The sequence below is a fragment of the Staurois parvus genome, unplaced genomic scaffold (assembly GCF_062004578.1).
Source record: "Staurois parvus isolate SC_StPar_1 unplaced genomic scaffold, SC_StPar_1.0 ptg000794l, whole genome shotgun sequence".
Taxonomy (NCBI): Eukaryota; Metazoa; Chordata; class Amphibia; order Anura; family Ranidae; genus Staurois; species Staurois parvus.
In genome coordinates, this window is record NW_028318590.1 from 377 (window position 1) to 144555 (window position 144179).

Here is a 144179-nt window from a genome sequence, read left to right on the forward strand (position 1 = left end):
TCACCCTGTACCCCTAACAGGCACAGGGTGACTTACACATAATAGGGATATGGGGAGCTGAGACAGGGAGAATTGTTCTGTGTGACCAGGGCAAAATCAAAATGTTCTCAGGAGATATCATCTACAAACTGAGCGTTCTCAATTCATAAAGGCTCGAAAAAAAAAAAAGAATGTATCCACAGTTTCACTAGACAAATAGCCATGCGTTTTTTTTATAAATACACAGCATGTTTCAGGTATGGTCATTTTAAATAAAGGAATACGTTTCAGCGTCCCTGCATGTGCCCTTCTCACCTGGCTGCCCCATTGTCCTCAGCTGGTATTGATAGATTGTCCATCTCCTCATTATTTAGTCCCAACTCCGTGCCATAGCTTTGCTGTACCAGCTGCCAGAACTCCTTCTTGGTCAGACTCTGTGGAGAGATGAATTGGAAAGTGGGGGTTGTCACATTTTTTTGTTTATATCCCAATTATTTCACACTTCAGACACTTTTCCCATGTCCTTTGGGTCAAAGACCTATTGTTCTAGAACAGCCATTCTCAACCAGGATTCAGCAAACTCCTAGGGTTCCTCCAGAAGTTGATAGGGGTTCCGTTGAACTTTGGTGGATTCACCTCCAATTGATGGTGGTTGCTTTGTTCATAGGCCAAAGCCATGTGACAGAGTCAGCAGTATAACACCAATGAGCTTTAGGAGTTTGTAAGGAGGTCACCCTTCCCAGAGACCACCACCGCAAGGAGGTCACCCTTCCCAGAGACCACCACCGCAAGGAGGTCACCCTTCCCGCAGACCACCACCGCAAGGAGGTCACCCTTCCCGCAGACCACCACCGCAAGGAGGTCACCCTTCCCGCAGACCACCACCGCAAGGAGGTCACCCTTCCCGCAGACCACCACCGTAAGGAGGTCACCCTTCCCGCAGACCACCACCGCAAGGAGGTCACCCTTCCCTCAGACCACCACCGCAAGGAGGTCACCCTTCCCGCAGACCACCACCGCAAGGAGGTCACCCTTCCCGCAGACCACCACCGCAAGGAGGTCACCCTTCCCGCAGACCACCACCGCAAGGAGGTCACCCTTCCCGCAGACCACCACCGCAAGGAGGTCACCCTTCCCGCAGACCACCACCGCAAGGAGGTCACCCTTCCCGCAGACCACCACCGTAAGGAGGTCATCCTTCTCGCAGACCAACACCGCAAGGTCATCCTTCCCACAGACCACCACCGCAAGGAGGTCACCCTTCCCACAGACCACCACCGCAAGGAGGTCACCCTTCCCACAGACCACCACCGCAAGGAGGTCACCCTTCCCACAGACCACCACCGTAAGGAGGTCACCCTTCCCACAGACCACCACCGTAAGGAGGTCATCCTTCCCACAGACCACCACCGGTAGGAGGTCATGCTTCCCACAGACCACCACTGCAAGGAGGTCATACTTCCCACAGACCACCACCGCAAGGAGGTCATCCTTCCCACAGACCACCACCGCAAGGAGGTCATCCTTCCCACAGACCACCACTGTAAGGAGGTCATCCTTCCCACAGACCACCAATGTAAGGGACATTTTCTCCACTGTCAGTTGATGAATTGGTTTTATCAGGGTTCCTCAAGACCTAAACATTTTAAGGGTTCTTCTAGGGTTAGGAGGTTGAAAAAAGCAGTTCCAGACCCACCTTGGCCATGTATAGCAGGAAGGTTACAGAACATAATGGACATAAAAACTGTTTGATATCATGACGTTTCATGGCAACTAAGTGACAAAGCTCAGAATATATTTTGTTTGGCCCCATGTGAAGTCTCTGACAGACATTATTGTAAGATTCTCAACTGTCAGCTCTGTTTTCTCTAACAAGTAACATCGATACAGAATGACAATGTAAGTAAAATTCCATTACATAAAATAAATATAGAGATTACAATGCATTACACAGCCCCAGAAACACTTGTGTTGTTTCAGGAAACTAAGTTCTCATTTTGTATTGTTTCCTTTAAATAGAACTATGGCCTCCCAGCACGAAATTATAGGTCAGGGAAAGTAAAGAGCATTTCATTTCATGAGGCTTGTACATCACTTAGTAACTGGACTTGGTGCTTGTTTAAAGAGGCATACAGAAGTCTTTAGTTATACAAAAAAAAAGACACAAACCTAATTTAATAAAAATTACGTAAAATTGAAAATAATAATAGTACTGATAATTCATAGAAGCGACCTCTGTGGTTGAATGAAAACCAGGTGCAAAATAAACTAGAGAAACTTAATGCGAACAAATCACCAGGTCCAGATGGCTTACACCCACGAGTTCTTAGGGAACTTAGCTTAGTCAAGCTGCTCTAATTAATTAGAAGGCACCTTACTGCATGAAATGGTACCAACTGATTGGCGTAGATCAAATGTGGGACCAAATTTCTGCTCTCTCCTGGCTCTCATCCTACCTGTCACAACGCTCTTTCAGCGTTACCTATAATGCTACCACCCCCCCTCACTCCCCCTCTCTGTTGGGGTCCCTCAAGGCTCCGTCCTCGGGCCCCTTCTCTTCTCCATCTACACCTCCTCCCTTGGCCAACTCATACACTCTCACGGTTTCAACTACCACCTCTATGCCGACGACACACAAATCTCTCAACCCCCCACCTCACCCCCTCGGTCTCCGCCGGAATCACACACCTACTGAGCGACATATCCGACTGGATGTCGCTCCACTTCCTTAAACTGAACATCTCCAAAACCGAGTTTCTTGTCTTCCCCCCAGCCCGGACACCACCCCCCATTGACTTCTCCATCACATCCAACAACGCCACCATCAAACCCGCCCCGCAGGCCAGAGTACTTGGTGTCATTCTGGACTCCAACCTATCCTTCCAGCCCCAAGTCCAATCTTTAACAAACTCGTGCAGACTCCACCTCCGCAACATGCAGACTCCACCTCCGCAACATCGCCAAAATCCACACGTTCCTAACCCCAGAAACCACTAAACAGCTCATCCACTCCCTCATCATATCACGACTCGACTACTGCAACTCCCTCCTCACTGGCCTGCCTCGCCGCTGGCTATCCCCGCTTCAGTCAATCCTGAATACGGCTGCTAGACTCATTCACCTTTCCAACCGCTCCATCTCTGCCACCCCCCTCTGCCAATCCCTCCACTGGCTTCCGATTGCACAATGGATCAAATTCAAAATCCTAACACTGACGTACAAAGCCGTCCACCATACTGCCCGAACTACATCACTGACCTAATATCCAAGTACCACCCAACACGCACACTCCGCTCCTCACAAGACCTCCTTCTCTCTAGTTCCCTGGTCTCCTCCTCCCATGCCCGCCTCCAGGACTTCTCCAGGGTGTCACCCATCCTCTGGAACTCCCTGCCCCAACCCATCAGATTATCACCTACTCTCCTCTCCTTTAGGTGCACCCTGAAAACCCACCTCTTCAAGGAAACCTACCCCACCCCCTGCTAACCTGCCGACCTCCTCCACTCTTCCTACCACTCCATCCCCCACAGCTATCTCCTCCTGTGCCACCATCCCCTCCCTCCTAGATTGTAAGCTCCAAGGAGCAGGGCCCTCAATCCCCTCATGTTTTGCATTGTATTGGCATTGTTCTGTCATATGTTCTGTCCCCCTTTGTAATGTACAGCGCTGAGCGAACTATTGGCGCTTTATAAATACTGTATAATAATAATTTACAAAAATGGATTGAGATGTATACCAGGAAACTACAGACCAGTCAGCCTAACATCAATAGTTTGTAAAGTATTTGAAAGGATGAGAAGGGACTCTATACAGAAATTTGTCTGTAATAAAAGGTATTATAAATGACAACAAGAATGGATTTATGAAAGACCAACCTGTTTTTATTCCATAGGGAAGAAGAAGGAAATTGGATGGTGCATGTCCAGTGGATGTAGTTTATCTAGATTTTGCTACTGTACCTCAGTCTACAGTAAAAAAAATAAGGTTTGTTGAAGTTGCTGAAATTGTATGTACATTGGTAGGAAACTGGTAACATGAACGGGTCCAGAGATTAGTCATAAATGGCTCATTCTCTGAATGGTGGGCCCCATAATTTGGTCTTGGGGCCAATGCTGTACAGTTTAATGATAAAGAGCAGGGGTGTCCGAACTTTCTAAACAAGGGGACAATTTACTGTCCTTCAACCTTTAGGGGGGCCGGACTGTAGCCAGTTGGAGAAGAAAAATGTCCTGCTGTCGGTGGGAGTAAGCAACGCCCCATCATTGGTGTCAGTGGGAGGAATAGTGCCCCATCATTGGAGTCAGTGGGAGGAATAGTGCCCCATCACTGGAGTCAGTGGGAGGAATAGTGCCCCATCATTGGTGTCAGTGGGAGGAATAGTGCCCCATCACTGGAGTCAGTGGGAGGAATAGTGCCCCATCATTGGTGTCAGTGGGAGGAATAGTGCCCCATCATTGGAGTCAGTGGGAGGAATAGTGCCCCATCACTGGAGTCAGTGGGAGGAATAGTGCCCCATCGCTAGCATCAGTGGGAGGAATAGTGCCCCATCACTGGCGTCAGTGGGAGGAATAGTGCCCCATCATTGGCGTTATTGGGAGGAATAGTGCCCCATCTTTGGTGCCAGTGGGAGGAATAGTGCCCCATCATTGGCGCCAGTGGGAGGAATAGTGCCCCATCATTGGCGTCAGTGGGAGGAATAGTGCCCCATCATTGGCGACAGTGAGAGGAATAGTGCCCCATCATTGGGGTCAGTGGGAGGAATAGTGCCCCATCATTGGGGTCAGTGGGAGGAATAGTGCCCCATCATTGGGGTCAGTGGGAGGAATAGTGCCCCATCATTGGGGTCAGTGGGAGGAATAGTGCCCCATCATTGGGGTCAGTGGGAGGAATAGTGCCCCATCATTGGCGTCAGTAAGGGGAATAGTGCCCCATCATTGGCGTCAGTAAGGGGAATAGTGCCCCATCATTGGCGTCAGTAAGGGGAATAGTGCCCCATCATTGGCGTCAGTAAGGGGAATAATTACCCATTATTGGCATCAGTAAGGGGAATAATGCCCCATCATTGGGGTCAGTAAGGGGAATAGTGCCCCATCATTGAGGTCAGTGGGGGGAATAGTACCCCATCATTGGTATCAGTGGGAGGAATAGTGCCCCATCATTGGTGTCAGTGGGAGGAATAGTGCCCCATCATTGGTATCAGTGGGAGGAATAGTGCCCCATCATTGGTATCAGTAGGAGGAATAGTGCCCCATCATTGAGGTCAGTAGGAGGAATAGTGCCCCATCAATGGTGTCAGCGGCAGGAACTATGCAGCACTGTTGCTGACAACAGGGGGAATAATGCCCCAAAAGCATGATAAAAGTAAGTAAAAGGGCTACATCCAGCCTCCAGGCTACAGTTTGGAAATCACCGATATAAAGTTTGGAATCATGAGCTTAAATTTCAGTGTTTGCTGATGATACCAAATTATTCCAGGAAATACCTCGCTGGATGTAGTATCATTACAGTAAGACCTTGACAAAATAGGGGGTTGCTAAATGTAAAGTTCAGTGAAGTAGCCTTCACTGGAAACACCCGCATGCAACATTGTGGAAGGTGTCCACATTGCATACACGCAGTAAAAACAAAAACAAACAAAAAATAAAACCCGACTCAAAGCATCCATAATTTTCTTTAATGTACCCAACAATGAAAATAAGAATCTCCCCAATCCATCCATTTTCATCTCCGGTCTATGGGAAAGCTTTGATTCTGCCATATCTTTTCGTAAGGCCAGCAGGACTAACTTCACACGATTGTGGATCGCTCCAAATATACTGTGCCGTGAGAACGGTCAGGATTACGCCTTACGCATGACTGCCCTAACAGTCCTGGGGCCATTGCAGCCCATTGAACAGAACAGCTTATGGTTCCTGCAGTGAAGGAAGATTATACGCGAGCTGATGGAAGATAATCAGATCACAGGTGTTCAGCGATGAAAAGTTCTATAGGAATATTAAGTATCATTTCCACGAAGAGGTAATCCAGTCCTATGTAGAGCATAAGTGATCTGTAAGCCACGCAACAAAAGAAAAACTCCAGTTGAAAAATGGGATATTAACCAGAATTATACATTTTTTTCCCCCCCAATTTAACCACTTCCATACCGGGTACTTTTACCTCCCTTCCTGTCCAGGCCAATTTTCAGGTTTCAGCACTCTCACACTTTGGGAACACTGTTGCATGACCACGCAATTGTCATTCAAACTACATTTTTATAAATTTTGCTCACACAACTAGAGCTTACTTTTGGTGGTAATCACCTCTGGGGTTTTTATTTTTTGCTAAATTAACAAAAAAAGACAGGAAATTTTGAAAAAAAAACAAAAAACACGTTTTTCTTTGTTTCTGTTATAAAAGTTTGCAAATAAATAATTGTTCATAAATTTAGGCCGAGATGTATTCTGCTACATTTCTTTGGTGTAAATAACCCAGATCAGTGTTTATTATTTAGTCTGTAGGAAGGTTATAGAGTTCACAAACTATGGGATAGATCTGAAAATCGATCAATCCTGAAGTACTGACGGCCAACCTAATTTCTTGAGTCTCAAAAATGTCGGGACAGGACAGATATCCCCCAAATGTCAGGACGGTACAGATATCCCCCAAATGTCAGGACAGGACAGATATCCCCCAAATGTCAGAACAGGACAGATATCCCCCAAATGTCAGAACAGGACAGATATCCCCCAAATGTCAGGACAGTACAGATATCCCCCAGTACAGATATCCCCCAAATGTCAGGACAGTACAGATATCCCCCAAATGTCAGGACAGTACAGATATCCCCCAGTACAGATATCCCCCAAACGTCAGAACAGTACAGATATCCCCCAAATGTCAGGTCAGTGCAGATATCCCCCAAATGTCAGGACAGTACAGATATCCCCCAGTACAGATATCCCCCAAATGTCAGGACAGTACAGATATCCCCCAAATGTCAGGACAGTACAGATATCCCCCAAATGTCAGGACAGTACAGATATCCCCCAAATGTCAGGACAGTACAGAATTCCACACCGCATCAGAATTGCACCCCATTCAAGCGAACCACTGCGTGTGTGTATGTTAAGTTAACAACACCCCAAAAGAAATCCGCAAAACGTGGTATGATGTGCAGAATCGGATCACATAGGTGCGAATACCCATGCGATCCGATTCTAGTGTGGACCCAAAAAAAGGGTGCTGTGCCTTTTTGGTGCGGGTGCGCTGCGATTAGAGCCATACAAAATTTACGCCTCTGATCGCACCGCACACAAATTGCATGCGATTGGCAGAGGAATGCAGTGCAGTTCCTGTGCGAATCACATGTAATGTACCCAGGGGCGGACTGACAACTCATGGGGCCCCCGGGCAATAGGGGATCATGGGTCCCCTGTGTCCTTGCCCAAACTCAAAAAAGCCTATGAAAAAGGTACCAGGGGCATCTCATGGGGCCCCCTACTGACCCCGGGCAGTGCCTGAGTTTCCAAATGGTCAGTCCGCCCCTGAATGTACCGCACCACATGTGTGAACCTGGACTAAGGCTTGATTCGCACCTCTGCTTTTTGCTTTTGATTCATTTAAAATGCTTTTTGCATTGCACTTTGCGTTTTTGGAAATATTTTTTGTTGGTAGGCAAAAAAAAAAAATAAAGACAAAAACGCACTACATGCGTTTTAGCAGCTTCTCCATTAAACTCTATTGTAGCAAAAATGCTGCTTTTTGCTGTAAAAAAAAGTCCCTGATGCTTTCCAAAAACGCAGCAGCTCAAAAAAGCATAGATGTGAAAGTGTCCCATAGGAAACCATGTTCAATGGAATTTAGAGCAAACAGCACAAAAAAAAAAAGAAACCCAGTAAAATCCATACTAAATGCGTTTTAGCAGCTTCTCCTTTAAACTCCATTGTAGCAAAAATGCAGCTTTTTGCATTTATAAAAAAAAAAAGTCCCTGATGCTTTCAAAAAACGCAGCAGCTCAAAAAAGCATAGAGGTGAAAGTGTCCCATAGGAAACCATGTTCAATGGACTTTAGAGCAAAAGGCAGAAACCCCCCCCCCCCCAAAAAAAACGCATTGGCGTGAACCAGCGGTAATGCGACATGTTGAATTTGGACAGGTAACATCACCTATTGAACTCGCCCACAGATGTCATGGTGGCCGTGCTGCAACTGCGGCTATGGCAGTTGGGGCGCAGTAGTTCAATATAAACCCCCCCCCCCCCAGGTGATTGATTGAACAGGCATGCAGGAGGCGACAGGATCGCTTTCCTGTCAACCAGTCTGAAAAGTGATCCACTGCAGATCACTTTTCAGAGGGCTGCAATGTGTGCCACCAATATGTAATTTTCCCAAAAATGGAAACTTTCTCCATCCACGGGGCACACGGCAGCAGTGAGGAGGGGGAAAGTCTCCTCGTTTCCCATACTCAGACCAGCTTCGTATATTCACCAGTGATCCGCCTTTCCCACACCCGGTTGTATGGACTCCATACTACACATCACGGGCCTGGTAACACGGGTTTATGACACGCTGATGGTTATCGGCGGCAGGAAAGGAATGCTCCCGCTACTAGAACACGCGACCTAAACGGACCCGAGGCTCCTACCAATCCTGCTGGATCACTATGTAAAAATAACAACCTAATAATCTGGGTAATGGCAGTAATTAAATTCGGGGCGCCGCCTCGATCATCATCTCTGTTCTCTTTATACTGGTGAAGGTAAAAGCCGAGTCACGTGTGCACTGTGATCCCAGCACTACGACGCCATGGTGTCCTAGGCAGATCTGGGACTGCAGGTGGAATGCTGAGATAAGCGCGATGACGTCATACGGAGATCCCGGATTGGAGGAGTTGGTGGAAATGATTAGAATCATCAAAAAAACAAAAAACAAAAAGGAGGAGCTAAACTACACTGAGTAGGCCCCATTCACATGGGCGGGTTCCATGTGCCCTTCAAACGGCAGCCCTATGCTCACTTGTCGCGCCAAAGAAGTTCAGGTGTCAAATTTTGGCATGTTTGGTGACACCTGGTTTGCTGCGATTTCTGCAGGTTTTTGTTGCGCAACAACGAGGATGCAAAGAAAATGCTTATTTCCTTTACTGGCTGCATGCTTGTTATGGGTCTATGACAGAAGTATTTAGAGCGGACCTTTCGTGTACTCTTAAGAAAAAAAAAAAAAAAAAAAAGAATTTGCAAGGAGGAAGGTATTTTTACTGGAGAAGAGACACACTACGTATCCTCTGCAATAAAGTTTTTAAACCTTCCTCCTCACTAAGTTCCTAAACTGCACGTGCAGCTCCGTGTGCAGCTCAGGATGAAAGGACTGGAGTAGGCATGCTCAGGAATGACATCATCACAGCCAGGCAAATTATGGGGAGCCAAATGACCAAACCCTGAACTGGTGAGAAGATGTCCGTGTCAGGGAGCTTGTGGTCATCGCAACACTTGTGGTCATCGCAACACTTGTGGTCATCGCAACACTCATCCCCAGCTCCCCCCTTCCAGTGGTGCCTCAACAGCCAGGGTTCAAAAGCTCAGCTCCTCCTCCCAGCGGGGGGCTCAACAGCTCAGCTCCCCCCTCCCAGCGGTGCCCCAACAGCTCAGCTTCCCCCTCCCAGCGGTGCCCCAACAGCTCAGCTTCCCCCTCCCAGCGGTGCCTCAACAGCTCAGCTTCCCCCTCCCAGCGGTGCCTCAACAGCTCAGCTTCCCCCTCCCAGCGGTGCCTCAACAGCTCAGCTCCCTCCTCCCAGCGGTGCCTCAACAGCTCAGCTCCCTCCTCCCAGCGGTGCCTCAACAGCTCAGCTCCCTCCTCCCAGCGGTGCCTCAACAGCTCAGCTCCCTCCTCCCAGCGGTGCCTCAACAGCTCAGCTCCCTCCTCCCAGCGGTGCCTCAGCAGCTCAGCTCCCCCTTCCCAGTGGTGACTCAGCAGCTCAGCTCCCCACAGCAGTGAACAGCTCAGTTCCCCACTCCCAGCAGGGGTTCAAAAGCTCAGCTCCCCCCTCCCAGTGGTGGCTCAACAGCTCAGCTCCTCCTTCCCAGCGGTGGCTCAACAGCTTAGCTCCCCCCTCTGTGGTGCCTCAAAAGCTCAGCTCCCCCCTCCCAGCAGTGCCTCAACAGCTCAGCTCCTCCTTCCCAGCGGTGCCTCAACAGCTCAGCTCCCCCCACTCAGCGGTGCCTCAACAGCTCAGCTCCCCCCACTCAGTGGTGGTTCAAGAGCTCAGCTCCCCTTTCCCAGTGGTGACTCAGCGGCTCAGCTCCCCTCGTAGAGCCCCTTACCCATGCATCCATTAGAATGGCTGCCACTCAAGTACTTGCCATACTGCACAGATTTTTGAAAGCCTGACTCAATTCTTAAGGCCTCATGCACACCGTGAGTGTAGCCCCGGAACATGAGATCTAGGAGTTTTCCTGTGGGCAGGAGGCACAGGTGCACCGACCGGCCCTACAGCTGGCTGCCTGTAAAACTTTGAGAGACTGAAAGCTGCTCCTGGTGGAGGAGGCAGGAAGGTGCACTGAGTGATACCAACCTTTAGGGCAATGTGCACCCAGAGACGGATACCCACGTTGCTTGTGTTCCGGCATGCGTCGCTGGGCCCACACTGCCATATACATTAGCAGCACTCGGTGCACACATCCTCCAGCCGGAGCAGTTTCAGACACTCAGAGATTTACACGCTACCTGTGGCAGGGCTGGATGAGGTACCTGTGCCTTACCCTTGGCCTGCCATCAGTGGGAGTAAACAATACCCCATCATTGGTATTCGTTGGAGGAATAGTGCTCCACCGTTAGTATCAATGAGAGGACACCATCTGTGGCCCCAGCGGGAGGAAAGGGGCCCCAGTGGGAGGAATAGTGTCCCATCATTGGCGTCAGTGGGAGGAATAGTGTCCCATCATTGGCGTCAGTGGGAGGAATAGTGTCCCATCATTGGTGTCAGTGGGAGGAATAGTGTCCCATCATTGGTGTCAGTGGGAGGAATAGTGTCCCATCATTGGTGTCAGTGGGAGGAATAGTGCCCCATCATTGGTATCAGTGGGAGGAATAGTGCCCCATCATTGGTATCAGTGGGAGGAATAGTGCCCCATCATTGGTATCAGTGGGAGGAATAGTGCCCCATCATTGGTATCAGTGGGAGGAATAGTGCCCCATCATTGGTATCAGTGAGAGGAATAGTGCCCCATCATTGGTATCAGTGGGAGGAATAGTGCCCCATCATTGGTGTCAGTGGGAGGAATAGTGCCCCATCATTGGTGTCAGTGGGAGGAATAGTGCCCCATCATTGGTATCAGTGGGAGTAATAGTGTCCCATCATTGGTGTCAGTGGGAGGAATAATGCCCCATCATTGGCATTAGTGGGAGGAATAGTGTCCCATCATTGGTGTCAGTGGGAGGAATAGTGCCCCATCATTGGTGTCAGTGGGAGGAATAGTGCCCCATCATTGGTGTCAGTGGGAGGAATAGTGCCCCATCATTGGTGTCAGTGGGAGGAATAGTGCCCCATCATTGGTGTCAGTGGGAGGAATAGTGCCCCATCATTGGTGTCAGTGGGAGGAATAGTGCCCCATCATTGGTGTCAGTGGGAGGAATAGTGCCCCATCATTGGTGTCAGTGGGAGGAATAGTGCCCCATCATTGGTGTCAGTGGGAGGAATAGTGCCCCATCATTGGTGTCAGTGGGAGGAATAGTGCCCCATCATTGGTGTCAGTGGGAGGAATAGTGCCCCATCATTGGTGTCAGTGGGAGGAATAGTGCCCCATCATTGGTGTCAGTGGGAGGAATAGTGCCCCATCATTGGTGTCAGTGGGAGGAATAGTGCCCCATCATTGGTGTCAGTGGGAAGAATAGTGCCCCATCATTGGTGTCAGTGGGAGGAATAGTGCCCCATCATTGGTGTCAGTGGGAGGAATAGTGCCCCATCATTGGTGTCAGTGGGAGGAATAGTGCCCCATCATTGGTGTCAGTGGGAGGAATAGTGCCCCATCATTGGTATCAGTGGGAGGAATAGTGTCCCATCATTGGTGTCAGTGAGAGGAATAGTGTCCCATGATTGGTATCAGTGAGAGGAATAGTGTCCCATGATTGGTATCAGTGGGGGGAATAATGCCCCAAGGGCTGGATAAAAGCAAGCAAAGGGCCACATCTGGCCCTTGGGCCGCAGTTTGGAGACCACTGCTCCACAGAGTGCACACCATCAATGGCTACACGGCATTTCTCAGCACAGGTCTCCTGACGGTGACAACAGTGGACTTTGCCTGTATAACGTGTATCACCACAGCTGTCTCCATCAGAAGCTTGGCTGACAACACAAGCAATGCCCCATCATTGGTATTAGAGGAGTAGTGCTCCACCATTAATATCAATGAGAGGACACCATCTCTGGTGCCAGTGGGAGAAATGGTGCCCTAGCGTTGGCGCCAGTGGGAGGAATTGCAATACATGGACAGAGCGTTGTCACCCTCTAACAGGAAGTGCCTGAACAAGAAGCACCGTGGCAGGATCAACACACATTTTAATAAAAGCTGCTGATTTTAAAAGATCAAAACAGGCTTTTGAAATTTCATTGGAGATGTTAAGATCTATATAAGATTTCAGGTTTTTGGGCTCACACAGGCCTGACAAGTAACCAGCAGGAAACCAAAGACCTTGACTGCGCTGTGGGACAGAATTCAGGTCAACACCTGTAATTAAGGGCTCTTTCACATAGGCAACTGGGGGGGGGGGGCAGTAAAAACAGGTTCTACTACCCCCTGCCTGCCCAGCAGAATCTTAACATTACAGCTTGACAGGGCATAAGCTGAGGTCACGGTGTTTTGCTTCACGGCTGCGCCATGTGGTGGTGGTGCCCCAAAGGATCTCTGATTCCAGCAGGATGACCGGGGAGGGAGATGAGGGAAGAGATCCAAGTCACAAGCTATGAAGAATAATAGTTTTTCCCAGTTCTAGGACCAACAGGGGTGGGGGGAGGGGAGGACGGTGGACATTATTTACACATTTTCTATTTTTTTTTACAGCTATTACACATTATTGGATCACTATGTGAACTTTATATTAACGTGGATGTTACATGTGGCCCATTATTACTGTATAGTTTTTTGGATGAGATATTTTTTCAGAATGTATTTGCATATGGCACTTTGATATATGTATGTGCGGCACCCTTCTAGGAAAGCTAGGGGGAGCTAGTTAATTTTTTTTTAGTCAGAGGCCGAATAGCAGCCTGGTGCAATATTTAGAGGGTCAAATTTGGGTAAGGACTGAGAGGCTCTGCAGATCAGCTCACTGATATCGCCCCCTAATCCAGAGACTTGGAGAAGTCTCTAGAACTCAGTGGATGAAGGTGAGGAGGAACTGGTTTACACTCTTAAGAGATTCTGACCAATCCCCAGGCAGGAGGCTTGGCATGGGGTCAGGGCAGCCCTTAAGAGTGACTGAGCCTGCTCAGTAGCAGGAGAGTTCGGGTGGAAGATGTAAGAGCAGGAGCTGGAGTGTGGGAGGAGGCCTAGGAAAGGGGTCTGCCTCCAGGAGAGTGGCTGAACCTCACCAGCCCCCTGAGAGAGGACCATCTGTGGAGTCAAGGAAGGAGTCAGCCCAGCGGAAGGCCTGAAAGCAGCTACCGACCTACAGCTCATGGGGGGGGGCGGATTTGGGTTGGAAACCTGACTAGCCCCAGCTGGACTGTGCTTTTTAGGAGTCCCTTTGTCCAGGGATTTCTACACCAGGAGTGGCTGGATAGCTCTCCAAGAAGAGAACCCCTCTGAGCACTTGTAAATAGCTTCAGGAAGTTGTCCTCCGTTAAACAGTTCCTTGGGCATCCCATGTATCCCTCATCCCTATCCAAGTTCAAATCCCCTAATACAACCCCAAAAAACAAGTTCAACGACTGTTTACTGTCTCTGGAGTGCAAGGCTGGAAGGAAATGAGTGTTGCCTGGCTGTGCAGGACTATAGGGGGACCCAAATCTTCAGCGACCCCTAAGGGGGAAGTGCTACGTATATTTATAGGAATTTGATATGGTTGTTTAGTTTATAGGTTGGGTGCAGGGTAGAGTTGTTCCTATTTTTTTTTTTTTGCACATTCATTTTTCTTTGGTGGTTTATCAAAGATAGGATAGCAGCTGCCGCTCGAAGATAGGCCCCTTCCTTCCACCTGTGGCCCAATCCGGTTGAATTATTTTATTTCTATTTTTTGTCATTCCTCAAAGAAACAGAAGAATATATGTGCACCATGAGAGTCTATGTCAAATGTTTTCGTTTTCTGCCATAAACAAAAAATTTAAAATTGGTGTTGTAATCTCCCAATTTTCACAGAAATTTTAGGCAAATAAAAGCGTCATATGTAATATGTAAAGAAGGGTGTAAACCAGCAATGGGCAAACTACGGCCCGATGGACCTTTTAATCCGGCCCGCGGAGCGTGATACATTGGCTGTCAGGATGTGTGTAGGCGGGGCAGCGTGACGAACGTGAGGGGAGCTAGGCTCTTCTCACGGTCCGCCCTGAAGACCGGAACGGCGCGGGAACACGGAGAGAGGAACGCGCGGAGCAAAGGTAAGTGAATTGACACAGGGGGGGCTTGGGGACTTAATATGGGGGATGAATTACTATAGGGGGGATGAATTACTATATGGGGGATGAATTACTATAGGGGGGATGAATTACTATATGGGGGATGAATTACTATATGGGGGATGAATTACTATATGGGGGATGAATTACTATAGGGGGGATGAATTACTATAGGGGGGATGAATTACAATGGGGGATGAATTACTATGGGGAATTACTATATGGGGGATGAATTACTATGGGGGATGAATTACTATATGGGGGATGAATTACTATATGGGGGATGAATTACTATAGGGGGGATGAATTACTATAGGGGGATGAATTACTATATGGGGGATGAATTACTATAGGGGGGATGAATTACTATAGGGGGGATGAATTACTATAGGGGGGATGAATTACTATATGGGGGATGAATTACTATAGTTACTATGGGGGAATATTACTATACTTACTATGGATGACACATACACATCATTCATCTACTCTTGGTCCGGCCCCGGGTCCAATATATGAACCCATTGCGGCCCTCAAGTCAAAAAGTTTGCCCACCCCTGGTGTAAACTGTTAAAACAAAAAAAAAAAAAAAAAAAAGTAAAAAAAATAAAAAATGAAACAGAATTAAAAAAAGTAACAAACATCAAAAAAGTAAAAAAAAAACAAAAACAAAAAAAAACAACCAACCACAACATAGTAAAACAAGAGGGAAAAAAAAGGTAAAATAATTAAATAACAAAAAACAGAATTAAAGTAAAAAAAAGGAAACATAACGAAAACATGAATACTTTAAGAAAAAAAGAAATGGAAAGAAAAAATAATGGAGTCAGTGAGATGGAATATATAAAGCTGTTTTTTATCCATTGTGATCTGCTGCTTGAAATCCAAACAATCACGGATTGATCCAGATACACTTAGCCGCTGATCGGCGACGAATGAACGCACGCTCGTTTCTATTGTAGCCAAAACAAAAAGCGGATGAAACCTGAAACAAATCAATACTCTAAGACGGCCAAGATCTGGTGTGATAAAGTCCATTCTCTGGACCCATTAATATGTATTTCTGAAGCATCGGGAAGTACATTTTGTGGTCTCTGCCCATTCAAAGTACTATGGGCCCTTAATGAGCACCAATGCAAAAAAAAAAAAAAAAATACAAAAAAAACCACCAACTACTCACCATGTACCCTGACCCATTTCCAGCCTCGCACACACCAATGATGCAGCTCCTTTGTATCGGTATGTGCGTTGCAGTGCGATACAGGCAAGGCGTGTACTTTTGTTGCCATGTCTTGGAGGCCCATTAGATATAAATAGGATCACATACAGAACATTCATGAACACCATGCATAGGTGTGAAACAAAAGAAAGACGGTCAGAGGGACGCTGAAGGACTAAAAGTCCCAGGATGACCCAATAAAAAGCGACTAGTAACTTGCAGGACATGCTGATCTTTGTAGTCCCACAGCTGCCTAGTTGTCCTAGATATGAATAGTTTGAATTACCCCGGAGAGGCAGAGACTGCAGGACATACGTGACTGCTGGTAGAGAACATCCGAGGAATGCAGTCCGGAAAGTTCTGAAAGTAAGGTAGAAGTGAGCGCTGACTTCACAGATACCAGACTCCTCTCTGTCTGTACACCGGACTGGCCTGTGTGTGCTAGAGGAACCCTCCATGCACCGAATGTTCCCCATGACCTCCATGCACCGAATGTTCCCCATGACCTCCATGTACCGAATGTTCCCCATAACCTCCATGCACCGAATGTTCCCCATAACCTCCATGCACCGAATGTTCCCCATAACCTCCATGTACCGAATGTTCCCCATAACCTCCATGCACCGAATGTTCCCCATAACCTCCATGTACCGAATGTTCCCCATAACCTCCATGCAACAAATGTTCCCCATAACCTCCATGTACCGAATGTTCCCCATAACCTCCATGTACCGAATGTTCCCCATAACCTCCATGTACCGAATGTTCCCCATAACCTCCATGCACCGAATGTTCCCCATAACCTCCATGCACCGAATGTTCCCCATAACCTCCATGTACCGAATGTTCCCCATAACCTCCATGTACCGAATGTTCCCCATAACCTCCATGTACCGAATGTTCCCCATAACCTCCATGTACCGAATGTTCCCCATAGCCTCCATGTACCGAATGTTCCCCATAACCTCCATGCAACAAATGTTCCCCATAACCTCCATGCACCGAATGTTCCCCATAACCTCCATGCACCGAATGTTCCCCATAACCTCCATGCACCGAATGTTCCCCATAACCTCCATGCACCGAATGTTCCCCATAACCTCCATGCACCGAATGTTCCCCATAACCTCCATGCACCGAATGTTCCCCATAACCTCCATGCACCGAATGTTCCCCATAACCTCCATGCACCGAATGTTCCCCATAACCTCCATGTACCGAATGTTCCCCATAACCTCCATGCACCGAATGTTCCCCATAACCTCCCTGCACCGAATGTTCCCCATAACCTCCGTGTACCGAATGTTCCCCATAACCTCCGTGTACCGAATGTTCCCCATAACCTCCGTGTACCGAATGTTCCCCCATAGCCTCCATGTACCGAATGTTCCCCCATAGCCTCCATGTACCGAATGTTCCCCCATAACCCCCGTGTACCGAATGTTCCCCCATAACCCCCGTGTACCGAATGTTCCCCATAACCTCCGTGTACCGAATGTTCCCCCATAACCTCCGTGTACCGAATGTTCCCCGTAGCCTCCATGTACCGAATGTTCCCCATAACCTCCATGTACCGAATGTTCCCCATAACCTCCATGTACCGAATGTTCCCCATAACCTCCATGTACCGAATGTTCCCCCATAACCTCCATGTACCGAATGTTCCCCCATAACCTCCATGTACCGAATGTTCCCCGTAGCCTCCGTGTACCGAATGTTCCCCATGACCTCCATGTACCGAATGTTCCCCATGACCTCCTGCTACCACATCCAAAATCATTGTATTGGAAGATCAGCATAGACTCGCCTCCCGTTCCCCTTACAGAACGACCCTTCAATTATTACCTCCCCGTACAGAATGGCCCTTCATTTATTACCCCCCATACAGAACTGCCCTTCAATTATTACCCCCCATAATTAAAGGCCCTTCAATTATTACCCCCCCATAAAGAAAGGCCCTTCAATTTTTACCCCCCCCCCCCCCATAAAACACAGTCCTCCCTTTTCCCTTATACAGAGTGACCCTCCCTAGCACAGACTCGCCTCCCTTCCCCCCATACAGAACAGCTGTCCACCCCCCCATACAGAATGGCCCTCCATTTCCCCTCCACCATACAGAACAGTACTCCAATTTTCCCAGCTCCCCCATACAGAATGGGCCTCCATTTCCCCCACCCCCATACAGAATGGGCCTTCATTTCCCCCCCCCGCCCCATACAGAATGACCCCCCCCCATACAGAATGGCCCTCCACTCTTTCCCCCATACAGAATGGCCCTCCATTCTCTCCCCCCCCCCATACAGCATGACCCTCCCACCCATTTTTCTCCCCATACAATACAGCCCTCAAATTTTTTTTTTCCCCATACAAAAGGGCTCTCCATTGCCCCCCCCCCCCCCATACAGAATGGCTCTCCCCTTTTCCTCCTCATACAGAATTGCCCTCCTCTTTTTCCCTCCATATAGACTAGCTCTCCCCTGTTCCCCACTTATAGAACAGTTCTCTCCTCCCCCCCCCCCTACAAAATGGCTCTCCCCTGCCCCCCCCCCACCCCCCCGCACAGAACGGCTCTCCCCGTTTCCCCCCCTACAGAACAGCTCTTCCTTTTCTCCTTAAAGTCTGACCCTTCATTTCTCCTTTAGAAAACTTCCCTCCCTAGCACAGACTCTCCCCCTTTTCCCCATATGCAACAACCCTCCATTTTTCCCTCCCCCATACAGAACTGCTCTTCAATTTTTACCCCCCATAGAAAACAGTCCTCCCTTTTCCCCTATACAGAACGGCCCTCCCTAGCACAAACTGGCATCCCTTTTCCCATACAGAACAGCCCTCCATTTCCCTCTACCCCCATATAGAATGTACAATGGCCCTCCATTTTTTGCCCTTCATACAGAACAACCCTGTACCCCCCATACAGAACGGCCCTTCAATTTTTACCCCCCATAGAAAAAACAGTCCTCCCTTTTCCCCTATACAGAATGGCCCTCCCTAGCACAAACTGGCATCCCTTTTCCCATATAGAACAGCCCTCCATTTCCCCCCACCCCCATATAGAACAGCCCTCCATTTATTTTCCTTCATACAGAACGGTCCTCCCCTTTCCCCCCCCCCCCATACAGAACAGCCCTCCCCTTCCTCCCCCCATACAGAACAGCCCTCCCCTTCCTCCCCCCATACAGAACAGCCCTCCCCTTCCTCCCCCATACAGAACAGCCCTCCCCTTCCTCCCCCCATACAGAACAGCCCGCCCCTTCCTCCCCCCATACAGAACAGCCCTCCCCTTCCTCCCCCCATACAGAACAGCCCTCCCCTTCCTCCCCCCATACAGAACAGCCCTCCCCTTCCTCCCCCTATACAGAATAGCCCTCCTCTTCTCCCACTCACTGCCATTCTCTCTCCCGTGTTGCAGGGTGGCTGGTCTCGTCTCCACCCCCTTCTGTACTATTCTAGATGGAGCTTGCAGTGGGTGGAGCCTGCTGGGACCCCTCCCAAAGCTCTGCTCTCTTCACAGGCTGTATACAGCACACTGGTGATGTCACTACTAATTTTACAAGGTAATATCTGGGTTTGCAAAGCCATTTGGGGAACACAAAGTTAGATAATATTCTTTGTGACTTATTGGAGGAATATATTAAAAAAATAAATAAATATGATCGTTAATAAATTATTATAATGAATACATTATATATATATAATTAATTATTATATTAATTATTATTGAGGAATGTACTAAAAAATATTAATAAGTCACAAAAGTATATTAACTACCTATGTGAGATATATATATATATATATATATATGAAATGTGAATGTTTTTGCGTTGAGCTCAGCTTTCAGTGTGGGATGGAGTGGAGCAGGCAGAACGTCATTCTGGATTTCATTCATTTCTTTGCTTCCTTCCCTCATTTCCTATCCTGCAGCCTTTAGTCAGCGCAGAAAGTGAACCGTAATCTCTCCAATGGACACACCGCAACAGAGGACGTTCCATCGAATTACATTTATTGGTTTTGGCGTCTTCCCATTTTGCAAACAAAACACATTTATATTCGATTTAGGATTGCCAGGTTAGGAATAATCCCGCCCTCTGACTTCTTCCCTATTAATTACATTGGCAGCGGCCCGATGCCGGTCAGGCTGGTAGGTGGCAAAGTCGATCAGTGAGTCCCAGACAATGATTTATGGCCAGAACCTGCTGATTGGCTGAGAGAATGACAGAGGAGAGCTCTGTGTTGGTAGACAACACAGGGCCCTCTACAGACAGCAGCGAGGTGCCAATTTTTTTTCTTCCTGAAAAGCAGGGAGTAAAAATAGGCACATTGCTCAGTAAGCACAGCACATACTACACATTGTTAGGCACACAGTTAACCCTTTGATTGCCCCTAGATGTTAACCCCTTCTCAGCCAGTGTCACTAGTACAGTGACAGTGTATAGTATTATCACTGATCACTGAATTAATTTCACTGGTGATATCAGTGTCAGTTCCCACAAAGTGTCAGATTGCCCGCCGTCCTATCACAGTCCCACTATAATGGCGCTGATCACCGCCATTACTAGAATTTAAAGCCTTGCTAAACCCACAGCAGTACAATCAGTCTGTATATGTAGTAAAGCATGCTTGTTATACTCACTGTGGAACCCAAGGGGTTAATCCTCTGCATTGTGTAAAAAGGCTGTTTGATCCTGTCTTCTCTGATCCTCCCCTTCTGCTGTCCCCAATCCAGCTGCTGATAGTACAGAGCTCTAGGAGTCACTCTGCACATGCTCAGTTTGGTGTGTATTGCTAGAGAGTTTGTTTTTTTTTCCTTTTGAAGGGTGCATGCGATTAGCAAAGAGCCAATCAGCACTGTCCAGAGGGTCAGGGGTTATGCAGCCTCAAAGGACAGTCAGAAAACTCCTCCTACAAGCTTTAACCAGTGCTCTGCTGGACACTGATAGAATTCACTAGACTACTATATACTGCTGATGAGAAAAGGTATTTAGCAATTTAGATTTACTAAAATAATTGCATTTCCATGTTATGTGTACTGTGGGAGTCCAGATATAGTGAAGGCGGGGTCCGGGGAGAGCGGCTATAGTGAAGGCGGGGTCCGGGGAGAGCGGCTATAGTGAAGGCGGGGTCCAGGGAGAGCGGCTATAGTGAAGGCGGGGTCCGGGGAGAGCGGCTATAGTGAAGGCGGGGTCCGGGAAGAGCGGATATAGTGAAGGCGGGGTCCGGGGAGAGCGGATATAGTGAAGGCGGGGTCCGGGGAGAGCGGATATAGTGAAGGCGGGGTCCGGGGAGAGCGGATATAGTGAAGGCGGGGTCCGGGGAGAGCGGATATAGTGAAGGCGGGGTCCGGGGAGAGCGGATATAGTGAAGGCGGGGTCCGGGGAGAGCGGATATAGTGAAGGCGGGGTCCGGGGAGAGCGGATATAGTGAAGGCGGGGTCCGGGGAGAGCGGATATAGTGAAGGCGGGGTCCGGGGAGAGCAGATATAGTGAAGGCGGGGTCCGGGGAGAGCGGATATAGTGAAGGCGGGGTCCGGGGAGAGCGGATATAGTGAAGGCGGGGTCCGGGGAGAGCGGATATAGTGAAGGCGGGGTCCGGGGAGAGCGGATATAGTGAAGGCGGGGTCCGGGGAGAGCGGATATAGTGAAGGCGGGGTCCGGGGAGAGCGGATATAGTGAATGCAGGGTCGGGGAGACCGGATATAGTGAATGCAGGGTCCGGGGAGACCTGATATGGTGAATGCAGGGTCCGGGGAGACCAGATATAGTGAATGCAGGGCCCGGGGAGACCAGAAATAGTGAATGCAGGGCCCCGGGAGACCAGATATAGTGAATGCAGGGTCCGGGGAGAGTGGATATAGTGAATGCAGGGTCCGGGGAGACCAGATATAGTGAATGCAGGGTCCGGGGAGAGTGGATATAGTGAATGCAGGGTCCGGGGAGAGTGGATATAGTGAATGCAGGGTCCGGGGAGACCGGATATAGTGAATGCAGGGTCCGGGGTTTAGTAACACTTTAAAAAAAAAAAAAAAAAATTGCCATTAGCATAGTTTGTAGACGCTACAACTGCAACCAATTATTATACACTTATTGGGATTTTTGTTTTTTTTTTAACTAGTGTCATGCAGCAGAATACATTTTGGCCAACATTTATAAAGAAATTAGATTTTTAAAATTGTTTTTATTGGATATTTTTTAAAAAGTAAAAAATAGTTTGTTTTTTAAATTTGCAGTCTTTTTTTGTTTATAGAATAAAAAATGAAAAACCCAGTGGTGATCAAATACCACCAAAAGAAAAGGTCCCTAACCCTCAAGGGGTGTACAATCTAAGGTCCCTAACCCTCAAGGGGCGTACAATCTAAGGTCCCTAACCCTCAAGGGGTGTACAATCTAAGGTCCCTAACTCACATTCATACATACATATACTAGGGAGAATTTAGACAGGAGCCAATTAACCTACCAGCATGTCTTTGGAGTGCAGAAATAAATCCGCACAGGGAGAACATGCAAACTCCAGGCAGGTAGTGCCGTAGTTGGGATTCAAACCAACGACCTGAGTACTGCCAGGTGGAAGTGCTAACCATCTAGCCACTGTGCTGCCCATTGATTATGAGATGTTTATGAAATTTGCACTTTTTTTATTATTTGTTTATGTTAAAGTGGAGTTCCACTCACGCTGTCAAAAAATAAAAGTCAGCAGCTACAAAAACTGTAGCTGCTGACTTAAGAAAAACATCCACTTACTGGTCCCATGGTGTGTCCCCCGCAGCCCATTTCACCGGCCGTCCTGTATTCCTGGAGGCCGGCAACTTCAGTGTGGAAACCTTGCAGCTTCACAGCCGGGTATCCACTGCGCATGCGCGAGTAGCTCTGCACTTCATGAATGGTCCTGTAGTCTTCTGGGACCTGTCATGTGTCCCAAAAGACTGCAGTGAGGGAGGACACCTTCATAGGGCGCACTATTTAAACTGGCCAGACGGTGACTAGGTTGCCGTTGTATATTACTATTGGACCTCCCGAGATACAACAGGCAGGAGAGTAGTCAGGGACGAGCCGGGGTTCAGAGCAGGAGAAGGTCAACACAAATCAGGATCAAGCACAAGCAGGATCGGCAACAGGAACACACTTCAGAACACGGGTACAGGAAATAGACCTTGCGGCAACCTAGTCACCATCTGGCCAGTTTAAATAGTGCGCCCTGCACAGTCATTGGTGCAATTGCCGACGCCCAGGTCCTAGTGCCTGCACATTAGTGCACCTAGGCAATCTGTGTATGTGCAGACCTGTGCGCCGCTGCGAGACCCGCAGTCCCTGACAGACATGCTGGTAGGATAATTGGCTCCTGTCTAAATTGGCCCTAGTATGTATATGTATGAATGTGAGTTAGGGACCTTAGATTGTACGCCCCTTGAGGGTTAGGGACCTTAGATTGTACGCCGCTTGAGGGTTAGGGACCTTAGATTGTACGCCCCTTGAGGGTTAGGGACCTCAGATGGTACGCCCCTTGAGGGTTAGGGACCTCAGATGGTACGCCCCTTGAGGGTTAGGGACCTTAGATTGTACGCCCCTTGAGGGTTAGGGACCTTAGATTGTACGCCCCTTGAGGGTTAGGGACCTTAGATTGTACGCCCCTTGAGGGTTAGGGACCTCAGATGGTACGCCCCTTGAGGGTTAGGGACCTTAGATTGTACGCCCCTTGAGGGTTAGGGACCTTAGATTGTACGCCCCTTGAGGGTTAGGGACCTCAGATTGTACGCCCCTTGAGGGTTAGGGACCTCAGATTGTACGCCCCTTGAGGGTTAGGGACCTCAGACTGTACGCCCCTTGAGGGTTAGGGACCTTAGACTGTACGCCCCTTGAGGGTTAGGGACCTTAGATTGTACGCCCCTTGAGGGTTAGGGACCTTAGATTGTACGCCCCTTGAGGGTTAGGGACCTTAGATTGTACGCCCCTTGAGGGTTAGGGACCTCAGATTGTACGCCCCTTGAGGGTTAGGGACCTTAGACTGTACGCCCCTTGAGGGTTAGGGACCTTAGACTGTACGCCCCTTGAGGGTTAGGGACCTCAGATTGTACGCCCCTTGAGGGTTAGGGACCTCAGATTGTACGCCCCTTGAGGGTTAGGGACCTCAGATTGTACGCCCCTTGAGGGTTAGGGACCTCAGATTGTACGCCCCTTGAGGGTTAGGGACCTCAGATTGTACGCCCCTTGAGGGTTAGGGACAGATGTGAATGTACAATATATATGTAAAGTGCTGCGTACATTGATGGCGCTATATAAAAGTGTGTGTAATAAATCAATCAATAGCCTGGACTAACAGATTTGCGTGTTTACAAGGCTAACATGTCGTCACACACAATTCCCCCGCCCTGTGTTCAGATGTGGCAATGATTTGGGGATTTGGCAGTGACCCGAACACACGGAGGGGCTGAGGGTTCACTGTGGGAATGACAGCAGATCAGAACAGACATGGACTTTATTCTGTGTGGGAGGAATTGTGAGGTCATCATCGGTGAGGACACAGATTCACAAACCTCTCCTAGATGACCTTATTGATGTGCTAATAACACATAGGCTCCCATTACTGACCTTCTGAAAACCATCATTTCCTGGCCTCAGTACTTCCCTGGCTGCATGCTTGTTTTGAATCAGTGAACTCAGAACCCCGGATTACCATACATGCTCTTGGTCAGCACGACAGCCAGGCAAACAGCATTTTCAGAAGGGAAACAGGAATAGCAGGCTTCATATGTGGGGGAATACTGGTGTAACGCCCTCCAGGTTAGCCAAATAGGCTGAGTTTTTGGGGTTTTTTTTTTTCTTTTTTTTAGGTAAGAGGCTGAGCAGCAGCCTAGGATGAGTCAGCCTAGGAGTGTGGTAGAGAAGTCACCTCAGGACAGACTAGGGAGATTCTGGAGGTCATAGCTTCTGGAGCCCTCCCACCTTTCCAGAAAGCTATCAGATTTCTGGAGAGGTGAGAGGGCTCCAGAAGCTAAGGGGAGGAGGCCCAAATCTGCATTCTTGGGGGACCCTGGACAATCCCCTGGCAGGAGGCTGGGTATGGTGACCAAGGCAACCCTTAAGTATGACAGCCTTGGGAGTGAGTCAGTAGGTTTCAGGTGTAAGATGGAGTAGGTGGCCTGAGTGTGGAGCCTGGGAGGAGGCCCAGGGACGGGAAAAGGGAATCTCCACTGCACCTCCATCTTCTAAATGGGACATCTTGAGCAGTAGGGAAGGAGCCAGCCCAGCAGAGGGCAGCCACCAACCCAACAGGAAGGACAGTGAGATTACCCTTAAACCCCTTGAGCCAGACAAGGGGGGGGGGGGCATAGTCACGTGGAGAACCCATCTAGCTTCTCATCTGGGACTGTTCTGTATTGGCAGCTTCTTGGTCCCCTTGGTACCCTCAGTACAGCTGAGCTAAGCAGGATTCATCTGGGGGTCTGAGGGCTTTGGATGCTCTCAGAGGAGAGACTTTCTTTTTGTCCACATTTTTGTACATAGTTGCTCTAAGTTTTCCTCAAGTTTCTACAGTTCCTTGGGCATCCCACACACCCCTCAACCCCATCCAAGTTCTAAACCCCTTAATAAAATCACAAAACCAAGCTCAAGGACTGGTTACAGACTCCAGTGTGCAAACTGTAGAATGAAATGCATGGTGCCTGGCTGTGCAGGGCTTTAGGGGGACCCAAAACTCAGCGACTCCTAAGGGGGTAGTGCTACACTGGATACACAGAGAGCTGCCATACTTACATTGTGCCAATAACGCTCATCTGTATGCAGCCAAGAGGACAATGCTATCATTGGGGGGGGGGGGGGGGGGTTAAAGTGAGGCTGGAGTATATTTTCAGTAAGTACACCATTTTAAAGCTGAAATTTAGTATGACTATATTTTTCTTATTCCACTTCCTTTTTTTCCCATCAACATGCTAATAAAATGTTTAAATAAAACCTATTTTAATTGCATACATCACAAGTTACATACACCCCTGTGCTTGTCAATGCAGTGCTGGCAGATTATGGCTGGTGGGAGGGGCCAGCATGGTTCTGTATATAGCTTCCTGAAAACATCACAGGACCCTGTGTCAGTACTCCTCGGCAAAGCCCTGGTGCAAGCAGTGGGCTGGCTCTTGGGAGGAGTTCTGCAAAAAAAATCAAAATGTCTTGATGGGTGGGTGGCAGTCAGAAGGAATGGGTGTTCCTCCTAGGCAGGCTGACTGCCTTAGTAAACACCCTTCATGATTGAAAGGACAGAAATCCAATGAATGAAGGGGGCGGGCCAGGGACAGTCAGGCTGGGGAAGAAAGAGCTAGATGATGCTGATGTCTACAGTGTTGGCTGAAGAACGATCCATATAATTCTGTGGATCAATAGCTTTTCAATCCAATCTAGACGTCAGGCCTAAAACAGAGGTGATTGGGAATTCCAGGAATGAATAGCGCAATGGCATGCTGGACAGGAGGACCTTGCCACCATGTTTAGGATTTAAGGACTGTGTGCCACCAGGAAGGCCCACCCATGAAGAACATGGAGGTGTGAAGGAAGATAAATATTTCACCATTCCAGCTACAATTGGGGGTCTATTAAGAAATGCTCATTACTGGGAACTTGCCAGCTTTCACTCGGAGATGCCAGATATTCATGTAGCCTATTGTCTCTTCAAGCTCCATTTTTCAAGTGATTGCCGACTTGCAGGAGTTAACAGCAGTGTCACTCCTGGCAAGCAGAGCAGAGGTCACATTAGCTGCTGGGGGGGTTGGAGGTGGGTGTAATTCTGCTCTCTTTCCTCCATCCAATGGTAGCCTACTGTGGGCTGTGGAGAGCAGAGAGAGGGGATGCCTGCTAAGTATTTGCTCCTGTTGGGGAGTGAGGGCCGACTGCACCTTCTTAATGTGGTGGATCCTGCACTGAGAGAAGGTCTGAACTCAGGGCTGGATCTAGTCTATCTGATCTAGGGGTGCAATGAAAAAAAGTCAGGGGCCACAATAGCAGCACTGTGTGAGTCACTGATATACTGTCACAAAGTCTCATGACTGGGAAACACTTATGTATTAGGTCCTCATTAGATTAGGATGACTAAACATAGCCCGACACCCCCCCCCCCCCCCCCATTGCAGATGTCCCCAACAGAGTCCCTCTTTACAAAACTACTCATCAGAGTCCCCCTTTATAACAGGTTCCCATTAGAATTCCCACTTACATCTAGTGTCCCCATCAGGGTGCCCCCTTACATCAATGTTCCCTGTAAAGTCCCCCATTACATTGAATGTCTTCATCAGTGTTCCCTAACTTATGATCAGCTGTCCCTATCAGAGTGCCCCCATACATCAGGATCCCCCATACATCAGATGTCCCCATTAGAGTACCCCCTAGTGTCCCTAATAGAGTCCACATCAACTCTCTTCATCAGAGTGCCCCCTTACATGATCAGTTATACCCATCAGAGTGCCCCCTTACATTTGATCAGTTATCCCCAGAGTGCCCCCTTACATATGATCAGTTATCCCCAGAGTGCCCCCTTACATATGATCAGTTATCCCCATCAGAGTGCCCCCTTACATCAATGTTCCCTATAAAGTCCCCCCATTACATTGAATGTCTTCATCAGTGTTCCCTTCCTTATGATCAGCTGTCCCTATCAGAGTGCCCCCATACATCAGGAACCCCCATACATCAGATGTCCCCATTAGAGCACCCCCTTCCATCAGTGTCCCTAATAGAGTCCACATCAACTGTCTTCATCAGAGTGCCTCCTTACATATGAGCAGTTATCCCTATCAGAATGCCTCCTTACATCAACTGTCTGCATCAGACTGCTCCATGGCTCAGTGGATACACTTTCAGAGACCTGGGGGGCACATCCCACCCCCCTAGATCCAGCCCTGTCTGAACTGAGTACATAAAAGGGTGGAACATGGCAACTCCACTCCAGAGCTCCCAGCTACCCTCCCTACAGCCACCCAGGGCCACAAGTTCACAACTTTGTTTTTTTAAATCTCTACCTGTGCATTGTGATGGCATTTTAGACATGAAAGACAATGATTGATTAAATAATATTCTACCCAATACTTCTTCTGCGCACCCAGAACTCAGCTGTCCCCAGCAAGGACGTCTCCCAAGTCACCTTGGTTTTGGTGGGACGGCCAGAGATGTGACGGCTCTGACGTCGGGGCAGAGTTGATGCCCACTTCGGTTGGGAACGTACACACACACACGCGTGTGCCAGAATGAGGTAGTCAACGCTTATGACAGTTCCCCTCTAATGGATATTAATGATGACATAATGGACTAGAAGTAGTCTCAGATATTTGCCGAGTGTTTCAGATCAATAGACAGGCCAGTACATCGAAATGATGGAGGAGATTTTCACACCATTCACAAATACAAGTACCATTGGAGACATTGTTTTTATATCGGTGGTGAAGATAAGAGCATAAGCAACTTCATTTATCAGCCATCCACAGCTCAATATATACCTGCAGTGCTGTGGGCTCCAATGACGCCACGCAGCAGTTCAAAGGAATATATAGTGTTAAAATGAATAAAGTGTATATATATATATATATATATATATATATATATATATATATATACATACATACATACATACATACATACACACACACACACATACATACAGTGGGGATCGAAAGTTTGGGCACCCCAGCTAAACATTTGTATTAATGTGCATAAAGAAGCCAAGGAAAGATGGAAAAATCTCCAAAAAGGCATCAAATTACAGATTAGACATTCTTATATGTCAACAAAAGTTAGATTTTATTTCCATCATTTACACTTTCAAAATAACAGAAAACAAAAAAATGCGTCTGCAAAAGTTTGGGCACCCTGCAGAATTTATAGCATGCACTGCCCCCTTTGCCAAGCTGAGACCTGCCAGTGTCATGGATTGTTCTCAATCATCGTCTGGGAAGACCAGGTGATGTCAATCTCAAAGGTTTTAAATGCCCAGACTCATCTGACCTTGCCCCAACAATCAGCACCATGGGTTCCTCTAAGCAGTTGTCTAGAAAACTGAAACTGAAAATAGTTGACGCTCACAAAGCTGGAGAAGGCTATAAGAAGATAGCAAAGCATTTTCAGATGTCAATATCCTCTGTTCGGAATGTAATTAAGAAACGGCAGTCATCAGGAACAGTGGAAGTTAAAGCAAGATCTGGAAGACCAAGAAAAATATCAGACAGAACAGCTCGCAGGATTGTGAGAAAAACAATTCAAAACCCACGTTTGACTGCACAATCCCTCCAGAAAAATCTGGCAGACACTGGAGTTGTGGTACACTATTCCACTATAAAGAGATACTTGTACAAATATGGTCTTCATGGAAGAGTCATCAGAAGAAAACCTCTTCTACGTCCTCACCACAAAAATCATCGTTTGAACTTTGCAAATGAACATATAGACAAGCCTGATGCATTTTGGAAACAAGTTCTGTGGGCCGATGAGGTTAAGATTGAACTTTTTGGCCGGAATGAGCAAAGGTACGTTTGGAGAAGAAGGGGCACAGAATCGAATGAAAAGAACCTCTGTCCAACTGTTAAGCATGGGGTTGGATCAATCATGCTTTGGGGTTGTGTTGCAGCCAGTGGCACAGGGAACATCTCACGAGTAGAAGGAATAATGGATTCAATGACATTTCAGCACATTTTGGATGGTAAATTGATGCCATCTGTGAAAAAGCTGAAGTTAAAGAGAGGATGGCTTCTACAAATGGATAATGATCCTAAACACACCTCGAAATCCACGGGGGATTACATCAAGAGGCGTAAACTGAAGGTTTTGCCATGGCCTTCACAATCTCCTGACCTCAACATCATTGAAAATCTATGGATAGACCTTAAAAGAGCCGTGCGTGACAGACAGCCCAGAAATCTCAAAGAACTGGAAGACTTTTGTAAGGAAGAATGGGCAAAGATACCTCAAACAAGAATTGAAAGACTCTTGGCTGGCTACAAAAAGCGTTTACAAGCTGTGATACTTGCCAAAGGGGGCAGTACAAGATATTAACTCTGCAGGGGGCCCAAACTTTTGCAGACGCCATTTTTTTGTTTTCTGTTATTTTGAAAGTGTAAATGATGGAAATAAAATCTAACTTTTGTTGACATATTATAAGAATGTCTAATCTGTAATTTGATGCCTTTTGGAGATTTTTCCATCTTTCCTTGGCTTCTTTATGCACATTAATACACATTTTTAGCTGGGGTGCCCAAACTTTCGATCCCCACTGTGTGTATGTATATATATATATATATATATATATATATATATATATATATATATATACACATACATACATACATACATACACACACACACACACACACACACACACACATGTATGTGTGCATGTATTTTTAAGATTTATGCGTAGGATTTCCTGCATATCAATGTTTCATATCTACCATGTGCAGCCAGTAGGAGGCACTTTATACAATAGCAGGATCTGTGGAGGGAACCTGTCTGTAGGTGATGAGCTATCATCGCCCTGAGTAGCAGACACCCCCTCCCCATCTCCTCACAGGGCCAGCACTGTCCTACTTGATCAGATCACAAGCATGCAGGCAGTACTGGAGTGTGCTTTGCAAACTGAAAGTCATGGAATTACCCTGCATTGTGTGTTTTATAATATACATATATATAAAAAAAAAAAAAAAAAAAACACAACACCTTGTGAAATAAAGGTTTTGTAAGGCTCTATGCACACTAGTGTTTTTTTGTGCTCAAACCATGCTGGAAAGAACACTGGAAATAGCGTTTTGTTAGTAGTGTTCAGGAGCATTTACGTTTTTAGTGTTTTTACATTAAATGTAGAGACAAAAAAAAAAAAGCGTCAAGGAGAGAAATTGAGAAAAAAAATTAAATCAAGTTTTTGTTTTAATTTTTTTTTCTCAATTTCTCTCCTTGACGCTTTTTTTTTTTTTTTTTTTTTTTTTTTTTAAAGGTGACTTGCTGAGAGCCGCAGCAGGAATCTCGGATTTCTGCCGTTACTATTGGCCGGTATGCATGTAGCCTTGGGCTACAGAGGCAGTGAATGCAGTGTACATATGCAGCGATCAGTGCTTTGCATCACAGCAACATTTATCACCACCGCAAGCAGTACCACCCGCCCAAACATCAACCATTCAATTGAAGCACGCAGTTGCGGCCCACTGATGCAGGTATTTTGGGATTAAAACAGGCGGTGAGGCGGCAACATGACCCATCCCCGCCACTTTTGAATCCCCACTGTGGTTTGCTTTTCAGAGGCCAACCCAAGTGCAAACAAGTCCTTATGCATGATGAAGCCCCATGTGGAGAACACTGAGATCTGTCCAAGAAGTGACCATTGACACAGGGTGAAACAATGTAGACGTTATTACTTGAACAACAGAGGGAATTCCTGTTTTGGTGTCTTTTTTAAGAGCCCATTCACAGTTATGCCACTTTGGGGTCCAAAGTTGCATGACAAGTCACCCCGTTATGTTTCCCAACGAGTACCATTCATATCTGTGCAGCTTCAAGTCGTAGCGATTTGAAAGTAGTTCCTGCACTACTTTGGTCTGACTTGAGGGCCATAGACTTCAATGTAAACCCCATACCTCCCAACTTTTTTGAGATGGGAATGAGGGACGCCTATTAGAAAAAGTATGTAGGCAAAGGACACACCCCCTGCCACGCCTCCTTAAAAAAGAATTATCCAAAAATATAATGATCTATTAAATCCACAAGTGCTTGTTTTTTTACGACTATTCCTTTATATTGGCTTTTGAAAAATGTACAAATGGAACGATTTAGAAAATGGATGAAAAGTTTATCACTGGGAAACACTTTCTGAAATATAAAAAGTGCATTTTATATACACAACTCTATAGACCTAAAATGAAGAGGAAAAGGGGACTTTGTTCTGAATCAGGGAGAGTCCCTCGAAATCAGGGACAGTTGGGAGCAACCCTCCAAAAGTTGCATGGAAGTCGCACCTGAATGATATACAGGCGTACCTCGGTTTACGAACGCCTCGGTTTACGTAATTTTCCATTTATGAATGAAAATTCTTTTTTTTTTTTTTTTTTTTAAATCATGTCCCTGTACAGTATTTATGCCTTTAAAAGTGCACTTTATAGAGAGTTTTGAACAGATGAGACTTTTTTTTTTTTACTTTTTTCTGACCTCCGGAACGAATTGGTTTTCGTTGCATTTACGAATTCATTTTTAATCGTCCCTATACAGTATTTGCCTTTAAAGTGCACTTTGTAAAGAGTTTTGAACAAATAAGGCATTTTTTCTGACCTTCGGAACGGATTAATTGGTTTTCAATGCATTTCCGAATTTTTTTTCACAATACGAACGGATTAATTGGTTTTCAATGCATTTCACAAATTAATTTTTAATTATGTCCTTGTAAAGTATTTATGCCTTTAAAGTGCACTTTATAAAGAGTTTTGAACAGATAAAAAAAAACTTTTTTGTTTTTTTTTAACTTTTTCCTGACCTCCGGAACGGATTAATTGGTTTTGATGTATTCCTATGGGAAACCGCGTTTCAGTTTACGAATTTTTCGCAATACGAAAACTCCTGCAGAACGCATTAAATTCGTAAACCGAGGTACGCCTGTATATGCGACTTGTATGCATCTTTGCAGAACACAAACCATCATGCTTGGTCAAAGCCAAAGTTGCTCTCATCCAAAGTCGCAATGAAAATTGCACGATTTTGAAGTCGCACAGGTGTGACTAGAGCCTAAATCTCTGACTCCATAACAGAAGATGCACAGAGTCAGGGGCCCCGGACCCTGCAGATAATTATTTGGGACAGGAGTTCAGTATGGCATGGTCATGTGACTCCAGACACTGGGGGGGTCATTCAGATTAATGCACTGCAGTAAACGCACATGTACTACTGCGACGAGTTGCCTTTCATGGTGTATGGCACCCCAATGCACAATACAGCAGTGACAATTGCACATGTTGAGGTGCACCAGGGGCAGACTGACCATTTGGAAACTCGGGCCCGGGGTCAGTAGGGGGCCCCATGAGATGCCCCGGTACCTTTTTCGAGTTTGGGCAAGGACACAGGGGCCCCATGATCCCCTATTGCCCGGGGGCCCCATGAGTTGTCAGTCCGCCCCTGAGGTGCACTTTCTGGTTGGTGCATGGAAAACCACATAACATGCGTCAGGGTGGCCAGCGAGTTCTGTTACTTTGAACAGTGAAGTGCGTTGCGCCCCGGGACGCTTTACACAGATTCCCATGAAAGGCAATGAACAAGTATTATAAGAAAGTAGGAAAGTCAGACTCACCGTGCAGAATTCTGTGGATCTCCGATCAGAATAACCGTAATGATGGCAATGCTGTGACCTGCAGACTTGCTGTGCGTTGTGACCCCAAACTTGCTGTGCGTTCTGATCACCAGACTTGCTTAGTATTGATGTCCAGGCTAGCTGTGCTTTCTGATCCCTAGACTTGTTCAGTTCTGGTCCCCTGGCTTGCTGTGTGTTCCAATATCCTGACTTGCTGCCTGTTCTGATCCCCAAAATCCTGTGCTCTGCTCCCTGGACTTGCCGTGCGTTATGGTCCCCAGGCAATGTGTTCTGAACCCCAAGGATTGCTTAGTTTTAATGCCCAGACTTGTTGTGCTTTGTAATCCTCAGATTCCTTCTGTTCTGATCCCCAGGTTTCTCTGGGCTTGCTGTGCGTTATGATCCCAAGCAGGCTTTGTGATCTGAGCCCCACAATCGCTCTGATGCTCAGGCTTGCTGTGTGTTCTGATCCTCAAATTCCTTATGTTGATTTGCAGGCTCACGGTGTGTACCAGTCCCCAAGCAGTTTGTTCTGATCCCTGGGCTTGCTGTGCGTTATGATCCACTAGCAGTCTGTGTTCTGATCCCTGGGCTTGCTGTGCATTATGATCCCCTAGCAGTTTCTATGTTCTGCCGCCTGGGCTTGCTGTGCATTGTGATCCACTAGCAGTTTCTGTGTTCTGCCGCCTGGGCTTGCTGTGCGTTGTGATCCACTAGCAGTCTCTGTGTTCTGCCACCTGGGCTTGCTGTGCATTATGATCCCCCCCCCAGCAGGCTCTATGATCTGGTCCACACAATCATTCGGTTCTGATGTCCAGGCTTGCTGTGCATTCTGATCCTCCAATTCCTTTTGGTTTGGTTCCCAGGCTTGCTGCGTTTTCCACACCCCTGGCAGTCTCTCTGTTCTGCTCCCTGGTCTTGCTGTGCCTTATGATCCCCTAGCAGGCTCTTTGTTCTGATCTCTGGGCTTGCTGTGTTTTCTGATCCCTCAGCTGGCGTTGCAATGTGTTTTTCAGGACTTCCTCCTAGAGAAAGCAGCAAGGCCGTCCCGGCAGATAGAAGAAAGTTCCTGCAGCCAGCACACACCCTGCACAGGTGTCGCTTAAAGGAACAGCACACCCTCTGTTCACCTGATTGAATGTCATGCCTTTTAACAGTCGCCACTACATTAGCATTTGCATTGCCTACATGATTTGGCGTGTCGGTGATCTAGTTTGTTTACTACAATTCCTTGTGAGATTTCTATCTGTGCTCTGCATACATTGAGGCTGTTATTGTATAATAATTGTAAGGCTGCCACTGACAATCGTTCATGGTTCAATATAAAGGAGTTTCAGGAGAAAAGAAAGACCGCCCTGAAACAACGGAAACACTGCCTCTACACAGGGCACACCAGAAATACCACACTGACACAACGCACACCAGCGACCCTGCTCTTACATAGGACACACAAAAAAAATACCACCCCTACACAACGCACACTTGCAACACCATCCCTACATGGGTCATACCAGAAATACCACCCTGACACAACACACACTCGCAACACCATCCCTACACGGCCACACCAGAAATACCACCCCAACACAATGCACACTGGTGAAACTGCACCTATGTAGGACACACCAGGAAAAACCACCCTGACAACGCACATCAGCAACCCTGCTCTTACACAGGACACATTAGAAATACAGCCCCAACACGATGCACACCCGCAACACCATCCCTACATGGGCCACACCAGAAATACAACACCGACAGAATGCACACCAGTGACCCTGCTCCAAAACAGGACACACCAGAAATACCACCCCGACACAACACATAACAGCAACTCTGCTCCTACACAGGGCAAACCAGAAATACCACCCGACACAATGCATACCGGCGACCCTGCTTCTACACAGGGACACACCAGAAATACCACCCCGATACATCACATACCAGCGACCCTGCTCCTACACAGGGCACACCAGAGATACCACCGACACATCACATACCAGCGACCCTGCTCCTACACAGGGCACACCAGAAATACCAACCAGACACATCGCATACCAGCGACCCTGCTCCTAGACAGGGCACACCAGAAATACCAACCCGACACAACACATACCAGCGACCCTGCTCCTACACAGGGCACACCAGAGATACCACCGACACAATGCATTCCTGCAACCCTGCTTCTACACAGGGCACACCAAAAATACCAGCAAATCTGCTCCTATACAGGGCACACCAAAAATACCACCCAGGACAACGCACACCAACGACCTTGATCCTACACAGGACACACCAGAAATACCACACCGTCAGCGCAAACCAGCAACCCTGCTCCTACATAGGACATACCTGAAATACCACACGGACACACCGCACACCAGTGACCCTGCTCCTATACAGGACACACCAGAAATACTGCCCCAATGCAAAGCACACTGGTGAAACTACACCTACGCCAGGTACACCAGAAGTACTACCCGACATAACACACCAGCAACACTGCCCCTACACAGGGCACAGCAGAAATACTAGCCTAGCACAACACACACCATTGCCACCTCATCCCTTTAAAACTGAACGCGTTAATGACATGGGTTCTGAGGCTAATTAAATGCAGATAAGACACTTAATGAGTTTAATTACCACCTTAATCAGCCACAGAACCTGTGTAATTAATATCTGTTCGGTTTTAGGCCAGGTTCACACCTCTGCGTTTTTCTATGCATTTTGCAGGAATGCAGTGCATGGCATTTATTTATTTATCATGATTTCCTATAGATCACGTTCACATCTATGCAGTTTTTGCAGGCACGTTTTTTGGAAAGGGTCAGGGACTCCTTTTCCCACAGCAGTTTGCATTTTTAGTCCAATAGACTTCAATGGAACTGCATATAAAATGCAAGTGCTGCGTTTTGCGTTTTTAATCTGCCCAGCAACAAGTTGTCCAAAAAAAGAAACACATTAAAAACATGTCAAAAACGCATGTGCAAAAATGCAAAACACACCGCAAAAAGCACTGCAGAAACAGATCAAATGCAAACTGCATAGGTGTGAACCTAACCTTAAGGGGATGAGGTGGCAACCCTATACACATGGCACACCAGAAATTCCTCTCCCTACACCTTGCACACCAGCGATACCATATCTACACAGAATACACCAGCAACTCTGCCCCTATGCATGGCACACCAGAAATAGTGCCTCAACACAATGTACACCAGCAACTCTGCCCCTATATGTGGCACTCCAGAAACACCACCTCAACACAATGTACACCAGCAACTCTGCCCCTATACATGGCACAACAGAAATACCACCCCAACACAACACACACCATTGAAACTGCCCCTACACAGGGCAGATCAGATATTCCACCCCCCACACAATGTACACCAGTGACACTGCCCCTACACAGAGCATACCAGAAATACTGGCCCAACACAATGCGCACCGAGGACGCCATCACTACACAGGGCACACCAGAAATACCACCCCAAGACAACGCACACCATTGACCCTACACTAGGCACACCAGAAATTCCTTCCCCCCACACCTTGCACACCAGCAATCCATCCCTACAAAGGCACACCAGAAATACCAGCCCAACACAATGCACACCAGTGGCACCAACCTTACACAAGGCACACCAGAAATACCACCCGACACGATGCACACTAGTGACACTGGCCTTATACAGAGCACACCAGAAATACTGCCCCAGCACAATGCACACCAGTGAAACCATCCTTTTGTGGATTGCTTTTCAGAGGGGTGGTAAACACCACCACAGATGTAAGTGAGGCCTAAGAGAAAACCTCCTCACCTCTTTTCTGTCTCCAGGGATGGAAATGAGGCTTACTTTTCCGAATGGGACACACTCACATATAGAAATAACAGCTCACGTGATGTTTAGCCTTTATGACTGAAAGAACTGAGATCCAATGAATAAAAGGGGCGGGCCAGGGACAGTCAGGCTGGAGAGGAAAGAGCTAGATGATGCTGGACATCCTCTAGCCAGGAAATAAGGCGGAGCTCTCTCTGACTGGCTACAGCTTCTAATGCACACTGTGTGAAGCTCCCAGTGTGCAGTGAATGCAGAGGAAGCCATTCCAGTCCAGGAGAGGAGCCGGTACAACTGTGCAAGACTGAAGGGAGGCGTGGAGGTCAGATTTAAGTGGACCTTACTTTAAGTCCTAATACAAAGTAACACTTGGCCAACGTCTAATTTTTAAGGGTCCTTCAGATGTCTCAGGGTATCAGAGTATGTAAACTCTTTTCCCCTCTTCACAACACCAGACAGAGAGGCAGCACACACACCCTGCTGCCTCCTGGAAGGTTATGTCACCTCAATCCACATCCTGAGTACATAGGGGTGCAGAGAGTGGAGGTGAGTGCTAGGGGGTGCAGAGAGTGGAGGTGAGTGCAGAGAGTGGAGGAGGGTGCGGGGGGGTGCAGGGAGCGGAGGAGACTGCTGGGGGTGCAGAGAGCGGAGGGGAGTGCTGGGGGTGCAGAGAGCGGAGGGGAGTGCTGGGAGTGCAGAGAGTGGAGGGGAGTGCTGGGGGTGCAGAGAGCGGAGAGGAGTGCTGGGGGTGCAGAGAGCGGAGGGGAGTGCAGAGAGCGGAGGGGAGTGCTGGGGGTGCAGAGAGCGGAGGAGAGTGCGGGCGGTGCAGAGAGCGGAGGAGAGTGCGGGGGGTGCAGGGAGTGGAGGAGACTGCTGGGGGTGCAGAGAGCGGAGGGGAGTGCTGGGGGTGCAGAGAGCGGAGGGGAGTGCTGGGAGTGCAGAGAGCGGAGGGGAGTGCTGGGGGTGCAGAGAGCGGAGGGGAGTGCTGGGGGTGCAGAGAACGGAGGGGAGTGCTGGGGTTGCAGAGAGTGGAGATGATGCTGGGGGTGCAGAGAGCGGAAGAGAGTTCTGGGGGTGCGGAGGGGAGTGCGGGGGTGCAGAGAGCGGAGAAGAGTGCTGGGGGTGCAGAGAGCGGAGGGGAGTGCTTTGGGTGCAGAGGGCGTGGATGAAACTGGGGGTGCAGAGAGTGGAGGTGATGTTTGGGGGTGCAGAGAGCGGAGCTGAGTGCTGGGGGTGCAGAGAACGGAGGTGAGTGCTGGGGGGTGCAGAGAGCGGAGGTGAATGCTGGGGGGTGCAGAGAGCGGAGATGAATGCTGGGGGGTGCAGAGAGCGGAGGTGAGTGCTGGGGGGGTGCAGAGAGCGGAGGTGAGTGCTGGGGGGGTGCAGAGAGCGGAGGTGAATGCTGGGGGGTGCAGAGAGCGGAGGTGAGTGCTGGGGGTGCAGAGAGCGGAGGAGAGTGCTGGGGGGTGCAGAGAACGGAGGTGAGTGCTGGGGGGTGCAGAGAACGGAGGTGAGTGCTGGGGGTGCAGAGAGCGGAGGTGAGTGCTGGGGGTGCAGAGCGCAGAGGTGAGTGCTGGGGTTGCAGAGAGTGGAGGTGACTGCTGGGGTTGCAGAGAGCGGAGGAGAGTGCTGGGGGTGCAGAGAGCGGAGGTGAATGCTGGGGGGTGCAGAGAGCGGAGGTGAGTGCTGGGGGTGCAGAGAGCGGAGGAGAGTGCTGGGGGGTGCAGAGAACGGAGGTGAGTGCTGGGGGGTGCAGAGAACGGAGGTGAGTGCTGGGGGTGCAGAGCGCAGAGGTGAGTGCTGGGGTTGCAGAGAGTGGAGGAGAGTGCTGGGGGTGCAGAGAGCGGAGGTGAGTGCTGGGGGTGCAGAGAGCGGAGGAGAGTGCTGGGGGGTGCAGAGAACGGAGGTGAGTGCTGGGGGTGCAGAGCGCAGAGGTGAGTGCTGGGGTTGCAGAGAGTGGAGGTGACTGCTGGGGTTGCAGAGAGCGGAGGAGAGTGCTGGGGGTGCAGAGAGCGGAGGAGAGTGCTGGGGGTGCAGAGAGCGGAGGAGAGTGCTGGGGGGTGCAGAGAACGGAGGTGAGTGCTGGGGGTGCAGAGCGCAGAGGTGAGTGCTGGGGTTGCAGAGAGTGGAGGTGACTGCTGGGGTTGCAGAGAGCGGAGGAGAGTGCTGGGGGTGCAGAGAGCGGAGGAGAGTGCTGGGGGTGCAGAGAGCGGAGGAGAGTGCTGGGGGGTGCAGAGAACGGAGGTGAGTGCTGGGGGTGCAGAGCGCAGAGGTGAGTGCTGGGGTTGCAGAGAGTGGAGGTGACTGCTGGGGTTGCAGAGAGCGGAGGTGAGTGCTGGGGGTGCAGAGCGCAGAGGTGAGTGCTGGGGTTGCAGAGAGTGGAGGTGAGTGCTGGGGGTGCAGAGAGCGGAGGTGAGTGCTGGGGGTGCAGAGCGCAGAGGTGAGTGCTGGGGTTGCAGAGCGCAGAGGTGAGTGCTGGGGTTGCAGAGAGTGGAGGTGAGTGCGGGGGGGTGCAGAGAACGGAGGAGAGTGCTGGGGTTGCAGAGAGCGGAGGTGAGTGCTTGGGGTGTTCTGTGCATCATGTGTAGGGCACTGACATGCATCTGCTAAAGGACAGCATGTTTCTCTGCATGAGGAAAGTGCGTGATTTTGTTGCATGTTCCTGACGTGTACAAGGTGTGAACCTCAACTTAAGGGTGAATTCACACATAAAATTGCCAGCTGACTAGGGGGCAGTGTGGTGCGTGATTCAGCGCGCCGTACCATTTCTTTTTGTTTCGTACCAACTTTAGTTGAATTGTCCAAAATGTACACTACATACACTGCGATGTCAGGTGCCGCAATGCGCGGTGCTGCATGAGATTGCAGTGCAATTCGGGTGGGTGCGTTGCGATAAAATCCAGCATGCGGTATGACGTCTGTTGCCTCATATAGTGTGATTTGGCCCTCAAGGTATATGGAGTTAAAGTATGTGTACCTGGCGTAGTCACAGCGAGAGTTAGAATCCAGCAGACAACGTGATGGTTTCTATAGCTCTGCAGGTTACCAGCCAAACAGTGTCTGTGCGCATTCACTATAGTGGGAGAAAGGTGAAGTGTGCGGCATTCGGGGAGGAATGAGAATTCTAATGACACAGAAAAACAGGTCTGACACCAGTGGATGAGTTCTCTGTCTTCACCAAGAGACGTCAGCGACAGGGACGATTATGTAGCTAAGCTACCAGTTTTGTCAACGGAGATGTAGAGACAATATATATATATATACTGTATATAGCACAGCCTGGAACTACGACAGGGGGGGGGGGGGCTCACCGCCACAATCCTCAAGCTGTCTACAGTATGTGTACATACACTATATTGCCAAAACTATTGGTCGGCCGGCCTTTCCACACACATGACCTTTAATGGCCTCCCAGTCTTAGTCCGTAGGGTTCAATATTGAGTTGGCCCCGCCCTTTCCACGCATATGACCTTTCATGGCCTCCCAGTCTTAGTCCGTAGGGTTTAATATTGAGTTGGCCCCGCCCTTTCCACGCATATGACCTTTAATGGCCCCCCAGTCTTAGTCCGTAGGGTTCAATATTGAGTTGGCCCCGCCCTTTCCACACACATGACCTTTCATGGCCCCCCAGTCTTAGTCCGTAGGGTTCAATATTGAGTTGGCCCCGCCCTTTCCACGCACATGACCTTTCATGGCCTCCCAGTCTTAGTCCGTAGGGTTCAATATTGAGTTGGCCCCGCCCCGTCCCACGCACATGACCTTTCATGGCCTCCCAGTCTTAGTCCGTAGGGTTTAATATTGAGTTGGCCCCGCCCTTTCCACGCACATGACCTTTAATGGCCTCCCAGTCTTAGTCCGCAGGGTTCAATATTGAGTTGGCCCCGCCCTTTCCACACACATGACCTTTAATGGCCTCCCAGTCTTAGTCCGTAGGGTTCAATATTGAGTTGGCCCCGCCCTTTGCAGCTATAACAGCTTCAACTCTTCTGGGAAGGCCGTCCACAAGGTTTAGGAGGGTGTCTATGGGAAGGTTGGACCATTCTTCCAGAAGCACATTTGTCAGGTCAGGCACTGATGTCGGGGGAGGAGGCCTGGCTCGCAGTCTCCGCTCTAATTCATCCCAAAGGTGTTCTATGGGGTTGAGGTCAGGACTCTGTGCAGGACAGTCAAGTTCCTCCACCCCAAACTGGCTCCTCCATGTCTTTATGGACCTTGCTTTGTGCACTGGTGGGCAGTGATGTTGGAACCGGAAGGGGCCATCCCCAAACTCTTCCAGCAAAGTTGGGAGCATGAAATTGTCCAAAATATCGCCTTAAGAGTTCCCTTCACTGGAACTAGGGGGCCAAGCCCAACCCCTGAAAACCAACTCCTGAAAACCAACCCCACACCATAATCCCCCTCCACCAAACTTTACACTTGGCACAATGCAGTCAGGCAAGTACCGTTCTCCTGGCAACCGCCAAACCCAGACACGTCCATCAGATTGCCAGAGAAGCGTGATTGGTCACTCCAGAGAACACGTCTCCTCTGCTCTAGAGTCCAGTGGCGGCGTGCTTTACACCACGGCATCCGACGCTTTGCATTGCACTTGGTGATGGAAGGCTTGGATGCAGCTGCTCGGCCATGGAAACCCATTCCATGAAGCTCTCTACACACTGTTGTTGGGCTCATCTGAAGGCCACACCAAGTTTGGAGGTCTTTAGCTATTGACTCTGCAGACAGTTGGTGACTTCTGCGCACTGTGCACTTCAGCATGCGCTGACCCCGCCCTGTCATGTGACGTGGCCTACCACTTGGTGGAGCGTGGAATATTTAGTAGCCAGGAAATGTCACGGATGGACTTATTGCCCAGGTGGCCACCTATCACGGGACCACACTTGGAGTCACTGAGCTCCTGAGAGCGACCCATTCTTTCACCAATGTTTGTAGAAGCCGTCTGCATGCCTAGGGGATGATTGTATACACCTGTGTCCATGGAGGGGATTGGAACACCTGAATCACGATTGGGAGGGCGGGGCCAATACTTTATTGTGTGTGTATATATATATTATTACTGTATACATCAGGGCTTGACAAATTTGCTTTGAGTCAAGGAGCGAGCTAAAAATGTTAGGAACCAGTGTTTTTTTATAACTAAGGTTTATTTTCAACAACAAAACCCCTTCTCTTATGTGGCCCTGATTAGTCCTAATCCTAAGAACATTCAATCAGAAGAGAAACTACCCTAAGAACATTGGACAGAAGAAACCATACCCTGAGAACGTTCGATCAGAAGAAACCATATACTGAGAACATTGGACAGAAGACACCATACACTGAGAACATTCGATCAGAAGAAACCATACACTGAGAACATTCGATCAGAAGAGACCATACACTGAGAACATTCGATCAGAAGAAACCATACACTGAGAACATTCGATCAGAAGAAACCATACACTGAGAACATTCGATCAGAAGAAACCATACACTGAGAACATTGGACAGAAGAAACCATATACTGAGAACGTTCGATCAGAAGAAACCATACACTGAGAACATTCGATCAGAAGAAACCATACACTGAGAACATTGGACAGAAGAAACCATATACTGAGAACGTTCGATCAGAAGAAACCATACACTGAGAACATTCGATCAGAAGAAACCATACACTGAGATCATTCGATCAGAAGTAACCATACACTGAGAACATTGGACAGAAGAAACCATACACTGAGAACGTTCAATCAGAAGAAACCATACACTGAGAACATTCGATCAGAAGAAACCATACACTGAGAACATTCGATCAGAAGAAACCATACACTGAGAACGTTCAATCAGAAGAAACCATACACTGAGAACATTGGACAGAAGAAACCATACACTGAGAACGTTCGATCAGAAGAAACCATACACTGAGAACATTGGACAGAAGAAACCATACACTGAGAACATTCGATCAGAAGAAACCATACACTGAGAACATTCGATCAGAAGAAACCATACACTGAGAACATTCGATCAGAAGAAACCATACACTGAGAACATTCGATCAGAAGAAACCATACACTGAGAACATTCGATCAGAAGAAACCATACACTGAGAACATTCGATCAGAAGAAACCATACACTGAGAACATTCAATAAGAGCAGAAAATACCATAAGAACATTCAATCAGAAGAGAATGTCCCCAAAGAACATTTAGTCCTAATCCTAAGAACATTCAATCAGAAGAGACCATACCCTAAGAACATTCGATCAGAAGAGACCATACCCTAAGAACATTCGATCAGAAGAGACCATACCCTAAGAACATTCGATCAGAAGAGACCATACACTAAGAACATTCGATCAGAAGAGACCATACCCTAAAAACATTCGATCAGAAGAGACCATACACTAAGAACATTTGACAGAAGAGACCATACACTAAGAACATTTGACAGAAGAGACCATACACTAAGAACATTCAATCAGAAGAGACCATACCCTAAGAACCTTCGATCAGGAGAGAAAATACCCTAAGAACATTCGATCAGAAGAGACCATACCCTAAGAACATTCGATCAGGAGAGAAAATACCCTAAGAACATTCGATCAGAAGAGACCATACCCTAAGAACATTCGATCAGGAGAGAAAATACCCTAAGAACATTCGATCAGAAGAGACCATACCCTAAGAACCTTCGATCAGGAGAGAAAATACCCTAAGAACCTTTGAACAAGGGATAAAATAGTCCAAAACAGTAGCCTAACAACTGGGTGTTGCTCACTTGCCACTGGTCCGCTCGCAGGTTGCCGGAGTCTGGATTCCCAGTGCAATGCCAAGGTTGGAGTTCCCGCTACCAAGGGGGATTGTTGGGAAAGCCAAGCATGGACTTTACCAAGAATGAACTCTCATCCTGTGCAGGTATGCTGGGGCAGCCACAAGCCATAGTTAGGGACTAGCCACTTGCCGACCAGTCATGTACCTGGTACATCACTAGTCTTCAAGTGGTTGATGCCTGACGGTTGGCTTTCTTGTACTAGCCACTTGATCACTATTAGAAGCAGTGGGAGGGGACGTTCCCCAAACACCCCGCCCCCCTCGGCCCCAACTGACCAGCCGACTGGCTGGTTACGGAGCCGAACAAAGACCAGCTAGGCTCCGTTGTTTGGCTCCGGTATATAGTACACTGGAAGTGATGACCTGACATCACCTTACTGGTTTACTCAGAAATTTACGGCACCATTTTAAAAAATAAAAGTATTCAATCACACTGATCTTGGTGAGACTAAATGCTTTAAGTGCATAGCAGGGATGTGGGGTCTTAGTGACCATAAAGAGTACCTGTCACTGCCTATTGCTGTCACAGGGGAAATTTACATTCTTTGTGACAGCACTAAAAGTGATCAAAAACATTTTTTTTTAAGTCGGTGCATCGGTCGCACGCAAACAGCGATTGTCCCACACATGTAAGGTATCACCACGAACGTCAGATCATGGGCAGCAATTCTAGCACCAGAACTCCTCTGTAAATCTAACGTGGTAACCTGTAAAGACTTTAACCCCTCGCCCTCCAGAGGATTTACCCGCCTTCTTGACCACGCCTCTTTTTGCTACTCGGCGCTGCACTAATTCAACTGATAATTGCGCGGTCATGCAATGCTGCACCCAAACGAAATTTACGTCCTTTTTTTCACACAAATAGAGCTTTCTTTCGGTGGTATTTGATCACCTGTGCGCTTTTTATTTTTCACTCTCTAAACAATAAAATGCCAAAAATTTTGTAGAAAAACAATATTTTTTACTTTCAGCTATAAAAAATATATAGTAAACTCAAAGTTGGTTATAAATTTAGGCCAAAATGTATTCTGCTCCATGTTTTTGGTAAAACAAATCCCAATAAGTGTATATTGATTGCTTTGTGTGGAAGTTATAGCGTCTACAAACTATGGTATAGATACTGCAATTTACGCCATTTTTCTGCTATACAGCGCTGCGCTAGTTTAACAGACAATTGCGCGGTCATGCAATACGGTACATAAATGAAATTTACATCCTTTTTTTCCCCACAAATTGAGCTTTCTTTCGGTGGTATTTGATCGCCTGTGCGGTTTTTATTTTTTGCGCTATAAAAGAAAAGGCTGACAATTTTGAGGAAAAAAAAAACAATATTTTGGACTTTTTGCTATAAAACATGTCCAGTAAAAAAAAAATGCAAAAATCAAATTTAGTCATAAATTTCTGCCAAAATGTATTCTGCGACATGTCTTTGCTAAAAAAGCCCAATACGTGTAAATTAATTGGTTTACGTGAAAGTTATAGCGTTTACAAATGGCGGGAAAGATACTGGGATTTTTACGTTTTTTTTTTTATACTAATAATGGCGGCGATCAGCAAATGATGGCGGCGATCAGGGACTTATGGCAGCGACCAGCGACTTATGGCGGGACTGCGGCAGACATTCTGACATTGGGGGATACTGACTTGGGGTCACTGACATCCCCAAAAACACTAATACAGTGATCAGTGCAAAAAAAAAAACACTGACACTGTACTAATGGCACTGGGGAGGAAGGGGTTAACTTTATTTTGCAGGGAAGGGTTATAGGAGTGAGGGGAGTGTTTTACTAGGGGGCGGGGTGTGTACTGGGCGGGACAAGGCTGATCGAGAAAGTGAAACTGTTCTTTCTCGATCAGCTCATCCTCGAGCTGACAGGGAAGTGACAGACAGCACAGCTACTGCAGCTGTGCTCTCTGTCACTGTTTGCCGCCGATCGCCGGGAGATAGCCGCTAAGGAGTGGCTGTGACCCGGCAACTGACATCTGCGGCGGTGATCGGCGGGACAAATAGGGCGGCGGCGCGCCTCGCGTACGCCCCCTATTTGTTTACAAAACACACGTTTTAAAACGTGGTTTTGCCTGCCAGTGCTGCCCTGCCGCCGTATATGTACAGTGGCTGGGCGGCATGTAGTTAAAATTGTCGCCTATGGATAGTAACATTTTTGAAGTTTGTTGCTGTTCAATGGACGTAATTTTAAAGTGTGACATGTTTGGGATCTATTTACTCGATGTAACATTGTCTTTTATGTTTAAGGATTGGCACCTTTGGGGAGTTGAGGGGGAGCGGGTACTGATTTTGACAGGGACCCGCTTCTACTTCTGCTGCGATCGCCTAGGCCAGGGGTAGGCAACCTGAGAGCCGCAGGACTACAAGTTCCATCATGCCTCTGCAAATCATAGCTGTAACTGTCAGTTTTGTCATCTTTGCAATGCTTCATGGGAAATGTAGTTCCACACAGCTAGAGAGCCACAGGTTGCCTACCCCTTGCCTAGGCAAACGGAAGCAGAAGTTGTCCTCCTCCCCGTAGTTTTCTAGGATATGTGACTAGTCTCAGAAGTCTACGGGGCCATTCACAAGGCGCAGCGCTACTCATGCATGCGCAGTTGGCACCCAGGACACACACTTAAGATGCCAGCGCCGGGGAGAGAGGATGTGAAATCGGCTGCGGTGGGACAGGCAAGTGTCTGTTTTTGTACCTGCAGACTTTTATTTTTTTACATTTTGACTGGAGCTCCGCTTTAAGTGGTAGTTTTAAAGTCCAGCAAAGTGACGTCATCGTGGTTCAGCCATTTAAAGTGGAAGTAAACGGCCAATGGACACGTGTATCTACAGGCAGGGGCAGACTGACCATTTGGAAACTCGGGCACTGCCCAAGGGCCCGGGGTCAGTAGGGGGCCCCATGAGATGCCCCTGGTACCTTTTTCATAGGCTTTTTTGAGTTTGGGCAAGTTGTTAGTCCGCCACTGCCCATTTAGGAGATATTGCATGTCCCTGCAGCCGATGACGTCACCGGCTCATTTGCTCTGAAGGGACAGCATACCCGCAGGAGTAACGCAGGAGTAACGCAGCTCGGTCAATCAAGCGCTAGAGCCTGCTAACCCAGAAGGAAGAAGGGTGACCATGGAAGCCCCATCACCGGTGACAGCATGCCACTGGAGGACTTCATTCTAAGGAAAGTCTTTCATGTGCTGGTATGTGATGCATACTAGAACATTATGATTTAATTTTGCAGGGAAAATTTAAAAATATATATATTTTTTTGTTGGTTTACTACTGCTTTAAATGATTGCAACCCGCAAACTCGGAAGGAAGACCGGGTGAAGATGGGAGCCCCGTGGAGCTGTGACAGTGCCTCACTGGAGAGCTTTGTTTTCAGGTAAGTTTTCTTTATTTTAAACCAGGGCAGCACAGTGGCTAAATGGTTAGCACTTCCGCCTGGCAGTACTGGGGTCGTTGGTTTGAGTCACAACTACAGCACCACCTGCCTGGAGTTTGCATGTTCTCCTTGTGCCTGTGTGGGTTTCCTCTGGGTACACCGGTTTCCTCCCACACTCCAAAGACATGCTGGTAGGTTAATTGGCTCCTGTCTAAATTGGCCCTAGTATGTGTATGTATGAATGTGAGTTAGGGACCTTAGATTGTACGCCCCTTGAGGGTTAGGGACCTTAGATTGTACACCCCTTGAGGGTTAGGGACCTTAGATTGTACGCCCCTTGAGGGTAAGGGACCTTAGATTGTACGCCCCTTGAGGGTTAGGGACCTTAGATTGTACACCCCTTGAGGGTTAGGGACCTTAGATTGTACACCCCTTGAGAGTAAGGGACCTTAGATTGTACGCCCCTTGAGGGTTAGGGACCTTAGATTGTACGCCCCTTGAGGGTTAGGGACCTTAGATTGTACGCCCCTTGAGGGTTAGGGACCTTAGATTGTACGCCCCTTGAGGGTTAGGGACCTTAGATTGTACGCCCCTTGAGGGTTAGGGACCTTAGATTGTACGCTCCTTGGGGGCGGGGACTGATGTGAATGTACAATATATGTAAAGTGCTGCGTAAATTGACAGTGCTATACAAGTACCTGTAATAATAATTTATAATGTACTGGTATGCTCTTAACCAGGGGCGGACTGACAACTCATGGGGCCCCTGTGTCCTTGCCCACAATCAAAAAAGCATATAAAAAAGTTACCAGGGGCATTTTATGGGGCCCCCTACTGACCTCGGGCCCTCAGGCAGTGCCCGAGTGCTTGAATGGTCAGTCCGCCCCTGCTCCTAACTTGCAGAGAGAAGATTTTTTTGCGGCTTACTACTGCTTTAAGAGGCTAGGGATGTCGGAAAAGACTGCACTTTACGTCGAACTGTTGTGTTGATTGACCCTTTAGTAAAGCTTTGAAACTTTGCCTGGACCTGTGACAGGTGAGAAAGCCTCCTGCAGCAAGGGAGATGTTGTTGGCACTCCTTCTTCAGCGATCCGTCTCCCATAGCAAAGGGAGCAGATCTGCACCCTGAGGCCCTCTGCCTGCAGATGGTACAGAAAAATTGGGTGAAGCGCACACATGGAGTCTGTGCTAGGTGCATGGAGGGACCCCATACCATTAATGGGAGTGAGGTAGTGGTGATACGCTGGACAAGTGGAGAGGGCAAAGGCTCTGCGTGTCCCTCCTAAATGCAGAAGTAACCATAGTGGGGTGTAATACATTGTGAGAGTTTATTGCAATTCAGTCATCTATACGAGTAAAGGTACCCCATGTGTACACAAGTGACCCTGTTCAAGGTGCCTAGCGTAGGCCAGAAGAACCCACCCTGGGGTAGGCCTCTCATGTGACCCACACTTTGCGTCCAACGAGGAGGGGAACATAGAAAGAGTGTTACCCGCCTGCCCTTACATATCACCAGCAACATCGTTATCCCAAAGTGTGTTTCTGTGCATCTGACCTCAGTTCTTCTAGAATGGAGTCATCAGAGAACCTCTCTAGTGGGGCCGCTCTCACTCTCGAGCCCTAGAGCACCTGGGTGGGCTGCTATGGCTGTAGTTATGCTACTTGTTGTGATGAATATCAAGTTGGATCTGCCCAATGACCCAATATATAAGTAGCACCCTCCTAGTTAGCTAGGGGGAGCTAGCTGATTATTGTTTTTAGTTAGAAGGCTGAGTAGCAGCCAGGGTTAGAGGGGTCATTCGGGTCAGGGCTGAGAGGCTCTGCAGATCAGCACACTGATATCTTCCCCTGATCTAGAGACTTGGAGAAGTCTCTAGAACTCAGTGGGCAGGGGTGAGGAGGAATTGGTCTGCACTCTTAAGGGATCCTAGCCAATCCCTGGGCAGGAGGCTTTTCATGGGGTCAGAACAGCCCTTAAGAGTGACTAAGCCTGCTCAGAAGCAGGACCGTTCCTAACCTCAGAAACCACTAAGAAACTTATTCACTCCCTTGTTATATCTTGCCTTGACTATTGTAACTCCCTCCTCATTGGCCAACCTCATCGCAGGCTATCCCCTCTTCATTCTATCATGAATGCTGCTGCCAGACTCATCAACCTTACTAACCGTTCTGTATCTGCCACCCCTCTCTGCCAATCCCTCCACTGGCCTCCACTCAGTGTCCTCCACCCCTTTCTGCCAATGCCTCCACTCAGTGTCCTCCACCCCTCTCTGCCAATCCCTCCACTGGCCTCCACTCAGTGTCCTCCACCCCTCTCTGCCAATACCTCCGCTGGCCTCCACTCAGTGTCCTCCATCCCTCTCTGCCAATGCCTCCACTCAGTGTCCTCCACCCCTCTCTGCCAATCCCTCCACTGGCCGCCACTCAGTGTCCTCCACCCCTCTCTGCCAATCCCTCCACTGGCCGCCACTCAGTGTCCTCCATCCCTCTCTGCCAATCCCTCCACTGGCCTCCACTCAGTGTCCTCCACCCCTCTCTGCCAGTCCCTCCACTGGCCTCCACTCAGTGTCCTCCACCCCTTTCTGCCAATCCCTCCACTCAGTGTCCTCCACCCCTCTCTGCCAATCCCTTCACTGGCTTCCCATTGCCCAACAGATAAAATTCAAAACATTAACAATAACATATAAAAGCCATTTATAACTCTGCCCCAAATTACATCACCGATCTTGACTCTAAATATCACCCAAACCGTACTCTCCGCTCCTCGCAAGACCTCCTACTCTCTAGCTCCCTTGTCTCCTCCTCCCATGCTCATCTCCAGGACTTCTCCAGAGCTTCCCCCATCCTCTGGAACTCTCTACCCCAATTTATCAGACTATCGCCTAGTCTGCTCACTTTTAGGCGTTCTCTGAAAACCTCTCTTTTCAGGGAAGCCTATCCTGCCCTCAGCTAATAATAGAATCTTCTACTCTTCCAACCAGTCAATCGCCCACAGTTACTATCTTTTGTACCACTAGCACCTCCCTCCTAGATTGTAAGCTCCCAGGATCAGGGCCCTCCTATCCCTCTTGAATTGAACTGTATTGTTGCTGTATTGTCTCCCGTTATATTGTAAAGTACTGAGCAAACTGTTGGCGCCATATAAATCCTGTGTAATAATAATATGTTAGGATGTGGCACAATCAAAGGTATTATTAATAATAATAATAAGGTGGAAGATGTAGAGAAGGCTGAGATGCAGGAGCCTGGAAAGGGGCCCAGTGGGAAGGGGCCTACCTACAGGTAGGGTTTCTGGAAAGGAGGAAAGCTCAGACCTCATCAGCCCACAGATTGAGGACCACCTGTGCAGCAGGAAAGGAGCCAGCCCAACAGAAGGCCTGAAGGTAGCAACCAACCCAACGGGCACACAGGAGAGGAAGAGTGAGTAGTCCTACACCCCCTGGGCCAGTTAAGGGGAAAGGGGCATTCTGGTGGGAAACCTGCCTAGCTCTTTACCTGGGACCTGTTTGACTTAAAATGGTAGGCACTGGATCCCCTTGCCCAGGGATTTCCTCCAAATAGCTAAATTAGAAGAGGATTCCTCTGGGGTCTGGGGTGATAAGGAAAGGCTGGAGAGCTCTCCAAGAAAGAACTTTTTGCTGTAAGAAGACTTGTACATAGTTGCCATGAAATTGTCCTCAGTTTGCTGTTCCTTGGGCGTCCCATACATCCCTTACCCCATACAAGTTCAATTCCTCTAATAAAACATAAAAACCAAGCTCAAGGACGGTTTACTGTCTCCTGTATGCAAGCTGGCTGTGAAGAACTATGGGGGGACCCAAATCGTTAGCGACTCCTAAGGGGGTACTGCTACATATAGAAACCAGTTCAAGAGGTTGGGGTACCAATGTTACTATCATAAATCAAAAGCCAAACATATAACAAGCAAGAGTTTGGACCTTCCAACATTCCTCACTTATATGTGTAGTTTGAGGAAGGGCACCAGGCCCACAACTGTCACTTGCTACTTGTCTGTCTTTTGACCCGTGATAATAGATACATATTGGTGCCCCAACCATCTTGAACTGGATTTTCAATGACTTTCTGTGCTGTTGATGGAGGTCATCCAGACAAAGGAAGGGTGAAATGAGAGGACTTTAAAGGCACTGGAGCATGCCTTTAGATATGATGACAAGGCAGACAAGAGTGCATATCCTGAGCATATAGCAAATGATCTGAATGTCACCCAGTTCTGTATACATTGTCTCTGTGAAATGTGTACAGTATACAAAGCTCTCTGTCCGCCATACTGCATGATGGAAGGTGCTGACAGAGATGTGGAACACAAACAGTTTGCTTTCCATCTCCTGGGGCATACAAACCCCATATGCTGAGAACATCCTTCATCAAGACATATGGCTCTGTCTGCCTGGTACTTAAAGTGGACTTGTCGGCAACTTAATACGTCTATATGAACAAATTCCTGACGTGACACAATATATAGCAAGAGTATACAAAGAATCCCCACCTTTTTCCATTAAAAAGCCATCCCTGATCTCCAGTCCAGTGACTTTACCTAGGCAGACATTATGCCATCAATCTGCTGCAGGCAGGAGGAAGCATTTCCCCAGTCTCCTCTCCCCCAGTGATTAGATTGCAACTTTGTAGGATACAAGGTGAGAGGCTGCAGCAGGGGCTGATCTGTGTTAGACATGTGTGAACACAGCAAAGAACTGGGCCAGCAGGGGGAAAAGTGTGGTGCACAGGGGGGATGACTACTGGAACCCATCCCCTGTATGGCTCTCTCTGTAGCAGCTGAAAGCTGGCTTTCCTCCCCTCCCTCCTGATAGCTTTCAGCAGCTGCAGAGAGAGAGAGACATACAGGGGGTGGGCTTCATTAACTGCCCCCCCCCCCGTGTTGCTGACAACCCTCCCGGTAGATGATCCTCCTCTCCTTGCTGCCTGGACCCCCCTGTGTCTCCCCCTCAGTATTGCTGCTGGCTTCCCGCTTTTTCTCTTCTGCCAACTGCTGCAGACATACAGCGGATAGTTTCAGGATGGAGAGCATGTCATATTTACTGGCCCCTTCTTATCCACAGTGAGTGTTCGGTAATGATCACTCACTGTGTTCATTCATAACGGAAGCATAGTAAACTGTGTTTCCTATGCTTCAGCTTCTGGGTGAACTGGAGGCTCTGTACAGAGTGTTTTCTGTTCCTTTACTGTCCAGTGCAATTGAGGCTGCAGAGAAAGGGATATAGGAATTTATATCCTCAGTCCCACAAAAGTGAGACATCAGGGGTCTGTTTAGACCCCTGATATTTCGCTAAAGTCTTCACTAAAGTCTTTCCAACAACGTTATGAAAAAGTAATTTAGATATGACTTCTAAAATTGTAAAAAGGAAGGGGATGAGCGAGCATCTGCCCCTCCTGAATTATTCCAGGCAATATACCCTCAACATGGAGGGGTCCTTTGGGACAGGGGGGCTCTGCCCTCCCCCCAAATACTTTGTCCCCATGTTCACGGAGACAAGGGCCTCTTCCCCACAACCCTGACCAATGGTTGTAGTGGGTCTGCGGCTCGAGGGGGCTTATCGGAATCTGGAAGCCCCCTTTAACAATGGGGCCTTCAGATCCCAGTCCCCCCGATGCGAATGAGTATGGGGGACATGGTATCGCTACTCACTCAAAGTGTAGTGTAAAAGACACACAGGAGGCAGTTTTTGACAAATCCTTTATTAAAAAAACAAAAATGAAAAAAATGTCCCCCAGTGTAGATCCATCCTCAGTCACGATGCCCACTGCCACCACTGACCCAGAAAAAGAACGAAGGCTCCGCTCTCGACGAAGGCTCCCGCTGTCTGACAGCTCCGCCGCCTGACAATTCTTAAATAACTATGGGGTGGGGCCACCCGGTGACATCGCTGGATGTACCCGCCCCCTTGTGACATCATTGACCCAGCATGTCCCAGTCAGTGACGTCACTTTATTATCTCAGTACATCTTTATCATTTAGATTTAGCAGAAATGTTGTAATGTATGTTGCGTTTGTGTCCACTAATAATGATTTTAGTGTATTTTTAGCAAAAATATTGTTTTGATATTGGGGAAAGGGGGGCTTTTCAGATAGGCTGGATGAGGACCCGTGATTTATAACAGCAGCCCCTTACATGATGGTGTCATCTCTGAGCTGGCATCTCAGTCCAGGAAGTAGATGGCGACCCTGGATGAGCAAAGTGACACTCTAATCTAGAAGAGGAAAGTAGATGAAGGCATTACCAGTTGGAGTACTGTTCTCTCTATGAGAGGCAATAAATACCTGGAGGTGACACATAAGTGCTGCACATAACATGAACAATATATCTAATGCTAGGTCCATTCAAAATCCCAGGGTAGCCGAGTAAACCATCTTTGATACATCTAATGCTAGGTCCACTTAAAATCCCAGGACAGCCGAGTAAACCATCTTCTGAATGGCCTTAAATCAAAGCCTGAAGAAATGCAGTTGTCAGAATGTTGGCCATTTCTGGCACCACCCTCTGTCTGAGCCCCTTCAGACACTTCATTGTGAGAGAGATGTTGGACAGCATTGAAACATGCAGTTCTGTAGAGACCATCTAGTACTAGGTCCATTCGAAATCCTAGGGCAGCTGAGTGAACCATCTTTGATATATCTAATACTAGGTCCATTTGAAATCCTAGGGCAGCTGAGTGAACCATCTTTGATATATCTAATGCTAGGTCCATTCGAAATCCTAGGGCAGCTGAGTGAACCATCTTTGATATATCTAATGCTAGGTCCATTCGAAATCCTAGGGCAGCTGAGTGAACCATCTTTGATATATCTAATACTAGGTCCATTTGAAATCCCAGGACAGCCGAGTAAACCATCTTTGATATATCTAATGCTAAGTCCATTCGAAATCCCAGGGCAGCCGAGTAAACTATCTTCTGAATGGCCTTGAATCAAAGCCTGAAGAAATGCAGCTGTCAGAATGTTGGCCATTTCTGGCACCACCCTCTGTCTGAGCCCACTTCAAACACTTCATTGTAAGAGAGATGTTGGACATCACTGAAACATGCAGTTCATCTAATACTAGGTCCATTCGAAATCCTAGGGCAGCCGAGTGAACCATCTTTGATAGATCTAATACTAGGTCCATTTGAAATCCCAGGGCAGCTGAGTGAACCATCTTTGATACATCTAATGCTAGTTCCATTAGAAATCCCAGGGCAGCCGAGTGAACCATCTTTGATACATCTAATGCTAGGTCCATTCTAAATCCCAGGGCAGCCCAGTGAACCATCTTCTGAATGGCCTTGATTCAAAGCCTGAAGAAATGCAGTTGTCAGAATGTTGGCCATTTCTGGCACCACCCTCTGTCTGAGCCCACTTCAAACACTTCATTGTGAGAGAGATGTTGGACAGCATTGAAACATGCAGTTCTGTAGAGACCATCTAATGCTAGGTCCATTCGAAATCCTATGGCAGCCGAGTGAACCATCTTTGATATATCTAATACTAGGTCCATTTGAAATCCCAGGGCAGCCGAGTGAACCATCTTTGATACATCTAATGCTAGGTCCATTCGAAATCCCAGGACAGCCCAGTGAACCATCTTTGATACATCTAATGCTAGGTCCATTAGAAATCCCAGGACAGCCGAGTGAACCATCTTTGATACATCTAATGCTAGGTCCATTCGAAATCCCAGGACAGCCCAGTGAACCATCTTTGATACATCTAATGCTAGGTCCATTAGAAATCCCAGGACAGCCGAGTGAACCATCTTTGATATATCTAATGCTAGGTCCATTCGAAATCCCAGGACAGCCGAGTGAACCATCTTTGATATATCTAATACTAGGTCCATTAGAAATCCCAGGACAGCCGAGTGAACCATCTTTGATATATCTAATACTAGGTCCATTAGAAATCCCAGGACAGCCGAGTGAACCATCTTTGATATATCTAATACTAGGTCCATTCCAAATCCCAGGGCAGCCGAGTGAACCATCTTTGATATATCTAATACTAGGTCCATTCTAAATCCCAGGACAGCCGAGTGAACCATCTTCTGAATGGCCTTGATTCAAAGCCTGAAGAAATGCAGTTGTCAGAATGTTGGCCATTTCTGGCACCACCCTCTGTCTGAGCCCACTTCAAACACTTCATTGTGAGAGAGATGTTGGATAGCACTGAAACATGTAGTTCTGTAGAGACATGCACAGTGTCAATCACAGTCCCCAAAAGGGCTTCCTTCTTCAGACCTGTCAGTGTGCCGACCACTGTTCACTCTAAGCAAACACCAAACAGCCTACGCCATCATTTGATCATGTGATGTGTTGCATCATAATCACATGATGAAGCAGACTGGGGAACCAGGTGATGCTTTCTAGCAGTGAGCAGGAAACTACCTAGGAAACGTTATTCCAATGCGTCTGGGGGCCTTGCTTAAAGAGTTGGGAGGTTAGATGTGGGCTAGGAGAAGCTTCAATCCAATGTGTAGGAACGCTTCAATCCAATGTGTAGGAAAGCTTCAATCCAATGTGTAGGAAAGCTTCAATCCAATGTGTAGGAAAGCTTCAATCCAATGTGTAGGAACGCTTCAATCCAATGCATCCAGAGTCTGGCTAGAAGAGTTGCGTGGTTAGGTTTGGAAGGGAAGTGACAGCTGGGGTATTAGGTGCAGTAGATGGTTATAGATTGTCAGGTGCCCACCTCTGACCTGTTCCACGTTATTGGCCAGATCAGATGATGATCAGGGAGATACCTGCAATGCCGACATACACGCAGTAAGGCAGCTGACACCTCACCAGGGTCATACTGGTGTTTTCAGTGTATTTCCAGCCATTTCTTATTAGTTTTGAATAGAATGGATATAGGTTGGAAGCTCTGTCAGGGGTTTATTGTTGCTTGAGTAGTAAAGGAAGGTGAGGAGCACATCTTGGACAAGGAAGACTGGCTCGAAAGCTGTGTGACAGAGCCAATCTATGACAAACTTGAACAACCATCTCTGAAGAGGGGCGGGGAGGCCCCTGCAACCCCATTTGTCACCCGCATATAATACCATCTTCACTTCTCTACCCCAGCAGGTTGATAACAATTAACACCTTCATCCATATAAATAGAAGGATCGACACCTATGCAGACTTTCCCAGGACTAAGGATGGGATTGTGTTTTCACACCTTCCATTTTTATCTTGGACAATCAGCATCTGCCTTGACACATACCATGGTGTTTGAATTAATGTGATCTGTGTGGATATAATTGCTGGGGTGTCTTCCTGACACTCAGCAAAACTGAAGAAGTAGCTTGGATAACCTATGAAGTATTGCCAGTCTTACCAAACTAGTCCAGTTGAATGTGGATAATTACTGCTAGACATACTGTACAATGATCTGGATAAGCGAGAACCATCATAGATATACTTTATTGAAATTTATTTTCCCTGGTTCCCTGTAGCACTCCCTTTTTTTCTATGGCAACCTGTAGTGGCCCCCTTGTTTGCTCTGGTGACCTGTAGTGACCCCCTTGTTTGCTTTGGTAACCAATAGCGGTCCCCTTCTTTGCTCTGGTGATCTGTAGCGATCCCCCTATTTGCTTTGATGACCTTTAGCGCCAAATTGTTTGCTCTGGTGATCTGCAGTGGCCCCCTGCTCTTGTGACCTGTACTGCCCCCCTTGTTTGCTCTTGTGACCTGTAGTGGCCCCTTTGTTTGCTCTTGTGACCTGTAGTGGCCCTTTGTTTGCTCTTGTGACCTGTAGTGGCCCCTCTGTTTGCTCGTGACCTGTAGTGGCCCCCTTATTTGCTCTTGTGACCTGTAGTGGCCCCCTTGTTTGCTCTTGTGACCTGTAGTAGCCCCCTTATTTGCTCTTGTGACCTGTAGTGGCCCCCTTGTTTGCTCTTGTGACCTGTAGTAGCCCCCTTATTTGCTCTTGTGACCTGTAGTGGCCCCTCTGTTTGCTCGTGACCTGTAGTGGCCCCCTTATTTGCTCTTGTGATCTGCAGCGGCCCCCTAGTTTTCTCTTGTGACCTTTAGTGGCCCCCTTGTTTTCTCTTGTGACCTGTAGTGGCCCCCTTGTTTGCTCTGATGACCTGTAGTAGCCCCCTTGTTTGCTCTGGTGACCTGAGGTAGCCCCCTTGCTTGCTTTGGTGACTTAGTAGCCCCCTTGTTAACTCTGGTGACCTGTAGTGGCCCCATTTGTTTGCTCTGCTGAACTGTAGTGGCCCCCTTGTTTGCTTTGGTGACTTAGTGGCCCCCTTGTTAGCTCTGATGACCTATAATAGCCCATGTTTGCTCTGGTGACCTGTAGTAGCCTCCTTGTTTGCTTTGGTGAATTAGTAGCCCCCTTGTTAACTCTAGTGGCCCCATTTGTTTGCTCTGCGGAACTGTAGTAGCCCCCCTTGTTAGCTTTGGTGACCTGTAGTGGCCCCCATGTTTGCTCTGGTGACCTGTAGCAGCCCCCTTGTTTGCTCCAGTAACCCGTGTCGGTCCCCTTGTTTGCTCCAGTGACCTGTAGCAGGCCCCTTGTTTGCTCTAGTAGCCCGTGTCGGTCCCCTTGTTTGCTCCAGTAACCTATGTCGGTACCCTTTTTTGGTCTGGTGACCTGTAGTGGCCCCCCTGTTTGCTCCAGTAACCCTTGTCGGTCCCTTTCTTTGCTCCAGTAATCCATGTTGGTCCCCTTGTTTGCTCTGGTGACCTATAGATGCCCCCTTGTTTGCTCCAGTAGCCCGTCTCAGTCCCCTTGTTTGGTCTGGTGATCTGAAGTAGCACTCTAGCTTGCTTTGGTGACTTAGTAGCCCCCTTGTTAACTCTGGTGACCTGTAGTGGCCCCATTTGTTTGCTCTGCTGAACTGTAGTGGCCCCCTTGTTTGCTTTGGTGACTTAGTGGCCCCCTTGTTAGCTCTGATGACCTGTAATAGCCCATGTTTGCTCTGGTGACCTGTAGTAGCCTCGTTTGCTTTGGTGAATTAGTAGCCCAATTGTTAACTCTAGTGACCTGTAGTGGCCCCATTTGTTTGCTCTGCTGAACTGTAGTAGCCCCCTTGTTAGCTTTGGTGACCTGTAGTGGCCCCCGTGTTTGCTCTGGTGACCTGTAGCAGGCCCCTTGTTTGCTCTAGTAGCCCGTGTCGGTCCCCTTGTTTGCTCCAGTAACCCATGTCGGTCCCCTTTTTTGGTCTGGTGACCTGTAGTGGCCCCCTTGTTTGCTCCAGTAACCGTTATCGGTCCCTTTCTTTGCTCCAGTAACCCATGTCGGTCCCCTTGTTTGCTCTGGTGACCTGTAGATGCCCGCTTGTTTGCTCCAATAGCCCGTCTCAGTCCCCTTGTTTGCTCTGGTGACCTGTAGCTGCCCCGTTGTTTGCTCCAGTAGCCCACAGCGGTCCCCTTGTTTGCTCTGGTGACCTGTAGCTGCCCCGTTGTTTGCACCAGTAGCCCACAGCGGTCCCCTTGTTTGCTCTGGTGTCCTGTAGTGGCCCCTTTCATATACAGTTGCAAGAAAAAGTATGTGAACCCCTTGGGATTACGTGGAATGTTGCATGAATTGGGCATGAAATGTGCTCTGAACGTCATCTAAGTCACAACAATAGAAGAACACAGTCTGCTGAACATAATACTACACAGACATTAGATGTTGCCATGGTTTAATTGCACATAACATGTAAACATTCACAGTGCAGGGAGGAAAAAGTATGTGAACCTTTGGACTTAATAACTGGTTGACCCTCCTTTGGCAGCAATAACCTCAACCAAACGTTTCCTGTAGTTGCAGATCAGACCTGCACAACGATCTGGAGTCATTTTGGACCACTCCTCTTCACAAAACTGTTTCAGTGTAGCAATATTCTTGGGATGTCTGGTGTGAATCGCTCTCTCAAGGTCATGCCACAGCATTTAAATCGGGTTGAGGTCAGGACTCTGACTGGGCCACTCCAGAAGGTGTATTCTGTGCTGTTGCAGCCATTGTTTTGTTGAATTACTTGTATGCTTTGGGTCATTGTCCTGTTGCATCACCCATCCTCTACGGAGCTTCAGTTGGCGGACAGATGGTCGTACGTTTTCCTGCAAAATGTCTTGATAAACTCTGGAATTCATTTTCCCATCAATGACAACAATCCGTCCAGGCCCTGAGGCAGCAAAGCAGCCCCAAACCATGATGCTCCCTCCGCCATGTTTTACAGTGGGGATGAGGTTTTGATGTTGGTGTGCTGCGCCTTTTTTTCTCCACACATAGTGTTGTGTGTTCTTCCCAAACAACTCAATCTTGGTTTCATCTGTCCACAGTATATTCTGCCAGTAGTGCTGTGGAACATCCAGGTGCTCTTTTGCAAACTTCAAACGTGCTGCAATATTCTTTTTGGACAGCAGTGGCTTCCTCTGTGGTGTCCTCCTATGTACTCCATTCTTGTTTAATGTTTTCCTTATTGTAGATGTGTCAACAAAAATGTTAGCATGTGCCAGAGATTTCTGTAGGTCTTTAGCTGACACTCTGGGATTCTTCTTTACCTCATGCAGCATTCTGCGCTGTTCTCTTGCAGTCATTTTTACAGGACGACCACGCCTAGGGAGAGTAGCAACAGTGCTAAACATCCTCCGTTTGTAGACAGTCTGTCTTACCGTGGACACATGAACATTAAGGCTTTTGGAGATACTTTTGTAACCCTTTCCAGCCTCATGCAAGTCAACAATTCTTGATCGAAGGTCTTCTGAGAGCTCTTTTCTGCGAGGCATGGTTCACATCAGACAGTGCTTCTTGAAACCAGTAAACCCAAAACAGGTGTGTGTTTTTTAAGGGCAGGACAGCTGTCAGCAACACATCCAATATCATCACACTGATTGGAGTCAAGGTTGGCTCACTCCTGGCTCCAATTAGCTCTGGGAGAAGTCATTAAGCTAGGGCCTCACATACTTTTTCCTCCCTGCACTGTGAATGTTTACATGTTATGTGCAATTAAACCATGGCAACATCTAATGTTTGTGTAGTATTATGTTCAGCAGACTGTGTTCTTCCATTGTTGTGACTTAGATGACGTTCAGAGCACATTTTATGCCCAATTCATGCAAAACTCCACGTAATCCGAAGGGGTTCACATACTTTTTCTTGCAACTGTACGTCCTGCTAGTGGCTTGCAGTCTGATGTGCCACCCTACCGTTAAAGTTTAACCTCTGATGTACTTAACCTCTCGTGTGTCTGGTCAAACAACACAAAAGATATGATATTCAGAATCCAAAGAGCATCTGATATACTAAGGTCACAAAGGGGCTCCCAAGCCATGGATCCTGAACAATGCCATAGAGAGAACCTGTCAAATGTGCAATTGTGAGTCAAAAGTTTGTTCATCAAAGAAGAATTGTATGAACTTGTAGATAATCGATCTCTACGGCAGACTTTACCATAGAAATGGGAGAATTATTTTTTTATCTTAAAAGATGATATTTTAGATTGAGTCTGGTGGGCTGAGCCAAGCCCAAGCTTCCTATACAACAGTGAGATCTCCCTTCCATTATTCCCGACTCTGGTTCTGGTACTGGTGAGCAATTTGGCAGTTCCTGTCCTCTCTGTGTTCTGGCTCTTCCTGTTGGGTTTCCAATAATATACAGTAAAATTAATAAAAATCCATCAGGAATGGAGGAATCCCCTGAAAATGGGTACATCAGGCAGGGCCATGGACGTGGGGGTACCGCCAGTCCTCCTGTACGGGGCCTAGGCCAGTAGGGGGGCCCAGGCAGCTGGGTGATTCGGATGTTGGAAGGGAGGGTGATCAACACAGTGTGGGGGTGATTATGGAATGGAACTGATCCCTTGTATGGATCTCTCTGCAGCAGTTGAAAACTGTCTTCTTCTGCTCTCCGTCCTTCTGGCTTTCAGCTGCTGCAGAGAGAGCCATACAGGGGATTGGTTTCAGTAATTGCCCCCGCCACCCCTAGCTCCACAGTGCTGCCGGGTTCCCTAATAATAATAATTAATATGAAGCGGTCTGATGGTATAAATCTGTATTATATATAATATGAAGCGGTCTGATGGTATAAATCTGTATTATATATAATATGAAGCGGTCTGATGGTATAAATCTGTATTATATATAATATGAAGCGGTCTGATGGTATAAATCTGTATTATATATAATATGAAGCGGTCTGATGGTATAAATCTGTATTATATATAATATGAAGCGGTCTGATGGTATAAATCTATATTACATATAATATGAAGCGGTCTGGTGGTATAAATCTGTATTACATATAATATGAAGCGGTCTGATGGTATAAATCTGTATTATATATAATATGAAGCGGTCTGATGGTATAAATCTGTATTATATATAATATGAAGCGGTCTGATGGTATAAATCTGTATTATATATAATATGAAGTGGTCTGATAGTATAAATCTGTATTATATATAATATGAAGCGGTCTGATGGTATAAATCTGTATTATATATAATATGAAGTGGTCTGATAGTATAAATCTGTATTATATATAATATGAAGCGGTCTGGTGGTATAAATCCGTATTATATATCAGAAGAAGTTGGCTTCTTCTCCTCTCCCCTTCTCTGCTGGCTTTCAGCAGCTGCAGAGAGAACCATACAAGGAATCGGTTCCAGTAATTTACCAGCCCCTTCCTTTCTTGAATGCACACAATGAGCAATCAGTACCGATTACTCACTGTGTTCATTCATAACTGAAGCATAGTAGACTGTGTTTTTTTTTTTGATCTGGAGATGGGGGGGCCCTGTTAGATTGACTGTAAGGGGCCCCGTGGTTTTAACAGCAGCCCTGGCACTTATGGTATATATCAGTATTATACTGTATGTGTATGTATGTATATATATATATATGTGTGTATATGTGTGTATATATATATATAAAATATGAAGTGCTCTTATGAAAATGATGTATAAATTGAGAGCTCCTATAATTCTGTTCATTAGTGAGTATTGTGGATATTTCGCTCGTATAACATTTTGCGCGAGGGTCATTTTATCAGGTCTGTTCGGGTTCATCTAATATGCAGTATGTGATTTGGACATTGGATCAGAATCAGAGAACTTGCGCCCTCTATTGTTCATTACATGAATAACTAGAACTGATTTAGGTCAGGTAAAAAAAAAAGCTCTCTGTTAACCAGACCTTCTTGCCTGGTATAGATTTCAAGGGGGATCCCCATGCAAAAAAATGCAAAAAAATGTTTCCCCAGAAATAAACTGTAGAGAGAATGGTTTAAAGCAAGAGATACAGTAGCTTCACTTTTAGGTAGCGCCCTCCTACAGTGATGTCAGGGGTGAGGAGTCAGCACAAATATATATCAGCGAGGTGGAGAGGAGAACACTCTCAGGGCATGGGAGCTAAACATCCCACAAGTGTGATAATGTGCCCAGCACACATAGGCCCTGGACAGGGCAGGAGGCCTAGAGGAGTGGACCTGTATGCAGGAGGAGCCGGCTGTAGACATTCTGTCCCCTATGAAGGTGGAGGCTAGGGCTGACTGCAAGAGGCCTTGTAGGCCAGGCTGGAGACCTGAGAGAGATGTCCCCAGCTAGGAGGTGTCTACAGAGAACACAGTCTTCTAAGTACTGATGACCCTGGGCAAAAGAGAGACTGTAGGGAGATGGCTGTGGTCTCTTCGTTCCTCCCAAGATCTCACCTGCAGGACTTCTCTAGAGCCTCTCCCATCCTGTGGAACTACCTACCCCAATCTCTCTGACTGTCTCCTACCCTGTTCACCTCCAGAACTTCTCCAGAGCCTCTCCCATCCTCTGGAACTCTTTACCCCAATCTGTTCAACTATCTCCTATTCTGTCCTACTCCAGGACTTCTCCAGAGCCTCTTCCATTCTCTGGAACTCCCTAACCTAAACTGGCCTACTGTCTCCTTTTCTGTCCACTTTTAGCCCCATCCCTGAAAACCCTCCTCTTTAGTGAAGTCTATCCTGCCTCCACCTAACAGCTGCACTTTTACATTCTCCATCAGTTCATCCCCCCCAGTTATTACCTATCACTTGACCCTCTCTCTTGGATTGTAAGCTCTAATGATCAGGGCCCTCTGATTCCTTCTGTATTGAATTGTGTTGTAATTGCACTCTCTGCCCTTAGGCTGTAAAGCGCTGAGCAAACTGTTGGTGCTATACAATCCTGTACAATAATATAATATTTGGTATTATATGTTGTTTTTGGGGTTTAACAATACTTGGAAAATAGAGACAGAAGAACACAAGCTAATATGACCAGTTCACGACCACCCTACAGCAAATTTACTGCTCCAGGGCAGCCACTCTGTGCAAAAATGCAAAGCAGGGAATAAAATCCAGCACATCCCCTAGTAAAAACGCATGAAAGTAAGCACAAAATCCCTGGTTAGGCACACAGTTAACCCTTTGATTGCCCTAGATTTTTAACCGCTTCCTAGCCAGTGTCATTAGTATATTGAATGATCGCCGGCACCTGTTGATCGGCGAGGAGAGAGACAGGACAGAACTCTGCCTATGTAAACAAGGCAGAGCTGTGTCCTGTCAGCGGCGATGTGCTGGATTTTATTTCCCAGCAAAGCAGGGAATAAAATCCAGCACACCCCCTAGTAAAAACGCATGAAAGTAAACACAAAATCCCTGGTTAGGCACACAGTTAACCCTTTGATCGCCCTAGATGTTTAACCCCTTCCCAGCCAGTGTCATTAGTACATTGGCTGACCGCCGGCACCCATTGATCGGCGAGGTGAGAGACAGGACAGAACTCTGCCAATGTTTAACCCCTTCCCAGCCAGTGCCATTACTACAGTGACAGTGTATATTTTTTAGCACTGATCACTGTATTAGTGTCACTGGTTCTCACAGTGTCAGTTAATGCCAGATTGTCCGCCGCAATATTGCAGTCCCGCTATAAGTCGCAGATCGCCGCACTTACTAGCATTACAAAAATAAATAAAATTCCAGTATATATACAATATAGTTTGTGCAAAGCAGGGAATAAAATCCTGCACACCCCCCTAGTAAAAACACATGAAAGTAAACACAAAACCCCTGGTTAGGCACACAGTTAACCCTTTGATCGCCCTAGATGTTTAACACCTTTCCAGCCAGTGTCATTGGTACAGTGTCAGTGTATATTTTTAGCACTGATCACTGTATTAGTGTCACTGGTTCTCACAACGTGTCAGTTAATGTCAGATTGTCCGCCGCAATATCGCAGTCCTGCTATAAGTCGCAGATCGCCACAATTACTAGCATTACAAAAACAAATAAAATTCCAGTATATATACACACCATAGTTTGTAGACGGTATAACTTTTGCACAAACCAATCAATATACGCTTATTGTGTTTGTTTTGTTTTTTTTACCAAAAATATGTGACAGAATACATATTGGCCTGAATTTATAAAGAAATAAGATTTTTTTTTAAATTTTCTAATTTTTTTTAATAGTTTTTTTTGTTTGTTTATAGTGCAAAAAAACAGTGGTGATCAAATTTTTAAAATGTTTTAATTGGTTTTTTTTTTGGTTTGTTTATAGTGCAAAAAAAAACAAGTGGTGATCAAATACCACCAAAAGAAAGCTCCATTTGTGGGAAAAAATGACACAAATTTATGTACAGCATTGCATGACCGCACAATTGTCAGTTAAAGTAACGCAGCGCCGTATCGCAAAAATTGGCCTGGTCAGGAAGAGGGGGGGGGGGGGGTTAATCTTCCGGAGGTCAAGTAGATAAGCAGAACATTTGCATTGTGTTTCTATCTGAATTCTCATTTATTGAAGCCTCCTTAGAAGCGAGAACTTGGGCACAGCGCCCTCTGAAAGATGGAATCTTGTCGTTGGAGGAGAGGTGGCAGGGAACCGAGAAGTTTCTTGGTGGCTCTACATTGGTGGGTCTCATGCAAAGGACCATTTAGCCCAGAAGAATAGGACCCGAAGTTGGGGAATGGCTTACCTTATCCAGGAGAACATTCTGCCACATGCGGAACATGTTCAGGAAGCTTCTGTCTCTGGTGGCAAAAGATGTGAAGAAGTACTGCAAGGAACAAGAGGCAATTTTCAACAAAGTCGTGGAACAAAATGTTAATACACAGACATTAAAAATAGAATGATGATGAATACAGTAAAAAAAAAAAAAAAAAAGAAAACAACCTGTGCAAGCCAGCCCATACACAGCATGGAAGGGTGTCATAAATTTAACAATAGGGGATGTAATGCGAGCGTACAGGACTTCAGGGTCAGACAGGACCTACATACTGCATGCAGACTTCCAGAGAATAAAACACATAACAAAGTGATTTGTTACAATGCGCTCCTGTAAATGTAGGTATCAGGAACGAAAGGCGTGCATTCTATGGTAACAGCAGAGGGCGCCTATGAAGTGCAGTATATAGGAAAATATAAAAAAATCACAGTTACAATGTGCTCCTGTGTATGTAGGCATCAGAAACGAAAGGCATGCATTTTATGGCAACAGCAGAGGGCGCCTATGAAGTGTAGTATATAGGAAAAAACTTTTTTAAAAATCACAATTACAATGTGCTCCTGTGTATGTAGGCATCAGAAACGAAAGGCATGCATTTTATGGCAACAGCAGAGGGCGCCTATATAGGAAAATACTTTATTAAAAAAATCGCAGCTACAATGTGCTCCTGTGTATGTAGGCATCAGAAACGAAAGGCATGCATTTTATGGCAACAGCAGAGGGCGCCTATGAAGTGCAGTATATAGGAAAAAACTTTTTTAAAAATCACAATTACAATGTGCTCCTGTAAGTAGGCATCATGAACGAAAGGCATGCATTATATGGTAACAGCATCTCCCCTTCGCTCTGAGCAGAGATCTGTGAATGTCAGTCACCGGCTCTCTGCTCTGCCCTTCCAGCACTCACTGGAGCGCTGGGCTGTGGAAGGGGTGGGAGTGGCTGGCTCAGGCTCTCGGATCACTGAGCGGGTGAAGCAGGTGCTGGTCCAGGCTTTTGGGTGGATCCCAACCATAAGGTCGGGATCCTTTCAGAGCCTGGACCGGCTGAGTGCTGACAGCTGACTTTAGCCAGACTGCGGTATATGTCAGAGCTATATAAATATATAATAATAGTGTGTGACTGGTGACTGTGGGGGAGGGGACATTAGAGTGTAAGCTCCTCTGGTGCAGAGACTGATGTGACTCTCGGGGCGACAGTTGAGTGTAAGCTCCTCTGGTACAGAGATTGATGTGACTGTGGGGGAGGGGACATTAGAGTGTAAGCTCCTCTGGTACAGAGACTGATGTGACTGGCTCAGTGTTCTCTGTACAGCACTGCGGTATATGTCAGAGCTATATACAGTATATGTGCAATGTTAGTGTGTGACTGTGGGGGAGGGGACATTAGAGTGTAAGCTCCTCTGGTGCAGAGACTGGTATGACTGTGGGGGAGGGGACATTAGAGTGTAAGCTCCTCTGGTGCAGAGACTGGTATGACTGGCGGTATATGTCAGAGCTATATACAGTATATGTACAACGTTAGTGTGTAACTGCGGTGGGGACATTAGAGTGTAAGCTCCTCTGGTACAGAGACTGATGTGACTGTGGGGGAGGGGACATTAGAGTGCAAGCTCTTCTGGTACAGAGACTGATGTGACTGTGGGGGAGGGGACATTAGAGTGCAAGCTCCTCTGGTACAGAGACTGATGTGACTGTGGGGGAGGGGACCTTACAGTGTAAGCTCCTCTGGTACAGAGACTGATGTGACTGTGGGGGAGGGGACATTAGAGTGTAAGCTCCTCTGGTACAGAGACTGATGTGACTGGCTCAGTGTTCTCTGTACAGCGCTGCGGTATATGTCAGAGCTATATACAGTATATGTACAATGTTAGTGTGTAGCTGCGGTGGGGACATTAAGGAGTGTAAGCTCCTCTGAACAGCTCCACACACATGCTGACTGTATATTCAGGAATAATAGAGCGGACCCGTACTAACACTCCAGGCTGGGGGTAGGCAGATACCTTCTCGCTCTCTGTGCTGATCTGGATGGCATTGGGGATGAGTCGGGCTGTCTTCTCCTTCGTCATGGAGGTGACGTCTCTCAGTGACAGACATATCTGCAAATATGAAACACGGTTACTTAGCACGCACTGCATTACATAGATAGCGGCACATAGTTGCGTACAGCCGCCATCCCCCATTCATGTCTATGAACGTCTGTACGCAGCTCCAGGACATCCCAAGCATCAGAAATATGCAACGTCTTTCGGCTGCATGAGTGAATTCGCCCATGTACAGTACATGAAGCCTAAAGCTGCCAGCAGTTGGCTATGTAGGATGGGTGTCATACCCAGAGAACCTCTCAGGCTAAGGTGCCGGAGGGATGGAGTTGGGCTTTGGGTTGTGGTGTCCTACATGAGGTCAACTTTCAACATGGGAAAGAGACTTCTAAGAAGCCGGGAAGATGGGAGTAGTAGTGCAACCAATCAAATGGGCTTGTTAGAAATGAAGCCTTCTTGGGGATGCTATGGCACAGATTACACATGGCGGAAGGCTGGCTAGCCATGGACACTGGCCTCTCACCGCTGCATGAGTGAATGCGCCCATGTACAGTACATGAAGCCTAAAGCTGCCAGCAGTTGGCTATGTAGGAATGGTGTCATACCCAGAGAACCCCTCAGGCAAAGGTGTCGGAGGGATGGTGTTGGGCTTTGGGTTGGGGCGGGTCTGTCAAACCTTCCTCCATTCTCCAGGTGGAAGAAGGAATTTCTGAAATAACATGTCCTACATGAGGTCAACTTTCAACATGGGAAAGAGACTTCTATGAAGCCGGGAAGATGGGAGTAGTAGTGCGACCAATGAAATGGGCTTGTTAGAAATGAAGCCTTCTTGGGGATGCCATGGCACAGATTACACATGGCGGAAGGCTGGCTAGCCATGGACAGCGGCCTCTCACCGTAGTCTCCCAGCGGAAGATGTTGCTGTGGAAGCAGATCCAGCTCTCGGACAGGTAAAGGCGGCCTTGCAGTAGGATGTCCTTCTGTAGGGCACATGCGTAATCTAAGAGCAGAGACAGACCAGTTATAAAGTGCAAACACAGCTACTGGGAATACATGACTCGGGTATACAATCAAAAAGTAAGTGCGCCCCATGGAAACTGTTCACCTTTTCAACATATCTGAACAGGCTAGCATTGGATCTTCATTCAGATGGTGGCTACAGGTAAAGATGATACACTTTGGGTAAGAGGCCGTTATTGGCACACTAAAGATCTGTGTGACTGCTCCTGAATAGGTATAGGCAGTATAGATTAGTCCATAAAGAGTCCTTAAATATCCATGTGGTCCTACATAGCACCAGCGGCAACCATCCTAGAGCAAGCCAACTCTGGAAAAGGAAATGGAAAAGAAGAAAAGGAAGCGCCTCCTAAGTGCAGTATTAAAAGGAATGTTTAACAGACCACATGTGCGCCGCAGGCTGGTTCCAGGGACTTCTGGATTCCTATGCAAGCATTTTGGTGTTTTCATTTCCATCTACAGCCGACAGAAACACACCGGTGGGTCCTACAGGATCCATAGACCTGTGGTCTATTAAACATGCCTTTTATAACTGCACTTAGGAGGCGCTTCCTTTACCTATTCTTCAAAGATGATATACGTTGCCTTTTCAATTATGTTTTCAACAAAAAGACCAATTCATGTTATGGCGTACTGTGGAAAAAGTAAGTACACCCACCTGGGCCTTCTGTAGGTTTTTTGCATAACTGCCCACCCATCTCAGATAAAGCTGCATTTTCATTAATTTAGATCAGGGGTCTCCAAACTGCAGTTCGCGGGCCAGATGTGGCCGTTTGCTTGCTTTTATCCGGCCCTTGGACCACTCCACTGATACAAGGCACTATCCCTTCCACTGGCACCAAAGACAAGGAGCTATTCCCCCCACTGAAACCAACAATGGGGCCCTATTCCTCCCACTGACATCAGTGATGGGGCACTATTGCTCTCACTGACAACAATGATTGGGCACTATTCCTCCCACTGACACCAATGATGGGGCACTATTCCTCCCACTGACAACAATGATGGGGCACTATTCTTCCCACTGATCCCAATGATGGGGCACTATTCCTCCCACTGATACCAATGATGGGGCACTATTCCTCCCACTGACACCAATGATGGGGCACTATTCCTCCCACTGCAACTAATGATGGGGCACTATTCCTCCCACTGACACCAATGATGGAGCACTATTCCTCCCCCTGACACCAAAGATGAGGCACTATTCCTCCCCCTGACACCAATGATGGAACACTATTCCCCCAACTGACACCAACAATGTTGCACTATTCCTCCCACTGACACCAACAATGTTGCACTATTCCTCCCACTGACACCAACAATGGGGCACTATTCCTCCCACTGTCATCAATTATGTAAAAAATGTTTACCCCCATTTAGTAAACCAAGCCCATGACACTTTCTACTCCCACTGGCCACAGTCTGGCCCCCCTGAAGATTGAAGGGCAGTAAACTGACCCTTTGTTTCAAAAGTTTGGAGACCCCTGATTTAGATGATCAGAATAGATATACAACAATTTTATTTGTCCTTTGAACTGGGGAGGCATTTTTTCAACACAATAATGATAAGAGGTTCATTAGCAAAATCATCAAATGAAGGAATGGAGGAGTATGAACTGGCCTAGTTAAAGCCCTGATTTGAGTCCCATTGAAATTCTGTGGGGAGATATGAAACAGGCAGCTGATGGAATTAATTCATTAAAGAGGGAATTGTTCCCTGGGCCACTCAAAGTGACCCGGTACCGTGAGCCACAATCTACTGTGTCCGCTGTCCCACCTCCACATCCCCTCTCTGCTCACCTCCATACCCTCCTCTCTGCTCACCTTTGCTCCCCAAACCCCCTCTCTGCTCACCTCCACACCCTCCTCTCTGCTAACCTCCACACCCTCCTCTCTGCTCACCTTTGCACCCCAAACCCCCTCTCTGCTCACCTCCACACTCTCTTCTTTGCTCACCTCTGCACCCCAAACCCCCTCTACTCACCTCTGTACCCCACTACTCTCTGCTCAGCTCTATACCAAAACCCCGTCTGCTCACCTCTGTACCCCAAACCCCCCTTCTCTACTCACCTCTGCACCCCTAACTCCCCGCTCACATCTGTAGCACAAAACCCCAAACCCCCCTTTCTTCTCACCCCTGTACCCCAATACTCTCTGCTCAGCTCTATACCAAAACCCCCTGTCTGCTCACCTCTGTACCCCAAACCCCTCTTCTCTTCTCACCTCTGTACCCCTAACCCCCCATTCACGTCTGTAGCACAAAACCCCAAACCCCCCTTTCTGCTCACCTCTGTAGCCCTAACCCTCCCACTTACCGCTGTGATCCAAATCTCCCCGCTCTCTGCTCACTTCTGTACCCCAAACTCCCCTCTCTCTGCTCACTTCTGTACCCCAAACTCCCCATTCTCTGCTCACCTCTGTACCCCAATCTTCCTGCTCTCTGCTTATCTCATTACCCCAAACCCCTCTTTCTGCTCAGCTATGTACCTCAAACCTCTCTCTCTGCTCAAATCTGTACCCCTAACCGCCCCCCCCACTCACCTCTGTACCCCAAAGTCCCTCTCTGCTCACCTCTATACCCCAAACCCCCTGTCTGCTCACCTCTGCACCCCAAATCCTCTGTCTGCTCTCCTCTGTACTCCAAACCCTCCTCTCTGTTGACCTCTGTACCCCAAAACCTCACTTTGCTAACCTCTGTGCCCCACACCCCCCTCACTGCATACCTCTGTACCCCACTCTCTGCAAGCCCCCACCCTCCCTTTTGATCCTCTCTGTTTCCTGCTTTCCTCTCACCAGAGTCCCAGGGCAGGCCCATTCTTCCACTACAAACCACAAAACTGGCTGAGTAAGGAGCGCATGTGGCCAGGCCAGAACTGCAAGGGCATATAGCTGGCTGCTGGGTGTAGCTCTACATCGGTGGCTGGATGCAGAGTTTGGACCCCAGAGACATAGCACATACCTTTGCTGCTTCTCACCCCCTTACCGGTCCTGTATACACTCATTGGCACAGGATACTACCCTATAGGGGGAGGCAGAGAGCTCAGGATACAGGATGCCTCCCCCCTTCCACAGCTCTTCACTGCACCGTCCGCTGCTGTGCCGATGTGCAACACAGTTCGGGGAGCTTGGCCAAGTCTGACAGCCTTTTTCAACAAGGATACCAAGGCACCCCTGACGACCCCAGGAAGCACCCCAGGGTGCTGCAGCACCTGGGTTGAGAAAGGCTGTTCTAGAGTGCTTTGGCTCATTTTGATGTTCAAAGATGATTTCCAGCTCAACAAATAACACATACATTAAATAATATGTTACCCCAACATTTCATATTCCTGATATGTGTCTGATGTATCGTGTACTTGTATAAAAGTATCCTGTTCTTTTTGTATTGTTTCCATTGCATTACATCCCTGGTGTTTCTGCCAATCTCTCTGCTTTCCTATTAAAAACTGACCATTCTAGGCATGAGAGCACGTCCATCTCAGCATGGTCAGTTTTCTGGTTGTGCTGGGAGCACAGTCTGCATGCCCTCCATTGATGAGCCTTGTCCTAAATTCCCCCCCCCCCCACACACACACACACACAGTCAGTCACTGTGAAGATCAGTGAGGGTTTGTGATCACTTGTATAAAAAGGGATGAAGGTATTTTTTTTTGCATATGCAGTATACACAAGGCCTCAAAATTTCCACTCGCCTGCTCGCACTTGGCGAGTGGAAATAAGGTGGGGCGAGTCACTGGCAGAGCCGACACCATTGGTGTACGTACCCTGACACACACTGTACCCATCAAAGCACAGTAAGCAGGGGGAAGCCGGCAGCTGGCCCCAGAGAGGAGGTAAAGATCAGAGTGCTCCATCATTAATGAGAGGTTCTCATCTGAGCAGCTGGGACCCCATCCCGCAGGTGGATGGCTGGAGATCCATGCAGAGTGCCCTGTCTGCTGCATGGAGCAAGGGTCAGACAGGAGGCAGCGGGGGGGATGAGGGAGGAGCCAGGCATTAAAGCTGAGCAGGAGGCACAGGGGGCATTCTTTGTGGTAGGATGTCTCCAGTGGCTCAGCTCTCTGGCATGTCATGTGTTAGTTGGGCTGGGAGACTCCTGGGTTCTCCTGTGTCCTGTAATACTGCCCCCTATTGTGACACTGCCCCCCTCCTGTCCCACTGCCCTCTGTCTCGCTGCCCCCCTCCTGTGACACTGCCCTATGTCCCGCTGCCCCCCTCCTGTCCCGTTTCCCCCCCACTGTAACACTGCCCCCTCCTGTCCCACTGCCCCCTTCCTGTCCCTCTCCCCCCCCCCATAACACTGCCCCCCTCCTGTGACACTGCCCCGTTCCTGCCCCACAGCCTTCTGTCCCACTGCCCCCCTCCTGTCCTGCTGTCCCCCTCCTGTGACACTGCCCCCCATCCCGCTGCCCCCTCCTGTAACGCTGCCCTCCTCCTATGATGCTGCACCTATCCTATTATGCTGCCCCCCATCTGTCCCTTTGCTCCTCTCCTGTCCCTTTGCCCCCCTCCTGTCCCTTTGCCCACCTCCTGTGACGCTGCCCCCATTCTGTCCTGCTGCCCACCTCCTGTGACGCTGCCTACCTCCTGTCCCTTTGCCCACCTCTTGTGAAGCTGCTCCCCTCCTGTCCCATTGCCCACCTCTTGTGAAGCTGCCCCCCTCCTGTCCCTTTGCCCACCTCCTGTGATGCTGACCCCCTCCTATCCCTTTGCCCACCTCTTGTGATGCTGACTCCCTCCTATCCCTTTGCCCACCTCCTGTGATGCTGACCCCCTCCTATCCCTTTGCCCACCTCCTGTGATGCTGACCCCCTCCTATCCCTTTGCCCACCTCTTGTGATGCTGACCCCCTCCTATCCCTTTGCCCACCTCCTGTGATGCTGACCCCCTCCTATCCCTTTGCCCACCTCTTGTGAAGCTGCCCCCTCCTGTCCCTTTGCCCACCTCCTGTGATGCTGACCCCCTCCTATCCCTTTGCCCACCTCTTGTGAAGCTGCCCCAGCCTGTCGCTTTGCCCACCTCCTGTGACGCTGCCTCCCGCCTATCTTGCTGCCCTCCTCCTGTAATGCTGCTCCCCCTCTTGTCCCTCTGCCCACCTCCTGTCTCAGTGCCCCCCTCCTGTGACACTGCCCTATGTCCCACTGCCCTTCTCCTGTCCCGCTTCCCCCCCACTGTAACACTGCCCCCCTCCTGTGACACTGCCCCCCTCCTATGACACTGCCCTATGTCCCGCTGCCCCCCTCTGTCCCGCTTCCCCCCCACTGTAACACTGCCCCCCTCCTGTCCCACTGCCCTCTGTCCCGCTGCCCCCCTCCTGTCCCACTCCCCTCCCCCCCTCCTGTGACACTGCCCCGTTCCTGTCCCACTGTCCCCCTCCTGTAATACCTCCCCCTTCCTGTGATTCTGCCCTCCTCCTATGATGCCGCTCCTATCCTATGATGCTGCCCCCCTCCTGTCCCTTTGCCCACCTCCTGTGACGCTGCCCCCCTCCTGTGACGCTACCCCCATCCTGTCCCGCTGCCCACCTCCTGTGACGCTGCCCACCTCCTGTGACGCTGCCCACCTCCTGTGGCGCTGCCCCCCCCCCTCCTGTCCCTTTGCCCACCTCCTGTGATGCTGACCCTCTCCTATCCCTTTGCCCACCTCTTGTGAAGCTGCCCCATCCTGTCCCTTTGCCCAACTCCTGTGACGCTGCCCCCCGCCCGTCTTGCTGCCCCCCTTCTGTGACGCTGCCCCTCTCCTGTCCCGCTGCCCTCCTCCTGTAATGCTGCTCCCCCTCTTGTCCCTCTGCCCACGTCCTGTGATGCTGCCCTCACCTGTCTCTCTGCCCCCCAGTTGGTCTGGAGACCAATGACCCGCAGGCTGCCGGGTTGACTGGCAGGGGCAGCCCCATCCTCACGTATCTTGTGTTTTCACCCTGGCAGTGCAGAGGTGGTGATGTCTGCACGAGGAGTCCAGAGTTGTGGAGGATCCACCTGCAAGAGGAGTCCAGTGATGTGGAGGATCCACCTGCGAGAGGAGTCCAGTGATGTGGAGGATCCACCTGCGAGAGGAGTCCAGTGATGTGGAGGATCCACCTGCGAGAGGAGTCCAGTGATGTGGAGGATCCACCTGCGAGAGGAGTCCAGTGATGTGGAGGATCCACCTGCGAGAGGAGTCCAGTGATGTGGAGGATCCACCTGCGAGAGGAGTCCAGTGATGTGGAGGATCCACCTGCGAGAGGAGTCCAGTGATGTGGAGGATCCACCTGCGCGACGAGTCCAGTGATGTGGAGGATCCACCTGCGCGACGAGTCCAGTGATGTGGAGGATCAACCTGCGCGACGAGTCCAGTGATGTGGAGGATCAACCTGCGCGACGAGTCCAGTGATGTGGAGGATCCACCTGCGCGACGAGTCCAGTGATGAGGAGGATCCACCTGCGCGACGAGTCCAGGGATGTGGAGGATCAACCTGCGCGACGAGTCCAGCGATGTGGAGGATCAACCTGCGCGACGAGTCCAGCGATGTGGAGGATCCACCTGCGCGACGAGTCCAGCGATGAGGAGGATCCACCTGCGCGACGAGTCCAGCGATGCGGAGGATCCACCTGCGCGACGAGTCCAGCGATGCGGAGGATCCACCTGCGCGACGAGTCCAACGATGCGGAGGATCCACCTGCGCGACGAGTCCAGCGATGCGGAGGATCCACCTGCGCGACGAGTCCAGCGATGCGGAGGATCCACCTGCGCGACGAGTCCAGCGATGCGGAGGATCCACCTGCGCGAAGAGTCCAGCGATGCGGAGGATCCACCTGCGCGAAGAGTCCAACGATGCGGAGGATCCACCTGCGCGAAGAGTCCAGCGATGCGGAGGATCCACCTGCGCGACGAGTCCAGCGATGCGGAGGATCCACCTGCGCGAAGAGTCCAGCGATACGGAGGATCCACCTGCGCGAAGAGTCCAGCGATGCGGAGGATCCACCTGCGCGAAGAGTCCAGCGATGCGGAGGATCCACCTGCGCGAAGAGTCCAGCGATGCGGAGGATCCACCTGCGCGAAGAGTCCAGCGATGCGGAGGATCCACCTGCGCGAAGAGTCCAGCGATGCGGAGGATCCACCTGCGCGAGGATTCCAGCTATGCGGAGGATCCACCTGCAGCCCGCACACACCTGGACACATCAAACTTTTATGGGGGATCACACATACATACACACTGATTCACACAAATACATACACATACTGTACATACACATGCACACACATGCCCATACAGTACATACACACATTCAGTGCCTTGAAAAAGTATTCATCCCCCTTGAAATGTTCCACATTTTGTCATGGTACAACCAAAAGTTGTTCTACAAGGCGAGGGTTCATATACTTTAAAATTGGTGAATTCGTTCTCATAAACTGAATGAAGGAGAATGCAGATTTGTCAGAGATTGGTGCATAACTCCTACAAAAAGAGTCATTTCTGCCAAAGGGGGCAATACCAGCTTTTGAGACCAAGTGGGTGTTGCTTTTTCCACAGAACACCATTATATCTATTGATACTTTTATTGAATAAACCAATCAAAAATAACAATGTCAAATATTAACCAACCAAATAATAAATTGTTTTACTTTGCTGTTTGCAGGGAAAACTGATTCGTTTACCCCGCTAATGGCGAAGTTCCAGGATAGAATTATATTATTTACACAATAAAGCAAAGAGAGACTGACTCAGGTGAACTGGAGGAAATATTCCACCTTTCATTTTATAAAGTAAATGGTAAAATTTAAAAAAAAAAAATGTAAAAACTATTTTCACGTAACATTTTAAAAATAAATGAAAATAGTATTTTTCAGTTTTAAATGTTTTTTTTTTTTTTATTCATTCTTACTTTTATTTTTTTTTTGAGATTTTAAATTAAAATGTGTACTTTTTTTGTTTACTGTTTATTGAAAAAAAGACATGTAATACAGAATTTTGGCCAAACTTTGACCAAAACCGTACAAAAGAATAATTAAAAAAACAAAACAAAAACAGAAAACGGTCAGCTAGGACAAACATATGCAAAATATATGGCAAATGCACAGATATTCCAACAGTACATCATCAGTAGAACACAAAAAATCCTGTATTCAAAGTGTCATACAGAGTATAAATGTAAATTAGCCTGTAGCATTCAAATAAAGAGGATAAGTTTGTTGTTGGATAAAAACATCTGTTGTTTTGCAGTCAGAAAGTCCCATCAGTGTGGGAATAGGTGTGTCTCCTTTTGTAGAGCAGGCGTCTCCAGAATTTGAAAGGGCCGGTTTACTGTCCTTCGGACTTTAGGGGGGCTGGACTTTGGCTATTGGGAGTAGAAAAGGTCCTGATGAAAGCTGGAATAGGCAATGCCCAGGGGCGGACTGACCATTTGGAAACTCGGGCACTGCCCGAGGGCCCGGGATCAGTAGGGGGCCCCATGAGATGCCCCTGGTACCTTTTTCATAGGCTTTTTGAGTTTGGACAAGGACACGATCCCCTATTGCCCAGGGGCCCCATGAGTTGTCAGTCCACCCCTGGCAATGCCCCATCTTTAGTGTCAGAGGAAGGAAGAGTCAGTGGGAGGAATTGTGACCCATCATTGGTGTCATTGTGCCCCATTATTGGTGGCACTGGGAGGAATTGTGCCCCATCATTGGTGTCATTGGGAGGAAATGTACCCCTTCATTGGTGTCAGTGGGGAGAAGTTTGTTACATTGTTGGTAGCAATGCATGAAATAGTGCCCCAAGGGCCGGATAAAAATAGGCAAAGGGCAGCATCTGGCCCCCGGGCCGTAGTTTCGAGATCACTGTTGTAGAATATAGACTTTTTCATCCATATGCATAACAGAATCTATTCTTGAAACAATGACAGAAAAAGCTTCCACTCACCCAACCAATAAAATTCAAAATACTAATAAAAACTTACAAAGCCGTCTACAACTCTGCCCTCAGCTACATCACCAACCTGGTCTCAAAATATCAACCAACCCGCTCTCTTCAATCCTCCCAAGACCTTTCGCTCTCTAGTTCCCGTGTCACCTCCTCCAATGCTCACCTCCAGGACTTCTTCTAAGCTTCTCCTATCCTGTGGAACTCCCTACCCCAATCTGTCCGGCTATCTCCTAACCTATTCACCTTTAGAAGACCAACGAAAACCCTTCTCTTTAAAGAAGTCTATCCTGCTTCTACCTAGTAAGCCGCCATTTATTTCCTCCATCAGCTCATCAGCCACAGCTATTACTTTTTGTATCACTCAACCCTTCCTCCTATATTGTAAGCTCCCAGGAGCCGGGCCCTCTGTTTCCTCTTGTATCAAATTGTATTGTAACTGTAATGTCTGCCTTCATTTTGTAAAGCGCTGAACAAACTGTTGGTGCTATATAAATCCTGTATAATAATAATAATAATAATTAAAAAAGGGACTTCTAATGCAGCGCTATGGGCCAGAAGGTGGCAACACAAAAGGTATGGGTAAGTTTCTCTTTCATGGCGTGTCATCCAAGGCAAATAGGAGACACATCGGAAGAGTTCAATTCAGGGAGATACCGGTGAGAGCCGAAGCAATCTAAGCTATTTTAGAGTTTGAACCTTATCACAGGACTAGAAGATACACTCACCGGCCTCTTTATCAGGTCCACCTGTTCAATATCTTGGTAACACAAATTGCTATACAGCCAATCACATGGCAGCAGCTCAATGCATTTAGGCAACTAGACGTGGTGAAGGCGACTTGCTGAAGTTCAAACTGAGCATCAGAATGGGGAAGAAAAGAGATTTAACCTCCTGGCCCTTTAAAAGGGTTTGTGATGCCGGGAGGTGGGGCAGAGTTTGGGGTCATGTGACCGCCATGATTGGCGGTCACGGAGGTCACATGATCGGAAAGCTCCCGAATGCAAGTAACAATTGGGACCTTTCCCTGAGGTGCCTGTAAATGTGCTGGAAGCGTGCAGGGTGTGCGCTTTCGGCATATGTTTTGTTTATTATTATTATTATACAGGATTTATGGCGCCAACAGTTTGCTCAGCGCTTTACAATATAAAGGGAGACAATACAGCAACAATACAGTTCAATACAAGAGGGATAGGAGGGCCTGATCCTTGGAACTTACAATCTAGGAGGGAGGGGCTAGTGGTACAAAAGGTAATAACTGTGGTGGATGGACTGGTAGGAGGAGTAGAAGATTCCATTATTAGCTGAGGGCAGGATAGGCTTCCCTGAAGAGATAGGTTTTCAGAGATCACCTAAAAGTGGGCAGAGTAGGAGATAGTCTGATAGATGGAGGTGGAGAGTTCCAGAGGATGGGGGAGGCTCTGGAGAAGTCCTGGAGATGAGCATGGAGGAGGAGACAAGGGAGCTAGAGAGCATGAGGTCATGGGAGGAGCAGAGAGTACGGTTTGGGTGATATTTGGAGACAAGATTGGTGATGTAATTTGGGGCAAAGTTATAAATGGCATTTTATGTTATTAATGTTTTGAATTTTATTCATTGGACAATCGGAAGCCAGTGGAGGGATTGGCAGAGAGGGGTGGAGGACACTGAATGGAGATCAGTGGAGGGATTGGCAGAGAGGGGTGGAGGACACTGAGTGGAGGCCAGTGGAGGGATTGGCAGAGAGGGGTGGAGGACACTGAGTGGAGGCCAGTGGAGGGATTGGCAGAGAGGGGTGGAGGACACTGAATGGAGGCCAGTGGAGGGATTGGCAGAGAGGGATGGAGGACACTGAATGGAGGCCAGTGGAGGGATTGGCAGAGAGGGATGGAGGATGACCAAGGGAGGAGGTGTAGATGGAGAAGAGAAGGGGTCCAAGGACAGAAGCTTGAGGGACCCCTACAGAAAGAGGGAGTGGAGAGGAGGAGACCGAGTTATAGGTAATGCTGAAGGAGCGCTGCGATAGGTAGGAGGAGAACCAGGAGAGAGCAGTGTCTCGGAGGCCAAGAGAGTAGAGTTTTTAGAGGAGGGGATGGTCAACTGTATCAAAAGCCACAGAGAGGTCAAGTAGTGGCCATTGATTTTAGCAGTTAGTAAATCATTAGTGAGTTTTAGTACGGCAGTTTCAGTGGAGTGTAATGAGCAAAAGCCAGACTATAACCCCCCCTACCCCCGGCACATCAAACCCGACTTTGAAATTGTGCGAATTATAGTGAAGTCGCAAGATTCCAAAGTCGGGTGAGATGCTGATATAAGATGCAATTTGAAAGACATCTGACACATATGCCTATTCAAATCGCACCAAAAGTAGTACATGCACTACTTTAAAAATTGGTGCGGCTCCAACCAAGTTGGAACCGCACCGATTTGACCGCTCTAATTGCGGACAATAGGGTGCAACTTGGCAAACAATTTGCAAGTCACATGGCATGCAAATCGCATGCCAAGTCGCACCTGATGTGACCGGGGTGTAAAGGGTCGAGAAGGTTGTTGTCGGTGAGGTGGGAGGTCAGGCGATTGTAGACTAAGCGTTCTAGGAGTTTAGAGGTAAATGGCAGCAGGGAGATGGGTCTTAAGTTGTTCAGGTTGGTGGGGGTCAGGGAGGGCTTTTTAACCGTTTCAATACCGGGCAATTTTCCCCCTTCCTGCCCAGGCCATTTTTCAGGTTTCAGCGCTCTCACACTTTGAATGGCAATTGCGCGGTCATACAACATTGTACCCAAACTAAAATTTTATCATTTTCTTCACACAACTAGAGCTTTCTTTTGGTGGTATTTAATCACTGCTGGGGTTTTTATTTTTTGCTAAATTAACAAAAAAACACCAAAAATTTTGAAAAAAAAAAAAATTTTTCTTTGTTTCTGTTATAAAAGTTTACAAATAAATAATTGTTCTTCATAAATTTAGGCCGAGATGTATTCTGCTACATGTCTTTGGTGAAAATAACCCAAATTAGGATGTATTTTTTAGTTTGTAGGAAAGTTATAGAGTTCACAAACTATGGCATAGATCTGAATATTGATCAATCCTGAAGTACTGACAGCCAATCTCATTTCTTGAGGTCCAAGAATGTCAGGACAGTACAGATATCCCCCAAATGTCAGGACAGTACAGATATCCCCCAAATGTCAGGACAGTACAGATATCCCCCAAATGACCCCTTTTTGCAGAGTAGACAGTCCGACGTACTTCATAAGAGGCATGGCGAGTTTTTTGAAGTTGTATTTTTTTGTCATAATTTTTCAGAAAATGAAAAAATTAAAAAAATTATTTTCACTATTTTTTTTTTTACATACTGTCACCAGTGCAGTACAGCGTCATCATATAACTTTCATGGCGGTGAACAGGGACACTGACTGGTGACAGTATGAAAAAAATATATATATATATTTTTTTTTTATTATATTTAATTTTTTATTACATTTTTTTTTATTTTTTTTAAGATTTTTTTTTCATATTTTACTATGACCAAAGTAGTACAATGTTACCATAGTAGCATTGTACTACTTTGGGGAAGTGATCAGTAATTTTTTTTTTTTTTTACACAATTTGCTTATAGCAAAGAATTACTTTGCTATAAACAAGCATTTACCTGAATGAAATCGATTCATTCAGCTTCTTTTTTTTTTTTTGTGCTTAGCTGTGATTTGGTCACAGCTAATCACATGACATGTGCATGTGATTAGCTGTGACCATTCACAGCTAGGCACTAGTATACAATGGATGGCATCATGAATGAAGCCATCCATTGTATACAACTGTCATGTGACTTGCTGTGATTGGTCACAGCAGGTCACATGGTACCAACAATGGGAGCCGGTACTCGGATCTGTCATCGGCCATGTCCGAGGTGCACGGCCGGTGACAGATCGCGCTGCTGCGCCGCTCTGCATTAGCGCAAACTGCGCATGTGCGGGAGCACGCCAAATGGCGTGCACCCGGAATGCAGGAACACTTTTGAAGCTGCCAAACGGCCATTGGCTGGGCGGCTAATGGTTAAGTATGGGAGTGATGAGTGTATGCTTTAGAGGGGAGGGGAAGGCACCAGTAGAGAGGGAGAGATTGAACATGTAAGTGAGGGAGCATAGGACAGAAGAAGAGGGTGACCATAGTAGTTAGTGAGGGTACAGGATCCAGGGGGCACTTGGTGAGATGGGCTTCTGAGAAAACTTTAGTGACCTCTTCAGTAGTAGCGAGGTCAAAAGAGGAAAGAGTATGCAAATATACAGCCCCTTGGAGCAAAGGCCCAACCGCCGAGAGGCCGCATATTTGCGTACACTCGGTGCCAAGGAGTTAAGTGACTTTGAAAGAGCATGGTTGTTGGTGCCAGACGGGCAGGTCTGAGTATTTCAAAAATTGCTGATGGGTTTTTCATGCACAACCATCTCTAGGGTCAGAGGAGTCTTGTATCAATGGTTCAGGCTGGTGATGGTGGTGCATGGATATAGAAATTTTTTTAAAAACGACTTGTCCAAAGGACTAATTCGGGGTCCCAATCTACTTGTCCCTCATGACAATCTACTCGTCCTGCTAAAAAAAAACTGCTGATCTAATGGGATTTTCACACACAACCATCTTTAGTTTTTACAGAGAATGGTCCGAAAAAGAGAAAATATCCAGTGAGCGGCAGCTGTGTGGAGAAAAATGCCTTGTTGATGTCAGAGGAGAATGGGCAGACTGGTTAGAGATGATAGAAAGGCAACAGTAACTCAAATAACCACTCGTTACAACCAAGGTATGCAGAATATCATCTCTGAACGCACAACACGGGGAACCTTGAACCAGATGGGCTACAGTAGTAGAAGACCACACCGGGTGCCACTCCTGTGAGCTAAGAACAATTCGCACAGGCTCACCAAAATTGCACAATAGAAGATTGGAAAAACGTTGTCTGGTCTGATGAGTCTGGATTTCAGCTGCGACATTCAGATGGTAGAGTCAGAATTTGGCATAAACAACATGAAAGCATGGATCCATCCTGCCTTGTATCAATGGTTCAGGCTGGTGGTGGTGGTGTCATGGTGTGGTGGATCCATCCTGCCTTGTATCAATGGTTCAGGCTGGTGGTGTCATGGTGTGGAGGAGATTTTCTTGGCACTAGCAAGGTGTGCCTAATAAAGTGACTGATGAGTGTATGTATCAACGTGTCCCCCAAAGGGAGAGCCTCCAAAGCAGAGGTGTCCAACCTGCGACCCCAGATTGCTATGAATGAGGCCCAACAACAAATCATAAACTTACAGGCACTCTTTACATCTGGAGGAAAAGAGATTTAATCTCCAAATACACAAAGGTTTCTTCACAGTGAGGGCTGTGAGAATGTGGAATAGACTCCCTCCAGAGTTGGTTGTGGCCAGCTCAGTGGATTGCTGTAGGAAAGTCCTGGATTCTTTCTGGATACACAGAATATAACTGGATATAACATTTATAGGGAAAGTAGATCCAGGGAATATCCGATTGCCTCTCAGGGGATCAGGAAGGAATTTTTTCCCCTGCAGGAGCAAATTGGATCGTGCTTTGCTGGGTTTTTTTGCCTTCCTCTGGATCAGCTGTGGGTGTAGGATTATAACTTCTTTTTTTCTTAATGGTTGAACTGGATGGACTTTTCTCTGTTTTCTTCCACATTCTTTATATGGATGTGTCTGATTTATGCTTTAGAGCAGGTGTGTCAAACCTTTGGACCTTCCTGGGCCGCATTGGAAAAAGAGGAATTGTCTTGGGCCGCACATAAAATACACTAACAGTAAGGAAAATGTGAGTATTTGCACAAAAAAATTCTTCTAGCTTTTTTTGGGTTGTGTCTTACATACATGCACACGTGTTTGCACACATTTATGAGTACAGAACTGTGCAGCCCTGCCAATGAGCTCCTTCTTCCATCCCTGTACTGCACACAGCCTTGGCAAAGGCAGTTATGTTACAGTTCTGTGAATTCTCTGGTTAGAAAGGCAGCGCTGCTGCAGTAGTCAGCTACACACTATGCGGATTGAGGTTGTGTGTAAAAGAATCTGATCTAAGCTATGTGCTGTGTTGGGAGGATGAGCTCTGCTGCCTGTGCAGTGCAGGGGTGAGAGTGGGAGTTCTGGCAAGTGCCCTGCCAGCAGTGACCCCTGTCCTCTGCCCTGCCAGCAGTGACCCCTGTCCTCTGCCCTGCCAGCAGTGGCCCCTGTCCTCTGCCCTGCCAGCAGTGGCCCCTGTCCTCTGCCCTGCCAGCAGTGGCCCCTGTCCTCTGCCCTGCCAGCAGTGGCCCCTGTCCTCTGCCCTGCCAGCAGTGGCCCCTGTCCTCTGCCCTGCCAGCAGTGGCCCCTGTCCTCTGCCCTGCCAGCAGTGGCCCCTGTCCTCTGCCCTGCCAGCAGTGGCCCCTGTCCTCTGCCCTGCCAGCAGTGGCCCCTGTCCTCTGCCCTGCCAGCAGGGGCCCCTGTCCTCTGCCCTGCCAGCAGGGGCCCCTGTCCTCTGCCCTGCCAGCAGGGGCCCCTGTCCTCTGCCCTGCCAGCAGGGGCCCCTGTCCTCTTCCTTATCAGCAGTGGCCCCTGTCCTCTGCCCTGTCAGCAGTGGCCCCTGTCCTCTGCCCTGCCAGCAGTGGCCCCTGTCCTCTGCCCTGCCAGCAGTGGCCCCTGTCCTCTGCCCTGCCAGCAGTGGCCCCTGTCCTCTGCCCTGCCAGCAGTGGCCCCTGTCCTCTGCCCTGCCAGCAGTGGCCCCTGTCCTCTGCCCTGCCAGCAGTGGCCCCTGTCCTCTGCCCTGCAAGCAGTGGCCCCTGTCCTCTGCCCTGCTGACCCCTGTCATTGGCTCATCCGCCCATTGTCCTCGGCTCATCTGCCCTCTGTCCTCTTCCCTGCTGACTCCTGTCCCTTGCCCTTCTGACCACTGTCCTCCACCCTGCTGACTCCTGTACACTGCCCTGCTGCCCCCTGTCCTTTGCCCTGATGATTGCAGTACACTGCCCTGCTGACCCTTGTCCTCCACCCTGCTGACTCCTGTACACTGCCATACTGACCTCTGTCCGCAGCCCTACTGGCCCCCTGTGTACTGCCCTGTTACCTGTACACTCCCCTGCTGACCTCCCATCCTTTGCACTGTTTAACCTCCCCCCCCAGATACACTGCTCTACAAACTAACTGCCACTGTGCACTGCTCTACAAACTAACTGCCACTGTGCACTGCTCTACAAACCACCGACCATATCCTCTGTCCTGCTGGCTCCCTGTACACTGTCCTGCTGATCTCCTTTCCTCTGCCCCCCTGAAATGTTTTACCGCACCCCCACATCAGACAGGCTAGATCCGGCCACGACCTATATTTGTGAGCAACTATTTTCAAGGATGAAGCCCATGAAGGGCAAAATTAGAACCAAAATATCTGATGAGCATCTTGAGAATTCATTGAGAAATGCTAGTCCATCCATCCAACCAGATATTGATGCGTTTGTTTATCAAAAAGAAATATCGCACTAGTTTTATGTTTCTCTCTGTTACTTTTATAATAAAACAAATATTACAATAAAATGAAGTTTTATTACTCAGATAGGTACATTATCTACATCAATGACTGTGATCTGCCCAACGGTGTATTTTATGTGTGGCCCAAGACAATTCCTCTTTTTCCAATGCGGCCCAGGAAAGTCAAAAGGTTGGACACACCGGCTCTAAAGCATAAATCAGACACATACATGTAAAGAATGTGTGAACTAAAGGGCGTGTAATAAAATCTATGCATTTTATAATTCAGATCCCATGTGTTCCATATAATGGTTCAGAGCATGCTAGTGTTGGGGCGGATTTACTAAAGCCAATAGACTGTGCACTCCGCAAGTGCAGGTACTCCAGAGCTTAGTAAAAGAGGTAAAACTTCACTTTGTAAAGAATACCCAATCACGTACAAGGAAAATAATGATTGGATGATGAAAGTCAGCAGAGCTTCTGCTCATTTACTAAGCTCCGGAGCAAATACCCTTGCAGAGTGCAACTGCAAAGTGCACAGCCAACCCCACTGTATGTTATTGGAAGGGCATAGTCACCCAAAACTAATATCTTAGTTATGTGTGGAGCAGGGGCGGACTGACCATTTGGAAACTCAGGCTGTGCCCGAGGGCCCAGGGTCAGTAGGGGGCCCCATGAGATGCCCCTGGTACCTTTTTTATAGGCTTTTTTGAGTTTGGGCAAGGACACAGGGGCCCCATGATTTGTCAGTCCGCCCCTGGTGTGGAGCTGTCTGTTATCCTAGGGTTTCCAGTGTTGAGATCTCCTCGCCATAGTTGGCACCAGGGGTGGACTGACAACTCATGGGGCCCCCAGGCAATAAGGGATCATGGGGCCCGTGTCTTCACCCACACTCAAACCACACTCAAATAAGCCTATGAAAGGTACCAGGGGCATCTCATGGGGCCCCCTACTGACCGGGGCCCTCGGGAAGTGCCCGAGTTCCCAAATGGTCAGTCCGCCCCGGTTGCCACCCAACTTTTGTTATTTCCAGCAAACTTAGTTGGTCTCCAATCCTGCCATGGCATTCTTCATAATCTAGAATCTGTGGCAAGGAGAGTGACAGCCATTTATAAAGGGCCACAGAAGGCTTAGAGATCAAGGAACTTGGCAAAAAGACCCGCCTGGAGGTTTGCATGTTCTCCCAGTGCCTGCGTGGCTTTCCTCCGGGTACTCTGGTTTCCTCTTGCACTCCAAATACATGCTGGTAGGTTAACTGGATCCTGTCTAAAGTGTCCCTAGTATGTGTATGTATGAATGTGAGTTTGGGACCTTAGATTGTACGCCCCTTGAGGGTTAGGGACCTTAGACTGTACGCCCCTTGAGGGTTAGGGACCTTAGATTGTACGCCCCTTGAGGGTTAGGGACCTTAGATTGTACGCCCCTTGAGGGTTAGGGACCTTAGATTGTACGCCCCTTGAGGGTTAGGGACCTTAGATTGTACGCCCCTTGAGGGTTAGGGACCTTAGATTGTACGCCCCTTGAGGGTTAGGGACCTTAGACTGTACGCCCCTTGAGGGTTAGGGACCTTAGATTGTACGCCCCTTGAGGGTTAGGGACCTTAGATTGTACGCCCCTTGAGGGTTAGGGACCTTAGATTGTACGCCCCTTGAGGGTTAGGGACCTTAGACTGTACGCCCCTTGAGGGTTAGGGACCTTAGACTGTACGCCCCTTGAGGGTTAGGGACTGATGTGAATATATAAAGCGCTGTGTAAATTGACGGCGCTATACAAGTACCTGCACTCCTAGATTGTAAGCTCCCAGGATCAGGGCCCTCCTATCCCTCTTGTATTGAACTGTATTGTTGCTGTATTGTCTCCCGTTATATCGTAAAGTGCTGAGCAAACTGTTGGCGCCATAAATCCTGTATAATAATAATAAAAAATAAATAAAATAAATAAGATAAAATGGCAGCCACTGAATTATGTTATCACCAGCCAAAGGAACAATTCAGGCCGGAGGGACAATGCGGGTGGGAGGAAATTTCATGCCATAGCAGCATTTCTGGCAGGAGGTGCAATGAATGTGGAATGGGCAATTCATAACAAATCAGCAATATAAATGTTCCAGCCCTCACTTGGGTAATATCAAGCAAAGTTCTCTTTCAACTAGAGATACCAAGAAACATAAATGATGGAAATGTGAACTATTCAGCATATACCAAACACTTAAACAAAATAAAAAAAAATTGGGTGGACCGGCCCTTTAAATGTTCATGGCTAAACTCATATAGATCCTAATAGTTTTTTTTACAAAGACAGGACAGCTGAAAAATGTGAGCTGACACTCAGATTGTGTGAGACCCCCTGACCTCTGAAATATGACCCCCAACCCTGTTAAGGGGCATGTACATGCACAGAATTCCAGGTCTGTCTGTCACTCTTTAGGTGGCCAAACAGCAAATTTAAGGTTTGATTGAAATACTGAACAATGTCAAACAATGGGTATTATCTTACACTTTGTAAATTATTTAAAATATCCTATGAAAATAAAATCTATTATTTATAAATGTAAAGGATCAATTAAAAATGATCATTTACTCCATCTAATTTTGGAACGGCTCTCCTAACACAAGCAGATATTTGTTGGATTGATCAGACGTGATCAACGAAATTCCAACATGGCCATTCGTCTTGCCAGAGTCGATCAAGAACTCACTATGTCAACCAAATGGAGGATCTATGGTTTGTGATTTTCATTGTTTGACCATTTTAGTTTTACTGAATGAACATTATTGTAGGATCATATCAATACAAGTGTGGCCATCTCTACAGACTGATCTCTGGGGTTTATTTACTAAAACTGGAGAGTGCAAAATCTGGACAGCTCTGCATAGAAACCAATCAGCTTCCAGGTTTTATTGTCAACGCTTATTGAACAAGCTGAAGTTAGAAGCTGATTGGCTCCCATGTACACCAGATTCTGGGCGGTCCAGTTTTAGTAAATCTACCCCCATGTGTGATTTCACCTAATTCAAGGCAGGGTGTGACCAATGAAAGAGGATAGAACAGGAAGGCGCTTCTAAGTGCAGCACATCCAGAAGAATCATTAATAATGACGGTTAGAAACACTTACAAACTCGTAGTTAAAACAGACATAATAAAATCGTCAGAGTGCAGAGGCTCATCCACCATGCGAGAACCCGCTGTGCCAGCCAGCAGCTGCAGGGGGAGCTGAGGAACAGATGTCCAAGATGGCCACCGCACGTTCCAGGATCGCTGGAACGCACGCTGGAGTGCACGCTGTCCAGAAGACCACAACCAGAAGTGACTTGGGTTAGGAACGGGCGTGGAACAGTGATGCGTTTCGGAGCATGAGCAGAGCTCCTTCTTCAAGACCGATGCCAACAAGTGATGGGAGCCGAATAAATAGGAATAAGGGGAGGGGGCGGCCTGAGGAGATGGAAATGCACGCCCCCCGAAGCCCAAACAATGGAGGCCATGGGAGCAATGGGCTAATGGGCACAGTGGCTTAGTGGTTAGCACGTCTGCCTTGCAGTAAATGGGTCATGGGTTTGATTCCCGAACATGGCGTCTCCTGCATGGAGTTTGCATGTTCTCCCTGTGCTTGCATGGGTTTCCTTTGGGTGCTCCGGTTTCCTCCCACACTCCAAAGACATGCTGGTAGGTTAATTGGCTCCTGTCTAAATTGGCCCTAGTATGTGTATGTATGAATGTGAGTTAGGGACCTTAGATTGTACGCCCCTTGAGGGTTAGGGACCTTAGATTGTACACCCCTTGAGGGTTAGGGACCTTAGATTGTACGCCCCTTGAGGGTTAGGGACCTTAGATTGTACGCCCCTTGAGGGTTAGGGACCTTAGATTGTACGCCCCTTGAGGGTTAGGGACCTTAGATTGTACGCCCCTTGAGGGTTGGGGACCTTAGATTGTACGCCCCTTGAGGGTTAGGGACCTTAGATTGTACGCCCCTTGAGGGTTAGGGACCTTAGATTGTACGCCCCTTGAGGGTTAGGGACTGATGTGAATGTTCAATATATATGTGTAAAGCGCAGCATAAATTGACGGCACTATATAAGTACCTGAAATAAATAAATAATAAATAGAGAGGAGGACAAAAAAAAAAAAAAGAGGCCACCCCCTCCTCCACTGATGCGCCCAGGGGCGGACTGACAAATCATGGGGCCCCCGGGCAATAGGGGATCATGGGGCCCCTGTGTCCTTGCCCAAACTCAAAAAAGCCTATGAAAAAAGGTACCAGAGGCATCTCATGGGGCCCCCTACTGACCCCGGGCCCTCGGGCAGTGCCCGAGCTTCCAAATGGTCAGTCCGCCCCTGGATGCGCCCTATACATATCCTCTGTGACCACTGAAAGGTCTTCTCTATGGTCAACCCTAGTTCCAAAAAAGTTTAAAATCTACATAAATACCGAAGGCAATGATTTGCAAATCTCATAGACCAATATTTTGTTCACAGTAGAAAATAGAAAACATATCAAATGTTTAAAATGAGAAAATGGCCCATTTTTAGAAAAAATTTAAGTTATTATGATATCGATGGCAGCAACACGTCTGAAGTCCCAAGTTGGTACCGGGCAAAAAAAGCTGGCAACGTAAGTGGTACTAACAAGGAACAGCTGGAAGAACATTTTGCAACTAATTAGGTTAATTGGCAACAGGTCAGTAACTAAACTGGGTAAAAAAAAAGAGCATCTTAGAGAGTCGGTGTCTTAGAAGTAAAGATGGGCAGAGGTTCACCAATCTGTGAAAAGCTGCATCTAAAAATTGACCAACAATTTCCTCAGCGCAAAATATCATATGCAGTACACAATATCATCAAAAGATTCAGAGAATCCGGAGAAATCCTTGTGCCCAAGGGGCAAGGTCGAAACGCAATTTTGGATGCCAGTGATCTTCAGGCCCTCAAACTATGTCGTCTGAGAGCTTGAAGATCATGGACATCTAATATCGTGCCTGTTCTTAATGAAGAGCTACATTAAAAACAGGCATGATTCTGTGATGGACATCGCCATGCCATTGCCGTGCCATCCAGAGAAGCAAGATAAAGCTCCGTCATGCGAAGAGGAAGCCATGTCCGAACATGACCCAGAGGGGTTTATTTACTAAAGCTGGAGAGTCCAAAATCAGACTCCCTTCTGCATAGAAACCAATCAGCTTCTAACCTCAGCTTGTTCAATGAAGCTTTGGCAATGAAACCTGGAAGCTGATTGGTTTCTATGCAGAAGGGAGTCTGATTTTGGACTCTCCAGCTTTAGTAAATAAACCCCAGAATGTCCGAACGTCTTCTCTGGGCCAAAGCTCATTTAAAATGGTCTGTTGCAAAGTGGAGAAGACTGTTCTGTGGTCAGACAAAAAAATATTCTTTTTTGGCAACCATGGGCGCTGTGTCCTCCGGACAAAGAAGAGAGGGACCTTCCAGCTTGTCATTAGCCTACATCTCTGATGGTATGGGGGGCATTAATGCGTATGGAATGGGCAGCAATCGATGCTGAAAGATATATCCAGGTTTCAGAGCAGCACATGCTCCAATCCAGATGATGTCTTTTTCAGGGAAGGCCTTGTATATTTCAGCAGGAAAATGCTTAACTGCCTACTTCATCTATGACAACAGCATGGCTTCCTAGTAGAAGAGTCCGGGTGTGGAATTGGCCTGTCTGCAGTCCAGACCTTTCACCATTTGGTAATATTTGGCTCATCAAAGCCACCTTATTTCTTTCTTAAAATTGTACATTTTTGCAATGTAAGTGTTTGGGCTACAGCGTCTGACAGATGGCACAGCCTGTCAAAGTCTCCCACTGAGTTTAGTGGCGGAGCACAGCAACCATGAGCCAAATGCTCAGCTTGTGGTTGAAGTCCAATTTTTTAACTTTCAAAATCCCACTTGGGTTTGAAAAAAAAGAAGTAGACATTCCAGAGGTGGCAGGCTCATCTCCTGAATGCCTGCCAACCGCTGCAATACCTCCCTCTGAAAAGCAATCCACCGCAGATCACTTTTCAGAAGATGGTAAGAATTGCTGCCTGTCTGAAAGAAGCCAAAGTCTGTCACTACATGACTGAGCTGCAAATCGCTTGGGCCTTTTGTTAACTGAAACACATTTTTTCTCCAACAAAATGCTAAGGAGAATGATTCTGGAGCTGCTACATATCACTGCTAGAAAATTGCCTGTGTGACATGGGCCCCATAGTCAAAATTTTCTCCATAGACAGTGAGGCTGCTTTACTACAAACGTTGATAATCGTCACTGAAAAAAGTGAGAATATTCAATCATATAAAAAGCACCCACACATGGATGAGTATTCAGTATGTAGAACCCTCTAGTGTACAGTTAGGACAGGAAAATGTATGTTGACCCAGTGGTTAAGTGAGTCTGAGTAATTGCTATGGGTTCAGTTTAAGGTCAGGCTGGAAGGATCTGCAGATCAGGCCTCTGTTGCCCACCCCTAATTCTGGAGGTCCATGGAAATTTCTAGAAGCTAGTGGGCAGAGGTACAAAGGCAGGGATCTGAATATTTATGAGAGTTTGGCCAATCCCCAGAGTGGTAAGATGGGCCTATAAATATTGAAGAGCCTGGCCAGTTGGGGTGGTCTGTGGTCAGGTGGAAGATGGAGTGCTGAGGATTGTGAGGCCTGGGAGGGGACCCCGGGAAAGGAGGGGTTCTGCCCCCAAGGTTGGAGCTGAGGAAGGAAGGAAAGGAAGCTGGAGAGAGGGATCTTTGCTGCCCTATAGTCACCCTGCCTAGCATGGGAAGACTAGCACAGCAGAAGGCCCAAACAGCAGTTTTATCCAAGGCAGCAGGATTCAGGATTCAAGGGACAGTGCGAGTACCTTTACATCTCCAGGGCCTACAAGGGAGAAAGCTGCCAGATGCCATATCCAGCATGCTTTTTATAGGGACAGCGTCACAGCTAACCTAAATCCCTTGCTCTGAGACACTTTACAAGGCAGCCAGGTGGGCTGGCATTTTCTGCCAAGTATAGGGACTTTGTGAATTTCACCCAGGGGACATAGAGCTCCTAAAAGAGGAACCTTTGCTATTGATCTTTTAGAGACTGATGGTATTCCAGAGGGCAACAGTCCAGGATCTGCATTTTTGTGTACATAGTGAAGGAAGATTGTCCTCCAATTGTTCCACCAAATCAAGTTGGGAATCCCATATTCCCTTATCTCCATCCAAATTGTTTTCCGCTCAATGAAAAAACAAAAACAAACCCATGGACTGGTTACTGACTCCGTGGGAAACTGAAAATGCGTGTTGCCTGGCTGTGCAGGAATAGGGGGACACAAAAATCCAGCAGCCCTCTAGGGGGAAGTGTGAAGAAAGATTAGGGGATTTTGATTTTCATATGATTGGAAAATTGACGTAAATATTCACACCATTTTTTGAGTGAAGATTTTTAACTTCTTTAGTCAGTCGGTTTCATTGACTGTAAATACAAACCATTCCTGCCCCCCGTCACCGCACACAGCATCAACTTACCCACAATCAGCTTCTCGCTCTCCGGCAAATCTTTGAACAGTTTCCGAAACTCCTCGCTGCGCTGTTTGTAGGTGGAGCTTGAGACCTGCGACAGGAGATAGACAGAGATTATAACTCCTATATATGTGTCCAGATTTCCACCAATAAAGGACACCTACATGATTCGTATAGGCTCCATCTGCCAGGAGCTGGTCCTCCATCCTCTTGCTCTTCAGAGTGGTTGAGCAACTGTAAGGACAGCCGCCTACACAAGTGACCGGGTGAGTGCAAAAATTCACACAGACAGGCCTCCCTGGGGTGACACATTCCAGAAATAATGGAGGAGGCCAAATACTTTCCTGAAACCTTTACATATTTGGAATTTTCACTTGGGCTCTATGCCTCCTTATAGCTGATGAGATGCCACATGCAAGACACAATATATGGCCAAAAGATGCCAGATGCCATATGCAAGACACCCTGACCATTACACCTACTATATGGCCAAAAGTAAATACCCACCATAAAATGAAGGAATTCACGTTTCCAGTGAAGGGTATAAAAATGCTACAACATACAAAGACATTTCAGACAACTACAACCTTTCATCCTTGTGGTTACAGTTTGGGGAAGGCCCCTATTGAGCTGAACATAACTGGGATTGGGTCAAGGTTTGGCAGACCTGACTAAAGTTCAGGGATCAAATCTGAACCCTACTGATGTCAACGGGAGATAAATGTTAAAAAAAAAAGAGAGTAATGGCCGATTTGTAGACTGATAAGCAAGGGATTGTCAAATAAATGACATGGAGGGTACTACCCTGGAGAATATGTACCAACACAAAAAAAATTCTTAGAGTGCCAATTTTAGTAAAGCTTTAAATGAAACATTGAAACAGCAAAATGGCATTAAATACCATACCTGGGGGGTGCTCTTACCCTGCTTGTGACGTGCCGCATCTGTACGATGTACACAACCTACTACAGCAACGCTGACATTTACAAAGAAAAAAGTGTCTAAATTTCCAGCAAAATGATAGCTCCCAGCCTTCTCGATCTGTTTGTAAACAAATGGCTGGGCTCTCTTTTCACCTATACCAGACCTTTACCCTAGATCAGGGTTTCTCAACCAGAGGTCCATGGAACCCTAGAGTTCCTCAGAGGTTGCTAGGGGTTCCTTGAGCAATGAGAAATTTCTGCCTCTTAGTTATGTCCCGCTGACACCACTGATGTTTTTAGCTATCTGTAAGGGGGTAATTCTTCCCAATGACCACAAGTGTAAGGAGCATTCTTCTCACTCACCATCACATTAATGAATTGTAGATGTAATCATTTTCAGCAGGGGTTCCCTGTGACTGGAAAGTTATTTCAAGGGTTCTTCTGTATTGAAAAAGTTGAGAACAGCTGTCCTAGATGAGGATCTGGTATAGATGTTATTGGGGGACCCCACATAATAAAAAAATGTTGTGGGGTTTTCATTTTGATTCTAAACCAGACCCTTCAGGTCTGGTATGGATTTTAAGGATGAACTCTGCACAAAGGGGTTGGGTTCCCCCAAAATTATAGAGACAAATGTAGTTTTTTAATAAAGAAAAATTCTTAGAAAAAACAAAAAGTCTTTTGATGTCCCTTGATGTAATAACGTTGCTCAGCAATGTAGATCCATGTCAATTACCATGCCCACCAAAAGAGAAAAACCAGCTGACACGCATTCCTGGAGCTTCACTCACACCAAATGAAAAGAGAGGTTCTCCCATTACATCAGAGGTCCCCCATCATGTCAGTGGCCCTCTATACATGAAAGCCCCCCATCACATCAGAGCCACCCCTATAAATCAGAGGTTTCCCAATCACCATAGAGTCCCCCCAGTCACACAGCCCTCCCCCAATCACACAATCCCCTCATCACAGGGTCTCCCAATCACACAGTCCCCTTATCACAGAGCTCCCCAATCACACAGACCCCCCATCACAGAGCCTCCCAATTAAATAACGTAGTCTCCCCATCACAGAGCTCCACAATCACATAGTCCCCCATCACAAAGCCCCCCAATCACATAGTCCCCCTATCACAGAGCTCCCCAATCACACAGACCCCCCCATCACAGAGCCTCCCAATTAAATCACGTAGTCTCCCCATCACAGAGCTCCACAATCACATAGTCCCCCATCACAAAGCCCCCCAATCACATAGTCCCCCTATCACAGAGCTCCCCAATCACACAGACCCCTCCATCACAGAGCCTCCCAATTAAATCACGTAGTCTCCCCATCACAGAGCTCCACAATCACATAGTCCCCCATCACAAAGCCCCCCAATCACATAGTCCCCCTATCACAGAGCTCCCCAATCACACAGACCCCCCCATCACAGAGCCTCCCAATTAAATCACGTAGTCTCCCCATCACAGAGCTCCACAATCACATAGTCCCCCATCACAAAGCCCCCCAATCACATAGTCCCCCTATCACAGAGCTCCCCAATTACACAGACCCCCCCATCACAGAGCCTCCCAATTTAATCACGTAGTCTCGCCATCACAGAGCTCCACAATCACATAGTCCCCCATCACAAAGCCCCCCAATCACACAGTCCCCTTATCACAGAGCTCCCCAATTACACAGACCCCCCCATCACAGAGCCTCCCAATTAAATCACGTAGTCTCCCCATCACAGAGCTCCACAATCACATAGTCCCCTATCACAAAGCCCCCCAATCACATAGTCCCCCTATCATACAGCCTCCAGTCACACAGTCCCCTCATCATGGGCCCCCCAATCACGGAGTCCCCTTTGCACAGAACCCCCCAATTATACAGTCCCCTCTTCAAATCAGAACCCTACCTACAGCAGCCCAGCAGAGGTCGGACGATGGCAAAGGTCTGGAGGAAGTGGACTTTCATCTCCTTCTGAATGTTGGGAACACATCAGAGGTCACCCCTTCTCATTAGTGGTCCTTCTATCAAATCAAAGGTTCTCCCATCACGTCAAAGGTCACCCCCATCACATCAGTGGTCCTCCCATCACATCAGAGGTCCTTCCATCACATCAGAAGCTCCCTTTACATCAGCGGTCTCTATCTAGTCAGAGGTCACCCCTTCACATTAGTGATCATACCATCTGAAAAAGGAGGAGCACTGGTAGGTACGAAGATTTGGAATTGCATAGGGGGGTTTTCAGAACCTCTTGCTGAAGATGAACTTACACTTTAAGTTGGTGAACCATAATAACCAATCAGATTTTACCTGTGTTCATTAAAAGACATATTCTGATTGGTTGCATTCGTTTTGTACATTGGGAGTACCTGTATGATTACATGTGCTCCTTGGGAAGGCCATGAGAGGCTGAGCATTAAAACAGACTGTAAAACACAGTAATTACACTGAGAAGACCAGCTCTGGGGTTTTATTTGCGTTCTTTGGAGCAGAACAAATGCTTACGTGGATCTGTTACATTATAGGAAGGAATACAAAGCGGCCATGTGACGGGACGTGGCAGGTTCTCAGAGTATTACATGACATATTAAATAATATATGGCTTCATCTGAGTCACAGCTCCTTCCACACAGCACTTTTTATAGGATGTGGCTGACTATAGAGGATGTCTGCTGCCAGGTAAAAGAACTATAACTTAGGAATGTTACTTTAAATCCATCCGATTTGATATTTTGGACCTAAGCCCAATCTCTAGAGCAGTGTTTCTCAAACATTTTTCAGTTGTCACATTCTTAAAAGTATGCAAAATCTCGAGGCACCCCAGTCTACAATGTACATGATACTTATTTATGGGAAACCTGAGCCTGGGACAATACACACAACCACCTTGATGAAATTAACTTCACATTAGAAGCATCAGAGGTCTCCCCATCACATCAGTGGTCTAACCATTACATCAGAGGCCCCCCTTTCACATCAGAGGTCCTCTCATCACATCAGAGGTCCCCCATCACATTAGAAGTCACCCCTTCACATCAGAGGTCCTCATCACATCAGAAATTCACTCATCACATTAGAGGTCTTACATCACATCGGAGGTCCTCTCTATACATCAGAGGTCCTCCCATCACATCAGAGGTCCTCCCATCACAACAGAGGTCCCCCCATCACAACAGAGGTCCCCCCATCACATCAGAGGTCTTCCCATCACATCAGAGGTCTTCCCATCATGTCAGAGGTCTTCCCATCATGTCAGAGGCCACCCTTTCACATTAAATTCCCCCTATCACATCAGAGGTCCTCTCATTAAATCAAAGGTTCCCCCATCACATCAGAGGTCCTCTCATCACATCAGAAATCCTACAATCATATCAGAGGTACCCCCATCACAACAGAGGTCCTCTCATCCCATCACAGGTCTTTCTTTCACATCAGAGGTCCCCCCATCACATCAGAGGTCACCCCTTCACATCATAGGTCACCCCTTCACATCAGAGGTCACCCCTTCACATCAGAGATCCTCTCATCACCTCAGAGATCCCCAATCACATCAGAGATCATCTCATCACATCAGAGGTCATCCCATCACATCAGAGATCCCCCATCACATCAGAGGTTACCCCATCACATCAGAGGTACCTCATCACATCAAAGATCCGCTATCATATCACAGGTCCTCTCATTACATTGGAGGTCTCCCCATCACATCAGAGATCCCCCATCACACCAGAGCTCCTCTCATCACATTAGAGATCACCCATCACATCAGAGATCCTCAATAACATCAGATGTTCTCCCATCACATCAGATGTACCCCCCTGGCGGGGCAGTATTCCTGCTATTCTAAGGACCATACATCTAATGAGCTTCCTTCCCACTGACCACCAGTTTAATGTGAACCTTCTTCCAATGACCACCAGCATCAAGGGGCCATTCTGCCAATGAACACCAAGACAGAAGATAGTCGTTCTCCCACTGACTACCAATCTAAGGGGGTCTCTGTTCTACTGACTAATAATGTAAAGAGGAACTTTATCTTATACCAAGGTAGGAGGACCCTTCTGCCAATGACTACCAATGTATGGTGGTCCTTCTCGCATTGTCCACAGATCTAAGAGGCCATTCTGCCAATGAGCATCAATTTAAGATGGTCCTTCTTCTATAACCACCAATCTAAGGAGTCTCTTCTCCATTAACTGCTAATGTAAGGGGACACTTCACTGACCACCAAAGTAAGGGGCCATTCTGCCAATGACCACAAATGTATAGTGATCCATCTTCTACTGATCACCAGTGTAAGGGGGTCCATATGCCAATGACCCCCAACGCATGGTGGTCTTTCTCCCACTGACCACAGATCTAAGGAGCCCTACTCCACTGACTATTAATGTAAGGGGGTACCTCACTGACCACCAAAGTAAAGAGCTCTTCTGCCAATGACCACAAATGTATGGTGGTCCGTCTTCCGATGACAATCAATAAGAGAGGGCCCATATGCCAATGACTCCCAAAGTATGGTGGTCTTTCTCCTATTGACCACAGATCTAAGGGACCCTACTCCACTGACCATTAATGTAAGGGGGTACCTCATTGAGCACTAAAGTAAGGGGCCCTTCTGTCAATGACCACAAATGTATGATGGTCCATCTTCCAATGACTACCAATGTAAGGTGCCCCTCATGCCAATGACCACCAAAGTATGGTGACCCTTTTCCCACTGACTACAAGGACAAGGGGGCACTCTTTATGTCTGGAGGAAAAGAGATTTAATCTTCAAATATGGAAAGGCTTCTTAACAATGAGAGCTGTGAAAATGTGGAATAGACTCCCTCAAGAGCTGGTTCTAGCCAATTCAGTAGATTGTTTTAAAAAAAAGTCCTGGATTCTTTCCTAGATTCACATAATATAACTGGATACTAACATTTCTAGCTAAAGTTGATCCAGGGAATATCCAATTGCCTCTTGGGGGATCAGGAAGGAATTTTTCCCCTGCTGGAGCAAATTGGGTCATGCTTGGCTTTTTTGCCTTCCTCTGGATCAGCTGTGGGTGTAGGATTGTGTATATAGGACTGTGTAAATTGTTTTTTTTTTCCCTTATTATTAGTTGAACTGGATGGACAGATCTAAGGGCCCTACTCCACTGATCACCAATAAAAAAAGGAGCATTTCACTGAACACTAATGTAGAGGGACATTTTTTCTTGAGAAAACGCAATTTTCATTTCATCATTACTGAAAAAAAATAAGTTGTCTAAAGCAGCCCTGGGATTTTAGGTACGATAAGTAGGCGAAGCACACCACATTCCTTAATATTTTATTTATTCTTATATCTCAAATTATTGTTCACGCCAATGTACCCGGAGCTGTAGATACAGTCATTATTAGCAGGGACCCAACATTTTTTCCAAGGGTTCCTCCGTGTTATAAAGGTTTTAAAAGGCTGTAGGTTTGTCTTTATTATGTAGTATCTAGGGAACACATTAAAAGGACATTGTTAGCACCAGGGGCGGACTGACAACTCATGGGGACCCGGGAAATAGGGGATTATAGGGCCCCCATGTCCTCACCCACACCCAAAAAAGCCTATGAAAAAGCCAATGAAAGGTTCCAGGGGCATTTCATGGGGCCCCCTACTGACCCTGGGCACAGGGTCAGTAGGGGGCCCCAGGAGATGCCCCTGGTATCTTTCATAGGTTGTTTTGGGTGTGGTTTGAGTATGGGCGAGGACAAAGGGGCCCCATGATCCCCTACTGTCCGGGGGCCCCATGAGTTGCCAGTCCGTCCCTGGGCCTGGCCGGGCTTTCAGTCTAAGGACCCACTTCCACTTTTTCCTATTTTTCTATAACATTCCTATCAGTAAACATTTTATCACTCCCACTGATACCAATGATGGGGCACTATTCCCTCTGACACCAATGATGGGGCACTATTCTTTCCATTGCCACCAATGAGGGGGCACTATTGCTCCCACTGGCACCAATGATGGGGCACTATTCCTCCCACTATCATCAATGATGGGGCACTATTCCTTCCCCTGACACCAGTGATGGGGCACCAATCCTTTTACAAACACCAATGATGGGGCACTATTCCTCTCAATGACACCATTGATGGAGCACTATTCTTCTCACTGACACCAATGATGGGGCACTATGCCTCTTACTGACACCAATAATGGGGCACTATTCCTCCCACTGATACCAATGATGGGGCACTATTCCTCCCACTGACACCAATGATGGAGCACTATTCCTCCCACTATCATCAATGATGGGGCACTATTTCTTCCACTGACACTAGTGATGGGGCATTAATCCTTTCACAAACACCAACGATGGTGCATTATTCCTCTCACTGGCACCAATGATGGGGCACTATTCCTCTCATTGACACCAATAATGAGACACTATTCCTCTCAATGACACCAAACTGACCCTGTGTTTAGAAAGTTTGGAGACCCCTGTTTTATAGAATAGTGGACAAGTAATTAGAACTTTATAAATACATAGGTGGTCCATATAGTGAATTTGGTGTAGTGAGGGGTGAGAGAGCATTTCACTTAACTCTCCCCATCTGTTCCCCCCGTTCTTCCGGCTTCACAAACTTGCCCAGTTGATTTCAAGTCTGGTTAGGACTTAGGGACAACTGAACTCTGATGTAAGAGGGCACTCTGGCAGATTGTGATGTAATGGGGCACTCTGCTGGATTCTGATGTGAGGGGGCATGCTGCCGGCCTCTGATGTAAAGGGGCATGCTGCCACACTCTGATGTAAGGGGGCACTCTGCTGGATTCTGATGTAAGGGGGCATTCTGCCACACTGTGATGTAAAGGGGCACTCTGCCAGGTTCTGATGTACGGGGGCACTCTGCCAGGCTCTGATGTAAGGGGGCACTCTGCCAGGCTCTGATGTAAGGGGGCACTCTGCCAGGCTCTGATGTAAGGGGGCACTCTGCCAGGCTCTGATGTAAGGGGGCACTCTGCCAGGCTCTGATGTAAGGGGGCACTCTTCCAGGCTCTGATGTAAGGGGGCACTCTGCTGAATTCTGATGTAAGGGGGCACTCTGCTAGATTCTGATGTAAGGGGGCACTCTTCTCTACTCTGATGCAAGGGGGCATGCCTCTGGATTCTGATGTAAGGGGGCGCTCCACTGGATTCTGGTGTAAGGTGGGACTCTGCTGTAAGGGGGCACTCTGCCATGCTCTGATGTTAGGGGACGCTCTGATGTAAAGGGGCACTCTGCCACGCTCTGATGTAGGGGGCTGAATTCTGATGTAAGGGGGAACTTTGCTGGATTCTAATGTAAGGGCGCACTTTGCTGGATTCTGATGTAAGGGGGCATGCCTCTGGATTCTGATGTAAGGGGGCACTGCACTGGATTCTGATGTAAGGGGGCACTGCACTGGATTCTGATGTAAGGGGGCACTTTGCTGGATTCTGATGTAAGGGGGCACTTTGCTGGATTCTGATGTAAGGGGGCACTCTTCTCGACTCTGATGTAAGGGGACATGCCTCTGGATTCTGATGTAAGAGGGCACTGCACTGGATTCTGGTAAGGTGGGACTCTGCTGTAAGGGGGGACTCTGCTGTAAGGGGGGACTCTGCAGGCTCTGATGTAAGGTGGTGGAATTCAGGGGACACTGATGTAAAGTGGGACTTTGAGGACACAGATGTAAGGGGGGACTCTGATCTATAGGGAGAATGCTGGGGGACATTAATGTAATGGAGGACCTTGATGTGAATGTGGTACTCATCCTGACTGCTGTACTCTATATATTATGCTGTACATTGGCCTGATGAAGGTGTTCATTGTCTCAACAGCTGCTGGTTTTAATGAAGTTCTTCAAGGTAGGCTCATAAGGCATTGGCCATTTTGTGGGTACAAGGTGTGTAATGTATACAGCAGGCACAGATTCTGTTCAACCCCCCTTTAAGACCCTCTACTGACCAGCTGTAGAAGTTTCCTGTTCTGTCTCAGGGGGCTCCACGTCTTTCATAACCCTAGACTAGCTCACATTTGGTCATGCTGTGTTCACTTTTTAATTGTAAAGCCCAGCAGAGTACTTGTTATGAGTATTGTTAATATTGTCAAGGTTATATTTTGTTTATACTGTTTAAAGGCTACGTTTTCCTTTAGGACCATATTATACGTCCCCTTGCCTGCTGACCCCCTGTTCACTACCATACTGACCCTTGTACGCTCCCCTGTTGACCGCTCATCCTCTGCCTCCCTGACATTTTTTTACTGCACCCCAACTAGATCCAGCCCTGGACAAGAGCCAGTTAACCAACCAGCATGTCTGTGGAGTGTGGAAGGAAACCAGAGGAAACCCATGCAGGCAGAGGGAAAACATGCAAACTCCAGGCAGGTAGTGCCATGATCGGGGTTCAAACCGATGACCCTAGTGCTGCTAGGCGGAAGTGCTAACCACTTTGCCACTGTAGATAGCACAAAATGACAATGAGAACTGGAACACACAAAGATGGATGAGAACACACAGAGGTGGGCTGGAACACACAAAGATGGATGAGGACCAGAAAATGGTGGGCTGGAACACACAAAGATAGAGGAGGACACACAGAGGTGGGCTGGAACACACAAAGATGGATGAGGGCCCAAAGAGGTGGGCTGGAACACACAAAGATGGATGAGGACACACAGAGGTGGGCTGGAACACACAAAGATGGATGAGGACCAGAAAATGGTGGGCTGGAACACACAAAGATGGATGAGGACCAGAAAATGGTGGGCTGGAACACACAAAGATGGATGAGGACCAGAAAATGGTGGGCTGGAACATACAAAGATGGATGAGGACACACAGAGGTGGGCTGGAACACACAAAGATGGATGAGGGCCCACAGAGGTAGGCTGGAACACACAAAGATGGATGAGGACACACAGAGGTGGGCTGGAACACACAAAGATGGATGAAGACCAGAAAATGGTGGGCTGGAACACACAAAGATGGATGAGGACAAGAAAATGGTGGGCTGGAACACACAAAGATGGATGAGGACCAGAAAATGGTGGGCTGGAACATACAAAGATGGATGAGGACACACAGAGGTAGGCTCGAACACACAAAAATGGTTGAGGACCAGAAAATGGTGGGCTGGAACACACAAAGATGGATGAGGACCAGAAAATGGTGGGCTGGAACACACAAAGATGTATTAGGACACACAGAGGTGGGCTGGAACACACAAAGATGGATGAGGACCAGAAAATGGTGGGCTGGAACACACAAAGATGGATAAGGACATACAGAGGTGGGCTGGAACACACAAAGATGGATGAGGACCAGAAAATGGTGGGCTGGAACACACAAAGATGGATAAGGACATACAGAGGTGGGCTGGAACACACAAAGATGGATGAGGACACACAGAGGTGGGCTGGAACACACAAAGATGGAAGAGGACACACAGAGGTGGGCTGGAATACACAAAGATGAATGAGGACCAGAAAATGGTGGACTGGAACACACAAAGATGGATGAGGACCAGAAAATGGTGGGCTGGAACACACAAAGATGGATGAGGACCAGAAAATGGTGGGCTGGAACACACAAAGATGGATGAGGACCAGAAAATGGTGGGCTGGAACATACAAAGATGGATGAGGACACACAGAGGTGGGCTGGAACACACAAAGATGGATGAGGGCCCACAGAGGTAGGCTGGAACACACAAAGATGGATGAGGACACACAGAGGTGGGCTGGAACACACAAAGATGGATGAAGACCAGAAAATGGTGGGCTGGAACACACAAAGATGGATGAGGACAAGAAAATGGTGGGCTGGAACACACAAAGATGGATGAGGACCAGAAAATGGTGGGCTGGAACATACAAAGATGGATGAGGACACACAGAGGTAGGCTCGAACACACAAAAATGGTTGAGGACCAGAAAATGGTGGGCTGGAACACACAAAGATGGATGAGGACCAGAAAATGGTGGGCTGGAACACACAAAGATGTATTAGGACACACAGAGGTGGGCTGGAACACACAAAGATGGATGAGGACCAGAAAATGGTGGGCTGGAACACACAAAGATGGATAAGGACATACAGAGGTGGGCTGGAACACACAAAGATGGATGAGGACCAGAAAATGGTGGGCTGGAACACACAAAGATGGATAAGGACATACAGAGGTGGGCTGGAACACACAAAGATGGATGAGGACACACAGAGGTGGGCTGGAACACACAAAGATGGAAGAGGACACACAGAGGTGGGCTGGAATACACAAAGATGAATGAGGACCAGAAAATGGTGGACTGGAACACACAAAGATGGATGAGGACCAGAAAATGGTGGGCTGGAACACACAAAGATGGATGAGGACCAGAAAATGGTGGGCTGGAACACACAAAGATGGATGAGGACCAGAAAATGGTGGGCTGGAACATACAAAGATGGATGAGGACACACAGAGGTGGGCTGGAACACACAAAGATGGATCAGGAACAGAAAATGGTGGGCTGGAACACACAAAGATGAGGACACACAGAGGTGGGCTGGAACACACAAAGATGGATGAGGACACACAGAGGTGGGCTGGAACACACAAAGATGGATGAGGACACACAGAGGTGGGCTGGAATACACAAAGATGGATGAGGACCAGAAAATGGTGGGCTGGAACACACAAAGATGGATTAGGACCAGAAAATGGTGGGTTGGAACACACAAAGATGGAGGAGGACCAGAAAATGGTGGGCTGGAACACACAAAGATGGATGAGGACAGACAAGGTGGGCTGGAACACACAAAGATGGATGAGGACCAGAAAATGGTGGGCTGGAACACACAAAGATGGATGAGGACACACAGAGGTGGGCTGGAACACACAAAGATGGATGAGGACACACAGATGTGGGCTGGAACACACAAAGATGGATGAGGACCAGAAAATGGTAGGCTGGAACACACAAAGATGGATGAGGACACACAGAGGTGGGCTGGAACACACAAAGATGGATGAGGACACACAGAGGTGGGCTGGAACACACAAAGATGGATGAAGACCAGAAAATGGTGGTCTGGAGCACACAAAGATGGATGAGGACACACAGAGGTGGGCTGGAACACACAAAGATGGATGAGGACCAGAAAATGGTAGGCTGGAACACACAAAGATGGATGAGGACACACAGAGGTGGGCTGGAACACACAAAGATGGATGAAGACCAGAAAATGGTGGGCTGGAACACACAAAGATGGATGAGGACCAGAAAATGGTGGGCTGGAACACCAGAAAATACCACTTGGACAGTCCAAAAATAATGGCAGGGAGATCCCACTGCGGGAGCACCCAAGGGCTGGCTTAGCCCACCAAGATCAACCTAAAACTTGAGTGCAAAGACCCCATGAGCCTTCCGGTGTAACAAAGTCATGCATATACAATCAATTTGGAGACTATCTTCTGTAGAACAACTCTCATTTCCGGGCTGGCATATCGCTAGTACTTTAGGTGTTCATTGATGGTGAGAATATTCCACTTTTTATGTATCATATTAATATGGTTGCTTTAGTTGAAGCACAGAAAATTGCAGAAGAGGATAATAAAGGGTTGAGAGACAGAGACCGATTCCTGGACTGTGAGAGAAGGACCATGACAGGTAAAGGAGGATAAAGCAGAGTCTGAGGACAAAGCAGGCGTCCCAAACACCCAGCTGTCCAATATTATGTTCACCACCCCTCTCCACCAGCTGCCCACCTGCAGAAGCAACAGCCATATCTATAGGTGTAACCGTAGAGGAAGAAAGATGTCAGGACAGGCACTGCGCAGAGAATGGGGCTCAGTCCCCCCAGGGCTGTACTTACGTTGGCCTTCTGCTCATCCTCGTTCCCCTTGGGTTGTTCCATAGAGGCACTCCTGACCGTGGGACTTTCCTCCGCTGGTCCATTGGCTAGAGCTGGCTTAGGCACAGCTGCCATTACATTCCGGTCTTTGGACCCAGCCCCCCTCTTCTTATCCCATCTATTTCAAGAGACTGATGGGGGAAAAATAAACACTGGTTATAGATCCTGTGCCTAAAATACCAACGGTTTAAGGACCACTATATCTTACATTTTTTTTTCACAGGTAAGATATTTTTTGCCTCATTTTTGGGACTGCTGGAGGTCAGGAAGTCAATCCTTCCTCATGGGCCCATGCTATGAATTCTTGGTACTCTCAGATGATGCATTGTGACATCGCTCCTCCTGGCCTTCTATTTGTGAGCGATGAAGCTCCTGCCATATGCCGCAAAAGACAAATCCTCACTCCCTGAGCTCCAGCTGTCCTATTGGTGGAAATGTTAGAATCATATGTCTGGTCTGCGAAAACACAATGTCAAGTTATAGTGCTCCTTGGTAAAGTCGGCGAGGTTTGATGTTCCTCAACAAGTTCAATTCCAGAAGCAAAATGCAAAAACCAAGATTGTATGTAGAACAGATTTAAATTCACATTTCACACATGAAAAAAAAAAATCAACTGTATACAACCAAATATAATGCTGCCCTTATAAATACTGTATACAAATATACAGGGGGGTTTTATTTCAGCAAGAACATGGGGAAATGCACTCCCGACACCACCATCACTGGAGTGTGCTGGAGGGTCTATTGATTCCAGATGCTGGGGGGATCATTTTTCGCTAAAGAGCTCTATTGTTGCTGGTTGGGGATCTATTTTTACTGGGGGATCTTTTGTTGCTAGGGGGTCAATTGTTGATTAAGTGATCTACTGTTGCGGCAGGAGTCTATTATTGAGGGATGCTGGAGGGTCTATTGATGCTGGCTGCTGGAAGATCTACTGCATTGTTACTAGGGGGTATTGTTGCTGGGAAGATCTATTATAGTTGGGGGGGGGTCGTATTGTTGCTGATGAAGATCGTATTTTGCTAGTGGGTCAATTGCTGCTGGCATGGACCTACTATTAAGGGTGGGGTCTATTGTTGCTAGCAGCTAGAGGGTCTATTGATCCGGCTGGGAGATTTCCTGTATGTTACATTGGTGGTTTATTGTTATTTCCTGTATGTTACATAGTTAGTCTGGCTGAAAAAAGACAAAGGTCCATCCAGTTCAACCACAAAAAAAAAAAAAAGCTATAATCCTACACCCACAGTTGATCCAAAGGAAGGCAAAAAACCCAGCAAAGCACGATCCAATTTGCTCCTGCAGGGAAAAAAATTCCTTCCTGATCCCCCGAGAGGCAATCGGATATTCCCTGGATCTACTTTACCTATAAATGTTATATCCAGTTATATTCTGTGTATCCAAGAAAGAATCCAGGACTTTCCTACAGCAATCCACTGAGCTGGCCACAACCAACTCCTGAGGGAATCTATTCCACATTTTCACAGCTCTTACTGTGAAGAAACCTTTCCGTGTTTGGAGATTGAATTTCTTTTCCTCCAGACGTTTGGGGATATATTGTTGTTAGGGGGATCTATTAATGATGGGATGAATCTATTCTTGCTGGGGTGGAATCTATTGTTGCTAGGGGGATCTATTGTCGCTAGGGGTTTATTGTTGCTAAGGGGGTCTATTGTTGCCAGGGTATATATTGTTGCTGTGTGGGGGATACACTGCCACTGGGGGATCTATTGTTGCTGGTGGGATCTATGTTTGCTATGGGGGACCTAATGTTGCTGGCTGCAGGGGATCGTGCTGGAGACAAGGGGTGACTCAGAATGGGCGAGTACCCGCACCTAGTCTTTGAGGGGGAAAAAAAAAAAAATATATATATATATATATATATATATATATATGTGTGTGTGTGTGTGTGTGTGTGTGTGTGTATATATATATATATATATCACAGGCGTATCTCGGTTTATGAACGCCTCGTAATTTTCGGTTTACGAATAAAATCCATTGAAAATAATGCCTCGGTTTACTCATTTTTTTCGCAATACGAATTAGGTTTCCCCAGGATGCATTGCGCCTAGGAGGTTCATAGTGCCGGCCCCATGCCTTTAGCGTGCAATTTATAAAGAGTTTTGAACAGATAAGACTTTTTTTTACTTATTTCTGACCTCCGGAACGGATTAATTGGTTTTCAATGCATTTACGAATTCATTTTTAATCATGTCCCTATACAGTATTTATGCCTTTAACGTGCACTTTATAAAGAGTTATGAACAGATAAAAGACTTTTTATAAACTTTTTTCTGACCTCCGGAACGGATTAATTGGTTTTCAATGCATTCCTATGGGAAACCGCGTTTCGGTTTACAAATTTTTCACAATTCAAATAGTCCCACAGAACGCATTAAATTCGTAAACTGAGGTACGCGTGTGTGTGTGTGTGTGTGTGTGTGTGTATATATATATATACACTGTGTATGTATATGTATGTATGTATGGATATACACATACACACACAAACACAGTATATACATTTATATATATATATATACACACACACACACATACATAGATATCTATTTACCGTATTTGCCGGCGTATAAGACGACCCCCCTACTTTTCCTGCTAAAATGTAGTGTTTGGGCTATACTCGCCGTATAAGACTACCCCTCTTCCAATGCACACCAGTGGGAGGAATAGTGCCCCATCATTGGTGTCAGTGGGAGGAATAGTGCCCCATCATTGGTGTCAGTGGGAGGAATAGTGCCCCATCATTGGTGTCAGTGGGAGGAATAGTGCCCCATCGTTGGTATCAGTGGGGGGAATAGCGCCCCATCATTGGTATCAGTGGCAGGAATGGTGCCCCATCATTGGTATCAGTGGGAGGAATAGTGCCCCATCATTGGTATCAGTGGGGGGAATAGGTGCCCCATCATTGGTGTCAGTGGGAGGAATGGTGTCCCATCATTGGTGTCAGTGAGGGGTGGAATAGTGCCCCATCGTTGGTGTCAGTGGGGGGGGGAATAGTGCCCCATCGTTGGTGTCAGTGGGGGGGAGGAATAGTGCCCCATCGTTGGTATCAGTGGGAGGAATAGTGCCCCATCATTGGTATCAGTGGGAGGAATAGTGCCCCATCGTTGGTATCAGTGGGAGGAATAGTGCCCCATCATTGGTATCAGTGGGAGGAATAGTGCCCCATCATTGGTATCAGTGGGAGGAATAGTGCCCCATCGTTGGTGTCAGTGGGAGGAATAGTGCCCCATCGTTGGTATCAGTGACACCAATGATGGGGCACTATTCCTCCCACTGAGACTTGCTGACCCTGTTCTCGTATGGTGCTGCTGCAGCCAGCATATGTGGTTGCAGCAGCACCTCTACACAGAACACTTACCTGCTGCTCCGGCACTCAATTTTCGCGGGGCCGCTCGGCTCCGCCCCCTCGCCGGTGATTGGCCGCCTGTGTGCCTTTCCTGAGCTACAGTTCTGGCGGCCAATCACCGGTGAGGAGGCGGAGCCGAGCAGCCGCACGAACATCCAGTGGCCGAACTGAAGGAGACGCCGCGCTTCCTGGACCGGATCGTCGTGGGACTGGATCCAGGTAAGAGACATCAGCCCCTGCAAACCCCTGTACTTAATGCCGCAGCCCCCCTAACATGTGTACCGGCGTATAAGACGACCCCCGACTTTTGAGAAGATTTTCAAGGGTCAAAAAGTCATCTTATACGCCGGCAAATACGGTATCTATCTATCTCAGACATTATGCACCTTGTTTGTTTGTTTTTTAAGGTGTAATACCTGTTATAGCCTTCATGTGTCACTGTTCTAGGTGCCCCCGAGTAGATGTAAGAATGGCTATAATGCACTACTTTAGAAATCGGTGTGGATCTGACCAAGTCGGAACCGCACTGATATGACTGCTTTAATTTTGGACAATAGGGTGCGACTTGGCATGTGAATCGCATCCAGTGTGAACAGGGTGTAAATGGTCTCTGAGCCCGGGTCCACACTGATGCAGTGCGGAATTCGCAGCTTTTTCTGTATGAATCCTGCACCACATCAGAATCACACCCTATTCATGCGAACTGCTGCGGGTGTATATGTTAAGTTAACAACACCCCGAAATCGGTCCACAAAACATGGTGTGATGTACAGAATCAGATCACATAGGTGACATGCGATCCAATTCTAGTGGGGACCAAAAAAAGGGTCCTGCACGTTTTTGATGTGGGTGCGGTGCGACGAGAGCCATACAAAATGTACGACTCTGATCGGACCGCACACAAATCGCATGTGATTTGTATAGGAATGCGGTGCGGTTCCTGTGCGAATCACATGCGATGTACCACACCGCATATATGTGAACCCGGGCTCAGTCTAGTTCATTAGGTTACACAATCATGGGGAAGACTGCTGACTTGAAAGTTGTCACTGACACCCTCCACAAGGAGGGTAAGTTACAAAAGGTCATTGCTAAAGAAGCTGGCTGTTCACATTGTATCCAAGCATATTAATGGAAAGTTGAATGGAAGGAAGAAGTGCACAAGCAACAGGGATAACCGCAGCCTTGTAAAGATTGTGAAGCAAAGGCCATTCATGAATTTGGGGAAGATTCACAAGGAGTGGACTACAGCTGGTGTCAGTGCTTCAAGAGCCACCACCCACCGACGTATTCAGGACGTGGGCTACAACTGTCGCATTCCTGGTGTCAAGCCGCTCCTGAACCAGAGACAACGTCAGAAGCGTCTTACCTGGACTAAGGAGAAGAAGGACTGGACTGTTGCTCAGTGGTTCAAAGTTCTCTTTTCGGATGAAAGTAAATTTAGCATTTCATTTGGAAATGAAGGTCCCAGAGTCTGGAGGAAGAGTGGAGAGGCACAGAATCCAAGCTGCATGAGGTCCAGTCTGAAGTTTCCACAGTCAGTGATGATTTGGGGAGCTGTGTCTTCTACTGGTGTTGGTCCACTGTGTTTTATCAAGTCCAGGGGCGGACTGACCATTTGGGAACTCGGGCACTGCCCGAGGGCCTGGGGTCAGTAGGGAGCCCCATGAGATGCCCCTAGTACCTATCATAGGCTTTTTTGGGTGTGATTTAAGTGTGGGTGAGGACACAGGGGCCCCATGATCCCCTATTGCCCGGGGGCCCCATGAGTTGTCAGTCCGCCCCTGGTCAGTGATGATTTGGGGAGCCGTGTCTTCTACTGGTGTTGGTCCACTGTGTTTTATGAAGTCCAAAGTCAGGCCACCTGACTTTGGACTTCATAAAACACAGTGGACCAACACCAGTAGAAGACACAGCTCCCCAAATCATCACTGACCAGGGGCAGAAATTTTGGAGGACTTCATGCTTCCCTCTGCTGACCAGCATTATGGAGATGCTGACTTCATCTTCCAGCATGACTTGGCACATGTCCACATGGCCAAAAGTACCAATACCTGGTTTAACCGTTTCAATACCGGGCAATTTTACACCTTCCTGCCCAGGCCATTTTTCACGTTTCAGCACTCTCACACTTTGAATGACAATTGCGCGGTCATACAACATTGTACCCAAACTAAAATTTTATCATTTTCTTCACACAACTAGAGCTTTCTTTTGGTGGGATTTAATCACCGCTGGGGTTTTTATTTTTTGCTAAATTAACAAAAAAAGACCAAAAATTTTGAAAAAAAAACACATTTTTCTTTGTTTCTGTTATAAAAGTTTACAAATAAATAATTGTTCTTCATAAATTTAGGCCGAGATGTATTCTGCTACATGTCTTTGGTGAAAATAACCCAAATTAGGATGTATTATTTAGTTTGTAGGAAAGTTATAGAGTTCACAAACTATGGTATAGATCTGATTATTGATCAATCCTGAAGTACTGACGGCCAATCTAATTTCTTGAGGTCCAAGAATGTCAGAACAGTACAGATATCCCCCAAATGTCAGGACAGTACAGATATCCCCCAAATGACCCCTTTTTGCAGAGTAGACAGTACGACGTACTTCATAACAGGAATGGCGAGTTTTTTGAAGTTGTATTTTTTTGTCATAATTTTTCGGAAAATTAAAAAAATTATTTTCACTTTTTATTTTTACATACGGTCACCAGTGCAGTACAGCATCATCATATAACTGGCATGGCGGTGAACAGGGACACTGACTGGTGACAGTATGAAAAAAATATTGTGACAGTGTGGCGATCTGTCACCCTGGATTCTCAACAAGGCAGGTTGAGGGGCTCCAGGGTATGTGTTTGATACGGAGGAAAGTGGCTTTTCACTTTCCTCCTTTGTTTGTAAAGTCTGTTTTGGGATCTGGAGCCTGGAGATTTCAAAGAGATCTGGGAGGGATGAAATCTCCAATCCTGGGACCAGGTTTTGGGAATGGCCAGGAGACTGATTGCACAGGTGTGTGCAGGCCTTTAGAGAGAGTCAGGACCAGGGTTCTGGGCTCCACCCCGGCAGCTAGGAGTCGGCAGGGCTCCACCCCGGCAGCTAGGAGTCAGGTGGGCTTCACCTAGGAGAGGTGGAAGCCAAAAGCAGCAAGGGGCTGCTAGAGACTAGCTGTGTGCTAGTGGCCATAATTCTTGAAGAAGTCTGCAGGAGACAGACATCAAGCTGAGTGTAAGCCAGGAGGCTGAATCATTGAATTTTGTTTGATGGTGGTTACCCCTGTGTGGGAAACTTCTGTTTTGAACTTTCGTTTAAATAAAAGTGGGCTAAAAAAGCCCTTAAAGAAAGCGAGTAGCTGTGTGCGTTTAAAAGCTCTACCACTTTGAAGCGAGTTCCCACAATATATATATATATTTTTAATTTTTTTTTTTTTATTATATTTAATTTTTTATTACATTTTTTAAAAAATTTTTAAGATTTACTTTTCATATTTTACTATGACCAAAGTAGTACAATGTTACCATAGTAACATTGTACTACTTTGGGGAAGTGATCAGTATTTTTTTTTTTTTTTTTTTTTTTTTACACAATTTGCTTATAGCAAAGAATTACTTTGCTATAAGCAAGCATTTACCTGAATGACATCGATTCATTCAGCTTTTTTTTTTTTTGTGCTTAGCTGTGATTTGGTCACAGCTAATTACATGACATGTGCATGTGATTAGCTGTGACCATTCACAGCTAGACACTAGTATACAATGGATGGCATCATGAATGAAGCCATCCATTGTATACAACTGTCATGTGACCTGCTGTGATTGGTCACAGCAGGTCACATGGTACCAGCAACGGGAGCCGGTACTCGGATCTGTCATCGGCCACGGCCGGTGACAGATCGCACTGCTGCGCCGCTCTGCTGCGCCACAAACTGCGCATGTGCGGGAGCACGCCAAATGGCGTGCACCCGGAATACAGCAGCGCATTTGAAGCCGCCAAACGGCCATTGGCCGGGCGGCTAATGGTTAATGATCATGGTATCATGGTGCTTGACTGGCCAGCAAACTCGCCTGACCTAAACCCCATAGAGAATCTGTGGGGTATTATCAAAAGGAAGATAAGAGACACCAGACCCAACAATGTGGAGGAGCTGAAGGCCTCTATCAAAGCAACCTGGGCTTCCATAACCCCTCAGCAGTGCCACAGGCCGATCACCTCCATGCCACGTCGCATTGATGAAGTAATTCATGCAGAACGGCCCCGACCAAGTATTGAGTGCATACTATACTGGACATGGACAGAATTTTCCGTAAGCCAACATTTCTGTATTAAAAAATCCTTTTTTTTATTGGTCTTTTGTAATATTCAAATTTTCTCAGATACTGAATTTGGGGTTTTCACTAGCTCTAAGCCATAATCATCAAAAATAAAAGAAATATATCACTCTGTGTGTAATGAATCTATAGAACATAGGAGTTTCACTGTTTGAACTGAATTACTGTAAATAAATTAACTTTTTGATGATATTCTAATTTATTGAGATGCACCTCTGTATATATATTGCAGTTGTTGGCCCCATTAGGTAGATTTCCCTTCACTTCCTGTCCTTGTGAGTCCAGGACATGAAATCAGGTAAACTGGTGACGATAGGACAAGAAGTCTCAAAAATGTTTTCCGGTCACTTTCCTCTCCTTTAAAAACCTTGTTACCGGGACTGGAATGACTACTAGGCAGAACTCCAACCAAAATTAGCAAGACAAAAAGATAAAAATAACTAATTAAACAATAAAATAAGAAAACCAGCTTTCAATCCAGAGTCTACCCTGCAGTGATTTTTCTCTGCCTCTAGATGTCCTCATTCAGATAGCCAGCATCATTAAATGCACTTCCTCTGAGCCCAGGTTGTCCTTGACCCCCCAAAAATTATCAGTTCAGGTCTGTGTGGCCAATACAGCCGGATTTCTATCCAGTAATCTAGGTGCTCCGACATTTCCTTTCATGTCCTCTGGTAGTGTGTGTACACAGTGCTCTCTGCAAAATCAACATTTGTAAAGCAAACACGATTGATATACACAGAATGTGGAGGATCCTCTCTGGCGAAAATTTACTGTTTTGTAGCTACAAAACAAATCGCTTAAAATTCCTTCTACTGAACTGAAACCACATTATTACCTGATTTTGAAGTAGAAGTAAAGGCAAAACTTTTTATTATTTTGCATTCTGGATAGAGCATTCATTATATCTCGTCTCTCCGGACCCCACATTCACTATATCCACTCTCCCCGGACCCTGCATTCACTATATCTGGTCTCCCCGGACCCTGCATTCACTATATCCGCTCTCCCCGGACCCTGCATTCACTATATCCGGTCTCCCCGGACCCTGCATTCACTATATCTGGTCTCCTCGGACCCTGCATTCACTATATCCGCTCTCTCTAGACCCTGCATTCACTATATCCAGTCTCCCAGGACCCTGCATTCACTATATCCAGTCTCCCAGGACCCTGCATTCACTATATCCAGTCTCCCAGGACCCTGCATTCACTATATCTGGTCTCCCCGGACCCTGCATTCACTATATTCGGTCTCCCCGGACCCTGCATTCACTATATCTGGTCTCCCAGGACCCTGCATTCATTATATCCGGTCTCCCCGGACCCTGCATTCACTATATATGCTCTCCCAGGACCCCGCATTCACTATATCCGGTCTCCCCGGACCCCGCATTCACTATATCTGGTCTCCCCGGACCCCGCATTCACTATATCCGGTCTCCCCGGACCCCGCATTCACTATACCTGGTCTCCCCGGACCCTGCATTCACTATATCTGGTCTCCTTGGACCCTGCATTCACTATATATGCTCTCCCCGGACCCTGCATTCACTATATATGCTCTCCCCGGACCCTGCATAAACTATATCTGGTCTCCCCGGACCCTGCTAAGAACATTTTTACCAAATACAGAAAATAGTACAGAAAATACCGGTTGATCTTGGCAGAAATGCATTGTTCATATCCTTTCCTGTGAGCTGAACTGAATGTTATTCTGCCAATTACAAACCTCCCATCCCCACCGAGGACATGTACAACATGGAGAAGTGTTTGTAGTCCTGCCCGGGTGACAACTATGGCTGCCGCCATAGACAACAATCACTGAAAGTGCGATATGGAGATGATATTTTCCTTGATTTCCAGCTGTACTCGTTGCTGGCCTGTTGCGCCCTCCGCCTCCTTCCTGGGTGGTCCAGGGTTGATCTATGTAGGGTTGATCCATGTAGGGTTGATCCATGTAGGGTTGATCCATGTAGGGTTGATCCATGTAGGGTTGATCCATGTAGGGTTGATCCATGTAGGGTTGATCCATGTAGGGTTGATCCATGTAGGGTTGATCCATGTAGGGTTGATCCATGTAGGGTTGATCTATGTAGGTTTGGGGTTAGGTGGTCGCACCAACAAAAAGAGAACGTCTGCAGCCATTCTCTTCTTCTGTTTCCAGAGGCGAGCCGGGCGAGCACCTCTGCAGTTGGAGCTTCGGGTGGATCCTGCTACAGACGTAGAGCGGTGATTTTTCTCTCTTGGATTAGGTGGATGGATCTTTGCCGGCGATGACCTAATGGTGCCTTAGGGTGTATTGCATGACCGACCCATAATCATTTTATGCCTTTTTCGGAGACGTATGGTCTAATATTATGATAGCGTATAATCTATGACTGTACCACCAATATTTTAACCCTTTAGATACTTCTGCATAGTCCCTGAAGAAGCAGCGACTCAAGTTGCAACATGCTTTGGATATGGAATACTGGAAAATGTGCAAACATCTTTTTAGTGCGTTCTCTTTTATGTACGTTGAAAAACATTTGGGATATGGTTTTATTATTATATATGTGACCAACGACGGGGCACAATTCCTCCCACTCACACCAACAATGGGACACTATTCCTACCACTGACACCAATGCTGGGGCACTATTCCTCCCACTGACACCAATGATGGGGCACTATTCCTCCCACTGACACCAACATTAGGGCAATATTCCTCTCACTGATTCCAATGATGGGGCACTATTCCTTCCACTCACACCAATTATGTGGCACTATTCCTTCCACTGATTCCAACAATGGGGCATTATTCCTCCCACTGATTCCAACAATGGGGCACTATTCCTCCCACTGACACCAATGATGGGGCACTATTCCTCCCACTCACACCAAAAATAGAGCACTATTCTTCCAATTGATACCAATGATGAGTCACTATTCCTCCCACTGACACTGACAATTGGGCACTACTCATCACACTGACACCAATGATGAGGTACTTTTCCTCTCATTGATAGTAATGATGGGGCACTATTCCTCCCACTGACACCAATGATGGGGCACTATTCCTCCCACTGACACCAGTGATGGGGCACTATTCCTCCCACTGACACCAATGATGGGGCATTATTCCTCCCACTGACACCAATGATGGGGCACTATTCCCCCCACTGATACCAATGATGGGGTACTATTCCCCCCACTGATACCAATGATGGGGCACTATTCCTCCCACTGACACCAATGATGGGACACTATTCCTCCCACCGATACTACCAATGGGGCACTATTCTTACACTGGCACCAATGACGAGGCACTATTCCTCCTACTGACACTAGGATGAGGCACTATTCCTCCCATCGATACCAATGATGAGGCACTATTCCTCCCACCGACACCAATGATGGGGCACTATTCCTCCCACTGACACCAATGATGGGGCACTATTCCTCCCACCGATACCAATGATGGGGCACTATTCCTCCCACTGACACCAATGATGGGGCTCTATTCCTCCCACTGACACCAATGATGGGGCACTATTCCTCCCACTGACACCAATAATGGGGCACTATTCCTCCCACTGACACCAATGATGGGGCTCTATTCCTCCCACTGATACCAATGATGGGGTACTATTCCTCCCACTGACACCAATGATGGGGCACTATTCCTCCCACTGATACCAATGATGGGGCACTATTCCTCCCACTGATACCAATGATGGGGCACTATTCCTCCCACTGATACCAATGATGGGGCACTATTCCTCCCACTGATACCAATGATGGGGCACTATTCCTCCCACTGATACCAATGATGGGGCTCTATTCCTTCTGCTACTGACCACAGGTGCTATGTAATTTATTTACTCCTACTAACCACCAAGTCTAAGTCTACTCCCACTGGCCACAGTCGGGCCCCCCTAAAGTCTGAAGAACAGTAAACTGGCCCTTTGTTCAGAAAGTTTGGGGACCCCTGGTCCAGAGGAAGTACATATGTTCCAATAAGGTAAGGCAAATGAATTCATCCCGGATCAATAACCTAATAGAGTGTAAGCTCTTATGGTGCAGAGGCTGACATGAACGGTCCATTATTCTCTGTACAGCATTGTAGATTATGTAAGAGCTTTATCCATGAATAAAGGCAAACAAAAATAAAAACAAAGTAATGCTACTGGTTTGTGCCATTGTGAAATTAAGATGTTACAGTAACAGCCGACACGGGTTGGTATCGCTGGAGTAATGATTCATGTCATAGTCCTGTGGCTCCATTGTGACATTGTATGACACAGTTACATACATGACTAAGCCAGGAATGTTCAGTTTTGCTCCAGAGACACGGAAAACAAATCCCCCACCCGGGTGACTATGACCAATTCCTGACCCGAAAAAAAGGCCATCAATGGACCACAATACTTCCATCCTAACCTTCAGCGCACACGAGTCAAACTGGTGGCCCTCCAGCTGTTGCCAAACTACAAGTCCCATGAGGCATTGCAAGATCGACAGTTACAAATATGACTCCCAAAGGCAAAGGCATGATGGGACTTGTAGTTCACGGGTGTCAAACTGGCGGCCTTCTAGCTGTTGACAAACTACAAGTCCCATGAGGCATTGCAAGATTGACAGTTACAAGCATGACTCCCCAAAGGTAGAGGCATGATCGGACTTGTAGTTTTGCAGCAGCTGGAGGGCCGCCAGTTTGACCTGCTTTAGAGATTAGACATTCCCCTTGTAATAAGAAAATCCAATAGGCTATTTTGTGGATTTACATATTGTATATGATATATTTTATATGTTGTTTGCCCTTTTAACTATGCTCTATGAAACAATATGTAGCCAAGCGAAGTTATTAAAAAGTCCAACCATGCCACAAAATAGACCCAATGTAGCACCGTATAGACCAGGGGTGGGCAAACTTTTTGACTTGAGGGCCGCTATGGGTTCATATATTGGACCCGGGGGCCGGACCAAGAGTAGGTGAATGATGTGTATGTGTCATCCATAGTAAGTATAGTAATATTCCCCCATAGTAAGCATAGTAATTAATCCCCCATATAGTAATTCATCCCCCATAGTAATTCATCCCCCATAGTAATTCATCTCCCATATAGTAATTCATCCCCCATAGTAATTCATCCCCCATATAGTAATTCATCCCCCATAGTAATTCATCCCCCATATAGTAATTCATCCCCCATAGTAATTCATCCCCCATAGTAATTCATCCCCCATAGTAATTCATCCCCCACATAGTAATTCATCCCCCATATAGTAATTCATCCCCCATATAGTAATTCATCCCCCATATTAATTCATCCCCCATATAGTAATTCATCCCCCATAGTAATTCATCCCCCATATAGTAATTCATCCCCCATAGTAATTCATCCCCCATAGTAATTCATCCCCCATAGTAATTCATCCCCCATATAGTAATTCATCCCCCATAGTAATTCATCCCCCATAGTAATTCATCCCACATATAGTAATTCATCCCCCCTTTAGTAATTCATTCCCCATATTAATTCATCCCCCATATTAAGTCCCCAAGTCCCCCCTGTGTCAATTCACTTACCTTTGCTCCGCGCGTTCCTCTTGTTCCTCTTGTTCCCGCACCGTTCGGTGTAGCATGAAAATCTGTCTCCTATGAGGATCTGTCCCCTCGACGTATCTGCGCATGTGCCAGTTTCAGGCATTAGCAGCCGATCGGCGATCTCCGGCACATGCGCAGATACGTCGAGGGGGGACAGATCCTCATAGGAAACAGGGCGGACTGTGAGAGGAGCCTAGCGGGAGCCTAGCTGCGCGGGCCGGATTAAAAGGTCCGCCGGGCCGTATACGGCCCTAGGGCCGTAGTTTGCCCATTGCTGGTATAGACAGTGATCAACAGAAAATAGTTCCAGCTTCCCATCATGAAACCTCATGAAAGTCCTAGGCCCATCATACCACCATACTGGTCATTTACCTACTATACAGAGCACTTGTTGTATCACAAGTCCACCTGTGACACCACATATAATATACACTAGATTGCCAAAAGTATTGGGCGCCGGCCTTTCCCCGCACATGAACTTTAATGGCCTCCCAGTCTTAGTCCGTAGGGTTCAATATTGAGTTGGACCCGCCCTTTCCACGTACATGAACTTTAATGGCCTCCCAGCCTTAGTCCGTAGGGTTCAATATTGAATTGGCCCCGCCCTTTGCAGCTATAACAGCTTCAGCTCTTCTGGGAAGGCCGTCCACAAGGTTTAGGAGGGTATCTATGGGAAGGATATTTGTCAGGTCAGGCACTGATGTCGGGGGAGGAGGCCTGGCTCGCAGTCTCCCCTCTAATTCATCCCAAATGTGTTCTATGGGGTTGAGGTCAGGACAGTCAAGTTCCTCCACAAGTTTGGAGGTCTTTACTTACTGACTCTGCAGACAGTTGGTGACTTCTGCTCACTGTGCGCTTCAGCATGCGCTGACCCCGCTCTTTTGCATTGTTCCCAGTTGCTTCCACTTTGTTATAATCCCACTAACAGTTGAGCGTGGAATATTTAGTAGCCAGGAAATGTCACGGATGGACTTACTGCCCAGGTGACCACCTATCACGGGACCACGCTTGGAGTCACTGAGCTCCTGAGAGCGACCCATTCTTTCACCAATGTTTGTAGAAGCAATCTGCATGCCTAGGGGCTTGATTTTAGTGGCCATGGAGGTGGTTGGAACACCTGAATCCAATGATTTGGAGGGCGGGGCCAATACTTTTGGTTATATAGTGTAGGTCTCCACATTCATATCTGGTTCTGGTATGGAGAGGTCTTCTCCAATGATTTGGAGGGCTGGCCCAATACTTTTGGCAATATAGTGTTTATTATTAAGGAGCCCAACCATGCCCCAACATGGACCCACAGCAACACTATATGGCCAAGTTACAACAAAATAAAATTCTAGGACTTCACCATAAAATTCCATTTTAGCTCTACACCCTTTACATCACTATATTGCTAATTTATATAGCACCATACAGAGTAATTATAGCATTACAAAGCCACAGGTGACACCACATCCAACGTACGTCATTATTATTATACAGGATTTATGGCGCCAACAGTTTGCTCAGCGCTTTACAATATAACTGGAGGCAATACAGCAACAATACAGATCAATACAAGAGGGGTAGGAGGGCCATTATGAAACCTAACTGTGCCACAAAAATGTACCCATGGCAGTACCATAAATCCAAGCTTCAGCAGTATTATTTTCTAGCTCCCCTCCATAAAAACCCATCATAACTCCTGATAAACCGATTATACCATCAAATTGCTAATTTAACCTCTATAAAAGTATAATTGGGAGATCCCAGAGCCCCATGCGAGATCCCTACAATTATGTAATTAAAATGTTGAACTGGGACTCATCGTAGACCCATGTCAGCACCATATAATTCTAGAACTCCACCATAAAATCCCATCATGCCACCAGCTAGATCTATTTTATCACCATATTGCTTATTTAGCCACCATAGATAGAAACTGAGAGATCATGGAGGCCCATATTGCACCACAGCCAGGGTATGCCATCATGAAGCACAACTGTGTCCCACTGTTAACACATGGCAGCACCATATAACCAACTTACTACAAACCAACATTTTAACAGCACTATAAAATCCCTTCATATATTTAGCCAGCTCTATTATACCACCAAATTGTTAATTTAACAACCAAAAAAAAGCAACTTTGTGATCATAGGGCCCCATATGACATCACATTCAAGGTGTGTTATTTTGTAGTCAAACTGAGCCCACTGTGGACCCATGGCAGTACCATACATAGCTCCAGACCCATCATCACAATATTACTTATTTAACCACCATACAGAGCAAGTATAGCATCACAAAGCCCCACGTGACACCATATCCATAGGTGTGTCATTATGAAGCTTAACTGTGCCACAACATGTACCAGACGCAGTACAATAAAGCCAAGTTACAACTAAAGTTCACCAAATAGTTTATTTAACCCCCTGAAAGTATAATTGGGAGATCCCAGAGCCTTAGTAGACACAACTTTTCCAACATATCTCATTAACTAGTCCAATTGGGCCCCATTGTGAACCCATGGCCGCACCACATAATGCTAGCACTGCAACATAAAACTGCATTATACCTCCAGCTAGACCCATTATATCATCATATTGTTCATTTAATCACTATAAAGAGCAACTTTGAGATCACAGGGCCCCATATGACATCACATTCAAGGTATATTATTTTGTAGTGAAAGTGAGCCCCACTGTGGACCCATGGCAGTACCATACATAGCTCCAGACCCAACATCACCATATTGCTTATTTAACCACCATACAGAGCAAGTATAGCATCACAAAGCCCCATGTGACACCATATCCATAGGTGTGTCATTATGAAGCTTAACTGTGCCACAACATGTACCAGAAGCAGCACAATAAAGCCATGTTACAACTAAAGTCCACCATATTGTTTATTTAACCCCCTGAAAGTATAATTGGGAGATCTCAGAGCCTTAGTAGACCCCCCTTTTCCAAAGTATCTCATTAACTAGTCAAATTGGGCCCCATTGTGAACCCATGGCAGCACCACATAATGCTACCACTGCAACATAAAAATCCATCATACCTTCAAAATTGGGAGATCCCAGAGCCCTACAAGACACCCCTCTGATGTATCTTATCATCTAATAGTCCAACTGGGCTCCATTGTAGACCCATTACAGCACCATTTAATTCTAGCACTCCACCATAAACCCCATCAGACCTCCAGGTAGACCCCTCTATACCATCGTATTGTTCATTTAATCACCATAAAGAACAACTGAGAGATCACAGGGCCCCATATGATACAACATACAAGATATTTCATTAAAATCATTATAAAGTCTACTTGTGCAGATCTATGTGCAGTTATGTTACAACAAAACCAAAGTCTATCACCCCACCATAAAACCCCATCATATCCCAGCTAGATTCATTACGTTTATTGTCTTCCCTACACATCAGAGGTTCCCATCACATCAGAGGTCCCCCATCACATCAGAGACTCCCCATCACATCAGAGGTCTCACCATCACATCAGAGGTCCCCCTTCACATTAAAGGTTCTCTCATCACATCAGAGACTCCCTATCACATCAGAGGTCCCCCATCACATCAGAGACTCCCCATCACATCAGAGGTCTCACCATCACATCAGAGGTCTCACCATCACATCAGAGGCCCCCCTTCACATTAAAGGTTCTCTCATCACATCAGAATACCCCTTCCCATCAGAGGTCATTCTATCACATCAGAGGTCCCCCATCACATCAAAGACCCCTCAGAGGTCCCCCCATTTCATAAAATGTCCCCCTGCATGTTAGAGTCCCCACTTCACATCAGAGATCCTCTCATCACATCATAGGCCCCCTGTTACTTCAGTGGTCCTCTCATCACATCAGAGTCCCCTCCCCCATTCAAGTTAGAGGCTCCCCCAATCGCTTCAAAGGTCCCCTTAGTCACGTCATAGTTCCCCATCACATCAGGGGTCCCTTTTACATCACAGACCCTCATTCCATCAGAGGCCCTCATCACATCAGAGTATTCCCATGACAGAGTCCTACCATCATATATGAGTACCCCCATCACATCAGAGTCTCCACATTGCATCAGAGCCTCCACATCACATCAGAGTGCCCCCTTCACACAGTCCTCTTATCACACCCCACCATCACAGAGCCCCTCATATCACATCAAAGACCCCCTCAGAGGTCATCCCATTACATTAAAGTCCCCCCTCATGGCAGAGTCCCACTTCACATCAGAGATCCTCTCACCACATCAGCGTCCCCCCCTTCAAGTTAGAGGCTCCCCCATCACTTCAAAGGTCCCCCTGGTCACGTCATAGTTTCCCATCACATCAGGGGTCCCTTTTACATCAGAGGCCCTCATCACACCAGAGTATTCCTGTGACAGAGTTCTCACATCATATATGAGTACCCTATCACATCAGAGTCTCCACATTGCATCAGAGTGCCCCCTTCACACAATCCTCTTATCATACCCCACCATCACAGAGCCCTCTCATCACATCAAAGACCCCCTCAGAGGTCCTCCCATTACGTAAAAGGTCCCCCTTCATGGCAGAGTCCCCACTTCACATCAGAGATCCTCTCATCACATCATAGGCCCCCTGTCACTTCAGTGGTCCCCTCATCACATCAGAGCGCCCCCTTCAAGTTAGAGGCTCCCCCATCACTTCAAAAGGTCCCCCTAGTCATGTCATAGTTTCCCATCACATAAGGGGTCCCTTTTACATCACAGACCCTCATCACACCAGAGTATTCCCATGACAGAGTCCTCCCATCATGTAACAGTACCCCATCACATCAGAGTCTTCACATTGCATCAGAGTGCCCCCATCACACAGTCCTCTTATCACACCCCGCCATCACAGAGCCCTCTCACCACATCAGAGTCCCCTCAATCACACATTCTGCCCATCACAGAGGCCCCCAATTGCACAGTCCCCCATCACAGAACCTGATCCAGGACAAACTGGGTCCCATGCTGTCGGCAGTCCAGGGGACACCAAATGGCAACAGCACCCTGCTTGAGAAACTCTGGTATATGGGATCTCATACGCCCCCCCCCCCCGCCCCCCTTGTGATCCATTAGGAGAACCCTTGCACTTCCCCTTCAGATATTTATATAAATGTGTTGGGTTCAGGGGCGGACTGACAACTCATGGGGCCCCCAGGCAATAGGGGATCATGGGGCCCCTTTGTCCTTGCCCAAACTCAAAAAAGGCTATGAAAAAAGGTACCAGGGGCATCTCATGGGGCCCCCTACTGACCCCGGGCCCTCGGGCAGTGCCCGAGTTTCCCAATGGTCAGTCCGCCCCCGGTTGGGTTCAAACAGAATACATATCCTATGTCAATATCAAAGTATCTTCTGACTTTGCCTCCAGGCTCCTCCAATCAGAAGACAGGAAATGCATTAAGAAATGGAAGGGTCCAACCTTTGCAGACACGGCCACCCCCGGTCGCCCAGAAGGAAGGAATTCTCACACAACATCTCACGTATCCATAGAACAGCAACAGAGTTTACAAAGACGTTTTCGAAGATCCCCAGAGAGTATAAAACGAGAGAAGAAGATTTCCTGTTCAGGGAATAAACTGCATCCTCACCTTGTGGGGCATTCACCTGTCAGTGGTCCAAGCAGACAATGTCTCTGGTTGGCGGTTGCCTCTCCTTGTGAACGATCCAACCGCACTCAGACTTTTATATGAACGGTGTTGTGTTCATCGTGTGATGCCGAAAAATAAAAATGCGTGTCACCTGATGTCAACAGCGTATGTGTTCCGACCAACGAGAGATGAATGGAAGGCTGACTCATCAGAATTCTGCTGTTCCTGTGTTGGGAGACTGCTGACTCATTACTCCACAATGCTGCTGTGTACGGAGGATGGATTATGTAACCCACATACATCGCAATCCAATCCCAGGATCCGCTGCATATCTTACCGCTGGTTATAAATTCCTCTGTCATTGTCATTTACAGTTTGTTTCTTCCTGGCCTGGAATGCCGACAGATACTCGGCTCTCTGAAGTTCGTTTCTTGGAGCCGAGACCAAGGAATCGTTCACATGTGCGGGGCGCTCTGAAAGGGCGATCTGCATCTGGATCGTTCTTCAGAGAGCGTATGACAGGCAGTGAGAAGCATTGCATCGCCTCCACGCTGCCTCCTAGACATGTGCAGAACGAAAACGTGTTTAGATTACGATCGATTCGTTAAATTACTAATTGCATTCCCATCAAAATTCAATTCGAATTTCAGAAGACGGCTATATATTTTTATATTCTATTCTTTTATTTTCTATTCTATTCCATTCTACTCTGTTCTTTTCTAGTCTATTCTACTCTATTCTTTTCGAGTTTCAGAAGACGGCTATATTATGTCTATTCTATTTTAGTCTTCTCTTTTATTTTATATTCTATTCTGTTTTATTCTATTCAAAATTCAATTTTCAGGAGATGACTATATTCTTTCTATTTTTTTCTATTTTTCTATATTCTACTATTTTATTTTCTATTCTATTCCATTGTTTTCCTCTATCCTTTTCTATTCCATTCTGTTTTAATCTGTTCTTTTCGAAATTCAGAAGACAGCTATATTCTTTTCGGTTTCTAAGTATCATTTTGCGATGCTGAATAATTTGTATGGAATTTTTTAGCGATAACAAGAAAAGCAGTACAATAGATCCCCTGCAACCAGCAACAATAGATGCCCCCAGCAACAATAGAACCCCCAGCTACAATAGATATCTCCAAAATAGACTCCCCCCAGCAACAATGGACTCCTGCAAAAAATACCACCCCAGTAACAATAGATCCCCAGCAGCAACAACAGATCTTCCAGCAGCTAGCATCAATAGACCTCTCCCTCTCAACAGTAAACTCCTCCCAGCAACATAAGACCCCTTCTCCCCAATAGATATATTAGCTACCCTACCATCAATAGACCTCCCTAGCAACAAAAGACCCCCACACAACAAAGACCCCTCCAGTGACAATAGATCCACAGCAGCAACAACAGACCTTCCAGCAGCCAGCATCAATAGACGTCTCCCTCTCAACAGTAGACTCCTCCCAGCAACATAAGACCCCTTCTCCCCAATAGATATATTAGATTCCCTACCAACAACAATAGACCTCCCCAGCAACCATAGAGCCCCACGCAAAAATAGATCCCCTCCAGTGCCAATAGATCCACACCAGCCAGCATCAATAGACCTCTCCCTCTCAACAGTAGACCCCTCCCAGCAACATATCACCCTTTCTCTCCAATGGATATATTAGATTCCTTACCAATAACAATAGCCCTCCCTAGAAACAATAGATCCCCAGCAGCAACAACAGATCTTCCAGCATCAATAGACCTCTCCCTCTCAACAGTAGATCTCTCCCAGGAACATAAGACCCTTTCTCCCCAATAGATATATTAGATTCCCTATCAACAACAATAGACCTCCCCAGCAGCAATAGAACCCCATGCAAAAATAGATCCCCTACAGTGCCAATAGATCCCAGCAGCCAGCATCAATAGACCTCTCCCTCTCAACAGTAGACCCCTCCCAGCAACATAAGACCCTTTCTCCCCAATAGATATATTAGATTCCCTACCAACAATAGACTTCCCTAGCAACAATAGACCCCCACGCAATAATAGATCCCCTCCAGTGACAATAGATCCCCAGCTGTAACAACAGATCTTCCAGCAGCTAGCATCAATAGACCTCTCCCTCTCAACAGTAGACCTCACTCAGCAACGTAAGGCCCCTTCTCCCCAATAGATATATTAAATTCCCTACCAACAACAATAGACCTCCCCAGCAAAAATATATCCCCAGCAGCAACAACAGATCTTCCAGCAGCTAGCATCAATAGACCTCTCCCTCTCAACAGTAGACTCCTCCCAGCAACATAAGACCCCTTCTCCCAAATAGATATATTAGACTCCCTACCAACAATAGACCTCCCTAGCAACAAAAGACCCCCATACAACAATAGACCCCTCCAGTGCCAATAGATCCCCAGCAGCCAGCATCAATACACCTCTCCCTCTCAACAGTAGAAAACTCCCAGCAGCATAAGACCCTTTCTCCCCAATAGATAGATTCCCTACCAACAACAAAAGACCTCACTAGCAACAAAAGACCCCTACGCAACAATAGATCCCCTCCAGTGACAATAGATCCCCAAGAAGCCAGCAAGAATAGACCCTCCAGCATATATTATACTCGTGTCTGACATGACAGACAGTTTCCCATCATGATCTATGAGATTTACAACATATATCATCCTAGGGTCAGCTGAGAACTGTTAGTGGAATGATAGGGATCTACAGCTGCTAATTACATAGTGATTACTAATTATAATGCCAGCCATACATGGGTCGAAATTCGACTGATTTTACGTCTGAAAATCAGACCTAAGAATAAGGCCGATTTTCACTCTGTTAGTGGGGTCAATGGCACCGGCCGATTTTCGTGGTTCCTCCCCTTTTCAGTGATCGGGCATGTTGGAAAATTTGTGAAAAACTACCGATTTTCGACTCAATAATGGTCAAATCGTACGATCGTTTTTCCGAAAATATGCGCATGAGCCGTGACCTGGAAGGTACAGAAGTTTCGCCTGTTATATGGGGTGAAATTTGTGACTTGGTCAGCCAATTTTCGAAATCACTGATAGCACCATCGGATTACCCCCCCCCCCTCCCCCCGTTACCCAAAGGTGAGATCTTGGTCTCTAGTACATTTGGGCCTAGCCTTTCATCATCTGCAGTCTTCATTTCAGGGGTATAATACCTGTCTGTACTTTTTCTCTAGTACATTTTGGCCCAATCTTTTCCATTGAAAATGTCCTGCCACTGGCCAATTTTAGACTGCTGTATCCTCTGCGGTATTTTGATTCTGGTAGTAAGGCCCCAGCCTATGCTCTCTGTCTCTAGTACATTTGGGCCTAGCCTTTCATCATCTGCAGTCTTCATTTCAGGAGTATAATACCTGCCTGTACTTTTTGTCTAGTACATTTCGGCCCAATATATCCCATTAAAAACGTCCTGCCATCGACCAATTTTAGACTGCTGTATCCTCTGCGGTATTTGGGCCTAGCCTTGCATCATCTGCTGTCTCTTAATTTCAGGAGTATAACACCTGCCTGTACTTTTTTTCTAGTACATTTTGGCCCAATCTTTCTCATTAACCACTTTACAACCACGCTATAGCCAAATGACAGCTACTGCGCAGTTGTCCAGTTCTGGGAAGGCATCATACGACGTCCTCTCAGAAGATGTGTACTTTTTCTCTAGTACATTTCAGCCCATTAAAAATGTCCTGCCACTGGCCAATTTTAGACTGCTGTATCCTCTGTGGTATTTTGATTCTGGTAGTAAGGCCCCAGCCTATGCTCTGTGTCTCTAGTACATTTGGGCCTAGCCTTTCATCATCTGCAGTCTTCATTTTAGGAGTATAACACCTGCCTTTACTTTTTTTCTAGTATATTTTGGCCCAATCTTTCTCATTAACCACTTTATGACCACGCTATAGCCGAATGACAGCTACAGCACAGTTGTCGTGTTCTGCAAGGGCATCATATGACGTTCTCCCAGAACACTCTCCCCGGGCGCCCCCAGCAGCGCGCACCCGGCACTGTCAGTGATTACTAGGACACAACTGATCACATGACTAGCTAAAAGGCCAATCACAGCGGCCTTTTACCACAAGATTTGCTGTGTCCAATGACACAGCAGATCACAAAGTAAATACAGTTGCTGGTTGCTGGAAAGTACTGCCGATAACTGACAAATGTCACATCTGCACTGATAATCAGGGCATTGTTTATCAGTGCCCAGCAGTGCCACCCATCAGTGCTGCCCAGCAGTGCCACCTAGTAGTTGCACCCAGCAGTGCCCAGCACTGCTGCCCATCAGTGCTGCCAGTCAGTGCCCATAAGTACCACATATCAGTGCCCATCAGTGCCGCCTGTCAGTGCCCATCATAGCTGCATATCAGTGCAGTATCATCAGTGCCTCCTCATCAATGCCCACCAGTGCAGCCTCATCAGTGCTACCTCATCAGTGCTGCCTATCAGAGCAGCCTCATCAATGCACATCGGCGAAGGAGAAAAATTACTTGTTTGCAAAGAAAAACTTTTTTTTTCAAAAATGTTTGCAGGTTTTTTGCTTATAGTGCAAAAAATAAAAACCCCAGTGGCGATTAAATAACACCAAAAGAAAGTCCTATGTGTGTGAAAAAAATTATAAAAATGTAATATGGGTACAGTGTTGCACGACTGCGCAATTGCCATTCAAAGTGCAACAGCACTGAAAGCTGAAAATTGGCCTTTGCACGAAGGGGGTAAAAGAGCCCGGTAGGCAAGTGGTTAAAACTGTTCTGCTGTATCCTCTGCTGTATTTTAATTCTGGTTGTAAAGCCCCAGCCTGAGTTATTTGTCTTCAATACATTTGGGCCTAGTCATGCATTATCTACAGTTTCTTAATTTCAGGAGTATAACAACTGCTTATACTTTCTGAAATGATACGGCCCAATCTTTCTCATTAAAAATGTCCTGCTGATGGCCAATTTTAAACTGCAGTTTCTTTGGCGGTATTTAGATTCTGTTACTAAAGCCCTAGCCTTTGTTTGTTTCTAGTACACTGTGGCCTAATCTTTCTCAATACAACTGTCCTGCTGCTGACCAATTTTAGACTGCTGTACCCCTTCCCTTATTTTAATTCTGGCAGTAAAGCTCCAGCCTGTGCTCCTTATCTCCAGTACATTTGGGCCTAGCCTTGCATCATCTGCAGTCTCTTCATTTCTGGAGTATAACACCTGCCTGTACTTTTTGAAATGGTACATTTCAGCCCAATCCTTCTCATTAAAAATGTCCTGCTGATGGCTGATTTCAAACTGCAGTTTCTTTTGTGGTATTTAGATTCTGTTAGTAAAGCCCTAGCCTGTGTTTGCTTCTAGTACATTTGATCCTAGCCTTGCATCTTCTGTATTTTGCTTTTTTATTTCAGAAGTAAAACATCTGACTGTAGTCTTTCTTTAGTACATTTCAGCCAACTCTCCCTCGTTAAAAATGTCCTGCTGTTTTACAGTGCTTCCCTTATTTTAATTCTGGCAGTAAAGCGCCAACCTGTGCTCCCTATCGCCAGTACATTTGGGCCTAGCCTTGCATCATCTGCAGTCTCTTAATTTCTAGAGTATAACACCTGCCTGTACTTTTTGAAATGGTACATTTCAGCCCAAGCCTTCTCATTAAATATGTCCTGCTGCTGGCCAATTTTAAACTGCAGTTTCATCTGTAGTATTTAGATTCTGTTAGTAAAGCCCTAGCCTGTGTTTGCTTCTAGTACACTGTGGCCTAATCTTTCTCAATAAAACTGGCCTGCTGCTGACCAATTTTACACTGCTGTACCCCTTCCCTTATTTTAATTCTGGCAGTAAATCTCCAGCCTGTGCTCCCTATCTCCAGTACATTTGGGCCTACCCTTGCATCATCTGCAGTCTCTTCATTTCAGGAGTATAACACCTGCCTGTACTTTTTGAAATGGTACATTTCAGCCCAATCCTTCTCAATTTCAAACTTCAGTTTCTTTTGCGGTATTAAGAATCTGTTAGTATAGCCCTAGCCTGTGTTTGTTTCTATTACATTTGGGCCTAGCCTTGCATCTTCTGTATTTTTTTTTCATTTTAGGAGTAAAACATCTGCCTGTAGTCTTTCTTTAGTACATTTCAGCCCACTCTCCCTCATTAAAAATCTCCTGCTGTTGGTCAGTTTTACAGTGCTATGTCATCTGCAGTCCCCCAATTCTTAATGATAGTTAGAAATAAACAAATAGCCAGCTTCAGCGAACTACTGCCCAATTTCTATCTGCTAGTCAAAATGGATCTATTACCATTTGGTAAACAAAGCTATCACTACCAAGACCAGCTAAAAAAGGTTTTTTAAAAGCTGAATTTAATCAAACAAGGGCGCTCTCATCTTATGAAAGCCAAATAATTGTGAATGAGAAAAAAACAAATTCCACGACCAAATATGTGCAGCCAGTGTGCGCTGTCACTGCGACTGCCCATGAAAATGATACTGTTCCATTACACCACATACAGCCCAAGCATGGTGTATAAAAGATTTGTGTATTTTAATGGTGCCTTTAAAGCCACCTTAAAAAGCCCTGTCCCCACTTTTTTTTTACAGTAGTTTGCATGTAAAATGGTCAGAATTTACTAAGAAGATCCCTCCTATAGTCTTTAAAAGAGATTTGCCACTAAGTTTGGGTCTGTCAAACTTTATACAGGATCTGGGCAGATTTTGCCATCCCTAGCCATCACCGAAAAATCAGAATTTCCTCTGACCTGAAGCCAACTGCAGATGAATGCAAATACGTGGGTACCAAAATGTTAAAATATTATTTTGCTCACATATACAATGTGATTAATAGCATGTGACGTACCACCCCTGATGAAGACTCAGGTCAAAACATGAGGTGGGCAGATTCGGCCGTCCCTAGCCATCACCCAAAAATCCCAATTTCCTCTGACCTGAAGCCAACTGCAGATGAATGCAAATATGTGGGTACGAAAATGTTAAAATATTATTTTGCACACATATACAATGTGATTAATAGCATGTGACGTATCACCCCTGACGAAGACTCAGGTCAAAACATGAGGTGGGCAGATTCAGCCGTCCCTATCCATCACTCAAAAATCCCAATTTCCTCTGACCTGAAGCCAACTGCAGATGAATGCAAAAACGTGGGTACCAAAATGTTAAAATATTATTTTGCACACATATACAATGTGATTAATAGCATGTGACGTACCACCCCTGATGAAGACTCATGTCAAAACATGAGGCGGGCAGATTCGGCCGTCCCTATCCATCACCGAAAAATCCCAATTTCCTCTGACCTGAAGCCAACTGCAGATGAATGCAAATACGTGGGTACCAAAATGTTAAAATATTATTTTGCACACATATACAATGTGATTAATAGCATGTGACGTATCACCCCTGATGAAGACTCAAGTCATAACATGAGGTGGGTTATATGTTGAATGCTGTTTCTGGAAGCAAACCAATAAAGGGGTCCCATTGGCCCTTTTCCAGTTGACGTTGTTATCCCACTTAGTCTGTTCTGTCCACCAACCATTCTTGGTAGTCCTCTTATGGACTATAGAACTAGGATTCACACATCATTGCTGATGCCTGCACAGCAGAAAGGTCCAAAAGCAAAAAAAGTCATAATCTCCGTTCTGTAAAGATCTCAGAAACTGGCACGTACTGTATATACACCTTTACAAACAGCATCTCCCGGGGAAGTACGGAAAGAGGATGTAGGTGTAGGTGTGCTCTACTGACACTGTATTTTCCAGATGGAACAATAATTATCTGATGTAAACAGTCAACACAGGACACACCAATTACAAGAACGAGTTTTTCCAGAAAGACAGCAGAGGTCAGAATAAGATTCTGTATCTACAGAATACAGCATATATTAACCAACATCTACAAAATGTTACTGATATGATTTCATTCACACATGGACTCCATGTTAGCCAACGTGGACAGTTATTTTATAAAGAGCCCGGTGTACGACTTCAATATTTCATCGTAATATCACTTCATTTTAGACTGTTTTGTATGATTGCTTTATTCTAGAATTTCACTTTTTTTATGTAACATCTTATCATTGTATCACCATCTGCCCCCTCCATGGACTGTCCTGTCATTGTATCACCATCTGCCCCTCCATGGACTGTCCTATCATTGTAACACCAGTTTGCGGCAGTTTACCGCGTTTTACAGCGTTTTGCCACATTTTTCAGCATTTAGAGCATTTTTACAGCTAAAAATCTTCTCTAGAAACCCAATAGTCCTGGGTTTTTTTTCCAGCCAAAACAAAACGTTGATTCCAGTCTGTGTGTGTATGGACACATAGGAGAACATGCCGGGGATGGACACATAGGAGAACATGCCGGGGATGGACACATAGGAGAACATGCCGGGGATGGACACATAGGAGAACATGCCGGGGATGGACACATAGGAGAACATGCCAGGGATGGACACATAGGATAACATGCCGGGGATGGACACACAGGATAACACGCCGGGGATGGACACATAGGAGAACATGCCGGGGATGGACACGTAGGATAACACGCCGGGGATGGACACGTAGGAGAACATGCTGGGGGGTTTACTGGCTGTAGAAAAAAAATGTCAAATGCCAAAAACAGCCGCTGTAAAAACATCCCGTGTGCAGGAGGACTAAAGCTGAACTCCAAGTACCAAAAACTCATTTAAATCTATTCCTGGCCATACAAGATGTAAATCTACTCTGAGCGCACCCAATGCCTTCGCACACCAAGATTCAAATACAAATTGCATGGCTCCTGTGGACAATGGGGCTATTTACTAAAACTGGAGAGTGCAAAATCTGCTGCAGCTCTGCATAGTAACCAATCAGCTTCCAGGTTTTAGGGTTCATTTACACTGCAGCTGATAAACTCACGTTTAGGAACTTTTCTGCATTTTTTTCAGCAGCCCCTGAATTCTCCCTCATGTTCAAATCCAAACCCATATTAACCACCTCCCGCCCGCCATATAGTAGTATGATGGGTGCAAGGTGGTTCTCTCGTTCTGGGATAACGTCCTCCCATTCTCACTGCGCATGCGCGGCTCAGGGAGCGCGCAGCGTGGCGATCGGCGGTGCGCTGTGTTCTTCGGACACAGCGGATCACCGATCACGGAAAGAGCCGAAGATGTCGGCTCGGTCATGTGATCAGCTGTGTCCAATCACAGCTGATCACATGTAAACAGGGAAATGCCGGTTATCGGCATTTCTCTCCTCTCGAGCTGTCACACTGACAGAGGAGAGGAGAGCCAGAAATCGGCTTTCCACGGAGGGGACATGTACACTGATCATCAGGGCACTGATGATCAATGTAGCCCCAGCAGTGCCATCTGTCAGTGTCCGCCAGTGCCCATCAGTGCCACATAGTGCCTACCAGTGCACATCAATGCCACATATCAGTGCCCATCTGAGCTGCCTTTCAGTGTCACCCATCAGTGCCAGTCAGTGCCACCTATCAATGCCAATCAGTGCCAGTCAGTGCCACCTATCAGTGCCAGTCAGTGCTGCCTATCAGTGTGCATCAGTGCCGCCTATCAGTGCCTGTCAGTGCCGCCTAACAGCGCCAGTCAGTGCCGCCTATCAGTGCTGCCTTTCAGCGCCCATCAGTGATGCCTGTCAATGCCCATCAGTACCACCTACCAGTGCCTCCTCATCAGTGCCCATTAGTGCAACCTATCAGTGTCCATCAGTGCAGCCTATCAGTGCCCATCAGTGCAGCCTCATTAGTGCACATCAGTGAAGGAGAAAAATCACTTATTTACAAAATTTTATAACAAAAACTAAGAAAAAACATTTTTTTTTCAACATTTTCAGTGGTTTTTGGTTTGTTTAAGAAAAAATAAAAAACCCAGAGGTGATTAAATACCACCAAAATAAAGCTCTATTTGTCACAAAAAAATAATAAAAATTTCATATGGGTACGGTGTTGCATGACTGCGCAATTGTCATTCAAAGTGCAACAGCGCTGAAAGCTGGAAATTGGCCTGGGCAGGAAGGGGGTAGAAGTGCACGGGGGGCAAGAAGGGGGTAGAAGTGCCCGGGGGGCAGGAAGGGGGTAGAAGTGCCCGGTAGGTGAGGGGTTAATAACACAACATTACCACCTTGAGGTTTCTTGAATTTCGATTCTATACTTGTATACATGGAGAGGCTGCAGCAGACACTTAAATTGCCACATAAAGTGCTGGGAGGATCACATGAAGGAAAAATGAAGGCTTTGTTACAGCAGAATCCCCCCCCCCCCCTAACCTTTATAGGTAAGAAAGCTGTCATTTTACAGGCGGTTGCCGTGGTCCGGCTCCTGTGTCCAGCTATGGCATGGAATGTCAGTTGAGAGCTCTCATAGGCACACTGGTGACAGTTATCAGCACAGGTATGATTTGAATGTTACTGGCTGAACGTGCTCATTTGCATATCTTTGCAAAGGATTCTGGGAAATGGGTTTTGCCACCTCAGGATTGATGAAATCTGAATTATTTGTGTTTTTAGATGGTTTATAGAGCCAGAAATATATGGAAGTGAACATACAAGCCAAAAGAAAGATTTTAATGTTAAATTCAAATTTGACTCTCCATAGGTTGATATTTTGGTAGTTCGGGCGGTTTAAAAAGACTCGAAGCTTACTGAGCAGATGGAGAGGTTGGGAAAGCTCAATGGACACCAAGTGAAGGATCTCTCTGGGGCCGAATCAGTGACACTGAGGGCAATACAGACCTCCCTGAGCCCCATTCCAGAACACTTGGAAGTTGAGCGTTGTTCCCCGCCTCTCTTTTTTAGGTGTTTTTGCATTGCAGACCCCCCCCTGTTATCTCACATATAGATTCTTATTATTATAGCCACCCTAACTCCTCCCACAGCTCTTACACTACATAGACAGTAATATACGGAAACGTGCGGATTGTTCCCGATTGGTGCGCTGTTACTTTGTGGAACGTTTCGCCGAATGGTTCACGAAATATCGCTGTTTTTGTGGTGAAATTGGTCCCATAGAAATGAATGGCGCAACTAGAGTGGGAGCTGACAAAAGCTAGAGTGTGGAAGGAAAAATCAGGACATGATTTGTAAACTGCCATCACTCCCTCATTTTTTTTTTTTTTTTTTTTTTTCAATGGTTTTTATTAAATTTTTTAAACAGTATAAACAGAGGCAGTAAAACACGCCCACGCAGGGGCTATCAATTGCACAGATAAACAAAATGCCAAATAAAAAAAAAGGGGAAAAACAATGCTCTAATGCCAACAGGGCAAAAGGTACGCCCACGCAGGGGCTATCAAAGGCACATAAGTTACAAAACATTAATGTAACTGATTATAACAACTAAATGCAGCTGTCCTAGTCACACCAAAAACAGAGAGAGAGAGAAAAAGGAAAAGAAAGAAAGAAAAAAAAAAAAAAAAAAAAAAAAGAAGGGGAGCAGGGATTCAAGAGCGCCAACACCGAACGCCATTACATTCCCAGACTAGTCGGGGAGAGTGAGGGAAGGGCATATTGCAACCACGGCTCCCATATTTTCAAAAATTTACGTTGGGAGTCATTGCGGATACTCGACATCTGTTCGTTGAGCATCATAGTGGTCATACGATCCCGCACCCCCTGAAGAGGGACAAACGGACTCTTCCAGGCCTGAGCAATTGTTCTAGTGGCGGATAAAAACAGATAGGAAGCCAACTTCTGCTGGTGAGCCAAGAGGCCCGGTATGGGGCAATGAAGCAAAGCATACCGAACATCCCGGCGTATGGAGAGATGGAACAAAGTGAAAAGGAGGCCAAATACACGAGACCAAAAACGAAACAGTCTCGGGCATGACCACCAGATATGCAATACATCACCACGATGACCACAACCCCGAAAACATCGATCACTACAGGCAGGGTTAGCCCGGGCCAACCGAGCCGGAACCCAGTACCAACGAAACAATACCTTATAGGCTGCCTCCAGTGTGGTCGTATTAAATGAGCATTTAGCTATGAGTGACCAGGCCTTATTCCAGTCCTCCGGATCCACAGCCGCTCCCAGGTCACGCTCCCACTGAACAACATATGAAAGAGAAGTATGCGATGAGCGTCTGTTCAGAGCTGCATAAAGAAGGGATATAAGGCCCGGAGCGCCCGGACGCTGTTGGCAAAGCTGTTCAAAGGCAGATTTCTGGTACGGGAACGCAGAAGTACCCCGCAGCGAGAGCAGCCAGTGTCGCAATTGAAGATATCGAAAAAATTCCGCTGGGGGGATATTCCGGGACTCCCGAAGAGAGTCCCAGGTGGGAAAGGACCGAAAAATTAAAAAGTGTCGCACCTGCGAAAAACCATTAGTCACCCACCAAGAAAACGCCCCTGGGTGATCCAAACCCGGCGGGAAAAGAGGGTTGTTAATAATAGGTAGCAAAGGCAGAAAAGGTGACATCAGACCACCAGAATAACGTACCGAGTCCCAAACTTGTAGGCCATGAAGTAACATCGGACTCAGTGCCATAGGGCGCAGGGCAGGGGGGAGCCATAGAAGCGTCGACAGTGCGATAGGGGCACAATTAGGTAGTTCCAACAGGACCCAGAGGGGGACGTCGGAAGAGGCGTGCAACATAGACAGCGGGGCAATCTGGCTCGCTTGATAATACTTAGTCACATTAGGCACCCCAAGACCACCCTGAAGTCTATGGGCAAAAAGCGTACTTTTGGATACTCTGGGGTGCTTATCGGCCCAGATAAAACGCATTAACTTCGCCTGAAGCAACCGAAGAAAATGAGGGGGAACCCGCACCGGGAGTGTGCGAAAATAATACAACAATTTCGGCAAAATGGTCATTTTCACCGAATTAACCCGTCCTATCCAAGACAGGTGCGGAAATTGCCAAGAATGCATAAGAGAGGATAGAGAGCTAAGCAATGGATAATAATTTGCAGCAAACAAGGAGTCATAAGTGGGGGTCAAGCGAACGCCTAAGTATTCAAGAGAAGAGGAAGCCCATTTGTAAGGGAAGTGGGATTGTAGGCGCGAAACCAAAGTAATATTGAGGGCTATAGTCTTATCCAAGTTGATACGGAGACCCGAAATCAAGGAGAAGCGCTCAAGAACCTGTTGCAAATTAGGAAGCGTCGTCAGGGGGTTAGTAAGAGTCAGGAGGGCATCATCCGCAAAAAGATTCAGTTTGAATTCCTGTCCCGCGTAAGGAACCCCCGATACATTGCAATCGGTCCGAAGCGCTAAAGCCAGCGGCTCAAGCGCCAGGACAAAGAGCGCTGGGGACAGGGGACAACCCTGTCTCGTCCCTCGCCCAATAGGAAAGGGATCTGAAAAATACCCAGCGTATTTGACGGAGGCCGATGGAGAAGAATACAAGGCCTGGATCCAAGAAAGAATAGAATCCCCAAAACCCCAACGAGACAGCACAAACCGCAGATATTCCCAGGATAGAGAATCAAAAGCTTTATAGATGTCTAAAGACAGTAAGAATCCTGGGATTTTCCGTTGTTGCAGAAAATGTATAAGATGGACCACCTTACGAACGTTATCACCCGCCTGCCTCCCGGGGACGAACCCCACCTGGTCCCTGTGGACCAGGCTACGCAAATATTTATTGATGCGAAAACTAAGGATCTTGCCCAGTATCTTCAGGTCTTCATTAAGAAGAGAAATAGGCCGGAAGGCTTGCGGTTCCTGTACATCATCAGTCGTCTTAGGAATCATGGCGATATGCGCTCTAAGCGCATCTGGAGAGGGCGAGGAGCCCTGTCGTAACGCATTAAAATACTCAGCCAAAAAGGGCGCCAACAAGGCTGAGAATTTCTTATAATAAAGACCGGAAAAGCCGTCGGGACCTGGGGCCGCGGTGGACCGTAAAGATTTGATAGCTTGGAGCACTTCTGGTACAGTGACACCGGCGTTGAGTGCCACCTGTGCCGCCTCGGATAACCCAGGAAGTCGGAGATCTTGAAAGAATGCCTCTGCTTGAGCCATGGGGAAGGGATCTGGTTTAGCGTAGAGGCGTGAAAGGAAGTCTGAGAAACGGGAAACAATCTGCTGGGGATTAGAAGTACAGCCACCTGTAGGAAGTCGCAGTCGAATCGGTTTATGGGGTTTCCCCACAGAATTGAGTTTCCTGGCCAGCATCGGGCCCGGCTTATTAGCACAGGAATAAAATTTGTGTTTGGTCCAGCGCAGGGCCCGTTCTGCCTCCGAAGAGGCAAGTAAGTCCAACTCTGCCGCCAGAGCGTCCCGAGCGCGTTTATGGGCCGCGGATGGAGATGACTTCCAACGCGCATCCGCAGAGGCCAGGAGAGAATGAAGCTCCAAAAGTCGGCGCTCCCGCTCCCGCTTCCGGACCGCCGCCAGCTGTATAACATGACCCCGCACCGTGGCCTTATGCGCCTCCCATAGGGGCACTGCAGAGGAGACCGATCCCGCGTTTTCCGTAAAGTATGTTCGTAAAAAAAATTCTATTTGTTGGCAGGTAGCCTGAGTGGTCAATAAAGAATCATTGATGCGCCAATGAAAAGGGCGCCGTTCTGACCCAGAGAGGGCAAGGAGAAGTACCAAGGGATCGTGATCCGACCAAGGCGAGGAGGGAATAGTTATCCGCCTGACCAAGGGAAGCTGCTGAACCTGCATAAATATATGATCAATTCTACAAAAACTATCATGAGGACTGGAATAGAATGTAAAGTCCCGTTCCGTTGGGTGAAGCTCCCTCCAGACGTCCGCCAGCCCCGCTGTCCGCAGGAGAGAGCGCATACGTTCCTCCAGCGCCAAGTCATGAGAAGGGGCCGCCCCCCGTGCGCAGCGCCTATCCATTGCGGAATCCAAAGTAACATTCGAATCCCCCAAAACAACAAGGAGACCCTTAGAGTGTCGGGAAACAATGGTGCAAAGATGTGAAAAAAATTTATCCTGAAAACGATTAGGCGCGTAGTAAGAGACAAAAGTAACCTCCTGGTCCCAGAGGGTGCCTTGCAGAAGCAGATACCTGCCCGTGGGGTCCGCTATATTCCTAGCACAGACAAAGGGGAGATTGCGTTTAAAAGCGATCAGGACACCCCGACGCTTCTCAGGAGCCGAGGACGTGTAAAAGGTGGGATAGTGAGGTGAAAGATAACGTGGGGCGGAGGACTGAGAAAACCTGGTCTCTTGTAAACATACCACGTCAATTTGTTGCGATTTGAGGTGATGAAAAACTTTAGCCCGCTTCTGAGGCGAATTGAAGCCTTGAACATTTTGCGAATGAATTTTCAAAAGGGGCGAGGCCATGGCGGCATCAGAGCAACACGCTCAGCAGAAAAAACCATAAAGCAGCTAGCAATTTCCGCTCCCAAAGGCGATCGGACCGTGGCGTCCCGGAACCCTGCAGAAAACAAAAACAAAAAAAAACCAAAGAAGAAAAAAAAACAAAGAAAGAAAGAAGGAAAAGGACACAAAAAGAATATACAATAGTGCAATCGTGTCACGCCAATGGTGACGTGCATCCTACAAATGAAGGATACCAGTTAGGGGTGGCTCTACCACCGGACACATGGCTGCAAATGGAAACATCAGAAACATAAGTCCCCAGGGGGTAAAAGGGCAATAAGGCAATAAACACAATAGAACGGGGTACCAAAGCAATAAAACTAAAGGTCCCAGGAGCTAGGCAACCGTGATGACCTCCCCATAGCAACCCAGAGAACCATGGGGCCAACCCCCTCCCACCCAGCCGGGCCTACCAGATCAACCTCCCACCCCGAAACCAGAGGGAGCCCTCACTCCGTGCTACCAACAAAAACTGGAATACCATCACCCAGGACAAAATAGGCTGCAACAGCAGAAAGTCATAATTCTTGAGTCCATGAGGAGACCCCCCCCAACCAGGGAAGGAACCCAAGGGGGCACACTATATCAGTCCCAACCCGTAATGCTGACAAACTGGGGGAGCCCTAAGGGCCAAACTCACGGTCCCGTCAAGGAAGTCCATCGGTGAGATGATACATGGGAAGTCCAAGACACATCTTCAGCCCGGAGAAGAACAGGAAGGACTTGATCGTGAAGGGGTCTGAGGGAGGGCCCTCTTCCTATTGGACGACTGCTCCCAGATGCGGCTTGGAAGAAGCGGCCTTGCCGGGGATCCTGATGAATGTGCCAGGCTCCGATCCGCAGCCTCAGGCGAAAGAAGGTGTAAGGATTCCAGGAGAGAATGGGCCTCCTCCGGCGTAGTCACAGAATGACTGCGGCCTTGGTAGGTGAAGGTGAGGCGAAACGGGAAGCCCCAAGCGTATTTGATACTGTGGTTCACCAGGACCGAAGTGAAGGGCTTCAATTGGCGACGCTTCTGAAGAGTGGTCTGAGAGAGGTCCGCAAAGAGCTGGTAGCGATGCCCCTGGAAGCTGAGGTCAGGGTTGTTTCTGGCCGCCAAGAGAATAGTTTCCTTAGTGCGGTAATACGTAAATTTGATGATAATGTCCCTCGGGGGCCCATCCGGTCGTCTGGGGCCCAACGCACGATGGATGCGGTCAAATTCAAGCCGGTCAATGGGAATAGCTGGTGTCAGCTCCTGAAACAGAGCTGTAGCAGTGGAAGTAAGATCCGCGACCGTTTCCGGGATACCCCTTAACCGCAGATTGCCACGGCGGGAACGATTCTCGAAATCCTCAAGCCGTAGCAGCGCGTCCGCCAATTCTTTCTTGAGGTCGCACAAATCCTGCTCGTGATTCTCTATGACCGTGACCGCAGCGTCCATCTTATCTTCGAGGTCGTTCGTCCGGTTGCCCAACTCGCGAATCTCCTGCGAAAGACGGTCGGCCAGCTTGGAGGTAGCGGAGGACAACTCCGACTGCAGCATACATTTGAATCTGCGCAGGAGCTCAGCATCCCGCAGAGATGGAATGGGAGACTGCAGGGATGGCTCTGGTGCCAGGTCCTCCACACTGCCAGGGTCCGACCCACCTATGGATGGTGACAGTGGGGGACCCAAAATCGCGGCTGGGGCTCCATCTGAGGTCCCGGGGGAGAGCCGCGAACCCGCGGCCGGGGTCCTGGAAGTCCGCGGCGGCCGGCCCAAAATCGAGGCCCCGGCTTCAGCCGCGATCGCCGGCGGGTAGGCCGCAAACTCCGGAGCAGCCTGCCGGGAGCTGGAGGCACGGGCGGCCAGCGTTTTTTTGCCCATCAGGGCACTGGAGAGACAGGGGGCCAGGGAGGAAACAGAGGGACCCCCCCCTGAGGAGTGAAAATCGGCCGATGTGTCCGGCGGCCGAGGAGTTAATTTAGGAAGCAGCCATCCTGGTTGCTGCTCACGAGCGCCCCCCCCATCACTCCCTCATTTTAAAGCCCACCTACACATATCTTATATCAAAACGTTCAGCTAACCCTGCTGCCACTAAAAATGTTCACGGCTAAGCCATAGTCCTGATAGTTTTCACAATATGACCATTTGTTTGCAACTCACGCCGCCCATTGACTTTCATTGAAACTTCACTCGCAGCCACCTGAAATTTGAAGGGCCATATCTAAACTACGACTGTGCCTTCATTTTTAATATTTCAGAGACATACTATACATCAACATGTAGGTCTGGGTCTTGTGATTGTCACAATATAAAGCTCTTTGCTGTAGGATTTATACTTTTAAAACTACAACCGTTTGAAGATGGCAACCGCCAGTGAAGTGAGCAAGTTGGAGCAGTTTGTTTATAAAAGCCCCTCTCAGCTTGCTCTGACTGAGTGAGTTGCCATAGCAACCGAAGGGGAGTCACCAGGAAGCAGAGTGACCAAAGCTACAGTGTGAGCTGCAAAATAAAAGTTCAAATGTATTTCTTCAAGCTTGCCATGTGCACTATTTACATTTCATCAATCACTTGGTTAGTGTTGGAGGCAAGAACACTTCACACAATTTCCCCAGAAATTGTAGATTTTCTAGTTATTATTATTATTATTATACAGGATTTATATTATTATTATTATTATTATTATAATACAGGATTTATATATTATTATTATACAGGATTTATATATTCTTATTATTATACAGGATTTATATTATTATTATTATACAGGATTTATATATTATTATTATACAGGATTTATATTATTATTATTATTATTATACAGGATTTATATATTATTATTATACAGGATTTATATTATTATTATTATTATTATACAGGATTTATATATTATTATTATACAGGATTTATATTATTATTATTATTATTATACAGGATTTATATTATTATTATTATACAGGATTTATATATTATTATTATTATACAGGATTTATGGCGCCAACAGTTTGCTCAGCACTTTACAATATAACGGGAGACAATACAGCAACAATACAGTCCCATACAAGAGGGATAGGAGGGCCCTGATCTTGGGAGCTTACAATCTAAGAGATACCGCCATTTGTAAACGCTATAACTTTCATGTAAACCAATTAATTTACACGTATTGGGATTTTTTTTTAGCAAAGACACGGAGCAGAATACATTTTCGCCTAAATTTATGACAAAATTAGATTTTTTAAATTTTTTTACTGGACATGTTTTATAGCAAAAAGTCAACAGTTGAGTTTTTTTTCTCAAAATTGTCGGTCTTTTTTTGTTTATAGAGCAAAAAATAAAAAATGGGCAAAAAACAGGTGATCAAATACCACCAAAAGAAAGCTTTATTTGTAGGGATAAAAAGGACATAAATGTCATTTGGGTGTAGCGTTGCATGACCGTGCAATTGTCAGTTAAAGTAAAGCAGCGTCGTAACGCAAATCACTTCTTTAACTGTTTCCTGACCGCCTTAAAGCAGAAGTACTGCTACAGGGAGGCACGGGTGCGCAAAATCACACATATATATAAGACACGGAGCAGAATACATTTTGGCCTAAATTTATGACAAAATTAGATTTTAAAATTTTTTTTTAACTGGACATGTTTTATAGCAAAAAGTCAACAATTTAGTTCTTTTCTCAAAATTGTCGGTCTTTTTTTGTTTATAGAGCACAAATTAAAAAAAAAAAATGGGCAAAAAACAGGTGATCAAATACCACCAAAAGAAAGTTTTATTTGTGGGGATAAAAAGGACATAAATGTCATTTGGGTGTAGCGTTGCATGACCGTGTAATTGTCAGTTAAAGTAAAGCAGCGTCGTAACGCACATCACTTCTTTAACTGTTTCCTGACCGCGCTAAAGCAGAAGTACTGCTACAGGGAGGCACGGGTGCGCAAAATCACATACAGTCAGGTCCATAAATATTGGAACATTGACACAATTCTAACATTTTTGGCTCTATACACCATCACAATGGATTTAAAATGAAACGAACAAGATGCGCTTTAACTGCAGACTGTCAGCTTTAATTTGAGGGTATTTACATCCAAATCAGGTGAACGGTGTAGGAATTACAACAGTTTGCATATGTGCCTCCCACTTGTTAAGGGACCAAAAGTAATGGGACAATTGGCTTCTCAGCTGTTCCATGGCCAGGTGTGTGTTATTCCCTCATTATCCCAATTACAATGAGCAGATAAAAGGTCCAGAGTTCATTTCAAGTGTGCTATTTGCATTTGGAATCTGTTGCTGTCAACTCTCAAGATGAGATCCAAAGAGCTGTCACTATCAGTGAAGCCATCATTAGGCTGAAAAAACAAAACAAACCCATCAGAGAGATAGCAAAAACATTAGGCGTGGCCAAAACAACTGTTTGGAACATTCTTAAAAAGAAGGAACGCACCGGTGAGCTCAGCAACACCAAAAAACCTGGAAGACCATGGAAAACAACTGTGGTGGATGACCGAAGAATTCTTTCCCTGGTGAAGAAAACTCCCTTCACAACAGTTGGCCAGATCAAAAACACTCTCCAGGAGGTAGGTGTATGTGTGTCAAAGTCACCAATCAAGAGAAGACTTTACCAGAGTGAATACAGAGGGTTCACCACAAGATGGAAACCATTGGTGAGCCTCAAAAACAGGAAGGCCAGATTAGAGTTTGCCAAACGACATGTAAAAAAGCCTTCACAGTTCTGGAACAACATCCTATGGACAGATGAGACCAACATCAACTTGTACCAGAGTGATGGGAAGAGAAGAGTATGGAGAAGGAACTGCTCATGATCCTAAGCATACCACCTCATCAGTGATCATGGTGGTGGTAGTGTCATGGCGTGGGCATGTATGGCTGCCAATGGAACTGCTTCTCTTGTATTTATTGATGATGTGACTGCTGACAGAAGCAGCCGGATGAATTCTGAAGTGTTTCGGGAATATTATCTGCTCATATTCAGCCAAATGCTTCACAACTCATTGGACGCTTCACAGTGCAGATGGACAATGACCCAAAGCAGACTGCAAAAGCAACCAAAGAGTTTTTTAAGGGAAAGAAGTGGAATGTTCTGCAATGGCCAAGTCAATCACCTGACCTGAATCTGATTGAGCATTTCACTTGCTGAAGACAAAACTGAAGGGAAAATGCCCCAAGAACAAGCAGGAACTGAAGACAGTTGCAGTAGAGGCCTGGCAGAGCATCACCAGGGATGAAACCCAGCGTCTGGTGATGTCTATGCGTTCCAGACTTCAGGCCGTAATTGACTGCAAAGG

The 144179-nt window shown here is 47.1% G+C and overlaps 1 protein-coding gene across 1 annotated transcript; it reads right to left on the reverse strand.

Annotated features, from left to right (window-relative positions):
- Positions 1-294: 294 nt before the first annotated feature.
- LOC149444266 (protein Aster-C-like) lies at positions 295-104847 on the reverse strand (the record flags this gene model as incomplete). Its single annotated transcript, XM_089654718.1, has 6 exons — positions 104698-104847; positions 91946-92030; positions 67976-68079; positions 67041-67136; positions 65012-65092; positions 295-413 (listed from the first exon to the last, which is right to left on the reverse strand). Coding segments are annotated over exons 1-6 (599 nt in total), but the record flags the coding sequence as incomplete, so codon positions are not given.
- Between the last annotated feature and the right edge of the window lie 39332 nt (positions 104848-144179).